This window comes from Dendronephthya gigantea, unplaced genomic scaffold, assembly GCF_004324835.1.
Source record: "Dendronephthya gigantea isolate DGI-Jeju-01 unplaced genomic scaffold, DenGig_1.0 000121F, whole genome shotgun sequence".
NCBI lineage: Eukaryota > Metazoa > Cnidaria > Anthozoa > Malacalcyonacea > Nephtheidae > Dendronephthya > Dendronephthya gigantea.
Window position 1 is genome coordinate 175,523 of NW_021163131.1, and position 142,372 is coordinate 317,894.

At 36.2% G+C, this 142,372-nt stretch overlaps 5 protein-coding genes, 1 long non-coding RNA gene and 2 pseudogenes across 6 annotated transcripts; 5 read left to right on the plus strand and 3 right to left on the minus strand.

The window, feature by feature from the left end:
- Positions 1-3,586: 3,586 nt before the first annotated feature.
- LOC114535587 lies at positions 3,587-5,478 on the plus strand. Its single transcript, XM_028556868.1, is given in 3 exon segments — positions 3,587-4,133; positions 4,189-4,664; positions 4,667-5,478. Coding segments are annotated over 3 exon segments (1,461 nt in total). The 3' UTR covers positions 5,105-5,478.
- A 9,212-nt stretch (positions 5,479-14,690) lies between these two features.
- LOC114535602 (isoaspartyl peptidase/L-asparaginase-like) lies at positions 14,691-30,943 on the minus strand. Its single transcript, XM_028556878.1, has 7 exons — positions 30,868-30,943; positions 30,653-30,709; positions 27,324-27,469; positions 25,749-25,899; positions 19,916-20,197; positions 19,620-19,792; positions 14,691-15,223 (listed from the first exon to the last, which is right to left on the minus strand). The coding sequence occupies exons 2-7, from the start codon at positions 30,663-30,665 to the stop codon at positions 15,035-15,037; spliced, it is 954 nt and encodes a 317-aa protein (XP_028412679.1). The 5' UTR covers positions 30,666-30,709; positions 30,868-30,943; the 3' UTR covers positions 14,691-15,034.
- An 8,720-nt stretch (positions 30,944-39,663) lies between these two features.
- Positions 39,664-41,996, minus strand: LOC114535588 (annotated as a pseudogene).
- Positions 41,997-42,901: 905 nt separating this feature from the next.
- LOC114535589 lies at positions 42,902-44,060 on the plus strand (annotated as a pseudogene).
- Positions 44,061-45,450: 1,390 nt separating this feature from the next.
- Positions 45,451-108,221, plus strand: LOC114535591 (CD97 antigen-like). Its single transcript, XM_028556871.1, has 25 exons — positions 45,451-45,533; positions 46,390-46,430; positions 46,790-46,885; positions 84,384-84,424; positions 84,784-84,879; positions 85,822-85,955; positions 87,832-87,897; positions 91,169-91,222; positions 94,438-94,491; positions 97,978-98,028; positions 100,243-100,377; positions 100,514-100,642; positions 101,619-101,741; positions 101,882-102,010; positions 102,775-102,897; positions 102,985-103,038; positions 103,520-103,569; positions 104,103-104,351; positions 104,818-105,219; positions 105,971-106,129; positions 106,214-106,438; positions 106,539-106,701; positions 106,938-107,074; positions 107,909-108,105; positions 108,206-108,221. Exons 6-25 carry the CDS (start codon positions 85,886-85,888, stop codon positions 108,219-108,221), a joined length of 2,586 nt encoding a protein of 861 aa, XP_028412672.1. The 5' UTR covers positions 45,451-45,533; positions 46,390-46,430; positions 46,790-46,885; positions 84,384-84,424; positions 84,784-84,879; positions 85,822-85,885.
- Positions 49,041-50,794, minus strand: LOC114535576. The gene is made up of 3 exons (XM_028556860.1): positions 50,472-50,794; positions 49,823-50,107; positions 49,041-49,336 (listed from the first exon to the last, which is right to left on the minus strand). Exons 1-3 carry the CDS (start codon positions 50,533-50,535, stop codon positions 49,122-49,124), a joined length of 564 nt encoding a protein of 187 aa, XP_028412661.1. The 5' UTR covers positions 50,536-50,794; the 3' UTR covers positions 49,041-49,121.
- On the plus strand, positions 56,150-63,178 carry LOC114535590 (adhesion G protein-coupled receptor E1-like). The gene is made up of 10 exons (XM_028556870.1): positions 56,150-56,225; positions 56,362-56,490; positions 57,746-57,868; positions 58,009-58,137; positions 59,245-59,298; positions 59,780-59,829; positions 60,819-61,067; positions 61,545-61,955; positions 62,705-62,863; positions 62,948-63,178. The coding sequence occupies exons 1-10, from the start codon at positions 56,159-56,161 to the stop codon at positions 63,176-63,178; spliced, it is 1,602 nt and encodes a 533-aa protein (XP_028412671.1). The 5' UTR covers positions 56,150-56,158.
- A 30,289-nt stretch (positions 108,222-138,510) lies between the features above and the next one.
- Positions 138,511-141,226, plus strand: LOC114535573. The gene is made up of 4 exons (XR_003688318.1): positions 138,511-138,601; positions 138,951-139,003; positions 140,393-140,588; positions 140,721-141,226. It is a non-coding gene; the product is annotated as an uncharacterized LOC114535573 (long non-coding RNA).
- The last annotated feature ends 1,146 nt before the right edge of the window (positions 141,227-142,372 follow it).

Sequence of the window (142,372 nt, forward strand, 5' to 3'; positions counted from 1 at the left end):
ACTTATCTAATCGGATATAATTTGTAAAATGAATAATTTGTAACATAAAAATGTTCAATATTATTCACCTATATCAAGTTTAAAACTAGTGTATCAGTTCTGTAAAAATACGAATCTAATTCATATGTTCACGCTATTTCTTTTGTTGAAAAATATCGTTCCTTATCCGTTTGGTTGCCGTTTAAGCGCTTCAAGCGTTCGTTGAAACGATTTTCGAGATCGCCCATCGTTCGAAATTGCCCGTTCTAACGCTTATAGGAAAAAACGTGCGAAAATTGTTCCAAAAGTGTTACCCGTTTTGATTCACCGTTCTGCATTCGTTGGAATGTTTGCTGGAATTTCGTTCAATCGCATTGGATTTGGTTCAACATTCGATTAAACATTTGTAATGTTACAACTTTATAGAAGAAGCGTAGAATGAAGACAGAATGAATGAAGCGCAGAATGAAGCCGAAGTGCAAGATGTAGTCAGTTATAATGCATCTAATTCCGTAAGTAATTGCGGTCATACGACATGTCAATGTCCTGGACGTGAAATCTTAGTAGATTTTCAAGGTATGAAGCCCTAAATGGCTATTTTACAATCCTTAACTATAATAACCATGAAAAACTACTTGCTACTAAATTAACATCTGTCATCGAAGGTGTTCGAATGAATACCGAACAGCAATCGGTAATCCAAAATTTAAATCTTAATTGTGCTGCTCTCGATAATTGTGTCTATTATCGGGGACATGTAGGGTTGACCGGTAGGGTTTCCCTAAATCCATGAAGAATGAGAAGGAGTGGGCAAAGAAGAAAGAGCGAGGAAGTATGCGTTAGGAGAGAGAATGAAATGTCCTAATGATGCAATGGATTGAAAATAAGCCAGTCAATTAGTTACATCAATTGATTCGGCAAATGAGAAAGTGACTGCAAAGAGACAAACAAAACTAGTGGTGTGTATGAAGGAAGGGATTGATGTTGACCAGCCTTATGCTTAATTTTTATAGGTACAACCAGTTCCTTAATGCTGTTGATCGATCCGATCAAATGCTTGCTTATCATAATGTGTCTCTTAAATGGTATATATAGGTAGTGGAAGACTTTGTTCTTCCATCTTATTGATATCGCTGTTGTTAACGGTTATCTTCTTTTCAGCAAATATCGTAAGGACAATCCCAACAATCCTTTTTTGAATTGACTTTAGATAGACACAATAATGTTTCCAACAGCAGTGGCATTTTACTCAATAATGATCGACCTGGTATATAATGCCCGTTGAACGTGATCGTGAATATATTATTCACGAACCGCAACTAGCTTGGCCAATTAAACAAAAACGTAAACAATACTAATGCTTCTGATGACTTCAGTCGACAAAATCATCAGTAAACCAGTCCAACAACAGTGAGACTATACACAAGACTCTCATACATTTATAGTTCGCTTAAAGTGCAGGACCAATTGAATAGCGTTACAAATAGAAATCAAGTGCCTCCTCGTTCGAAGATCTCCATTCTTGGGGACTCTGTGATAAAGCGAACACAGTCAAGACAAATTCGACAGGCTAGTGCTACTAGTAAATCTGTTTACATTCGCTCCTTCCCGGTCGCTAAAACAATATGCTTGACTAGGCTAAACCAGTCATGAGAGACAACCCTGACCACATTATTCTACATTATTGGGACAAATGATGCTCGTCAAAGTGATCCTGTAGCTATTGTTAAAAACATTGGTAACTTGTGTGATCAAATCAGAGAAAACTGTCCGCAAAATTCGCGAAATCGACAAGGAACAATATATTAATACTTAGCAGAATGAAAGGATCTCACCTGATTAATAATTCCAACATGAACTTGAAAGAACTTGATAGATATCGCCTTCATTTAAATGATGCTGGTGTAGAAAATCTAACTAACAATTTTATCAATCATATTAACTGTTTTTAGCGACTGTATAGGCAGGCCACACACTCTCTCATGCAGCGATAATAATGTTGACATGCTCTCGTCCAATGCTGAAAGCTCTCCCCATTTTATATCATGTGCCGGTAAACGTCCCTCTTTCCGACATTCCAATTAGGTTCCTCAGGATTTAAACTTTTTTTATCTCAGTAAATATTCAGGCCATTACTAATAAGCTTGATGCCGTTAAACTTTTAATTCTCAATGCCACAATCGCTATGTGGGGAAATGCACGTCGCGAGCTTATTGATCGCTGCTAAAACTTCAAAAAAGGGCTGCAAGATTAACTTTGGATGAGAGCATGTCAACCCCTTCTGTCTATCTTTTTCGTTATTGATAAGGTGAGAAAATTTGAACAACTTGAACATTTTTCTTATTCTTCATGTACTAAAATTGCAAGAGTATCTGTTACACCCATTGATTTTTCACTTGTTCTATTCTTCGTCCTCTCAATTTACTCAATATTCATAATATTCTTATTTAATCACCAGAAATCATAAGCATTGCTAAAATTATGCACTCGCCCCATTCCTCTTATGCAAGTGGCCGTGACACATTTCATACATAGAAAAGTATTGAAAACATGTTTATTTAACGATTTTATTCCATTTAAACAAAAAAAACTTAAAAGTTGAACTTACATCTTGAAAAATTGACATGATTCGAAGATACTGGTGTAAACATGGGCCAAAAATATTAAAAAGCGACCTTGATTTTTTTCGTTTAAAAACTTGTCGCTCCTGACAGTTCTGTCAATTTGACGCGTGTTGCAATATTCTAATTACAATACAAAATGTCATCAAATAACCAAAAAATCTGGTCAAATATAACGAACACATATCCTTAAAGAGGAATGTTGAACTTGGATAATTGCACACGAATATAATTGCACTCTATTCGAATGACTTTTAAGTCAAAACAAAATATATTTACCTTGCTTTTTCCCGCCTGAAATTGCGTATTACATTGTACTTGAATTTGCGTTTTGTAACGATAGGAGGAAGAAATTCGCCAAGTTTTACAAAATACTCTTCGAAAATCCATTATTCTCCATTATGACCAGTACGTACTGTCGTTAAGTCTGAAATTGCCGCCAAACGCCGGGAAATTTTCAAATAATTTGCATTTTTGACATGTTGACAACGTCGATGTTCGTGAATATTTGCAATTCAAATCAGAGATTTCGTTTGCAAGCAAAGCTGATCTGTCCTATGTTCGTGAAGAGTATTGTAACGAAGTATTTGGCACGGTATATATATTCCTGTCGAAGTTTTAATAAAATGCCCATATTGAAAAAATTGATTATAATTATGCTAAAGGGGATGGCCACTGACCAACCACAGCGGCCACCACAGTTAGGATTTCTGGCGATGTTTTTTTTTGGTTCATATTGTCTCGTCTGGCTTTGAAAGTCGGCGAACTTCAAAGCTTTATGTTTGCGCGCGTCGCCGATGTTGAAAAATTGGAAAATTTACTTCCGAAAATGATTATAAATTATTTGAAGATAGTCCATATGCTTACGACTGTACTAATATAACAAGCAAGTCAAAAGTCTGTAACTTTACTGAAACGACAACATGACCGACATCTCTCAAGCCAGAGAAACATACCCTTGAAGTGATTTGAAGTGTCATGACATCATGGCGACCGGACCTAATCTAGAGAGCTCCGTTATTGTTGATGATTACTTCTCGACCCCACCGATTTCGCTCGATACAAATATACTATCAACATCAACACCATCTAAGAAACTCAATCTTACTTGCCAAGGCAAAGAATTTATCTGGAACGACAGTCTAGAAGGCTTGAAAAAGTTTGTGTATAGTGACCTAGACCTTCGAGGCAAATGGACGTCTCCTGGCGGCGAGGTAAAACTATTCAAAAGTGATGGCTACTCGATAAAGTGGTACGGAAAAAGTAAAAAGCTACTAATTATCCAAGAAGATGAGAAACAGAGCCTAAGCGAGAAGATGAAAGAGTTAGCTGTTAAGAGTCCCGCCCAAATTCAAGGCGATAAGCAATATACTCAAGACAAAGCTTTAAGCGTTATGGAGATTGACCATGAAGCTATTGAATATCAAGCTCCGCGTGTGGGCCATAAGCATACGGGATGTGGTACACAACAGCAAGAAAAATCAGATTCTGGAAAATCATGTCATGATTTTACGGCAAAATCGCAATGTCGTTGTAACGAGCTGGCCTTAATAGTTAAGGATATTCAGAGCGATCTAAGACTTCTCAGTTCTCAAAAGTCGGACTGAATTAAAAGATGATAATCATTCATGTGATGATACATGTCGGACAGAAAATAATCGTGTAGGGGAAGATCTTGCAAAAGCCTACAATACAATAAAAGAACTTCAGGCAAAAATTAAAAAACTTGAGAATGAGAAATCTAGCTTAACGACAGTGATTAGAATACTTCAAGAAGATAATGCCCAAGGCACAAATCAAGACAAGACAACACTGTTAATGACTCGTGGATTAAAGCGAAGAAACGTAAACCCCGTAAGAACACTCAAATTAACAAAAGTAAATCGAACGCAGACTAAAGCTAATGTTGATAAGGAAGTCCTTACAGCACCAGAAGAAACCAAAGATGAAGGTACAGTGAATCGGGAGTTAAACAGTAAGGGAAATAACACCAAAGAATCTAGCAAAATAATAATTGCGGGGGATTCAATGGTTAAGCATTTAAATGGTTTTAGAATGTCAAAGTCGGATACTAAAGTCAAGTATCAACATTCCCCGGCTGTACCACCTTTGACATGCATGATCACATTAAACCAATATTACGAAAGAAACCCGACAAGCTAATCTTACATGTTGGGACCAATAGTCTGAAAGGACGCGTGAGTTCGACTGTCTGCGCTGAAGAAATAATCTCATTAGCTGAATCAATTGAGCGCTCAAATACCGTAACGGAGTTTGCTATATCTAGCTTAGTTACCCGTAACGATGATAAGGCTTTAACAAACAAAGTTGATCAGATCAATGCAGTGCTCAAACAGTCTTGCCAGCAGAAACAATGGAAGTTTATTGACCATAATAACATAACATTTGAACATCTCAATCAAAGTAAGATTCATTTGAATAAAGTCGGAACCAGTCTGATGGCATGTAATTTTAGTAAACATATTTATAATAGAAAGGATTAGGATAATGCCATGTGGGAGTCATTAGGTAATACTAATGATATGATAAGTGTGAATAATACATCGTCTGTCATTAATGAGGAAAATAATGACGACTTAAATAGTCCATATAATATTCATAGGATACCATCTCATCGTGGCCTAGTTATGGCTAGTTTAAATATGAATAGTCTATTAGCACATATTGACGAATTAAGAATATTTATGAATAGTACAAAAATAGACATATTATGCATTAACGAAACTAAGTACAACTCTACAGTTGGGGATCACGAGGTAGATCTACCGGGTTATGAAATTGTCAGGAGAGACCGAGAAGTGAATGGTCGTTATGGCGGAGGAATTTGTATATATATCCGGTCAAATTTAAATTATCAGATACGTGAGGATTTACAATCCCAGAGTCTTGAAAATTTGATCATCGAGATTAAAAAGCCGCGGTCAAGATCTATTTTGGTAAGTACCTGGTATAGACCTCCTGATTCTCCTGTAAGTCTCTTCTTAGAATTTAAAAAAATGATTGGCTCCATGGATGCTGAAAACTTAGATTATTACCTACTTGGTGATATAAATGTTGATTTTACATCAACAACTGAGTCACCAGATAGGGTCAAAATAACAGACGTCTTAGATATCTATGGTGTAGAGCAGTTAATACGTGAACCCACTCGAATAACTTCTAGATCTAGCACCCTTATAGATTTATGCCTTACAAACGCACCCTCTAATATTGTAAACTGATCAGGCGTTATACATCTATCAATCAGCGATCACTCACTAGTTTATCTGATTCGTAAAGCTCATATTATACGGGAAGGTCACAAAACAAAAGTTGTTAGGCAAATGAAAAATTTCAACCGGGAAAGTTTTCTAAATGACTTAAAACAAAAAGAATGGGATAGTGTAGACTTTCTCAATGGCCCCAATGAGATGTGGGCTGCATGGAAAAGCTTGTTAATGGAAACAATAAATCAACATGCACCACTTAAATCAAGGCGAATTAAAAACAGAAAATCTCCGTGGGTTACAACTGAAATAAGGCGGCGGATGTTTAGTAGGGACCACCTAAAAAGGAGAGCTATTTTGTCAGGGGATCCTGAAGTTTGGGATCAATATAGGCAAATCCGAAATAAAATTAACAATGAAATTAAGACTGCTAAACGTGCTTATTTCACAAAAAATCTTGAACTTAATGAAGGAAATATGAAGAAAACATGGCAAATAATAAATGACTTGAGTTCAAAAAATAATAGTAAATTGAAAAGAATTCCTAAAGTCAAAGTAGGTGAGCAAGAATTGACCTCATCAAGTGAAATAGCTGAAGCATTTAACAATTATTTTTCCAATGTCGGAAAAAATCTTGCTGACGAAATGGCTCCCCCTGAACATAGCCCAGAGCATTATCTCACACCTACAAATAAAACATTTTCTTTAAAAACTCCCTCTGTAAATACAATTTGTCATATGCTACGTACTATTGATGAAAAAAAATCGGAAGGATTAGACAGGATACCAAATAAACTATTGAAAATAGCGGCAGATGTGGTTGGACCTTCTCTGACTTCCATATTTAGTGCATCTATCCGGACGGGTATATTCCCGTCCGAGTGGAAGCAAAGTAGGGTATCACCAGTATTTAAGAATGGTCTTAAAACAAACCTAAATAATTACCGACCAATATCCGTTATTCCGGTTGTCGCTAAAATATTCGAGAAAATTATATTCGAACAGCTGTATCAGTATCTCAATGAAAACAATTTACTGACTTCCTGTCAATCTGGTTTTCGGTCTTTTCATAGTACTTTAACGGCATTACTTGAAGCTACGAATAGTTGGTCAATAAATGTTGATAATGGCCTAATCAATGGAGTTGTCTTTATTGACTTAAAGAAGGCATTTGACACAATTGATCAGCAAATAGTCTTAAAAAAACTTAAAAATTACGGAATTGAAGAAAACAGTTTAAGGTGGTTTGAATCTTATCTTACTAATAGAACTCAGAAATTTCGCGTCAATGATCAATTATCAGGCTCTGTTCCAGTCACCTGCGGCATTCCACAGGGCAGCAATTTGGGACCATTATTATTTCTTGTTTATATTAATGACCTCCCAAATTGTCTTAATTATTTAACACCGAGAATGTTCGCAGATGATACAAGTGTTAGTTACGCGACAAATTCTGTCAGTGAACTTCAAAATATCATTAATTCGGATCTAAAAAAATCTGAATAGCTGGCTTATTGCAAATAAGCTAAGCTTAAATACTGCTAAAACTGAATTTATGACAATTGGATCTCGGCAAAAAATGGCCACCATAAAAATGATGAACTAGCGATTAAAATAAATGACCATGAGATCAAAAGAGTTACCTCTGTTAAGGCCATAGAAACATATATTGACCAACATCTCAGCTGGGCAGTGCATATTCATAAAATGTCTAAAAAGGTTGCGTCAGCCATTAGTGCTTTAAAACGCGTAAGACCGTTTATAACAACTGACACAGTTATTCAAATTTATCGAGCATTAATTCAACCTCATTTTGACTACTGCTCCTCGGTCTGGGACAGCCTTGGCGAAACACTAAGCTGTAAACTGCAAAAACTCCAGAACCGAGCTGCAAGGGTCATCTTGAGGACTAATTATGATGCTAGTGCTGGAATACTTCTAGACACTTTACGTTTTGATAACCTTTTATTACGACGGAAAAAACAAAAAGCTAAGTTAGTTTTTAAGATACTAAATGGAAATATGCCCACTTGTCTACAAGATCTTTTTTCTGTTCGCGACTTGCGCTATAATGTACGAAATTTTGAAATGAAATTGAACTTGCCAAAGCCGCGAACAAATTATCTGAAACGAAGCTTTTGTTACAGCGGAGCAGAATTGTGGAATAGTCTCTCTGAAAACGTACGAAAGCTTCAATCTTTCTACCATTTTAAAAAAGCAATAAATAGGTATTTGCAAGCCTGAAACGACTCCCACACGGCAATCTTGTAAAGCAGTAACTATATTAGATTTAACTCTCTATAACTGAAGATTTTACTGTGTTTAAATAAAGTTTATTTTATTGTATTGTATTGTATTTCTACCATGTTTCGCTTTGTAGTCAGAAAAGCGTGTACCAGCATTAGCTTTAAACTATACCGGGTGTCCCAGAAAAAAGTACTCCGGTTTGATTATTAATAGCTTCTAAACTAGCTAAGCTATTAAACTGACATAACTTTCACTAGATAGAGGGAAGACTAACTTAGATTTTGATATATTACAGTCGTATTTTACTTTAAAATTTACGGAGATATCAATGCTCAAAATTGGTAGCATATTTCTGGATGTGTTTAAATTATATTGATTAACATTTGATACGGCGTTTTTTGCATAATTTAGACACCTCCAGAAATATGCAACCAATTTTGAACATTGATATCTCCGTAAATTTTAAAGTAAAATACAACTGTAATATATCAAAATCTAAGTTAGTTTTCCCTCTATCTAGTGAAAGTTATTTCAGTTTAATAGCTTAGCTAGTTTAGAAGCTATTATGAATCAAACCGGAGTACTTTTTTCTGGGACACCCAGTACTAGACCAATAACATAGTAATTGTAGTAGTTAAGTCATTATGTAACATGATATAGGGACACACTGCATGATATCATAGTAAGGTACAATATATATAGGGAGATCATCGACACTAACACTGACAGCACGTAACACTTATACTGAGACTTATTGATTTTGTATTGTTGATTATCATTAAATAAGAGAATATTATACAGGCGACGAGAATGGCGCAAGATGAACCAGATGCCCAAAATGCAATTACTCAGCCCTTTGTTTCAATTCAGCGTGTCGGTGAACTCAACCCCGACTCCGCAGTTGGCGAACGTTTGGGTACTCGTCGGAAAATTTGGATGCAAGATTTTTAAATGTTTATTCTGGCTAACGGTATTTCTGATCCGAAACGAAAACGCGCCTTACTCTTGCATCAAGCCGAACAACGTGTTCGCGAGATTTTCCGAGAAATTCCAGACACGGGAAGTGATAACGAATATGATGTGGCAAAGACAAAGTTAAAAGAATATTTCAAACCGCAGCAAAACCGACGTCATGCAGTCTATCGCTTTCGTCAAGCACGTCAAGAAGCACATGAAACCCTCCACCAATTCCATACCCGCCTACGAACATTACCGCAAACATGTTCGTTTCATGATGCGGACTTTTTTGAGATCGAGCAACAGCTTAATCACAGCAGGTTCGTCAACTCGAATTCGCACAAAAGCTTTACGGGATTCAACGTATGATCCTAAATCATTTCTTATTGACGGTCAACGCGATGAACTCAGTACGTACCACAAGCCCGCGACATTGAATCGAAAGAATCAAACCCTCATGGAGTAAACTCGATGGCATCTAAAACATGTCGAAATTGCGGGGGAGTAAGGCCTCATGAAGGACAATGTCTTGCACATGGAAATGATGTCAAAAATATCGTATTAAAAACCTTTCCTTTAAGGCAACCGTGGATTCTGGTGCGAGTATGAACGTTATCGATCAGGCACGTTTTCGCATTAAACTTCAGCCAACGAACGCTAAAGTTTTTTGGGTACAATGCGGCTAAACCAGTACACTTTCTCGGTAAATTCGAAGAGACAATCGAGACTCGTAAGCGCGTTACCATCCTCTTTCCGAGGTTTTTAAGTTTTCCATGCCTTAGTCTAGCATACGAATTTTCCTTGTAAGCTTCGAATTCAAGCCAGACCTTTTCTTAATATTTCGTATGTTCCCAATCTCGTTCCACGAGCCCGCGATTTCCTTTAGCGAAAAAACAAAGGGTCTCGAATAATCGAGACCAGAAATTATTCTGATTGGTCATTCTGGCTGTAGGAATTTCCTAATTCAATAAAAACCGTTACAAACTGGAGTTGGCTTTTCGGTCTGGATTATCCCAGTGCCTTGGTTTCCCCGAGGAATTGATCGCGGGTTCGGGAAACGAGATTGATATGTTCCGTATCCCTCGCCCCTCGAGCCATTCCCCTCAAATAAGGAAAGAGTTTGACAGATTCATCAATTACAATGATGAAAATAAAGCTTGTAAGCAGACGAACCGTTTTTTTTCTTAATTAAATTCCCTAAATTAAAATCTACAGTGTGTTTCATATTGAAATTTCCTTTATCATCTCAGGCGAACATTACGACACTCTCAGGTGATTTTAATATTGCTATTTTACCAATTTATGTTATACAGGCATGCAATAAAAAATTTCAAAATCATGCCAATCCTAAGCTTATTAATATACTTACATTTTCAAGCTGATTACAGCCAGAATGCTATACATGCAACCTTGCACGGACTTTGTACAAAATTTTACATTTCATGATTTTGCCTTTGCCTTTGCCTCATGACTTTGCCAATCATTAATGAATGTTAACAGCATTTTGAAAATATAACTAGAAATACATGCATGCATCAACCACTCGCTATTTCAAACCAAGTACACAATTTCCTGAGCTAACCTGACCTAAACTTATATTATGAAATGACACAAAACTCAAATCAGTCTTATTATATTTTACCGAGTATATTATAGCTAATGTTTCCATCATTCAATACAAAAATAATCATAAAGCTAGTGTAAACATTGCCCGTTCAATTTTGCTTCATTTTACCTTGCCAGCAATTAAGTAACGGTTTAAAATCGAAGTTTTAAACGATTAAAACAGTACAAAATCTTCACAGACAAAGAAAAAAACTTCAAATGTTATTTTATTCAGTAATAGCCTTTCACAGGTTTATGCGTTTGCATACCATAGTGCATTCTATGGGTCTCCCGCCACAGATCTGTGATGGGCAGCTCTATCATGAAACTCCCACCAAGGAAAATTTGGCGGCGATTATGAACATTTGGCGGAAGAAAAAAAAACAAGCTTCCATGGCGCAGATGGCGGATTGGCAGCGCAGTGGAAAACTTTTCATATTTTGCGAATCTTAAATATTTACTTAATATTTTATATAAATATATTTTTATCTTGGACAGTGTAATTGTAAATAGAAGACTTTTACAGTTCGACTTTTACAGTTCGAACTAGAAGAATTTTATAATTTAAAATTATTCAAAATTCGTCAAATGAAAGTCAAGGAATTAAATTTCTCTTGCAAGGAAATTTTCTCCAAGTGGAAACATGGTGACAACTGTCAACACAATTTACACAAATACTTAATAATGCAAAGTTATGCAAAGTTTCAAGTTGACACTTGACAACTGACAAGTCTGAACTTAAAGAACTTTGAAATGCAAATGAAAAGTTATGGTAATCATAGTCATTATTTTGTAATTTACATCAATTAATTTAATACGTATATTCATTATTCAACTTTCAATTTTGCATTGCCCAGGATTTGCGCTTAGCCGCTTACTGCTATAGAAACTAAAAAAGTTACTTCACGCAATCTGGCATTATTATAGGAAAAGTTAGGGAATATTCACAAAACCTGCTGTGTTTGTAGCAAGGAAAGCACTGGAGCACATGAATGTTATGTTGTAAAAACCCAGTACATGCTATTTGTGGTAGCAAATTGACTGACAGTGACGAAGGCTATGGACCCAAAGTAACATGCAAGAACTGTGAAAATGGTGAGCCACCTGTAAAAAAGACCACTTCTTGGTGTATAAAATATCCTTCCAATATAAACCTTAAGCACAAGGCTCCACAAGCAACACAAGTTAAACCTAGTGCTAAAACTATTGAAACACGTTGTATCTGTTTGGAATGCTATCGCAACAGTGAAGATCCAAACGTATTTGTGATGTCTAGGCGAGATCCTAGCACAAAAGAGAGACATGTCAAAAGACGTCATCCTCAAAAAACATTGAACGAAATCCAAATTCATAACTTCGAATGCCATGCAAGTGATTTAGAGCAGGCTCATCAGTTATATTATAAGAGCCCAAAGAATGCAAAGAAACCCTCAAAAGTATCCATAAATCAATTGTTAATACCTGCAGAGTCAAAAAAGGTTTTTCATGTCTTTAATTCTGCACAAAGCGATGTCACATCCTCCAAAAAAACACAAGAACAGTGTAAGGGCACAGAATCAACTGATCTTAACCTGTGCACGGCAAGAGATGTCCCAAATAACAGTCATGTGATAGATCAAAGCCAAACTGATTGCAAATATACTAATGTTTCAAATTCCGAAGGTACCTTAAACATAGACAAGATGATAGGCCAACTCTTCGACAATCAGCGCTTGACTTTCAGGCCCAGAATTCCAACGATTGGAAGGATATAAAGAACATAATTGATCTGACTGACAAAATATCTGAAATACAATTCTATGCAGGTGATTCATCTGACAACATCCCATCCGTAATTCGCTGTGAGGCATGCCACATCCTCTTAATGGATAGAATGAACAGTTCAAAGAAAGTTGAAAACCCAACAAAGATTGCACTACAAGGAATTGGAAAGTACTCTGGGTCCCTTTCATCTGACCTACTTCTTTCACCTGAGAAAACAGAAAGTGTAATCACAGGTGGAAATCAGTATTGGTACGAGATCAAAAGGTGTGTAAAACAACATGTAAGTTGTACTGGTGACCATTCCCAATTGCATTTTGAGGCACTTAAGCACCAAGCTGCCAAAAGAAAGGGAAAGCCAGAGGAGTAAGAGTTACAGAAAACCTAATTAGAATCGCCTGGAGTGTCATCAAATCTAAGTCAGCTGCTCAGCATTATGAGAATGAGATTGCTTCACATATCTCTACTGGTAGTGACCTAGGGGACATGTGTCATTCCCGAAATCACTTTAATGAGATACTCTTTGCGATGAATGTTTGGATTGATTCCCAGACAGGTAAACACCCTTCAAAGCCATTGCAAGCAACATCATTTCCACCACATTTTTATATCACAGCAGATAAGAGTACTCCGCAAAGAATTTCAGATCAGGCAATTATGCTTTGCCCAATAGTTGATGGAAAACGAGTTGCCATTCCTGTAAATTCTCCCGTTGTTTACAGTTCCAAAGAAGATTGCAATCCAGGAAGTGTGTCGGGTGGTTGTGCAGATCAGCTAGGTAGCCAAATTGTAAAAACAGTCAAGGAAGCGTACGAAGATAGCGAAGACTTTTCACTAGAAAGTGCATGGCAAGGACTTCCTGTGATGGTCAATATCAAGCGCAAGAATTTAAACAGACTTTGCACAACACGCAGGTTCAACTTAGCTAAGTTTCTCCCACTCGTGCAGGCTCATTGTGCCAGCGGACAACTTACACAAAATTGAGAGCAAGGCGTAAAACGAAAAGCTTCTAATTTTTCATGCGAAGACCGCTGGAAAACTGAGCCTTCTTTACCGGGAGAAAATTTGCCGAATATGACCAACGTGCAAAGAACTAGATTCGCCAATTGATCCACTTTTCTCAGGAATTTTTTTGGGACCCATCGTACTGGATAAATCTATCCATTCTTGATATCCGTGACGGAAAAGTTGCAATTGGGTCTTCAAGCTCTTACCTCAAGCGAATTGTGAGAAGGGCAAAGAATATTCATACCATGTTCCAAAGGGGCAAGATGATAAGCAGTGCAATTGATCTCTCTAAGCAGGAACATTTAAAGCTGAGAATGAGCAAGGATAGCTGCACCACAAGATTCTGGTCATCCCAGTTCGAGGAGTTAACATAATTATCGAAAGTTTTGCTGCCTACGTACAGGCGTTCAGAGCTTTTGATTACAGTGAAGTCAAAGAATACGAGATCCTTGGTGATGATTTTGTCATCGATTTGTGTTCAATCACCGATGTTATGAGAATTGTCATTGATTTGATGGTCAAAGTTCAAGCGCTAAGCTGTCCATGTTTATTCAAAATATTTGCGTAAAGAATCTACCCACACTAGAACCCATCGAGCTCGTTATACGATTTGTTGGAACGATTTGACAATTTTCTGAATGTTAATGATTGCGTTGAGTCGTTGACCACATATTTTCGATGCAGTACATGAATTGTTAATGTTGAATAGGCTTTTAGCAATTAATTATGCTCAAATATAGAATTTTCCAGTCATACGACGCGCAAAACCAATTCAAAGCGTTGATATTACAATAATGATATTAATATTTACTAGTAACTGGTAGTAAGTGCAGTAATTTTCTTTATGTAGCCATTCACTAGTTGTAGCCTTCTGGGCTGTGGCGGTGAAGTAATAATTATTGTGTATTTCTTATTTACTACTCAATCTGTCATGCAACGATCAAAAACATTTATAAGCTTGCAGATTATGAGTTATTCTTCTTACGCGGCTTTGTCTTGACTGTATCCACGTTCATCTTTGCTATTTGTCATGCTTCATATATCTTGTTTCTTCTCGTCTTACTTTCTTTGCACAAAGTTTATTTAAAAACACTTTTACAAAAATGTTTACGAAATGACAGTTAAATTGCTGACGTTCTCATTGAAACACAAACTTTCTGTCTTAGCCAATCAGAACGTTCGTTGATTACCAGACGTTACTCGCGCATGCGCATAACTTACAAAACCACCCAACTTCGACCGTCCATGACAAAGAATTTGGACAACCTTGGATTCGCCTATGTTCTACCAGGTTCAGGGTGTAATTCCTAATCTCCGAGCGGAATTAGTATTAGAATTGGACTGTTCTAAATACCGTGCAAACGTTGCACTATTCGAACAACGTACTAAATATGACAAAATACAGAATATTGCAGTACAACAACACAACAATTTGACATTTTCACTTTATATGTATATGTATTAGAAAAGGCGATTATAGTATAGTGCATAAGCTGGTGTTTTATTGTTATGAAATTATACCAGAGTGAAATATCATATTCTACTTGTTATAAAAAGCGATTGTTTTCAAGTGAAATGGAAATGTTTTGTGCTCGGCGATATTTTGTTGTTAATTACAAGCTTTACCTCCTAATTAAAGTCGTCTTTCGGAACTGAGCCTGATTTCACCTCCCCGTTTTTAACACATGCCCAAGGCATGTGATCAACATTGGTTTTTATTCCAATGTTACCTTTTTCATCAATCCCGATTACTCCAACGAACTGCTCCACACCTCTATTTGCTGATTTCATTTTTTGTATAGCACTTTCAGCAGCCGTCTATAGTTCAAAATAAAAGGGTTATTTAGTTCACTGAAGACAAAGCGTTTTCCTTTGTAGACTGTAGAACAGATAGGTAGCGTTATTTGCATATACGCGGTAAGGTAATTATGCATAAAGATATATATATATATATATATATATATATATATATATATATATATATATATATATATATATATATATATATATATATATATATATATATATATAATTATTTATTCCCATGTTTTGTTTCAATTTGAGATGATCAGCAATTCAGATGGATAGATAGATAGATGTTTAATCAATAACCATTGCAGTAACACAAACTATTACAGTTGCGACTGAAATACATGGTGCTTACAAGTTAAAATATCTAATTAATAACATCAATATAAAGTTAAAACTAAGAAAAAATTATTTACTTATTAATCTTTAAACTACTTGCTACTAAAAAGGTGTTCTTAAATCGTTCAGTTTTAAAATGAGGAATGTTTATTAATCTATTGCAACGAAGGTTATAAAGGGATGCTGAATCGACTTTAGATATTAGATTGTATAATTTATCACTAGGATTATCTAAAATTCGTTGGAAGAACATTTTGCTCGCTTGTTCTCTTCGGTCATAGAGAGTTAATTCCCCAGATTCAATTAGAGCATCCCTATAACTAAGGTCCGTGTATATGATTGACAATGCACGCCTTTGAATTTGTTCTATTTCATCACTTAGATATTTTGGTAGAGATTGATGGAAAACTGTAGACGCATATTCAAGTACAGATCTAATGCATGACTTGTAGAACTGCATGATATCTTCCCTTTTAACATTTGCCCGTTTCAGTTGTATTAAAAGATACAAACGTTTGGAACATTTTGTAATGATGTGGTACACATGACTGTTCCACCTCAAGTCCGATCTTAAGGTCACTCCAAGTAACTTTGCTTCGTGGACTATCTCTACATCTCTACCATTGATACTAATTGGCGGGAAAGTACTTCTATCTTGTTTGAAATCAATTCTAAGTTCCTTGCACTTGCTATCATGTAGTCGAAAAAGGTTATTATTTGACCACTCCTGAATATCATTCACCGAGTTTTGGATCATACTTGTTTCAAATTTAGGAACTGTTTCTGAAATCGTTAGGTCGTCAACAAACTTCGCTTGATCTACTCCATTAGGTCGCAAATCATTTATCATCAGTACAAATAGCCAAGGACCAAGTTTGGTACCCTGAGGCACTCCTGCAGGGACATTTCCCCACTCGGAGAAACACTCATTGGCTAATTTCACTCGCTGTTTCCTATTTGTTAGAAAGTTTATGATCCAATTTAAGGATGGAGTAGGGATACGTAGTGACTTAAGTTTGGATACCAGAATAGAATGGTCAATAAAATCAAACGCCTTCTGATAGTCCAAAAGAACAACACGTACAGTAGATCCATTGCCATCTGTGGTTTCTGTCCATTTATGAATTAGCTTGATCAGGGCATGGCTCGTTGACGTTCCTGGGATAACACCAAACTGGTCAGGATCTAGGACTTCTAAAATGGCTGGCTTGAGGTGCTCCTTAATTACAAACTCCTCAGCTATCTTGGATATTATAGGTGTTAAGGCAATGGGACGAAGATGCTTGTTTACTGATTCTACTGGTTTTATTTTGGGAATAGGGACGACGTTAGATGTTTTCCACACAGAGGGTAACTTTTCCTCTTCATACGAACTATTTAAAATGATACTGACTGGTAAGGAAAGTATATCAGCATATTGCTTATAAACCCATGAAGAGATGTTATCGGGGCCACATGCTTTGAAAGGATTTATTAATTTCAAAACTTCATAGACGTCTTCCTCGGAGACATGTAAGCTGTTCGGAGTCATTATTCCTGTATTCTCATTTCCAGTCGTGGAGGGGGTAGGATTTAACGGTTGGAAATCATTCAAAGGTTCGAGAAACATGTTGTTTATAGTGTTAGCAATTTCATAATTATTCATGCCATCAAACATTTCAATTTGGACGTTTGACTGTAACTCTGGTTTATGAAGAGGACCCATGCCACTAATTTTCTTAACAGCAGACCACCAATCTTTGGGCTTCGCGTGCTTAAGATTTTCTACCTTATTTGAATAATAAACTTGTCTACACCTTTTTCGTTCACGGTTAACTTGATTGCGGTAGTACTTGAAGGCATCTTGATTACCTTCTTTTAATGCCTTTTGGCGTTTTCGAATGTTAGATTTAAGTTTCTCAGTCATCCATGGTGCATCACTTGTACAAATTTTCTTATCTTTTATAGGCATTATAATATCCATGGTGGTAGTAAGAACATCATTGAAGAGGGTGACTTTACTTTCACAGGTTCTCAAGTTATGTAAACATGACCAATCGAAACAAGACAAAACTCTGCCCAGTGCCATTTTATTGCTTTGACTCATATCTCTAGTGCGTAGAATTTTGAAATTGTCTGGTTTCTTTGACCTTTCCATCGGAAGAACCTTAATGGTAAAGTGGTCGGACAGACCAAATGGAGGGAGTTTTTCAGGTTGATCGTAAAACTGGCTCAAGTTTGTTAGTATAACATCAAGAGTACGTTCTCCCCTAGTATTGAATTTAACGAGCTGTTTTAATTTAAACTGGCGATTGATACGGCTAGTATTTAATCTATTCAAATCTCCCATAACTATAATGCCGCAGTTCGAATTGTTAGCCTCAATGCTGGTTAGTGTTTCAGTAAGATAATCGATCATGGCTTGGTTGTCCGACGCTGGTGGGTGGTAAACTGTACCTATGAAAATACAGGATATACCACGAGGTAAACGTTTAGGTCTTATTTTAATCCACAAAACTTCAAGATTTGAATGGTGGAGATTATTTAAAGTGGTGGTACGAATTTCATTCCTGACATAAATGCAGACTCCACCATGTGACCCACCATTACGGTCCTTTCTATATATCCGGTATCCTGGTATGTCAATAACAGTGTCTTGGATTGAGTCTTTCAGCCATGTTTTTGTAAATGCAGCGACATCTATTTTTAGATCTAGGAGAACAGGTATTATTTCATCGATTTTCGGAGTAATTGACATCACATTTGAAAGAACTATTCTAGGTACAAAGTTAAAATTAAACTGATCCGCAATTGTTTTAATGGGAATTAAGTTAGAACGATTTACACCAATGTTGGCTGTCTTATTTTCCAGACTAAACTCAGATAATTGAGCCAGTCTGGGTCCCGCCGAGGGGGGTGTAACCATGGTTGAGGGAAAGACAATGGGACCGAGATTTGTGGAGATCGCGGGAAACTCGGCTGTTGGAATGTACCCGGAAAAATAGTCGCTTCCGAAAACCCTGATTATGGCTGGATTTCTTTATAAACTTTCTCCGTAATTTATGTTTTTGTTGTAAGGAGGCGCGATTTGTTATTCTTACTGCAATGGGCATTTGCGAACAGTTTGTTTTTGGATCTCGGGTGGGTTGTGGGCAGCCTATCGTTGGTTCTTGGATTGAATTCCCACCGATAACACTGTCAACGACGTTCACCGTTTTCTCGGGTAAACGGCTACTAGAAGGTTCTCGGTGGGTTGTGGCAGCCTATCGTTGGATCTTGGATTGAATTCCCACCGATAACACTGTCAACGACGTTCACCGTTTTTTCGGGTAAACGGCTACTAGAAGGTTCTCGGGTGGGTTGTGGGCAGCCTATCGTTGGATCTTGGATTGAATTCCCACCGATAACACTGTCAACGACGTTCACCGTTTTCTCAGGTGAACAGCTACTAGGAGTACTGCAAACATCCGCATTTACAGCTAGACTATCTCTTTCTTTTCGCGATTCACAACTTGTTGCTGATTCGTAATTTAAATTTCTAATAGTGCTGAGACCGTTCACAGTTTTCTCAGGTGGGCAGCTACTAGGAATACTGATAATATCCCTATCTAGAGTTTTACCAGACAAGCCTGAAAGGCTATTCTGATTTGATGTATTGGTTGAGCACAATTTACCTTCCAACTCTGAGATACGTGATTTTAAATGCAAATTTTCATTTTTTAATTTACATAGTTCTTGTTGACTTGCATTAATGATGTTTTCCTGTTCAAAGATTTTATACGACAGGCTTTTAAGCTGACCCTCAACATACTCTTTAAGTAAGAGAAACTGTTCTTCCAGTTTGACTGAAGTACTTTCGGGGCATCGCTGAACTGGTGTAGATACATTAGGCTGGGCAAAAACGTTAGAGAAAGACTTGTCGATATAGGCTCGGTCCTATATAGAGGCATCAAAGCTTGTCTCGGCTGTAGCTGTTGATTTACCACTGGTTTTAACTGTGTTTAAGGCACTCACCAGGCGTCTTTTAATTAGGTTACCGTCTTTCCCCTGGAATAACAAGGAATTACACACAAACGATAAAACTAACCATAGCATTGTCTCCTCTTTCTATGTTGTTAACAACTTCTTTTGCTAAGGTCGTTTTTATTATCGACTCTCCATGCCCACATGCAGTTACTGCACCATGTTTGTTTGCGTAACCTCCGCAGCCAATGAGAGGTACATCACCGACACGACCTTTGTATTTCCCTGGTGTACCACCTAGAAAAATATTTATGTATAACAATTTTGGCTTTCTAGTTTGTCCGTTGTGCAATATGCAAAAATGTTAATAGGTTTGAGGCTTTCTTTCATTAGTAAACTTCATTAAATTATCAATTATACCTGTCGACATAGCACACGCCAAATTGCCTTTGCAGTCTAAAGCAACAGCTGTTACTGAATCAACACTTGGTGGGACACAATCCTTGTAGTATACCACCTTTATCCTGTCTTCTTCACCTGGTACGATAAGTTTCTTAGGATCTAAGATAGGGAATCCTTTTTCCCGTGCATATTTCAGAGCTCCTTCTCCCGATAAGGCGCAATGTCCCAATTGACGATCATCCAAAATTTTTCTGGAGAGTGACACAGGATGATCAAAATAGCGTACTGCCATCACTGCACCTGCATGTATATATTGACGAAAATGAGTATAATTATACGGCTTTAGGTGCTCTATTGGGACGGGATGAATATTAATATATATATATATATTAATATATATATATATAATATATTAATATATATATATATATACAGTAGGAGGCAAAAGTTTGAGTCCAGTGACTGTATTTCATTGTTTTAGCAGCATATATTAATATTCTACAGAAAACCTTACCGATAAGTGAACTACAAAAAAGTACACGAGTAAACAGAAAAATACATGCTGTACAACAACTATGAGACGTTATGATATTCATTTTACGTATGTTAATGTGCAAAAATGCATTTCATGTCAATGCGTAGTGTCCCTCTTTTTTGCTCTTGAAATGACGTTTATTCTTGCTGGTATAGATTCCATAGGTTTTTTAATGTCGCACGTTTAATACCTTGCCAGCATTCGTTGACCACTTGTCTCAAGTCATTCTGGCTGGCGGGCCTGTTCCTCGCCCTTTTCCGGTTAAAACGGTCCTACAAGTACTCGATAGGTTTCAGATCTGAAATTTGAGGTGGAAAGCCATGAGAACGAGAGCACCAAAACGTGTTTGCTTCTAAAAGATTTCTGGCACATAGAAGATGTGCAGGTGTTTAGGGGGATTATCATGTAGTTAGACACGCGATCATCCTTGTACCAGATGAAATTCCATGTCCTTGAAGAATTGGATGATACTTTACTTTAATTAGGATCCTATTATATATTTCAATATTGCCAAACCGAGCATGACCGAAGAAGCTAAAAGTTTGCTTGAGTAGGATTTAGTTTCTTCGAACCTCTCCAAGGTTAGTTGCATACCACCTTTTTAAATTCTCACTTTTTCTGCGATCTTGCGAGGAAAGAATCCTTCAATACTTAATGCAACTATTTGTCCTTATGCACCATCACTTTGCCCTTTTTCCCACCCATCTTGGGCAGTGTAAAGGAATAAGAACTTTATTTTGTTATGATTTAGATCATTAGGACCAAAACAGTGTGTAATTAATATGGTTTAAAATACTGAAACACTAATACGCATGTCTTAGCTCGAATACACTGCCAGGGTTTAATACTGGAATTCTACAACGACTGGACTCAAACTTTTGCCTCCTACTGTATATATATATATATGTGTGTGTAAGGTGTATTTGTTTTTCTACACAAGTATGCCCAACCGGGCAAGCAGAAAATTCTACTTGACCGCGGTGGGTATCGAACCCGCGACCTTCGCATTTCTAGAACGATGCTCTACCGTCTGAGCTACAAGGCCAAGTTGGGAACGACTGTGATTTTACTTAAGATTTTATTGACAATGCGGAGTTTCGTCCTTTTACATGTCGTTATGCAGTTACTTCTGCAAATGTTGATATAAAAAGTACAATATATATATGTATATATATATATATATATATATATATATATATATATATATATATATATATAAATATATATATATATTATAAATATATATATATATATATATATATATTTATAATATATATATATATATATATATATATATATATATATATATATATATATATATATATATACACCCGTTTGCAAAAACGTTGGCCGCAGATAGATATATAGATAGATACCCGAAATCTAATTAGAATTGCATATGTTGTGTAATATGATTGAAATCCGATGCAAATGTAATCATATGCAATTATAATTAGACTTCGAGTATCTATCTATCTATCTATCTGCGGCCAACGTTTTTGCAAATGGGTGTATATATATATATATATATATATATATATATATATATATATATATATATATATATATATATATACACCTATTTGCAAAAACGTTGGCTGCAGATAGATAGATAGATAGATAGTCGAAATCTAATTAGAATTGCATATGTTGTGTAATATGATTGAAATCCCATGCAAATGCAATCATATGCAATTCTAATTAGACTTCGAGTATCTATCTATCTATCTGCGGCCAACGTTTTTGCAAATGGGTGTGTATATATATATATATATATATATATATATATATATATATATATATATATATATACAGTCATTCCCAAAAACGTTGTCCAGACATATATATATATATAAATACATAAATATCGCGCACGTGACCGCTAAAGATATGCATAAACTCGCGCGAGGTTTTGCGTGATAATTGCGAGTTTGGCTATCTTGGTCGTTGCTTACTTCCCTAAAATGCCAAGACCGTATTCAGATGATTTGCGCTGGAGAATGGTATATCAACGTATATTTTTTGAAAGAAGTTACGATGAGGTTGCATCTCAGTTATTTGTCTGCCCCAAAACTGTTTACCGAACAGTTAGCACTTTTCATGCCATCTTGGTCGCCCAAACGGGAGCACAACTTTGTTTCCTCATGAAGAGTACATTATCATGGACTGCCTTCTGCGAACACCTCAAATACAGCTTAGCGAAATAGCAAATTACATTGTCAACGCTACTGGCTCTGCTTTTGGTCCACAGACGTTGTGTCGTGCACTCTACAGGCTTGGAATAACACGCAAGAAGGTAAACATGAATATATAATAATATTTTGAGACTCTATAGAATCCGTTTCTAGCCATTATACCTTCATGAAATATGGTATAAAACATATACTCTCGAATACAACTTCCATCTTCAACACAATATTTGAAAAAAGAACGGAGAGTATAAGGTTCAATAGCAGTATTTCGAATTTATTATATAGTACCAAATATTCTGTAGCTATTTACTCCGAGCGATGATAAATTTGTAATAACTTTGAGATTCTTTATAATATACAGAAGTTTCATGTTTTCCATGCTAACGTTGGCTATAAATCTCAAACAATAATTATTGCAGCTTAATTTTCAACTTTTTAAAAGCGAGCAAGGTAGATTATGATTTTATGTGCCATTCGTCAATAACATGTTTCTCCTATTTTTACATGCAGATAACCACCCAGTGCATCCCAAGAAGTGATCGATCACATTTATGACTCAGGAGTAATTATCCGCTTTTTACCACCATACAGTCCTGACTTGAACCCAATCGAAGAGGCTTTTGCCAAAGTGAAACACTACTTACGACAGAACGATTTAGTATTGCAATCAGTGCGAGATCTTAGCCGTGACATTTAAAGTTTAAATAACAACAATACCACCATTTGGTTGTAACCTCATTCGCACTGCGAGTTGTTAGATTAAAGTTGTTTCGAGTATAGGGCCTTTATATCAAGTTAAATTATAGACAATTTCGGTTTATATTTTTTTATGTACGCCACAACGCCGGTGACATGCAACGCTATATAGGCTACATACTTGTATAACGGAGCCATGCATGCTATCATGCACTTTCAGTAACCTAAGAATATTATAATATCGAGGGAACTTTAAGCAATGCGTTGCAAATTTTCCCGTCTAACATGGATAGATATCGTCGTCATAATTAGAGCCTCTATATATAAATACATGAAATGAAAGAATATTTTGCAATTTCCGCGGATCAAATATAGCCAGCGTGATGCATGTACTGATGTACCCCAGACAATCACTGAATGTTATTTGCCCAAAAGCTTCCCTTATAAACGGGCTAGGATCTCGCACTGATTGCAATACTAAATCGTTCTGTCGTAAGTAGTGTTTCACTTTGGCAAAAGCCTCTTTGATTGGGTTCAAGTCAGGACTGTATGGTGGTAAAAAGCGGATAATTACTCCTGAGTCATAAATGTGATCGATCACTTCTTGGGCATGATGCACTGGGTGGTTATCTGCATGTAAAAATAGGAGAAACATGTTATTGACGAATGGCACATAAAATCATAATCTACCTTGCACGCATTTCTCATCTTATCTATAAACTACCTATAGATGTAGTTGGGTGGGTATAGTTGGCATACTAACCTCAAAGAATTGTTGTCTGCATGCCCCTTAGTTTGTGTATAATACGAGTCTGTAAAGTCCCTTGAGACATTGCGGAAATACACATGTGCACGCGCGTATATTAATTGGATTCTCACCCATTACCAGGACGCATCGCGGGTTTTCCCCATTGAACACATTCATTGCTGGTAAAAGCTGCTCATCAAGAAACCGTATAAAAGAGTGAGTGTCAAATCTCTCATCTGCATTCTTTAGCAAGCCGTTAGCGAGAAGCCCGTCACTCGAAATCGCTGAAATTGCCGAATAATGAGGCGCCCATCGTGCATAGCTAAAGTCCTTAACAATAGCAGGTGTTCCACGAGCGCTATATCCGAACTGTCGAGCAATTTGTTTATCCTTATAAACAAAAACAAAACACAACTATACATAAAAGGAAGAAGTGAATATATACAGCTTGTCTAGCAGGGTTTTAGAAAAGGGTACAGCCTAATAATTTCTATGCATACAATTCCTGTTTCGCCAAGGAAAACAATTTGGTTTGGATGCAAAACGCTGATTTCTGCTTTGAATTCTTGCCTCAGGTCATCGTTCCGTTGCATGGCAATTCGGTGTATCTGCAAAAGAAATTGCTTTTAAAAAGTTGAAAATTAAGCTGCAATAATTATTGTTTGAGATTTATAGCCAACGTTGGCATGAAAAACATGATACTTCTGTATAATTTTTATTATAAAGAATCTCAAAGTTATTACAAATTTATCATCGCTCGGAGTAAATAGCTACGGAATATTTGGTACTATATAATAAATTCGAAATACTGCTATTGAACCTTATACTCTCCGTTCTTTTTTCAAATATTGTGTTGAAGATGGAAGTTGTATTCGAGAGGATATGTTTTATACCTTATTTCATGAAGGTATAATGGCTAGAAACGGATTCTATAGAGTCTCAAAATATTATTATATATTCATGTTTACCTTCTTGCGTGTTATTCCAAGCCTGTAGAGTGCACGACACAACGTCTGTGGACCAAAAGCAGAGCCAGTAGCGTTGACAATGTAATTTGCTATTTCGCTAAGCTGTATTTGAGGTGTTCGCAGAAGGCAGTCCATGATAATGTACTTTTCATGAGGAAACAAAGTTGTGCTCCCGTTTGGGCGACCATAACGGCATGGTTTCACATCACCCGTGGCAAGAAAAGTGCTAACTGTTCGGTAAACAGTTTTGGGGCAGACAAATAACTGAGATGCAACCTCATCGTAACTTCTTTCAAAAAATATACGTTGATATACCATTCTCCAGCGCAAATCATCTGAATACGGTCTTGGCATTTTAGGGAAGTAAGCAACGACCACGATAGCCAAACTCGCAATTATCACGCAAAACCTCGCGCGAGTTGATGCATATCTTTAGCGGTCACGTGTGCGATATTTATGTATTTATATAATTATATATATATATATGTCTGGACAACCTTTTTGGGAATGACTGTATATATATATATATATATATATATATATATATATATATATATATATATATATATATATATATATATATGTATGTATATATATATATATATATATATATATTATATATGTATATATATATATATATATTTATATATATATATATATATATATATATATATATATTATATATATATTATACCTGTGTTATATAATATACCTGTGTCTAATGAATGACCTTCCATAATCATTGCATCGCATTCAACGTTTCCATCTTGATTCACAAAGGAACCACGACCTGCGTTAAAATATTCCTTTTCCTCCATGGAACGAACTGCCGCTTCAACCGCATCAACGGCTGTGCCGTTTTTCTGTTAAAAGATTAGTAATTAAAGAGTTAGTTTTAGGTACTTTATTTCTATACTGGCAAAAGTACTTGGACTTATAATCTACTTCTTCAAAGCAATGTTACTGAACGATGAAATCATTACATTTAATTCAAGTAATCGCGCCACCAGGAGCGAGACAACCAATGGCATTAGGCCGACACAGATCGGACGCGAAGCGGCAACGCGGCGCGAATTTTCAGTTTTCAGAAGTATATAAATTAAATTCTGGGATCAAAATTTGGAATCTATGGACGCTAGACCAATCAAAATGTACGGTGGCTCACAGAGGCCACCCATATAAATACGTTAATACCAATCCACAAAAATTCAAAACACAATTTAAATATTTCGAAAGGCACTTTACATGTTTTCAAACGCACTTTAAATATGTGCCAACACACTTTAAAAATTTTTAAATGCACTTTAGGTTTTCCAACACACTTTAAATTTTCCAACACGCTTTAAATTTTCTAACACACTTTAAATGTATTATTTTAATGCAATCTACAAGAAAATTTTGATAAGTTAAAATTTATTTGCTTTTGAAAAATATAAAACGTTGAAAATTCGCGCCGCGTTGCCAATTCGCGTCCTGTCTGTGTGAGCCTTTAATGTTGTCGTACCAAGAGTACAAACACCGTAACTTATCAAAATAGCTATTATTGCAGGATGTCAATAATATTCAGCAGGTTACCATCAAATATACGTAGATCGGACGTTACTATTAGTCAATTTTACATGTCAACCTGAAATCCTAAAGAATATGCCGGATGCATTACTCACTTGCTAAGCATGCGCAGCAAGAGAAACGCTTTTTAGTCAGATGAGAGACATTTTGTTGTTAATCTGTGAGTCTTTGACCTGGGGCCGGTTGTACATTTTGTTTGCTTGATGAATAAAACGATAGACCTGTTCTCTATTTTGAACTTAGCCGCCGTTTAAGCTAAACGGGCTTGACACAACCGACCCGTGATAATTACCTTTACCAGGCATGAAACTTAAGTAGTTTGTATAATTTTGACTCAATAAATGTTTTAAATTTGCTTTACTTCAAAATATATTGAGCACTCTTCATATTTGTATTCGCAACAAACGATAAATTTAGGCGATAAAATTATGTCATATACATACACAATATCATAATTATGTAAGAACGCGGTAAATTCGGGGCGTGGTATTTATTCGGATACCTCACAATAGCGGAGAATTCGAATTTTGAATACTTTGCTCGTGCGCAATCCGTCATCTAATTTTTTTTCCAAAAATCGTGGGATCGTGCAGAAAACGTCAATATGCAGGAAGTATAGAACATGATATAAAGAGATAGTAAGGACGCGCTAAACACAAAAAATTTGCAAAAGTTTACTGTATATTAATTTCGCTTTAAGATTGTTGCTTATCTATACCTTTAAAATTTCATATCCTGCTTTAGCTGCTTCTTCTGCTCCTTTCACGTAACTTTGTAGCCAACCCTTTTTGTCGAGCAATGCGTTGTATAAGCCACCTTCAACGATAATCTGTGGCTCTGTTCTTTCACGTGATACCCGTGCTCCTTAGGAAAAAAAGATTTATATGAATAAATTTATAGACAATCTCCCATTGCAGTGGAACGCCTTTATTATAATAAATTTTTGACGTATACGTCAAAGAAATATCTTATGGAATAAAAAAGATCATGTTGCAACAACAAAAATAGCCAAATTTCAGGCAATCTTCTATCACTCAGAAATTTCGCTTAATTATTATATTGTTGCATTGTATTGCTTAAGCGTATATCTAAATATAGCTTCATAAAGCGGTGTATATAATATCGCTCAGGTGGTATATATAAAGTTAGCCTTCAAGGCAATGATTTCGGAAATCAGTCTGGGACAAAATAATATTAATATATATATATATATATATATATATATATATATATATATATATATATATATATATACATATATATATATATATATATATATATAATATATATATATATATTATATTATATATTATATATATATATATATATATATATATATACACCCATTTGCAAAAACGTTGGCCGCAGATAGATAGATAGATAGATACTCGAAATCTAATTAGAATTGCATATGTTGTGTAATATGATTGAAATCCCATGCAAATGTAATGATATGCAATTCTAATTAGACATCGAGTATCTATCTATCTATCTATCTGCGGCCAACGTTTTTGCAAATGGGTGTATATATATATATATATATATATATATATATATATATATATATATATATATATATATTTGTATTTATGCTCTCAATTCAGCCATGTGTTCACTTGTGGATATATATGTAAGGTGTATTTGTTCTTCTGCACAAGTATAACCAACCGGGCAAGCAGAAAATTCTACTTGACCTCGGTGGGAATCGAACCCGCGACCTTCGCATTTCTGGAACGATGCTCTACCGTCTGAGCAACAAGGCCAAGTTGGGAACGACTATGATTTTTACTTTACTTTACTAACTTACAACTTAAGTAAAAATCACAGTCGTTCCCAACTTGGCCTTGTAGCTCAGACGGTAGAGCATCGTTCCAGAAATGCAAAGGTCGCGGGTTCGATTCCCACCGCGGTCAAGTAGAATTTTCTGCTTGCCCGGTTGGTTATACTTGTGCAGAAGAACAAATACACCTTACATATATATATATATATATATATATATATATATATATATATATATATATATATATATATATATATATATTTATATATATATATATATATATATATATATATATATATATATATAGATATATATATATATATATATAGATATATAGATATATAGATATATAGATATATAGATATATATATATATATATATATATATATATATATATATATATATATATATATATACACCCGTTTGCAAAAACGTTGGCCGCAGATAGATAGATAGATAGATACTTGAAGTCTAATTAGAATTGCATATGACTACATTTGCATGGGATTTCAATCATATTACACAACATATGCATTTCTAATTAGATTTCGATATATATATATATATATATATATATATATATATATATATATATATATATATATATATATATATATATATATATATATATATATATATATATACATATATATATATATATATATCGTTACGGCTAAAATCCGAATGATATTAATAATTTATGACTAGCTTTAGACTAGAATCATTGCAACATGCATGCATGCAGCACCTCCTGCCATTTCCAGTCTAGAAAATAATCAACTGGATTATAGCCCGACCTTTGTTAGCTATTATTATTGGATCGAACTTTGATTCGGCTTTTGCATAATATATCTAAAACTATCCAGACCTCGGTCAATGTTATGCCAATGTTATGTCAGCCTCGCCGAATAATTGTATAAATATTGACTACATCTTTACATTATTTTCAACGTAAAACAAACCTCTTTCGCAACAATGAAAAATCAAGTTTATCAAGCTTTTCTCACGATGACGAATATGCCGCAATTTTTGGGGTACTTTATAGCAAACGTGAGGGTATGACTTCCTAACGGCGACTGTGTTTAATTTTAGGCGGAAGTTATTCTTCAAATGGTCTGTTGATTCTAAAAAATTGCTTTTCACGTTGTTGTAATTTTTTAAATACATTTGAGAAAATTGAAAGTACCCGAAAAACGTCATCGTGAGAAAGGCTTTTTTAAAGACCTCTCTTGAACAGGAACTGAAAAAGTTATTTACTTTCAGAATAACTTAATTGCCTAGTAATACAGGAAGAAATTTTAGTGTTATTCAAAATAAAGTGAAATAATTTTCAAGTCCACACCCCTTCCCCACCCGCAGCGCAAATATTTTACTGTTTATATGACACTAATCTTCATTTAAAATGCGTCCGGTTCCATATTTGAGAAGCAAAATATGAAAAATTATTACTCAGTTGAATGTTCGTTGAACAAGTTTCTGATTGTTTTCCTCATAACTTATATTCCAATACTCAGATTATATATTTTGTTCTTTTTTTGCGAAAATTTCCCACGTCTTTCCCACCAGCATGACTTACAACATACTGTTAACGTTTGCGGTTTACCAGGAAGAAACGCCAGCAATTCCGCGTATGCAACGTTTAGCTATACTGAAAGTGAAACCAATATCTCGTCTATAATATACTAATCTTTTTTCGCCCTATTGACCGTTCGTGTTGAATGTTACGTAAGTCTCTCTTGTTATGTTTTAAATGATGCAAGCTATAGAATAAACCGCGACTTGAAGGCACGGTCAGAATGCCTTTAGATAGAAAAAGGAAGATTTTGTTATCTAAAAGGTTCCTCTTATAAAAGATATGCACTTATGCTTACAGCCAATCTATAGGGGTTACAATTAGATATAACGATTGTCTTGAATGAAAACGAGAACAGCTTTTTTGTTTATTCCCCGAAAGCGAAGTTTAATATACATACATGCTTATATATAATTTATAATATATTTATATACAGCACTGTTTCCCCGCACTGGCTTCATTTCCCCTAATATTAGTAATCTTTCCAGTTTTTTTAGAATTTAATGTATGTGGCTAATGCGTGGTGTCGTGTATGTAGGATCTCGATCAGCTCTACGGTAAATGCTTTCGGTTTTAATTCAGTATAGCAACATCGAGAACGTTACGGAACTTACTGCACAATTAAACTGAATTAATCTGTGCCAAAAGAAGTTTAATTGTATTTAAAAAAAGCGATACGTTTACTGAGACAAACCTTGATCAGACATTGTATTTGATCTTCAGTTCTTGGATTTGGATTCTCTACAATTCCCTTTTAAAACAAAACGAAAACGCGCCAATTTAATGTCAAGGCGAGCACTTAGCTCATTAATTGATGCACTAAACGGCATACCTACGTGTCTAGTTATATTTAAGTTTCGACTAAGCTAGTTTGCAAGCTATGAACGATCAAATTAGCAATATACTTACCTTTTTTGTGTTCTAGAAGGGACATCAAATTTACACAACCTTCCTGACAGAAGTGGTCTGGAGAGATTTTGTTCATTAAAATGCTTTTGCAGGCTGGGTCTTAAAAGCAATCATACCCCCCGCTATCACCCATCAGCACAATAGGTGAATTACCTCTTATTATTCAAAGTACCATGCAAGCATCTTCTGATTGGCTAACAGATAGCGACGAACATGACAAGCATGTATGCATGCATGCACCATGAATACCTTAATTATTAGGCTTTCTAAAAAAACGACGCCCGCCGAGTATAAATAATTTGAGAACCAGCAGTCCAATTTCATACATCTTGGGAAAGGATAAGTCGCATACTGAACTGGAATATTTCGTGGCAAAACATGCAACCGAGCATTGCAACAAGTAGAATTGATTTCTGCTTTTAGTGCATCACTACAACTTGTCTCGTAAAAATTTTTGTCATTGCAAGGCTTGTTAAACGATGCACTGACTCGTTAACATGTCACGCATTGTTTTAAATTGTTGTATGAGAAAAATTGCAGCTTGCAAGTGCTGAAGCTTTCATCTGGTACAACTGCAGTTAAATCGCCAAACAAATCTCAAATGAAACTACAGCGTAGACGGGTACGTGCAGAAACGAACTCGACAGAAAAATTTCTGACAATATAAATAAACAATACTGAGACTTGACTATATACTCGATGCTCGATGGGAGTCGAATCGGTCACGGGGACAGTTCGGTTTACTTTGATCGATAGCGTAGCTGCTTTAGATAGGTTCAGATCGCATGAAATCGTATAAAGTCGTATCAAGTTGCGTATATAGTATACGAGTAAACAATAGCAAACGATATAGCAATTATATAGTATTTAACCATGACATGCGACGATTAGCAACAAAGACAAAGTATTAACATGCGCGTACTTATTATAAGTTGATAACATGCTGTGCCTTTGGAACTGAAATCATGCAATATTTTACAAGACTGCTTTTAGCATGTGTTTATAAAGAAACGAATAATGACAAAGCTATAAAATTAGAATTTGCATAGCATGACTAAATCGTCAGGCTGGCTACGCCATTGTGCTCATATTACCTCTTGTCTACAACCATGCAGTCTTCATATATAATATAGCCGTACTGAGTGTTCTAAATTCTGCTTTAATACTGTTTGATAGCAATGAGCATCGATACTCAAATTCAGAAATAACTTACTAATGAGTGTTCCATAGTTCACAGTGAGTTATTTCATTAAAAGTATATTAGTTTCACTGACAATAATAGTTTACGTATTAACGGTATTATACTTATAAAATTACACATAATACATAGACACTCAACACAATAGCCTTCTGAAGTGCTTACTTCACACAGTTTCTATCTATACAATTTTGTCCCACTTGTTTCCCAGATTGCATTGCGATTCATTGTTCGAGACCGACATGACGTAAGCACCTCAAAGGTCTATTGTAGAGGTGTATTAAAAAAGGCAACCACGCCTAATATTTAAAAATTCATATTGCTTTTAAGTCAAGTAGATTTTATCAGGTCTCTGGCAGATAAATCTCTTCTGTTTGCTCACCTCACGACGCTAGAATACTATCGGCATCGCAAACCTCAAATCCCTGGGACGAAAATCTTTTGTGTATAGTTAAACAAAATTGATATTCATGTCGCGGATTAGCCACAGTTCAGTTAATATAAGATATAGATCAGTAGGACATGTTACCGTAGCAACACTCTCTGAACCTTATTGGTTAATGCTAAGAAAAGGGCGGGAGTGAACAGTTGTGATTTTTTGACATTGACTCAAGTAGGAACTGTAATCACTTATACTCGCGTGTTTTTTCCTTTTATATAAACGTAAATAATATTTATAAACTATCGATCGTCTGTTTGTTATTCGAAAGAACCTTTGGTACAAGTTCTCGGTTGTTTACGGCAATCACAACGCACTTTTCAGATTAATATTGATAACAACGCTCAACAATCGAGATACTTCATGAATATTATGTGTCGCTCGCCCTAAAATGCTAAACCCGTAACTATAATTAACACGAAAGAGTTAGAAACGTTCTGAACAATGGTTTAGAGTTTAAAATCGATCGAAGAATATTTGCCTGGAGTTAAATTCTGTGTTAAAACGTTTTATTCTGTGTTAAACTTTGGCTCAAATTTACATCGCATGCACAAGGACTTCAGGTTGAACCTGCAGAATTATGATCATCATTATGCATTATGCAAAACATGATAAGTCATTTTCAATTTCATATTTCTAGATAGAGTGTTACTTTCGGAGAATAAGCAATACAGAAATGCGAAGTACTATTCACTAATTACGTTGGGCCTACTTTGTTATTTGAGCGAGTTTGAAACATTAAGGCCTAGGTTATACGTCGCATTTTGGTCGCGTCGAATGCAATTCAAACAATAGATCATGAGATGATAATGAAGCTTAATGAGGTTTATTATCTCATTATCTATTGTTTGAATTGCATTCGACGCGACTAAAATGCGACGTATAACCTAGGCCTAACTCCTTTAAAAAGCAATTATTTTATTATTGCTTATTTAGAGGTGACGCACAGTATTACAAACTTCAATGATTGTTTAAGAAAATTACACACGTTTCCCTAAAATAAACAATGAACAGTGGCGTACGGGAGACGATAATTTTTTTGGGGGGGGCACATAGTCATATGTTCATGTTAACCGACCTGTCAAAACAATGGATTTGGAAATATATTAATCTTGCTGTGTGTATGAATATGTGCCCCCCCCCCAATTATCGTACGCCACTGACAATGAAACCTAAATATCCCTTGATGTTAAATAAGCAAAGGGTAAATGGGAAATGGAACATATTTTTTTCTTTAGACTACATTGAAGAAAAATGTTGGTTAATTTTTGCTTAGATTTTAGATGTAACCTCGTAACCTAAAAATATAGACTCGAAGAAGGGCCGTCGCTAAAAGGTTAATTGGGGGGGGAGGCTATACTCATGTTCGTTCATGCGACCGTAGAAACAATAGCTAACAAAAGAAAGGCGTAAGACGAATATATGAATATGCACCCCCCTCCCTTCCAAATTAAGCTTCCAGTGACGGCCCTGACTCGACGTCTTTTACTTTAGGGATAGCTGTCATTCTGTTTGTACTTTTCAACTTCTGGACAAAATTTTGGTGGTGGAAAGCAGGCACAAGATGGCCTACATCATTTTTTTTTGTTTTCTATTGGTCCATGTTTTTCACCACGTGTTTTGCCTGCGAAACATGTATCCTCGCCTATTTATTTTCATACTAATTCTCCTGACGAAGGCCCTCAGGTCGAGACGCTGAGAAGTGTTTTGTCTAATTAAGGCAGTTGTTATACCACATTTGATGCTAAGTTATTTGAAGACGCTGTCACGCTGCTGAGTGCTCCCTGGTTCTTCATATCATGTTCAACCTCATTCAATAATTGTTAAGTGTAGTCTATCTGTTGTGTTACAAAGTATACAATACGACAACATCCGACGTTTTCGTTGAATACTATGTTTTAGATGAGGGATTCCCAACCATGGAGTCCCAAGCTTCGGTTGGAAAGCCACTCGAACGAGATCAGGATTATTTATACACCGTGATGTGAAAGGACTGAAGTCATTTCTCTTGATGATGATAATGAGGAATAATTATGCTACTCTCAGCATGGGAAATGCCATTGATCAAAACCGTCCTTTCACAGGCTTGGTGGTTTATTACCTTTATAACATCACTGGCATACTTGACGTAGGTAAAGGACTAACTCTATATTTCCGAGAAAATCATATGAGAAGTGTAACCCAATACGGTGTGGTGTGAACGACATCCTACGTGATCCATATGGCACTTGGAATAATATCGCCGGATTCATGAAGTATTGGTAGCCATACCAATATTTCATGTGGTGAAATAAAGACAAACCACGGCGTCAGGTAAGATGTTATAATTGTAATAATATCTGTGAAGTTTTGGGCAACAATTAACGCATGAAGAAGTTTCGCCGTAATTAAGGAACTGGTTAACAGAGCAATAATATCTTACAGGTTTTTTAATAATCTATTTCATGCTTCGCATAAGGAAATAAAAAACATTGCTTTTTATTTTTTTTTTATAATAGCGATGCCTATTGCTTTGAAAGACTGCCTGCCTGGGCATATCAAGAAGTGAAGGAAATTTTGGCTACGGATGACGAAGGAAACGTTTACATTGGAAATTCAACTCGAGTAATCCTACTTCTAACGCAGCGTTGCAAGCATTTCACAGTCACATTAATACAACTGCTCGCGTTGTCAAAAATAAGGAACCTTCGAACCCAGTTGTTCTCAAAGGAAATTTAATAAGTGTGAATAACTCGTTTATGTATCGTGCAGAAGGATGATCAACTGTGTCTTTATTGCTTGATGATGATAACTGTGATTGTTTGTCCACGTTGAGCATTGGAGGTTCCTTGTGTGGTACAGAACATGGAAAGGGGAGTGATTTTGGTGTAGACAAAATTTATGATCCGACCTGTGGTGTTCCCAGACCATCCAATGGTCTTCGCTTGTACTATCGAACTGAGAGGGCAATGTCATTTACGGACTACGGTTTGGAATGGACAGCGTTTTGGTGGTGGACGAAAGATGCAATATGGCCGCAAACAGAAAATGATGTCTTAGGACACGAATACGGGCATTGCAAACAAGAAGACGTTTACTGCTTCCAGAGACTACCAATTTGCGCTATCGAAGATTTCACACATCTTTTAGTAGTAGATACCGCTTGTAATACCTACATGTGGAAATTTAGCTCCACTAATCCAACAGCTCATGCCGTTTGGCAGGCTTTTCATGGTCACAAGGTTACTTTGGCGAATCAAATAAAACAAAATACACATTGGAATCCTACTCTTAAGAAGGGAATAGCGCCCAAAGAGGTCAGAGTTGAACTCATTGTACTGTGATTTTAATTTAATGGAAACAATGCCAAATTTCAGCCAGAAATTTCTGCGAGATCACTAAAATATGTTTCAGCCCTCGAAAAATACGGTTGTGCCGGATAAAGTACTTATGATATAGCTTGCAAAATTGATTCTTTTAAGTAACGTACTCAAAAAAAAAGGCCAAAAATAAGGTGGGGGGAGGGGGTGCTCTTAAATAATTATTTGGGAACATGGTCTAGAATCTCAATTTATTGTAGTAATATGGAGAGTTGGGAGTTTTAGACAAAATCTTAAAAAATGGAATCTTCTTAGTGTTATAATAATTTTGTTCATCTTTTGCAGAACCAAGATTCATTCATGTACCGTGAGCAACAAGGAGTTAAATCTGTTTTGCTGGATGATGATAACTGTGACTGTTAATCAACATTAAGTTTGGGACATGGAATGTGTGGTACAGGATTTAGTACTTCTTATGCACCAGTAGGAAGGTTTGTTTTATCTTTTATTATGTTAATGTGTTTTAATCTTTTTTAATATAATATAAACAGAATCATATTTTTCAATCATCAATTTGTGGTAAAATATTTCAAGATAAATTATATTCCTCATTTTGAGTACAATTCGCTACACTGCGTGTGTTTCCTGCTTCAAGAGACAATCATCGTCAAATATTACGTAAAATTGTAATATGTGTAATATAATTATGTGAGGCTGTCAGGTGGTCTAATATTTAACAGTTATTAATATTCTGCAAACTCGAGTCGTATATCCGCTTATAGCCGTGTTAAGAATTAGTCTTCAGTATATGACGAGAGTGAGCAGAATAACTTTGTTATTATATACACGAGCGCTGGATTGAGTCATCTCCCTCCTGGTTTTTGATAGAAAATACTTTTGGCTTTCGGCGAATAATTTTTTCCTAATTTTTCGTTTATAAAATAATAAGTTAAAACTGTTTCTTCGTTTCCTTGCTTTCCCTGTTCCACAAATTAAGCGAAGAAAACAAGATGTACGACTTGTATACATCTTAAAATAGCGTTTTTTTCGTATTATAGTTAACAAAATATATCGAAAACAACGAGGTTTCGCACAAAATAAAAATTTCCCAAAAACTCAGGAGTGGAATGTTTTCCAAGCGGGCTCAGATTTGAACCTGGTCAGTGGTAACTACCGTGGCCATTTAGGACCATGTGGCGTCAGCTGAGTTTCTGCGCAGAAGGCAAAGTTCGCTTTTTTTCGCTTGAAAAAGATGGCGGCGAAGTAACTCAAATTCGAGGTCCAGGAACACTTCCTCCAGGAATTATAGTATCATGGTACTTCTGCGCAGGCCCAAAATTTGAACAAGTGAAGACTGTTACCTAGCAACTTGCTGATTGGCTAATACGAAACGTTTGTGTTTCAGTGAAAAAGTGTGCATAGAGATCAAGCATTTTGAGAATCCAAAATTTTCAGTTTCACAATGCACAGGAATAGAAAGTAAAAAGTAAAAGTCACAACACAACTCCCCAATTAGCCTTTCTCACGATGACGAATATGCCGCCATTTTTGGGGGTACTTTTTTCAAAAACCGTGGCTGAATTTATTCTTCAAATGGTCTGTTTATTCTAAAAGAATTGCTTTTGATGTTTAAACATATTTTTTTAACCCATTTAAGAAAATTGAAAGTACCCTAAAACGTCACCATGAGAAAGGTATGCCTGCCCGTTTGTAGCAATATTTAATCCGTAGAAATGAATATGTATTCCGATAACTAATGTTGATGTTCACGTTAAAATATCTCTGATCCAAATAATTATTCGAATATTTTCAAAATATCATTTAAACTTTTTCAAAATATCGTTTAAACTTTTTCAAAATATCATTTAAACATTCTCAAAATATCGTTTAAACGTTTTCAAAATATCGTTTAAACGTTTTCCAAATATCATTTAAAATTTTTCAAAATATCATTTAAACTTTTTCAAAATATCATTTAAACTTTTTCAAAATATCATTTAAACTTTTTCAAAAACATATCACTACAAAGTGGAAACACCCTGGAAGCACCAGTGCACCACGCTGTGCCCCCGCCGAGTCGAAAATCGAAACCACTTCACTTGTATAATAACCACCGGTGTTTCAATCTATGATGGCCGATGAACTCGAACAGTTTTTAGCTTTTGTTTTAAACAGATCTGAAGAAATTCGTTTGCTGGAAAACACAAGCGCTTCGGATAATTTTCTCTCTGAATTATTGAAACACATTGATTTACTTGGTAAGACCGTACAGTTACTGAATGAAATCAAAGATTTTGTGGATGCTCCTGCAGTTCACTGTGCTTCTGAGCCTGACTCACACAAATGGCGGGAATTGATCGACATTTATTGTAAAATTGAAAATGAATTCATTCGCCTCTTCCATCACGAAGCGACCCGAATTACTGTTACATGTCATCTGCCACCACTAATAGAGGAAACTAAACGTCCTGGCAGGCCGTGTTATTACATTCCAAAGGACTCTTTGATAGAATTGCGAGGTCTTAATTTTTCTTGGAGCAAGATCTCCAGTATGTTTCGCGTATCCAGGTGGACTATTATGCGTCGTGTCAACGAGTATAACCTTTCAAATTTACAAAGGTTTTCCATAATTTCGGATGAGGAAATTGACGAAATTGTAAGGGAGTACATTTCCCGGCATGGTTCAACCACTGGTGAACCATTCATGTCTGGCTACTTTAGATCTTTAGGCCTTCATATACAAAGGCGAAGAATTAAGCGTCGCTGAACAGGGTAGATCCTGAACACTCTGCGTTACGTTGGGGTGCTCTAGTTTCAAGACGAAAATACTTTGTACGTTGGCCAAATTCCTTTGGCACTTAGATGGCCACCATTCCCTCATCAGATGGAAGTTTGTCATACATGGCTGCTGTGATGGTAAATCCAGAAAAATTATGTATTTGAAGTGCAATACAAATAACCGTGCAGAAACTGTCCTGAATTTATTTCTAAGAGCTATCAATGAAAATGAGGGATTATGGCCTTCTCGTGTCCGTGTGGATTATGGTGTTGAAAATGTGCTGGTGTGCGATGAGATGGTTTCCCAGCGGGGCGAAGGACGAGGAAGTTACATAGCTGGTTCATCAACAAGTAATCAAAGAATTGAGAGACTTTGGCGCGACGTGTTTAGATGTGTTTGCCACTTCTTTTACTATACTTTTTATGCTATGGAACAGACAGCAATTTTGGATATTGAAAACCCAATCCATATGTTTGCATTACACCAAGTATTCACAAGTAGAATAAATACTGCTTTAGATGATTTTGCTGCAATGTTTATAACCATAGACTTTCAACTGAAAATGGTTGGAGCCCTAACCAGATCTGGCTAAATGGAATGCTAAATGAAAACAATCCATTGCGCTTTAGTCATGGATTGGATGACTTAGTTGTTGATCAACATTATGGTGAAGATCCTGATGGCCCACGTCCTTTGTCAGATGATGAAGGTGTTGTTGTTGAACCAGTGCAAATAATAAATGAGAGAGAAATATCTGATTCAATTTTGCAGCAAATTAATCTAAATAGACCATCAGATAAAGCTGGTATGGATGTTTATGCTGATGTTTTAGCTCTAGTTGTGCAAAATCTTGAGGAGTACATTTAAATGCAATTTTGTCCAATAGGAACACAACCTGTTTTTTCCAAAGTTTTTTCCAACTTTTATCAAAGTTTATGAAACATTATATAATTAGAAATTAGTGTGTGTTTAAAAAATCACTTCTTAAAATCTAACAACTAATAAAAATAGAAAACCATGAAAAAATGATATAACAGACAATCAATTCTGCAATGTACAGAACTAAAATGTTGGTCTTTCAATGCCTTTGAAATGTTAACACAAGAACTAGAAACCTAAAATCAAATTCATGTGGGAAACTCAAAGTCTAAGACATTCAATTCACTTCTGTGATGTTCAGATCAATGCATATGTTGAATACAATTCTTAATCAATGGTCTTAATGAATTAGGCATGTAATACTATAAACAGGAAGAGGTAACTTTAGTAATAACATAAGTGTAGTTTAACTATTGGCTTCTTTGACTTTGACTGCCCACATGATTTTTTGTTAACAGTATTGATAAATTGTTAATGATGTATTATCAAATAATATGAAACAACAATGTGTTTGGGTAGTAGTGTACGCTCAGTTACGCATTTCCAAAGTGAGCATTCGCAAAAGCAAAATCAAAAACCTCAAAAAGTTCTTCTTCACTTGGTAACTCAGACGTGATTGATCCTATGGATAAGACCATGTTGTTAGTACAGGTGTGAGCCTTTGGTATAAATTCATATTTGCTTGATACCTGTTAAAAATAAAGAAAGAATTAAAGAAAATTAGGGTGCCTGTTTTAGCAGAGCCTTATTTCCCTTTTCTTTCCTGCAATTTGGATGTAAACTATTTTTGTCTGGTTTAATGGGAGTTCATGTGCAAAGTTAACGCTTGATGGTTAACTGATATGACTAAAAGGAGCCCATAATACTGCCTAAAATGTTTTTTAAAGAAATCAGTTAACTGATTTACTTTGTGGTTCATAGAAAAAAACAAAAATCTTACAGTCAAATTTTGCCAGAAGGTGTAAACAAACGAAAATAAAGTTCTGCTTACAAGTTATTATTTAACAAACCATGAATCACAGAGCAAGTTGTTATTTTTCTCTTCACAACTTTACTCCTGATGTAACAATTAATGCAATAATTTTGCACTGTCATGTTCATTGCCAATCAATTAATTAAAGCATTCAAAGAGTACTTCATAACATTCCTGTCCATTTGTATATTGTTGGAAGATGCTGTACATACCTTCATTGGCTCTTCATCCTTACATGTGAATGTAATTGATGGATGAACAACAAATCCAAGTGGTGGTTCCTCAGAAGCACAGGTTGCAAAAATTAAGAGAGAACTTAAAGTAATTGGTTTCTCCTACCACTAGCAACCTGCCTTACATACTTCACGAACAAAGCATATAATGCCTTTTCCTTAAAATACATGGATGATCCTTCTTCAGAGAAAGTGGGTGCCAACAATTTAAGAACCATCTTTGCTGATAATGTCTGGTTGTTGTGTCTGAGTAAATGGAGCAGGATGGGGAACTTCTCCATTATCCTTGCAAGGCCAAAAACATTTAGACCCTCTCTTAATTTAGCAATGCAAGGATTTAAATTGGGTGAGACCAGACTCTCAATGACATCATGGGGCATAAAGGTTGGCAGCTGGCCATTTTGGAGCAAAGCAATACCAATCATGATGCCCACATAATAGTAATCATCAGCTAGATACTCTCGGAGACCTTTGTCAAAGTACTTGTCCTTCATGGCTGCATTCATTAAACGAATCCACTCTTTTCTAGGACCTCCTACGTCTTTAGCCATTTCACCAATAAAGTCAACTTCAAATGTGACATGAAAATCTTGTATTGCCTCCAGCTCTGAAAATGTGGATCCCATTATATTATGTCTATCAACACAAATATAGTTAGTTTCACCTTCTGGGATTTCTGATGTATCTTCAACATCTAACACTCTTCCTTTCACTAAGTTCTTTTGTAAGAAACGTAAGATTTCAACTGGGTCATGCAGACTTTGACTTGTTATTTCATCAATGAGGTTATCAACAAGATTGGCACAGGGTGAGGTCTCTCCTGGTTGAGGCTGTTATTGTTTTTATAGTCTCAGGATCTTTTTCTGTAGGCTGTTGTGTACCAGCATGAGCGGTAACTGCACTTTCTGTTGTCTTTGTTGCATCAACATTAATAATTTCAATTTCAGGTTCCACATACGACTTCAATAACTCATCATCATCATCATCATCCTTATTTAAGTCATACAGGAAGTCATACCCTTGCTTCACCTTGACATAAATCTGTCCTTGACCAGCCATTTTTTTTACTACAGCGTAATTAAATTCTGTTCCTGGTCCCAGCTCAAGCTTTGTGATTGCCTTGTGTCTAATTTTGACAAACTCAAAATCATTATCACCCAAGGCAGGAATTTTTGATGCAAGAGAATCTTTTATGGCCTTTCTGATGCTTTTTTCGTTGTCGTCTTCATCAATGGTCAGCATCCCACTTGCCAGGACTGAGTCCCACTTTAGATGATGCGGTTCATCCTCATCATCATCCGCCCAACATCTAAGCAATGAAAACTCCATCGCTTTCTTCACTTTTGCTTAGATGGCTTAGTTTTCGACTGTCGGTTTTGCTGATAAGGAGACGATGCTCTTAATCTTTCAGTTCTATTCAACCGTCTGAAAAGTCCAGACGAAGAACTTGCTTGTAACATACCGCGTGCTCTCTGAAGCGTTTCCCCCAATGGAAATGATAAAGAACTTGAGGCCGTGCTGGATCCGCTGGAGGCGGCATTGCTTCTTGGAGTAGGGTTGTTGATATTACTTGGTTGTGAATCGGCACTTACTAAAAGCTTGGAAGCTTCATCCAACAGTTTGGCAACCTTTTGTTTTACTTCTTCATTCATATTTTTCGTTCTCCGTTCGTATTACTTTGCAAAAAGAATCGTCCGAACACCATACATGTAAGTTTTGGCGGGAGTTTGGTGTGGTGCTTCCAGGATGTTTCCACTTTGAAGTGATATTTTTTTGAAAAATTTTAAATGATATTTGGAAAACGTTTAAACGATATTTTGAAAACGTTTAAACGATATTTTGAGAATGTTTAAATGATATTTTGAAAAAGTTTAAACGATATTTTGAAAAAGTTTAAATGATATTTTGAAAAAGTTTAAACGATATTTTGAAAACGTTTAAACGATATTTTGAGAATGTTTAAACGATATTTTGAAAACGTTTAAACGATATTTTGAAAAAGTTTAAACGATATTTTGAAAAAGTTTAAATGATATTTTGAAAATATTCGAATAATTATTTGGATCAGAGATATTTTAACGTGAACATCAACATTAGTTATCGGAATACATATTCATTTCTACGGATTAAATATTGCTACAAACGGGCAGGCATAGAAAGGCCAATTGGAACATAAATTTCTACATCATTTATTCTTCATTTATTTGTAAATTCACTTTAAATTGTTATAGCTCATGAGTGCCTGTCTGCGTGTGGACTTCTTTAACCTGTTTTTAGGTGAAAATTAAGTTTCATTGGTGATTAATCTTATTATTATCTCAGCGTGAATTATTTTTAAGATAACTTAAAAGATCAGTCTACTGAAGCCAAAATTAACTTCCAAATCCAAACTACCTTGCAAAAATTAGATGACCATGTATAGCCTCAACATTAAGCCCAGAGGGGCGCATACTCACCCGTGTGCAGTGGCGTAGCCAGCCCGACAATTTAGTCATGCTACGCAAATTTTATGTTATTATCATTATTCATTTCTTTAGATATTCATTGTTTTCACAGTTAATGAACACCAAAATATTAGCATAGCATGACTAAATTGTCGGGCTAACTACGCCACTGCCCGTGTGTCCGAAGACCACCTACCCGGGCCTAAAAGTAACACTGTGGATAAGAAAGATATACTGTACTTGCCTTTTATTAATGTTTTAACGGATTTTTACTGGTATGGTGTTGATGCCTTGTATGATCATTATTGCAACACCCCTCGTCCTTCCGTAGGCCTGGTACTTTATTTTGCATCATCTCGTCCTATGACCCTATGTACGCATGGTGGAAACTGGCTCGCATTTTGGTGGTGGTCGCCAAATACCCAATGGCCGGCAGCTTCGGATGAGAACGACATCATCGGTCATGCCTACGGCAATTGTGGCCCACGTGATTACTATTGCTTTGGAAGGTTGCCATTGTGGGCCAAGGAAGATACGACTGAGATTCTAGGGGTGGATTCCGCGGGAAATACGTACAAGTGGAAATTTGATTCAAAACATCCTACTGCACACGCGGTTTGGAGGGCCTTTCACGATCACATAACGACACCTGCTGGCAAGGTAGTGAACAACAAGCCCTGGAACCCTGTTGTCCTGTCAGGAACAGCGCCCAAAGCAGCCCAGGATTCTTTCATGTATCGTGAACAAAATGGAGTAAAGTCTATCTTGCTTGAACGATGATAATTGTGATTGCTTGACAAGTTTGAATATCGGTCATGGTATGTGTAACAAAGCACATTCTACCGACCTTGGCCCGGCAAATCAATACGGCGTCGATACATTGTATGATGGTGATTGTCAAGTACCTCGACCAAGTGTAGGCTTGACACTTTATTTCCGTACGAAATAACAAATATTTTTAAGGTTTTTTAATGATTCTACCCTGATCTTATATTAGGATGATTCGTCTCCAGTTGATACATTCGTCAAACATGTTGTGCGAAATTCAAATAATTATTATAATTTTGTTAAATAAAATTGCATAGTATCTTTGGTTAATGCTACCAAACGTGTGATATTTTGGAATAGGCTGTATGACAAGAGACTCAAAATAAACAACAGATTACACACATAAGAAGAGCAAGTTCAAAATAATACTATCAGTCCGCAGATACTCCTAAACGGAAACTAATATTAATTAGCTTATATAGTAACAGTCGCACATTGTGGGTTCCATTCGTGCATCCTGTGAGGTGAAAAAGTAGAATTACCAATTGATTTGGGTGGTTTTCTCAACACTTTTTTTCAGGCTTGTATCTAAGACAAATTAAATATCAGTATATATTAACGTTAAGAGTTCATGCACTTCCAATTCAAGCCATGATCTATATAAGAGGACAGACGCACGGAATTACGTCACAGATAATTTTAACGAATTTGATCAGTCATCTCTTGTTTTATTTTGTCAGCTAATCACATTTTAGCGCGTGTCTTAAGCTAGCCAATAGCATTGCTTCAATTCTATATAGATCATGTACGCGTGATATGAACAAAGTTTTCCAAGTTTTGGGGAAACTATATAATTTTATCTGCCTGCTCAATTTCGAAATTTTTTCGTGTCCGGTGGCTCGTGCTCATTTATTTTGTTTTCATCACAAATTACGTCATATCCCGTATATCTATAACTGAACAGACAACGGTTCAATGTTATATCTATTTGTTAAATACACCAGATGAAGAAATCATATCTGGTTCAGTCAGTGTTCTAAGCGAATTAACAGCAGCAGTCGATAAAGAGGCAGTAATGGTTCTGATGTGTTAAGTGAATTAACAGCAGCAATCGATAAAGAGGCACGGAATATTCTACGCAAGAAGAATATTGGGTGGGTGGGTGATCGCTCTCTTCATGATATTGTTGATTCCGGTAAGCGTTTGATTCTTTGCCGGTTTATGTCATGTTATTTTACGATTTCGATTGAGGTTGAATTAAATTAACGTTTTTAGCGAAACTAGTCATTAATGCAAACAACATGCTCTAAAGTGAAGTCAAAGGACTGAAACTACAGTTTATTTATTGCATGTCTTTTCAAAACAAACAAGGACATTACATGGCTGTGCCACTCCTTATTATATGCGGAAGTCCTTCAGTAACGTTTTCAGGCCGGAATCTCAGTTCTTTTGTGTCCACATCGTAGGCGGAGTTGAATAATAATTTCAGAAAAAATAACAAAATTAATTGTCTCCCACGTACACGTTCTTTCGATTTTGACAATACCTGATTGAAAAGAAAGAGACCCTACCTGTGCTTGACGGACGCTATATGTGGATCGAGACCCGGTAAAACCAACGTATTTAGCAATCTAAATCAAAAGAACTTGAACTGGTAAGTACGCTATTAATACACTAAGTACACAATAATATTGCCACATATATTAATTAAGTACTAAAACTATATTGGACAAGACATCAATGAAAATAAATCTCTACATGTGTGTGATCAGGGAAGACAGACTTGACTTCATTCGTTTTGTATTATTTTGTATTCAGACTGTATTTAAGCATCGCTAAACAGCTTATTATTTTACAGTTGAATAGCTTTATTGTATAATATAATTATAATATTGATATTGACATTGATAATCGACCAAAGCTTTCAAGTTGATTTTCGTACCAAATTTACCATATCCTGCCCGATATATCGTAACGGCACGTGGCTAATAATTAACATTGCCCCGATTTACACTAGAAACGGATCATCTTTTTAGACGTATTTATAGCCAAACGAAAGATAGTTCGTCTCCTGCAGGGTCTATAAAAAACGCAATATTTATGAATACTCAATCTTCGTCCGAATAGAAAGCGACTTAAGCTAGGCCCAAACAGGACGCGAAGCATCACAGCATTGAAAATGTATTATCGTTAAGAAATCTACAAGAATATTAGGATAGATTAACATTTTATTATACATCGCGTTACCAAATTGCGTCCTGTTCTGTGTGGGCCTTTTTAAGAGAAGTTTACTGCTGATACCCCCCTCCACACACAAACACACACTCATGGAGTTCCGCGTGCCATGCACAATTTATTTTGCCCGCAAAACTAATTTTAGTTTTAGAGGTGTGACCAGACCAGACTAGTTCTTGCATATTTATGCGGGTGAGCAATCATTGCACTATACTCTACATGCAGTGCAGGAGTACAATAATCTTTCATCCCCATATTTCGGTAATTTGGAACAGGTAGTGTCCTAAAGGTCGTGTTCTCGACGCTGTTGATTCCGGTAAGCGTTTGATTCTTTGTTTATGTCATGTTATTTTACGATGTCGATTGAGGTTGAATTAAATTAACGTTTTTAGCGAAACTAGTCATTAATGCAAACAACATGCTCTAAAATGAAGTCAAAGGACTGAAACTACAGTTTATTTATTGCATGTCTTTTTAAAACAAACAAGGACATTACATGGCTGTGCCACTCCTTATTATATGCGGAAGTCCTTCAGTAACGTTTTCAGGCCGGAATCTCAGTTCTTTTGTGTCCACATCGTAGGCGGAGTTGAATAATAATTTCAGAAAAAATAGCAAAATTAATTGTCTCCCACGTACACGTTCTTTCGATTTTGACAATACCTGATTGAAAAGAAAGAGACCCTTCCTGTGCTTGACGGATGCTATATCTGGATCGAGACTCGGTGAAACCAACGTATTCAGCAATCTAAATCAAAAGAACTTGAACTGGTAAGTACACTATTAATATACTAAGTACGCTATAATATTGCCACATATATTAATTAAGTACTAAAACTATATTGGACAAGACATCAATGTAAATAAATCTCTACATGTGTGTGATCAGGGAAGACAGACTTGACTTCATTCGTTTTGTATTATTTTGTATTCAGACTGTATTTAGAATTCACCAAACATGAACCGAAATATAGTTAGGCATCGCTAAACAGCTTATTTACATTGAATAGCTTTATTGTATAATAATATTATAATATCGATATTGACATTGATAATCGACCAAAGCTTACAAGTTGATTTTCGTACCAAATCTACCATATCCTGCCCGATATATCGTAGCGGCACGTGGCGTATAATTAACATTGCCCCGATTTACACTAGAAACGGATCATCTTTTTAGACGAATTTATAAGCAAACGAAAGAAAGTTCGTCTCCTGCAGGGTCTATAAAAAACGCAATATTTATGAATACTCAATCTTCGTCCGAATAGAAAGCGACTTAAGCTAGGCCCAAACAGGACGCGAAGCATCACAACAGTGAAAATGTATTATCGTTAAGAAATCTACAAGGATATTAGGATAGATTAACATTTTATTATACATCGCGTTACCAAATTGCGTCCTGTTCTGTGTGGGCCTTTTTAAGAGACGTTTACTGCTGATACCCCCCTCCACACACAAACACACACACTCATGGAGTTCCGCGTGCCATGCACAATTTATTTTGCCCGCAAAACCACTCTCCTCCGCAGAGGCTTTTTGGGTAATCTAACAATAATTGAGAATTATATAATACAATTGAGAATTATATGATATAATTCGTAGTAGCGGGCGGACGGGAGGGAGCTAATAATAGTAGCGGTGAGTGGCGGGCGGACGGGAGGGAGTCGGGCGGTTGCGGGTTGAAAAATGAAATTTGAGAAGCCTCTGCCATATAATGTTTCCAATATGGCGTCAAATTACATATCATATTATAATAATTACATATCATATTATAATTACGTATCATCTCATGAATATTTTTCAAAATAAATATGGATGAGACTATAAATCAAACAAAGAATGTTTTGTCGTTGACTACCAGACCATTTCAAGAAGCGAATGTTTCCGGTAAAGTAATCTGTTCTAAATGTTATGAAAATACGAAAGAAATAAAATTTTATTTAGAAGATGCAGGTTTAATTCAACATTTTCGGGTGAAACATCGACATATGGCCCTTGACGAAAGACTTGTTAAAGAATGTAGGTTGCTATTTCAAGACTTGCATGGGCAGGAAACTTTCAGTGTATTGCAAAAACTAGCCAAGATTCGCGGCGAAGCAGTAAGTTAATGTTTATCTCTTTATACTTTTGTAATTTTGTCAATTTTAATTTTTATGAGCAGTAAAAGCACAAAACCACAACTGCACAAACTGATCTTTGCGCACACAATAGGCAAAATATAAATATCTATTAAAATATTTATATTTCAGAATGTGAACTGTTGCAGTTTGCAAAAGTACGAGGAGTTTTCGGTGGAACACATTACTGAAAATTTGGCTAACAAGATGACTACTCTTAAAGTTATGGCAAGCACGAGACGGGAGGCAGCAAAATTATATGGCTTATATTTGAAACACAGTGGCATTCTAAAACATCTTAGCGGGAATCCTTGTCATGTTCGAGTTAAAATATCTTCTAGTGTAACTGATCACCTTGGCCAATGTTTTAAACTTTGGGATGCATGTGCAAAAATTTATGCTGAATGTTTTGTTTCCCCTAAGAGGGTAAGTTACCGTTTTTAAAATTTGCAACATACATTAATACTTGCCAGGGTTCCTGTAGCATGTGGATATTTAAGTTTAGTCTTTTTAATTGAATACTCGTTGGCGTTGCTTTAAATTGTGCAGGCATTTAAAATTTCAAATAATTTAAAATAATTGTATAAAGTAGTATTTCTTGTTTGTATCTATTGCAGTCTATGTTATTGCCAAGACATCAAACACCTGTGCCAGACAAGTGCTTGCAAATGCAAATTTCTCGAGAATGTAAGACACCTTTGCAGTTTCTCCAAACAGTTTTTGGACATCAAGAATTCAGACCAGGCCAAGGTGAAGCTATTGAGTTTATATTGTCTGGAGAAGATACAGTTGTAATTATTCCAACAGGTGGTGGTAAAACAGTTATATATACTCTTCCTTGTCTAATGACACCTGGCTTGGCATTTGTAGTATCACCTCTTATTATGTTAATGAGTGACCAAGTTGCAAGTTGCAAATGCCAATTTGACAGCATTTGTGGCCTGTATTTTTTGGTAGTTGTTCAACTGTAGCACCTTCATAACAGCTTCTTGCTTTACCTGAGCACCTTCTCTCTCTTCAAAATGCTCTAACAACATTTTGACATAGCTCTCCCTTCTTCTTTTGTAAAATACTCCACTTGGCTTTGGCAGTTCGCATGACTCTATTAAAACACCATAAAAAAACAAAGTTAAGTATACAGACATAAAGTTAATGTTACATTCAATTAATATTACTGTACTTTTACATTTTAAACCACAGTGCTACTATCTTATTGTAATGACAAACATTATGATAGCTATAATGGAAAGCTTCAATTTGTGCTAATAGAATGTGCATCCACCAACACACATTAAGTAACTCAAACACAATAAGGTTTAGGTGTTTAGCTGTATACTGTATATAGCAACTGGTTTGTAGATTTTAATAATATAATATAAATTTAAAATATGATAATTAAATATTTGAAATAAATTTTCAATTTAACATTTAAAGGTTCATTAATAATTAACAAAGAGGGGAGGGGGCATTTCAACCCAGCAGTTTAGGGGAGGGGGACTGTCAAATTACCTAAAAATAAAGCAAGCAGTTTAAGGCAGGGTTTGCAATATACAGTACATAACAATAGAATAATTTATGAAATAATTACCAGATGTTAACAAAGGACTTCCAGATTGCATATTCATGATCTTTGAAGGTGGCTCATTTTGTCTTTTTGAATCTGGTGTCAAATCATGCTTCCCAGCTACAGGTACTAGTTGCCGTTGTTTCACCTTCTTTAGAGTACTTGTCAATACAGCACTCTGTATTGGCATGGGCAAACAGCCAAGGTCTTCATCACCAGCCTTCTCAGCAGACATAGGAAAACAAGCAAGGTCTTTACCATCATCTCTCTCAAGTGGCATTGGCAAACAACCAAGATCTTCATCATTATCTGATTTATGACAAATTTCAGGATAATCAATTATGGATAATAATTTGTAGTTTACAGATTTATACAATGAACTGCCAGTATAGTGTAAACCACTTGCATTCAGTGGTGTAAACAGAAAAACAAAACAAAATATACGATAAAAATATATAAATACAGTAGCCTGTAGCTGACGACGATTTTAATATATGCAAGCCAATGCAAAATTAACATAACTACATATGTAAATACTTTCACTTCTGAAACTTGCCAAAATATCAAGGCAATCGAATGATATTAATTAATCTTGCATCAATATTAATATAAACTTGAGTAAATTATAACATTTTATGCATTTGTTAAAATTAAACTAATATATTATACTTACCATCTAGACTCATATTATGAAAAGAGCGCTCAATTTCTTCTATATCGCTATCGAACTCAGCCATTATAATATCGATTGTACCAGTAAACCGCCAAAACCAAAGAACCGCATTTCACACCAAAGAACCGCACGTTATATGGCAGAGGCTTCCCTTCTTTTTTTCCCCAACCCGCAACCGCCCGACTCCCTCCCGTCCGCCCGCCACTCACCGCTACTATTATTAGCTCCCTCCCGTCCGCCCGCTACTACGAATTATATCATATAATTCTCAATTGTATTATATAATTCTCAATTATTGTTAGATTACCCAAAAAGCCTCTGCGGAGGAGAGTGCCGCAAAACTAATTTTAGTTTCAGAGGTGTGACCAGACCAAACTAGTTCTTGCATATTTATGCGCGTGAGCAATCATTGCACTATACTCTACATGCAGTGCAGGAGTACAATAATCTTTCATCCCCATATTTCGGTAATTTGGAACAGGTAGTGTCCTAAAGGTCGTGTTCTCGACGCTGTTACATTCATAATACAATCATAACAAGTATACCGAAGTTCAGTATCTTGCGTTCAGGTTGAGATCGTTGGAGTAGACAGCACAGAGACATCAAAGAAGCATCACATGACATGAAAAATGCGTTTCATAATAATTCTTTCCATCATACTTTTTCTTTCTTCTCAATTGTGGATTTGCCGAGCCCGACGTAAGTATTAAGGTATTTTTTATGGTTGCATTTAAAAGATTTATTTAAATTTTAAATATATATCTATATACAAAATGTTCTTGCTCTTAAAGACAAAGTATTGCCCAACACCGCTGCATGTTCGTAGTTAGTAGCGAATGAAAATAATTAAAACATGTCTTCAAGCGAATTTATTTATCATGACACTTCGAGTAGCGACAAATGAAATAAAAATTCGCTTGTACCTAGAAAATTAATGACATTAACCATATTTACAAATTACAAAAATATATGGATAACAATATTTAAATGCTAACAAAGATATATGTAATCTATGCACAAAGCTGACAATACTTTACACATCCATAGCCCATGGGTTTGGCATAGTTAAAATTATAACACGCTTAAATTATAACAATAGATTAATTTCTAAAGGTCCTCTTTCTGTATACACCCTGTATACCATTCACAGGACGTTTTTCACTAAAATCTCCTCTGATATGAATCTGGTCACAGATCAAGGTTGGTAGATAATATAATATAAGATATATAAGATATTACATGGTTGCGAGTATATTTTTTAAATTATAGCTTAAACTTTACAGTAGAATATATTTTACTTATCTAAAGATTACTTTTAAGTCTTTTAATTTGTATTTCCAACGTTAATTTCGTTTTATATACGAACTAAACACCATTTGTATTTTCAAAACAAGAACAATGAAAATAGGGGGAAATTATCGAAATTTTTGAACGTGGCAAAATATCTGCATTGTACCCAGGATGCAGTGGCGTATGAGTTCTAGGAGTGTTTTAGTTCTCAGAAAAATACTCTAATGAATTTAATAAAGCTCCATATTTGAGGCCAAGCAACATCACACTAGTTCTTTGTTTTCTTTGCGTTGGTCTTTGGTTTTCTTTGTTGTCTAGATAGCACTAATGCATGACCATGCATTCTCAAATATTTGCCTAGCTTTCAACTGTGTCACAGTCGCGTTTCTAGTCCGAATTCTCCCGTGAAACCTTCCAGTCTAACCAGACGAGTAAGTTGCTTGGGAATCCCATCGAGAAGCTCGTCTTAAATTCGCGGAATAAATCAGATAAATCAGACGAGTTTCTCAAATATCAACACAGTCATGGGCGGAACAAGGCTAAATATCAAATAAACAAAATGTTTATCGTAATTACGTACTTATAAATTTCCATCCCTATTCATTTTAAGGCGAGGTTTTACCACAAACTTTCCCGTCTAAGATGAGTTTCCCGCCCCTTATATGAATTCAGCTAATAAAGTCGAAAGGAACGATAAAGCCGACGACTAGCTGGTTGAGTGAACTCTGCTTTACGCCTGTTTCAGACGTTGAACTTTACGACGTCTGAAACAGGCCTTAGTTCATAAAAATATGCTTTTTTAGCTCATGAGCATGCTCAGAGATTTCGGTGCAAAAATATTTCTTTCTTCACAGATTGTCGGCAAAACTGGAAAAGATTCAATTCTTTCTGTTATACATCTTGATTAGTACTTGGAGGAACTTCCAAAGTGCAATTAATGAATGTCGAAAACAGGGGGGTCAAAACCAAGGCGGTCAGCTTGCCAGAATTAGCCAGCTTTTGTTCACGCGTGCCATTTGCACCGAATATTCAACATGTGGAAAAATTTGGTGCCCAGGAGCATAGTTGTACATATGTGCGGGCAAAGAGAGCAAATTTCTACCATAACAAGCTATTAGTATATTTTCGGTATTGAAATATGGCCTTTGAGCATTCTGATTGGCTTCCTCAGCAGTAACTCTGAGGCAATAGTTACTGCTCAAAGCAGTCTGAGCAGTAACTATTGCTTTTTCCTAAAAGAACATGGCTGAAAATACTCAAAATCGTTTTGGAAAAATTTCAGAAGACGAAATTGAGAACACAAAAGCCCCTGCCATTCGTGTGGAATCATATAATGAAGGTAAGAAAAGACTCTTTTACGTATATTTAACAATTTATTTTAAAATTCAAAACTGTTAGGAGCGAAAAAGTATTAGATCGCGTGACTCAAAAACGAAAGTAAATTATTTATGCAAATTATTTATGCCTATTTATAAAATAAACACGTGTATCAGTTGCATTTATAAATAAAACTTTTTCAATACTGAAATTTCCGGCGAAGTGAATGTAGGCTTGTAATCACCTCGCCTTCGGCGACTAATTGTTAAATATGCATGCATAAAAATTGGGATTTCTCTTTAATGAAACTACTCGCAAACGTCCATAGGTAGAGCATGTTAATGCCGAAGTGGTAATTGCATGCATGGATTATCAAACATGCCCATGGCTGGATTGCTAATTTTCTACCGCTTCCAAACCTCTCGAAATCCGTAAGTAAGTTCCTCTAATGTGCGGCGACGTTTTGTCAGCTTTTGGCCAAGCGTGCCATTTGCACCGAAAATTCAACATGTGGAAAAATCTGATGCCCAAAAGCATAGTTGAACACGTGTGCGGGCGAAGAAAGCAAATTTCTGCCATAACAAGCTAATATGCATGCATAACTGCAAATTTTGGATATGTTATACAAGTTTGCAAATTTCTCATGCAGGAATTTGCTTTCTTCAAGTATGCACTCGTGCACCGAATCATTCAACATGTTGAATAAAATTATTCCGTGCAGATGGCACGCTGGTGAGCAAAAGTTCGCGAAACGTCGTCGCACACTGGAGGAACCATAGAGATTATAAATAACACTAGAGGGGTCATCGAGGAGAAATTGGGGAGCGCATTAATGGGGGGCAAATCCAAGTCACGGATGTTCACTCATTCACGATCTCCGAGGCCAAAATAAGTCGTTTTTAACGAGTTTTTTTTTATTTCTAAATGTTTTTTTGCCTAAAATATCATTTCAGGATGTCTGAATTGGTAAAACCAATTTTAAAAAGCACTGTTTTTCCTTAAAAAACCGACAAAGCGACCTAAATAACGAATATAATTTTTTTTACTGAAAATTGTTGCTAACGTGGTTGCTAAGGAGGCACTGATCTAGCCAATCAGCGCTTGGCTTAGCATCCGGGACTTCAATTTCCCCCCCATTATCGCGCTCCCTTTTTTGACTGATGTTTCTGATACCAATGCCTCCTCTAGTGTTATTTATAATCTCTATGGGAGGAACTTGCTAACGCTAATGTTCAGGAGTGACTTTTAGCTCAGCAGATAGCTCTTTTGTGCGGCCGGCTTAAATAGATTTAGAATATATAATTATTTTTTGGAAAGTCGTGCTTTCTCTGCTGCTTTGCAATTTCAAAGCATGTGAGTAGGAAGAGCTCCATAATATTCAGTGATAGTTTGTAAGTTAACAACTTGTATTCGGCAAGATTTAATAATAACTGTAGGAAAACAAAAAGCCTGCTCTGGCGTGCGTATATCTCGCGTGTGTACCACTCCTGTCAATTGCAAAGCCAATCATTAACATATAATTCATAAATTATCTGAATTACATAGATTTCAACAGGCGCGGATCTAGGGGTAGGCAACATAGTCAAGTGACTATGGTAAATTATCCAGATAATAATTACCAAATTCCCAGTTCCCAATTCCCAAAGTATTCATTCATAAGCGGAAACATGACAGTTAATTATTCATATTTTCATATCACAGTCCAGTTATTTATAGATATATAGCTCATTGGTATTTAGGCAAGCCATGAAGCAAGCCAATGAGAGGCAGCTATTTTGCCTATGCCTGGCGGCCGATACAGCCTTTTGATTGGCTAATAGCTCTTTTGCCTAACCAAGACGAATTTGCCTAACTTCACGTAACCTGAAAGCTTTATGATTGGGTAATTTTTTTAAATTTTATTCTTTCATTGGCTTGCATATTTTACGTATCTTTGGCGAGTTGAACCAATCACTGTGCTTGGTAAGCATGCCTGTGTTAGTCATGTTAGGCAAAGACTAGGCAAAGAGTGGAAACATGCCTTTTCAATCGCTCTGAGCATCGAAGGATGTTTCTTATTGTGTTATTTTACAATGTCTTCATCGCCTTGTAGTGATTTGTACGAGCTATTCGAACGATTTAGGGTGTTTAAATGACGCGATATTTATGCGACGTTCGATCTTTGTATTTATGAGGGTGACACGCTCAAGGCTAAGCTCAAATGTTTGTGTGGAGTTATATGTGCAGAAGCACGCTCGTAATAGCAAGAAAAAGGCTTGTACTGCAATAAGTTAACTATATTTTGTTTATTCCAAGCTACGCTTCTATATAACTGTGTTTTTAGATCTCAAGTCGGCAAAATGATTGTCGAACAACAACAAGCATAGCTAGTTCTTTAAGTAATCAAATATAAATTTACAAGTCATATGTCTGCCCTGGCCGGGTCGAAGGTTGCTATATATGAATATATAACTTAAATATGATATGAAAAACACAAACTTAGCATGTTCACTTTTAGTTACTTATTATTATTCCGTATTCCTGATGTATATCACATGTATAAATACGTTCATATGAAAATTATGAGTGAATATAAATCATGATGTTGACATTGTAACTCTGCCGTCATTCCGCGATATAATTGTCGGATACTTAATCTAGCGTGATTATATTTTAATATCCTGTTTTGAATATTTTCCTACTTCTCCTGCTTCAGCTTCGGCCCTAGCACTAGTTGGTCACAATAATACTCAAAGTTGGGACTACTCAAAGTAGGGACTAAGGAATACTATGGGAATAAGTAGATTCTCCCATCAATGTCATCGCAAAAACAATTATTAGCGTATGTTTTAAAAAGTGTATCCTAGGCATGCTGATGAGCCTAATATGGGGCGAAGCAGTTCAGCTGGTAGTCTGAAGACTATCATTTAAAAAATCGAACATCCTAATATGCCAGTAAATGAGACATGCGTGACGCCATAGTGACGTCATAAATGACGTCATAAAATTTGACTAAGGTATGAAAAATCCTAGGTGTGCACCGGGGTTTCAACGAATGTGCGTCGGCAAATAAATGCCATCATCAAGCCAAATGTATCAAAATGGTTCGCTCATACTCATGTGTTTGTAATGATGGATTTACAGGGGATGGAATTAGGAGATGCAACGGTAAGGTATTTTATTTTCTTAACTGAAAGGGTAAACTTCATTTCATAACTTACATTGGCATTAAAAACTTCATGGTTTGCATCACCAGTGGTTCACATGCAGAGACATAACTTTCTGTTTCACACGAAAATGTCAGATTTAGATGAATGTAAGTCCTCGGCTGCTCAACGGTGTCATCCTCAAGCAAAATGTTTCAACACTGTTGGCTCATACTATTGTGCTTGTAAAACAGGATTTGAAGGGGACGGAATTAAAACTTGCAAAGGTAAGATTATTTTCGCAACGCAGAAAAAAAATTATAAGAATAGATTAGCCTACCTAAAATGATGGTCAGATAATTTTTTTTAACATTCTCTAACGTTGATGTGAGAGATGGGTTCTCAGATGTATAGTCCTCCGATAACTCTCTTGTACTTGTATTGCATGCAATGACGGATTTGTCTTTAATGAAGCTATTTGCAAGCATGCATAGGTAGAGTATGTTAATGCCGAAGTGCCACTTGCATGCATCATCAAACATGCCCATGGCTGGATTGCTAATTTTCTACCGCTTCCAAACCTTTAGAAATCCGTAAGCAAGTTCCTCTAATGTGCGGCGACGTTTTGTCAGCTTTCGTTCACGCGTGCCATTTGCACCGAAAATTCAACATGTGGAAAAATCTGGTGCACAAGAGCATAGTTGTACACGTGTGCAAGCGAAGAGAGCAAATTTCTGCCATAACAAGCTAATATGCATGCAAAACTGAAAATTTGGATATGTTTTACAAATTTGCATATTTTTCATGCAGGAATTTGCTTTCTTCAAGTATGCACTAGCTCGTGCGCCGAATTATTCAACATGTTGAATAAAATTATTCCGTGCAGATGGCACGCTGGTGAGCAAAAGTTCGCAAAACGTCATCGCACACTGTAGAAACTTGCTTACGCTAATGTTCACGAGTGACATTTAGCTCAGCAGATAGCTTTTTTGTGTCGCCAGCTTAAATAGATTTAGAATATATAATTATTTTTTGGAAAGTCGTGCTTTCTCTGCTGTTTTGCATTTTCAATGCATGTGAGTTGGAGGAGCTCCTTAATATTCTGCAATTGTTTGTAGTTTATCAACTTGTATTAGTGAAAATTTAATAATAACTAGCTGATCTGAGGTCATGACGTCATAAATGGTCTCAACAAAACTGAGTTATCATGTGCCGGGTGTCATTTGTCCTTATTCTTCCAACTAATAGTATAAAGGGTGAAAAATTTAAATTGTAATTTGCAGTTAGGAAAAAATAAACGTGTTTTCACATAAATATAATAAAATTACTTGATATTTTCGAGTTTCGAAGTCATATGCAATGAAGAAAATGATAATTCAGTTTTGTCGAAGATCTGTCTTCTGATTGGTTAATTTTCATACCCGGATCAGCTGGAACTGTAGGATAACAAAAAGCCTGCTCTCGCGTGTGTATCTCGCGTGTGTACCACTCCTGTCAATTGCAAAGCCAATCCTTAAAATATTTCATATCCGAATCACATAGATTTCAACGAATGTGCGTCGGCAACTAAATGCCATTCTCAAGCAAAATGTATCAACAGTGTTGGGTCATACTCATGTGTTTGTAATAATGGATTTACAGGAGATGGAATTAAGACATGTAACGGTAAGGTGTTTTATTTTCTTATATAACTCAAAGGGTAAACTGCATTTCATAACTTACATTAGCATTAAAAACTTTATGGCTTGCACCACCAGTGGTTCACATACAGAGATATAACTTTCTGTTTAACACGAAAATTTCAGATTTAGATGAATGTGAGTCCTCGGCTGCTCAACGGTGCCATTCTCAAGCGAAATGTTTAAACATTGTTGGCTCATACTATTGTGCTTGTAAAAAAGGATTTGAAGGGGATGGAATGAAAACTTGCAAAGGTAAGGTTATTTCGCAACGTAAAATTTTTTTTATAATGATAGCTTAGCCTATACTTCAACTCGATGTCAGATAATTGTATATAACTTTCTATAACGCTATAGTAAATTTATGTAAATTTGTACCATTGTAATGCGATAATGCATGCATGACCTGAAGCTTGAGAGGTGTAAGAAAGGTACATTTTGGGGAATGGAGCGCTGTTAGGGGGTTTGGAAATCTTATTCTTGTAGCGTTTTGGGATCCCTTGCAACCCTAGGGCCCGGAGCAAATTGACCCCTCCTCCCCCCCTCTGGGCGGCCCTACTCAGAAGTATCGCCCTCGGATAACACTGTTGTACTTTCCTTGCATGCAATGACGGATTTGTCTTTAATGGAATTATTTGCATGCAGGCATACACATGTAGAGTATACAATTGCATGGGATTGTCAAAAATGTCCATGGCAGGATTGCTAATTTTCAACCATTTCCAAATTTTTCGAAATTCCCCTGAAATCGGAAGGCGTACACCGCCACTACACTCCGGTTTTAATACGTACGTACACAAAAAGAAAATCATCTCATGCCTTGCATAATTATAAATTATTATATTTATTTCCAGTGGCGTAGCCAGCCTGAAGATTTTGTCCCGCTATGTAAATTTCGAGTTATTATAATTATTCGTGCCTTTAGAAATCTATTGTTTTCACAGTCGGTGAACACCAAAATATTAGCATAGCGGGACAAATCGACAGGCTGGCTACGCTACTGTTTATTTCCTTTAATCATCTTGTTCTTTGTTACACGTGTTCACAGAAAGAAACTCACATATATAACATGAGGTTGGGAATTCTTAATGTTATCGAGAATTCAAACTTCCTCTAATTATCTTTTCGCTGATCTAAAACTTTCAAAATTAGACATGGATGAATGCACATCGGGAAATTACAAATGCCATCCAAACGCAACATGCAAAAATACCGTTGGATCATACATATGTTCTTGTAATGAAGGTTTCATTGGGAATGGAACAGACTGTAAAGGTATACTTTTATTCACAAGCCCGACAGAAAAGTTTGAAAGAATTTTATCCCCCTTACTTTGCGCTAACCGAAACGATATGATTTCAGGCATCGACAAGTGTATTAATGAAGAATGGACATGTGACTGTAACTTAAGTAGAGGTATGTTCAAAATATTGTTTTCTATATAACATCTTAATGGGGGTCACTGCAAGACGTTAAAATGCACAAGGTAACAAGTTACACAAAAGGGATAACATGTGATGTTGTACATAAGAAATCTGGCGCGTATGACCGATGCATTTAATTCGCCTCACTTTGTTGCTCCTAAGGCACTGTAACACTGTGGAGTTTTTTAGGAACTTGGAACTTGCAATGCAATTCTAATTAATTCAAAGATGTAAATTTCACAACCACAAAACTTGTGTTTATTACACTTCATGGATGTTTCTTGCGTTTTAATTTTTATAACTCTTCAATAATTTTCATCTCTTAAAAATTGAATTGCAATTTTCAAACGTTATACGACTTTGATCATTCAGCAGAAACCAGTATTATATAATTTTAACTGTTAGAGGAAGACAGCAATAGATTGAGGAAATAATATTTTGTTACCTTTAAATCTGTTTATCTGAATTGATAGAATCACTTAATACAAGCAAGAAAGAAAGACTGAGACAACTTCACGATGAGGCAAGTTAATCTTCAGTCTATACCGTACGATCCCCTTGATGAAAGAGCTCACTCACACTCGAACACATTGTGTGATCTCAATCAAATCGAACTATTCTATGACCCGACAGTTCCACTCGAAAAAGAGCTTGATTTTAAGTGCTTGAACCTTAATTAATAATGGAATTCCTCCATCAGAAGATAATATGTGTGAATGAGCTTTTTAATAAAGATATTCAAATGGCATTGATTATATTTTTTCTTATTATTAATATTATATTAATTCGTTCATCTTATCAAAAATGACGTCATACCGTATATCTACAGGGTGTCTCAAAAAAAACGCAAGAACGCATAAAATTCATATTGTTCATAAGCTCAATAGATTTTATGCCCCTGGAATTTTAAAATTGCTTCTAATCGTACAATTCAACTGCTAATAGTCAAATCAGCTAAACTAATAATGGTGCAGCTAACAACCGAACAACGAGTTTTTATTGTCGTGCATGATAACTTGAATGCTAACTGTCGACCTTGTAAAATAAATTGTATATAAAATTTCACTCGTTAAATACTTTCAATTCAGCTCGTTGGTTTACGCACCCGACTTTGTTTACCGACGATTGTGCCGCTAGAATATGATTACAAGCTTTCTCGCATTCCAGGGGCCAAACGTCTTTTGTGTTGTAGAACAAAGAGGATATCATGAATATTAACTGGTTGCAGTTTTTTTTATACACCCTGTATAACTGAACAGACAACGGTTCAATGTTATCTGTCTGTTATTCAGATGGTCCACATTTATAAGATGTATGATGTGTAAAACAAAACTTCAATCGGCAGATTTAAAATTTCCTTATTTTGGATAATATCCGGAACAAAAAGAAAACTAAACTTGACTAGGCGTTATTTCTTTCGCAGCATTAGAGAGTATTTCCTAAACTAAAATTTCAATATTTAAAGCAGACATTTTGCTCACGTGTGCGCAATGGTCTTTCTTTTATTTCCAGGTAGATCGACTATTTGAAAAGAATACAACAACCCGAAGAAGCTGCGCGCCAATTATTATTGACGAATTATCAAAAATAACAGCTTATGAAGACCAAGAAGAAGTGTTGGACCAAAAAATTCTTAGTCAAACAGTTGAAATCCTTCAAAAAATCGTCGACTTTAATATTGCTGATGACATAATGAACATTATGGTTCCTGCAAATAATATACTGGATGTTAGACACGAAAAATCGTGGCGAAATATGACGGTATGAAATTAATATAGAATTAATTTTACCTTTAAATTGAATTGTTTATTTTTACCTTTAAATCGAATTCTTTTTCATCTATTGAATATTTCAATTGTGTCCATAATCCATACCCACCTTGAATCCTGTTACATCATTTTTCAACTGTTCGTCTTTAAATAGTATCTTTCTTTTATTTTATTCGGAAATTTTCATCATGTGAAAATATACCAGAGTCATACGCCCCGTTTACATGACATTCATTTTTTGGCACAGCATGGTTGAAATCGGTACCCGTGCCCAATTTTGTTAGTGTTCAGGCTGCCAAAACAAAGGCCGCCCACGGATGAATCATGCATGGCTACCCATTTTAGCTGTGTCGTGCCGATAAATTGACTGCATTGTAACGAGGTTATAGACTTCGATCTATAATCATCCTACATTCTATCCCGCATTTTTAAAATATCATGCATTTTAAACCTTTATTTTCTTTTATAGGACGGTAAAGAGGCCCGCAAACTGGTGGTAACTTTGCAAAAATATGGCGTTCAAAGCGGGAATATCATAAAAAACAAAAATACCTCCCATATATTTCAAATTTTTTCCAACGTACAACTACGTGTTAAATACATGAAATCCTCAGAATTTTTACCTCAGGACCGACTTTTCAATTTCCCAAATGCATCTTTCAGTATCTCACGAGATGCACTTCCTAAGAATTCAGGTGCTGTGGTTGTTGTCGTATGGTATAAGACACTAAATTCATTTTTGACGAAGAATATTTACGACGGTAATAATTATGCAATTAAGAGTAGGATAATCAGTGCAAGTGTTCAACCTGAAGCAACTAGGATTCCATTCAAACAGCCGGTTCGCATCCATTGGAAAGAAAACGTGTTGGTAATGAAGGTAGTATGCCACCAGGGTGGTTAATTAATCATATTCTGTGGCCGGTTGTGTCAAGCCCGTTTAGCCTAAACGGCGAATAAGTCAAAAATAAATAACACTATTTTTGAATGAGTCAACCTAAATATTGTGCACTGATTAATGTAGTTGTAAACAGGATCTATATGTATTTGCGTTAAAAACATTTTGCTTCCTTGTTAAAAAAAACGAGTCTCGCTTTCAATTTTGAACTTAACTACCGTTTAAGCTAAACGGGCTTGACACTACCGGCCCCTTTAGAATGGTTACGCCTATTAGTAAAATAGAAGTAAGGCAGTTATTAGAAACTAAAGAATTTATGATGTTGTCCGACCATGAAATAATGTCTGATTGGCAACGGTCGGGGATTTTCCCTAATAGGGAAAAATCAAGAGAATATAATGTTACCTCTCAAACGTTAGTAAAACGGCAAAATTTGTAACCCCTTCTCATTCAATCTAACCAAATCTAGAAGACTATTCTAAATATCATTCCGCGGGAGGGTGAGGAATAATTCCCACCCCCCTGCCACTTGCCGGCGCCACTGATGATAAGTAGATTATACAGCGGACTAAAATAGCATGATATTACCAGTTCTTTCAAGAAATGCTTACAGATTACAAAATTCAATAAATCCAACAATTATTTATCTCGGACAAAACGAATTGTTGTGATTATTGTAAAGGTAGGATAGTATGATCCATGAATCTCAGCAATGGAATATTTTATCTTAGAACGACCCAAAGACTTGCGTATATTGGAAACCAGAATTACACGATAACTTGTGGAAATCGGATGGATGTAAAAGAGTTGATTCATTAGATAACGACTTGATATGCGAATGTGACCATCTCACGGCCTTCGCCACCATGGACACTTGGGAAAGAGATTTGGTAACGACTTTAGGCGATAAATTTACTGCCATATTCAACATTTTCTTTACCTTGAAATTTCTGGTACATTTTTTTCTTCCATAGTTAAGTAAAACTGAACAGAAAAGCTTGGAAATTATATCCACGATTGGTTGTTCCTTATCACTTGTTGGTGTAATTTTGACTATATTGGCACACGCAGTGCTGTGGAAGAGACTTCATAAAATAACCGACTGCAAAGTTCCCTCTAAAGTGTTGATGAATCTATGCGCCGCTATTGGAATGACGGATATCTTTGCTGTTCTTGCTGGACCTGCACGCAAAAATGAGGTTTAGAATAAACACTTTCCATCGCATTTTAATTTCATCATACCCATGCACTATAATTTAACTCAGTGACATTCTCAACCTTATTTTCTTTATTTCCTTTAGTTATTTTGTATAACAGTTTCCATTTTACTGTATCTCTCAGTACTAGCCCTATTTGGATGGATGCTATGCCAGGGAATTGTTATCTACCTTAAACTAATGCATGTTTACGCTAGTATGAATTTGAGTGGAAGATATATGAAGGCATTTTATGCAATAGGTTGGGGTAAGTAGCATAGCATATTGATATTAATACAACTACTGCCCATTCTTATCAATAAATGAGATTAAATATTTGCTAGGAAATTCTGTGAAACAAAACACGCACACATGCACTTAACTATTAAAACGTTTTCATTTTTCAGTTTTCGTTTTCATTTTTTATCATTTGAATACCTGTGGCTGAAACTGTAAACACAGCACGCATAGCTGAAACTTAGATATGCTTAACAAATGTGATTGTTGGTTAATATCGTCCATAGGTTTTCCAGTTTTCGTTGTGGCGCTGTTGGTTGGGTTGAATGATCGCATTGACTTTAAATCAAAACAAGGGTGTTGGTGCCGTGCTGGTGGAGTGTTATTCTGGACTTTTATTGCAACTATAGGAATAATACTTCTGGTAAGCTCACGGTGCAAGATGCATGCACTATATATCTAAAACATTTAAAAATATGTAATAATATGCATATGCTATTCTCATATCACCGTGATTTGTGCTTTTCTCGTATTCTCACAAAAGTCCTTGAATACAAAACGCGTGCAGTTGGGTATAATTTAGACTTTATTCCCAATCGTAACGAATTTAATGCTAACACGTGTACACACTTTTGAAAAAAGTTTGAATGATGGATCGTAATGGACTGCATGCCATTCAGGTAATAATATTTACCGTTTTGGGACCAACCATTTAAATGCTAGAACAGGATTGACAGCACAGGTGCTAAGATCTTTGATTATCTCAGCTCCAAAAAACACAGAAAAAAATTTTTAAACCTTTCCTAAACTCGTTGCCTAAAAGTTTTCTGTGCAAAGCTACATAGGGCTTTTTCAAAAATATATTGGCAATCGCTTCGAGCATTTCCTTTTTAATGATTTCTAGGTGGGGGGGGGGGCGAAATAACAAAAGGGGCCTTTTATTTTATTCCTTTATACAATATTACATTTTTGAGACCTTTCATAAATTTTTAATACTTTGTAATGGGAAAATCTTATTCACTGGGAGGGCGATATGCCACAGCCTAGTCCCTAGGCCTCTTAACGTTCCTTATTCGCAGCGAGGCGGGCACTGAGAGGCCTAGACCAAAATGTTTTGTATTTTGGCTAAAGTGGGGACTTTTTGTCCCCACTTTCTGTATTGAGGTCAGTTTACGATCTACGACGCGGTTAACTGGCCTTGTTCGACGTCGCTAGTCAAATATTTGCTTGAAATAATCTACGGCATATTAATTATACTGCCAGGACTTCGAAATATTCATACAAACGTTTAAATTGCATTCGCTGTGAACGCTATCGACTATCAAGTAAACTCGAGTCCGTACGTACATGTTTATGATTATAATAAGCTTCAATCCGCCAATTTAAATTATTCTCGCTTCCTTTATAACGGTCATTGTTGTAAATTGCAAACATTTACTTTGTAATAACAATTCTAAGTTCAACTTGGCAACATTAAACGGGCCGTTAAGATTAGAAAACATTTTGTGCTAGGCCTCTCGCGCGCGTTTCATTCGGTGACGTCACCGAAATATAAAACACGCGCAATGAGAGGTCTGGGACTAGGCTGGATATGCCATTAGTTGCGAGGGGCTTGGGAGCGTAAACGGCACCTCAACTTCCCATATCCCCAATTTTATAGTGAAGTCTAAAAAGGCCCTGTCGCTTTCTCTGCGTCTTTCTTAAGCACTGAACGTCTCAGCTATAAACGGGGTATGACACACAAGGAACTCAATATTGCTTTTGCTTTTAAATACTTCTATTTTTAATTTATCGCTAAAATTCTCGCTTTAGATCAACGTTTTTGTTTTTGTTCTCGCCTTACGAAAAGTGTTATCGACCATCAAAGTAAAGACAAGCTCTTCAGACCCTGACAACAAGTTCCAAAGGGCAAAAAAGGGTCTGATACGTGCATGTACTCTTCTATCAGCTCTTGGATTGACGTGGGTGTTTGCTTTGCTGGTATTCAACCGAGATACAATTGCGTTTAAGTATTTATTCGCAATATTCAACTCGATACAAGGCCTGATGATATTTGTTTTTTATGTGCTTTTAAATGAAACGGTATGTTTATGCTATTTCTTTTTCCAAGTAAATTGTTTGAATAAGAAATTAGTACGAATGAATATAAGTCGACATCGAAAAATCATTGTTTTAGAAATAAGTGACGAGGGCTGCCCAGCATGGTGTGCATGCTACATATGACACCGCAGAAATTGGTAAAATTGAAAAATGTCAAAAAAAAACGTCAAAAACGAATCATCTGAATTAATAACCTTGTGTATACTTTAAGCCTCAAAATGGCCACTTCACAGCTGTTAAATGTGTACGGAGCTGTCAAAAGATTGTAGAATGCGTATTCGCAAGAAAAACCGAACTTTTTAAAGTTATTTATAGTTTTCTCTTTGATAGTGACACATGCAGCAATGCACAATGTGAACCAGTATTCGGATTTTCATACCTAAAAACTTCATAAACACCAATTTCTCCGGTGGTGTGCTATATAAGTTCCATTTCATGACTTAATGGTTGCTATTAAACACATGCATAGAATGAATACAAAATCATCGCATATATATGGTCGTACATTTACCGGTTTGCAATTATAGGCCTAGCGAACAACTGGTTCTTTCACTCTCATTTCCTCCATGCAAGGGCCCATATTTCCACCTTTCACATTTTGCTCAACGCTATGCTGTTTGTTCGCACTTTTGTCGCGACGTACTTGATACCATAAATTCAAAAATTAGCGATTGCCATTGTTTAAAAACCAGCCACCATCAATTCCGTTTCAATTAACCGACCATTTCGCAAAAAAACAGGGGTGTCACCCCCACATCCCTGCTCCGTACGCCCCTGCGCATGATGATTGTACGAAAAACGTAACTGAAAGTAAAACTTAAATGTTGTTCCAATTTTAAGTTATGTTTCATGTAATTTTTCGACTTGTGATTAAACTGTGCTAGATTGCGCTCGGTGGAGTTGTGAATGACGAGAGTAAGTGTGTATCGTCGGCTAAATACAATTTTCAAGTAACCTCAGTATATATTTGTGATAGTTCCATGAAGCTTTCTCAAAGGAAAAGAAAAGCCGTGAAGAAAGACGACGAAATAATCTTGCTATGGACATGAGAGATATCCGCAGTAAGTATAAACTTGTCCTAAAAGAGACATCGCTAACGAAAATGTATTTCCATGCTTTGGTATACAATTTACCTTATTTGACCAATTGAAAAAAAAAATGAAATATTTCGTCTCAGGAAATGCAACTGACTGACAAACATCAAGACAATTTTCTACTACTAGAAAATTCGTCTCGACAGATATTCTCATGCATGAATATCTAGTACGATTCAAAGTTTTGAAGCTACTTTAATGAATTCTTATACGTTCATTTTTTTACTTTCTTGCATATGTAGACCGTGCATTGATAACCAGTGCAAGCAGCGTTGGATAATCCAAGATCCCTGTTGAACTTGTATTTTAAGAAGAATTTTCGTCCATAGCTAATTTTAAGACTTTTTTATCACTGCACATATGATTACAATAGTATAGTACCGGGTAATAGTAGATTATACAATTGGTACTAAATGGAAATTGGTAATTTAAAGATGAATGAGATGTAAGGGGTCTGCAGTACTTGCCACAGAAAATTTTCTGTATTTTCAAGTCCCTATGACTTGATTAAATTCCAGCATTTTGGGGGACAATTACTGACGAATCCGTCACAACAGAGTGAGTTCTGTTGAGAAAATACCATTTATCACTGCACATTTCTTATTTTATCACTGCACATTCTCTTTTTATCACTGCACACTAAAATTAGGTATGTTTTCGTCGCATGTAATATTTAGAAGGCACTGTTTATTGGACGGAATCCATCTGGAAGTAAATGAAAAGCAGACTACGTCTAAACAAAGTTAAATTAATAAAGCATGCATAAACCGCGACTGAATGTCTGAAACTGCAACTGACTGATTTGACCCGGGAGTTAAAATATCAGATTTGGCGGGACATGCTCCAACATGTTTAATAGCATGTTTTTCAAACAATTTCTGGGTTTAGATCACTTTAATATATAGGCAACAATAGTTTGTTTTTACGTTTTTAAAAGTAACACTCTCTTCATGCACTTATTATTACTGTCTTTGCACTGCATATAGAAATATTGCATTAATTCATCATCACTTTTTACATTTCCGACCAGCCCAATGTTATTTTTCTAATAAATTCATCGGCTATTTTGAGCTCCATTTACACTACACTCGATTTATTGGCACGGCACGACTAAAATGGGTACCCGTACCCACTTCATCCGTGCCCGGCCTTTGTTTTGGTACCCTGAGCACCAGTAAAATTGGGCACGGGTACCCATTTTAGCCGTGCCGTGCCAATAAATCGAGTGCAGTGTAAATGGGGCTTTGGTCTCACTTTTTTGTTCGCCCTGGCTGAAATTATTTAACGGCGAGTTGGAACATTCTGCCCAATCCCCTGATTTGAATCCGGTCAAATTGATCTGTGTAATACGTATACTAGTTAAAATAGGGTTTTTTTAGACTTATTAGACTTCTATCAAAGTTAATGAATACTAATTAGTTTTATCACAATTAGTATTCAAATTATCAGATCTTTATTGGGCTAAAGAATACAATCCATGTGATGGTAATACGGAGCTTTCGTTGGATAGCAAACTCGTTGTGAAGGATCGCAAACTCACTCGTTCGCTACGCTCACTCGTTCGTTTTCCCAACCTTCACAACTCGTGCATAAAAATCGTACACACCTGCCAACCATGAAGTAATCTCTATTTTAAGTGGATACTTATAATACAATGCAAGTTTCACTCGGCTGCAATGTTAACAATTTGTCTTGGTGGCCAAATACAACCGAATAACCGAAATAAGTATTGGATTTGGATAATGGATATATCGATGTAGGTAAATTGTATGCTCTTTTGCTTTTCATTTTGCCGTGAACAATCAAACGACACCGCAGTCTTCTGAATACCGTAACTGTGTTCCTTAAATTTGGGCAACTAACTTTCTTCACTGATTGTGAGACCGCAGTTATGTATCATTTATGCAAAATAAGATGTACTTCTGCGACAAGGATACGGTGCATGTTATGCGCGCTGGTGCCCGTTACTTTTCTGACGCCTTTCAAGGTAGTGGCCTTTACTTTTCAGACGCCGACGCCTATCATGACGCATTCAAATGAAATTGGGCACGATATTCAACAAGGGCACTGCGCTCAGTATGTTTTGTGAGCCAGTTTTGACTTTGCGCCCTCAGTTGTACTCAGTCTCACTGAATGCTCTAGTTGTGACTAATTTGCAAACATTATAAAATCAAAAACGCCAAAGTTGCAACTCCCAAAGGACAAAGAATTTAGATGTTAGTTCACAAACTGACGTTGTCTACTTAGGCCAAAGTTAAACGTCGCATTTTGGTCGCATCGAATGCAATTCAAACAGTATAGGTCGTGAGATGATATAAATCTCATTAAGTTTCATCATCTCATTATCTATATTGTTTGAATTGCATTCGACGGGACCAAAATAAGTCGTTTAAACTAGGCCTGAACTCTGTTTTGAACAAAGTTAACGAAACAGGAAACTCGCTATGGAAGATGCATGGAAGCGTATACAGGAGGTAACCGGAAGGGCTCAAACCCTACCTACGACTTTGAGGTAATTAGGTCAGTAACTAATTGATCCTAGTAGTCCTGCAGTCAACCTAACAATAGCATGCTTGTTTTGTTTGAAAGAGACTATTTCAATACCTCACCGTCCCTAAGCAATCATACAGGGTGAGTAAAAAAAGACTGACACCTTTGAAATTCAAATTAGCTGCAATGTGTCTGTAATCGGCTGTAATGTGACAGAAGTTGCCTAAAATATCTCATGGGTATACGAAGCACATCAAACAAGTGAACCCATTAATTAACCTTGAACATAAAGTTTGTTCCCTTTGGGAAATAAAATGCATTCTAAGCTATGTGATAAAAACGAACGTTGAATTAGTTCAATTTAAACACTTTCGCATTAATTAATCACGCCTTGTTGATTGTACACAATGGGAATAAGTTCATAGCCATAAGTTCGCAGCTAATTTGAATTTCAAAGGTGTCAGTTTTTTTGACTCACCTTTGCTAGATACTTATGTAAAATATTCTTCTGAAATTAATAAATAACCAAGATTGAGGAATTTGAATTTAAAAATAGGCCGTTCAGTTTATTCGAACACTTAATCCGCGGAACTATATACTAACCGTGCAATCTATAACTCCGACTTAGGCAAAAGATACAGCGATATTTTCTTAGCTTACAAGCTTGATGTTTGGTTTGGAGATCGAGGTTCATGCTTTTGTGGTTAGGAGTGAAAGGTGAGTTCATCGCGACATACTAAAATGAAGACTGAAAAGTTATTAAGCCATCTTTCAGTGCATGACTTAAAAGAAATGGGAAATATTTTATCGTATTTAACTCGTAGAGTTGCAAAAGTAAGTGGCAACATAACAGAGGGACGATTTAATCATTTCAAGTCAATCAACTGATGGCCGATCGGTCGAAATCGGTTACATGCATGCATAAATCACTTCAATTTATGTGAGACAAGAGCCTGACTTCGCGTTAACTTCGGCTGGTTGGCTGTACTATGCATTTTGTATGACATTTGGAATAAAAATTTTAATCTATTTATATGACGGAGTCAGGACAACACAGGGTTTGGCAGATATTTGCATATTTTAGGCCAAACAACATCACACTTTTCTTTGCTTCCTTTGTCTTGTCCTTTTTCTTCTAAATTAATTGCTCAATTGCATCATATTCTACTTTTTCACCGCACAGGGTGCATGAATGGAACCCACAATGTGTGACCGTTACTAAGCTAATATTAATTTCCGTTTAGGAGTATCTTCGGACCGATAGTATTATTTTGAACTTGCTCTTCTTATGTGTGTAATCTGTTGTTTATTTTGAGTCTCTTGTCATACAGCCTATTCCAAAATATCACACGTTTGGTAGGATCAACCAAAGATACTATGCATTTTTATTTAACAAAATTATAATAATTATTTGAATTTCGCTCAACATCTGTTTGACGAATGTATCAACTAGAGGCGAATCATCCTAATATAAGATTAGGAGTCTGGAGCTTTTGTGGTCCTTTAGTGGATTTCTTCCCATTTGTCTCCAAAACGTTCCTGAAGGTGCTTTCGGTCGAAACTTCGCGTGTGCATTCAGGGGGGTGGGTGGGGACCAACATATCCCGGAGGGGACCAAAAAAAATATTTTTTTTCTAGACCTGCAAAGTTAAAAATCTGAAAAATATTCACGTTTTACCCAAACTTCCGGTAACGTTGTCCGCATGCGTAAGTGGGCGTGGTCTATCCTTGTGCCAATTTTTGTAATAATTGGTTGAATAAAATAGCGGGAAATTCAAATTTGCCTCTATTTTTCAACACTTTTGAACCCCTCACCCCACGCATTAAAGAGTTAAGCTTGAAATTAAGTGTGGTCGTAGACCTGTCAACATGTTATAGTTCAACCAAGTTTTAGCGGAAAAGAGCAAAAGAAACTTTGCGAAATCTTGAGAAAGCACGTGAATTTCGTCCTTTTCGAAGCTTCCACATTATCTTACGTGGACGGTTTTTGAATTGTTGTATTGACTTGAAACTTTGTGCCGCGATACACGAAAGCCTTGGCTCTCGTGTATTCTAGGCTCGTGAAAAAATATTAATCCCCTAATATTTTACAGATTTTTAAAAAATCATACCAGAAATAATGATACTTTAAAAAGAATCTGTAAAATATTCCTATTTTAAATAAATCGCTCCATACTTCGCACCCATGTGTAAGAGGGTTTGGGCAATATTGCTGCAAAGTTTCAATAGCTTTGCTTAAAAGAAAAAGGAAGAATCAAGGTTAGGAAAAATGTCGCAAAATAGTGAAAAAACACCCCCCCCCCCATGAAAATCTACTCAAAGACCAACTAAAGTGACGTAGGATAATCAGGGCGTGGTCCTAAACACGTGACCACACCCACTTCCGGTCTCGAGCCTGTTAGACTGATATATGTCTTAAAACACATATCCACTAAAGGACCACAAAAATCCACCAAAGGACCACGAAAATCCTCTAAAAGACCAGCAAATCCACCAAAGGACCACCTGTATTATAGAGATTATATTTTATCAACATTTCATCCATTTTCAACCAAAGTTGGGTGTAGTAATTAGGGCGTGGCCCTTAACATGTGACCACGCCCACTTCTGGTTTCGAGCCTTTTAGACTATTATATGCATTTAAATACATTATCCACTGAAGGACCAGAAAAATCCACTAAAGGACCTTGAGAATCCACTAAATGACCACGAAAATCAACTAAAGGACCAGCAAATCCACTAAAGGACCACCTTTCAATAGAAAGTTAAGATTTTATCCATTTCCGACCAAAGTTGGGTGGGGTAATTAGGACGTGGTCCTAAACACGTGACCACGGCCACTTCCCGTTTCGCATTATACACACTGAGATATGCGAAAAAACGCATATTTTCATAGTTAAAATTATTTTCAGAAAAATTTCTTAGAATATAAAATGTTTTAAATGACATGAAAAAAAACATATCAAAATTTTACGGAAATCTATTCAATTGCAAATATTTTACGCAACTTCAATTTCAGGTGTGAACTCATGTGTAGATACCTTGATCAAAAAGTCTGGAGAATATTTCGATTTCAACCAAATATCGCCATATTTGGGCGTGGCAATTAGGGCGTGGCCTTAAACATGTGACCACACCCACTTTCGGTTTCGAGTTATTTACACTGATATATGTGAAAAAACTCATATTTTCATGGTTAAAAACGTTTCCACAAAAATTTCTAAGAATATAAAATGTTGCAAATCACATTAAAAATTACATATAAAAATTTCACGGAAATATTTTTAATTGCAAATCTTTTACTACCCCACGAAGATCACGAATCCACTAAAGGACCAGAAAAATCCACTAAAAGACCACTGAAGGACTGCCGATAGAATAGAGACTTAAAATTTTATCCATCTTCAACCAAAGTTGGGTGGGGTAATTAGGGCGTGGCCCTAAACATGTGACCACGCCCACTTCCAGTTTCGACTTTTTTAGACTGATGTATGTCATTAAATACATATCCACTACAGGACCAGAAAAATCCACTGAAGGACCAGACAAATCCACTAAAGGACCAGAAAAATTGACAAAATAACCACCTGTATTATAGAGATTATATTTTATCAAGATTTCATCCAAGTTGGGTGGAATCATTAGGGCGTGGTCTTTAACATGTTACCATGCCCACTTCCGGTTTCGAGTTTTTTGCACTAAGATATGTAAAAAACCGCTTCTTTTCACTGTTAAAAACGTTTTCAGAAAAAATTCTTAGAACATAAAATGTTGCAAATCACATCAAAAAATACATTTAAAAATTTCACGGAAACATATTTAATTGCGACTATTTTACACAAATGGTGGTGTAATGGTATTACCTTAAAAAAAAACCTCGAAAAGATTTCGATGTCAACGAAATCACGTCAAACTCGGGCGGGGTAGCTAGGGTGTGTCCCTTAACACGTCACTACGCCCACTTCCGGTTTCGAGCTTTTTAGACTGATATATGTGGTTAAATACATATCCACTAAAGGACCAGAAAAATCCACAAAAAGACCACCAAACATCCACTAAAGGACCAAAAAAATCCACTAAAGGACCAAAAATCTACTGAAGGACCAGCGACCAAAAGTGGGCGTTGTAAAAAATCGGTGACCACGCCCGCATTCCCCCCCGGGATATGGGTGGACCTGGTCAAAACCCCCCTGAGATACACCTTTCCAAAATTTCTAAAAAATAAAAAAAAATACTTAATTAGCTTCTAACTGGAAGTGGGCTTCGCCCATGGTGAATGACCACGCCCCACATACCCCACCCAAGTTTTGTCGAAATCCGTCTAAAGGGCTCTGAGATACACTTGTCCGCAGTTTATGTTGACGCCCACCCTAATACTTATCTATAGTAAAAAAAGGCAAGTATATGGTAAAATTAAAAAAAAATACTTTGAATCCTTCAAACCGGAAATGGGCGTGGTCATAGGTAGATGACCACACCCTTAGTACATTTCCCAAGTTTCGTCGAAATCCGTCGAAAGCCCTGGCGGATAAATCTGTCCGCAGGAATTGCCCCGCCCTTGTCGAATTTTATTATAGGAAAAGCAAGAAATTAGAATTAAAAAAATAAAATAAATTCTTCTTTTTTCTAAACCAGAAGTGGGCGTGGCACATGTTGGGTGACCACGCCCTCATGACCACACCCAAGTTTCATCGAAACACGTCGAAACGCCAAGCGGGTGGCTCTGTCTGAACAGCCGGCCACGCCCAACATAAAATGACCCGAAAAGTTTCCCGATTTCAGCCGCAAATAAGTGACGCTTGCCCAAGAGCCACGCCAAAAACACCATGCGGCAACAATCCTTAATAATCAGTGACCACGCCCATACGGTGACCACGCCCAAAAAGTTGGACCACACCCTTGCGGAAGCCGACAAAGCAGTCCACTGAAAGACCAGGGCCAAAAATGGCAATCCACTAAAGGACCGGTCCTTTAGTGGATTATACACTAAAGGACCACCAAACTCCTAACCCTAAGGGTAAAATCATTAAAAATATTTGTTAATTCGTACGGAAATAAAGTGTCAAGCCTACACTTGGTCGAGGTACTTGACAATCACCATTATACAAAGTATCGACGCTGTATTTTATATATTAGGTGTAGATAATATTATCCCCGAGCGGGCGCGGAGCGCCTGCGAGGGTACTAATTCCGCTCGGAGATTAGGAATTACACCCGGAACCCGGTATAACATAGGCGAATTCAAAGTTGTCCAAATTCTTTGTCATGGACGGTCGACGTTGGGTGGTTTTGTAAGTTATGCGCATGCGCGAGTAACATCTGGTAATCAACGAACGTTCTGATTGGCAAAGACAGAAAGTTTGTATTTCAATGAGAACGTCAGCAATTTATATTAACTGTCATTTCGTAATCATTTTTGTAAAAGCGTTTCATAAACTTTGTCCAAAGAAAGTAAAGCGAGAAGAAACAAGATATATGAAGCATGACAGTTAGCAGAGATGAACGTGGATACGGTCAAGACAAAGCCGTGTAAGAGGAATAATTCATAACCTGCAAACTTATAAATGTTTTCAAAGACAAGGGGTACGTGTTTACTTTGTTTATTTCGTATTTGTTTCGCGATAAGAATGAGCCGTATAACCGTATTTGTATACTTTTCAGCTTTGTATGCCCTTTATTTGTTAAATTTTCAGCTTTTATGCAAACGCATAAACCTGTGAAAGGCTATTACACCTTTGCTTTAACTTCAAAAAGTGTTTTTGAAAGTGAAATTTGAATTTTGGTATCAAAAATACACACTATATTTATAAAGTATAAAACTTTTAGCCGCCGGCGTCGACTACAATTACAGAATAAAATAACATTTAAAGTTTTTTCTTTGTCTGTGAAGATTTTGGGCTATCTTTAAAACAGGGAACGGGGGAATGGAACGGGGAATGGAAGGGAATGGAATGGCTTCGGGGAATGAGCCGGGGAATGAGCCGGGGAATGGAATGGCTTCGGGGAATGAGCCGGGGAATGGAATGGCTTCGGGGAATGAGCCGGGGAATGGAATGGCTTCGGGGAATGAGCAGCTTGTGCGTCAGTGCGAGTTTGTTTGGCCCATATTTGGCGTGATTAAAACCTGTAAACGCTTCCATGTCACGAATCATGAGACAGCTACTCACAGTTTGAATTCCTTGAGGTAAAAGACAAAGCGATTACAAGCTCATAGTATAAATGCGATGTTTGCATTGTCATTGTGATGTACATTGATGTACATTATATAGATAGAATTTGGGTAGGTGGTTCAATGTAAATCCTCCAAAATCTGAAGGCAATTAGTATAATACTGTAATAGTATTTTTTGCAGAAATCTTTTTAGTTCTTAATATGCCTTATAAAGCTCAATGTGTGTGATTAAAAGGTGAATAAAGATACTGACACAGTGTCACTTGTTTGTTTTTTATTTCAGGCTATGTGAACAAGACCTCTGCACAGTTTTGTTTAAGCAGGAATAATGGTTGTGGTGGAAATGTGGTGAATGCATTCTTGACAAGTTAATGGGTTTGCTTCCAAGAATACACTGAAACTTGGAGCAACAATGACTTTGAATATAATTATGTAATTAATATATTATTTATTAATTTTAATTTATATGACTTTTTACCTCACATAATTCAAATAATGTTCAGATAAAGAGGTAAATATTTCACTGTTAATGGTGTAATAAATATTTTATATGTTGATTATATTCATAATGAATTATTTTTCCTGCTCCATACTTTGGCAATTCTGTTTAAGAAATCCCACAATAGTAGATCTTTTTTGAAAAAGTTACAGTCAAGTTGTTGTCTAGTTTTAGTACAAAATAATACAAGTGCTACAATTAAACAAGGGAAAATAATAAAAATTAATTACATAAGCAAGCACATTTTCTATTTTAAAAAGGTCTATGAATTGAGATAACATGTACTAACAATTTTGTGCATTAATTAAAGACAATTGTATTATTACTGTGGGTTCTTTAATATTGTCCAATACTCCCAGTGACATCCCACTGAAATTTTTGCAGGTGCATAGACCTTTTTAAAATAAAAAATGTGCTTGCTTATGTAATTAATTTTTATTATTTTCCCTTGTTTAATTGTAGCACTTGTATTATTTTGTACTAAAACTAGACAACAACTTGACTGTAACTTTTTCAAAAAAGATCTACTATGGTGGGATTTCTTAAACAGAATTGCCAAAGTATGGAGCAGGAAAAATAATTCATTATGAATATAATCAACATATAAAATATTTATTACACCATTAACAGTGAAATATTTACCTCTTTATCGGAACATTATTTGAATTATGTGAGGTAAAAAGTCATATAAATTAAGATTAATAAATAATATATTAATTACATAATTATATTCAAAGTCATTGTTGCTCCAAGTTTCAGTGTATTCTTGGAAGCAAACCCATTAACTTGTCAAGAATGCATTCACCACATTTCCACCACAACCATTATTCCTGCTTGAACAAAACTGTGCAGAGGTCTTGTTCACATAGCCTGAAATAAAAAACAAACAAGTGACACTGTGTCAGTATCTTTATTCACCTTTTAATCACACACATTGAGCTTTATAAGGCATATTAAGAACTAAAAAGATTTCTGCAAAAAATACTATTACAGTATTATACTAATTGCCTTCAGATTTTGGAGGATTTACATTGAACCACCTACCCAAATTCTATCTATATAATGTACATCAATGTACATCACAATGACAATGCAAACATCGCATTTATACTATGAGCTTGTAATCGCTTTGTCTTTTACCTCAAGGAATTCAAACTGTGAGTAGCTGTCTCATGATTCGTGACATGGAAGCGTTTACAGGTTTTAATCACGCCAAGTGGGCCAAACAAACTCGCACTGACGCACAAGCTGCTCATTCCCAATCTCGTTCCCCGAGCCCGCGATTCCTCTGGCGAGAAAACAAAGGCTCTGGGATAATCCAAACCGGAAGCCAGAAATCCTGGCTTCCGATTTGTAACGGTTTTTTGTATTTCAAAATTAAAACGGCGTGAACAACCAATCAGAATCATTTCTGGTTTGGATTATCCCAGAGCCTTTGTTTTCTCGCCAGAGGAATCGCGGGCTCGGGGAACGAGATTGGCTCATTCCCCGAAGCCATTCCATTCCCCGGCTCATTCCCCGAAGCAATTCCATTGCCCGGCTCATTCCCCGAAGCCATTCCATTCCCCGGCTCATTCCCCGAAGCCATTCCCTTCCATTCCCCGTTCCCTGTTTTAAAGATAGCCAAGATTTTGTACTGTTTTAGTCGTTTGAAACTTCGATTTTAAACCGTTACCTAATTGCTGGCATGGCATAATGCAGCAAAATTGAACGGGCAATGTTTACACTAGCTTTATGATTATTTTTGTATTGAATGATGGAAACATTAGCTATAATATACTCGGTAAAATATAATAAGACTGATTTGAGTTTTGTGTCATTTCATAATATAAGTTTAGGTCAGGTTAACTCAGGAAATTGCGTACTTGGTTGAAATAGCGAGGGGTTGCTGCATGCATGTATTTCTAGTTATAATCGTTTATCCCCGAGCCGGTGCGGAGCACCGTGCGAGGGTACTAATTCCACTCGGATATTTACACCCACGATGTGCAAATGCGAAATCAAAGTCGTCCGCCATTATGCAATGGACCTCACGCCATGGACGCGGTTTTTTACGTTTCACAGTTTAGAGATATACAGTTGTGTAACTCGCGGCGGAACCCTTTGATGTTGCTGTCCCTCAATTCCAAACGCTCACGCCATTTTCCACGCGCCACGCGAATTGCAAAAGACCGTGTCAGACCGTGTCGCTGGCTGAATTTATATACAAAATGTTAGGAAAACAGCGTTCGAACGCTTAAAAATGCTTATTTTACAAAGGTTGCTTAAGCTATGGAGATTTGAGGAATGAAATTTTGCGAAAAAATGGTAAGTGCTTTATATATCTCTTTCTCTCGTTCAGTAGAGAACGTCTTTTATGAAAAATTGCGAGAAAAAAAAATGATCCAATTTCATGCTTTAGCCTTTGTGTATTAAAATTACAAAAGGTCGCACAAATACAAACGATAAATATGTGTTTTCGTCATGGATATACCCAGTTATTTTTTATTTATCTTCATATAATTTCTGTCTGTCTATGAAAATTTCTGTCAAAACCATGAAAGTATATTTTTTTCCTTTTACTAAATTACAGGAAGTGATAAATAATAAACTGTCACTGATGAGGTTTGAGAAGTAAGTATAGCTGTATATTCTGTGCTTATGAGGATTTATAGGGTGGACTTTTCATTCTTCTGTTAAAAGGAATCCAATAATAAATGGATATTATATAGTTTCATGTATCATTACACAAATGTTTATACAGTTTCATTTATCATTACACAGTTGGATATAAATTCTTTTCAGTGATTTATAGTCAATTTCAGCCATTGTTGGTCCTCATGTGTCTTTTTTATTAGTATCTATCAAGCTGCTTTGGTTGCTATTTCATGTTCACAAGAAATGTGCCACTGGAAAAGCACTCATCAATGAAACGTTTCCAGAAAGCACTAGTGAATTGCAGATGCATGTGTTGGATTGTTGGAATGCATCTTGCTAATATTGCCAAAACATTCTTTAAGATCAAAGATTCGTTTAGCTATACCTATATATATAGTTGTATAAATCCCAAAACAGAGCAAATATCATAGAAGTGATTGGAAAAATAAATCAAAAAACTATTTCAAGTGTATTTTATTAAATCTGAATATAAAAGTTTACCATTGAAAATTTAACTACAATCTAGCTGTCATTAATGTGAAATAATTATAATACAGTTTATCTTTTATATTCATCAAGTTTATCAAGTACAGAAATACTTATTCCATTGATTTAGCGTTTTTTAGAAAATATGCCATTTGCTTGTGTTTGTGCTTGTGAAACTAATGCGTTTTGGCAAACAAACTAGGGCATCGGTAACTGGCCCGTAACAAAGAGAAAAACCTGCACTATTTTCCTTCTAAGTTAATCCTTGTACTTAATATGAAATGTCTACCGTGTAGCCTAACAACATATCAAAAGGTAAAGCTCCATTCAAGTTTGTGAAAACTTGTTCTTCAGCAACATCGATTTGACCTTTCACTCCTCGAATCCTATTTATTTAGTTTTTCCCGTTTCAAAAAGGTTTATTTACACCAATTCTATATAAAAACGTTCAACTCCAACTCCTTTTATAAAATACGCGACAATGAAGCAAATCCATTAGATAAATTCGCCAAAACCGTTGTTTTACACCAAAAATTGACTAGTTCCTAGCTTTTTCTATACTAAAAGAAGCCATGACACGGTCTTTTGCTTCGCGCGTGCGCATAACTATGCGGGGGACAAGAATTCCTGCGAGTTACACAACTGTATATCCTTAAACTGTGACGTTATGCGCATGCGCCAGTGTGAACTACAAGCTCTTGATTGGTCGAGACAAACATTTGTATTTTCAAACGTCAATGAATAAGTGTCATTCAGTAAAATTTTGATGAAATTTACAAATTTATATTTTCATAAATATGGAATATATGTATTTTTACTAAATTAGAGGAAAACTCGAATGAGGTCAGGACTTTTCACGGTTTAACAAATAACAAAACCAAATTTTCGACTGTGTATAATGATGTCGGAAGATTTTACACTTGATAATATTTCATCCGGCACAGCTTTTTGTGGTAAACACAACTTTAATATTCTCAAATGTATTTCACTATAAATCTGAATGTGTTATGTGATAAACAGCATTATAATTTCATTATAAACTCCGTTTTCATAATGACAAAAAGAAAGAAAATCAAAATATTCCCGTGCAAAAACCAGTCGAAGCGTAACATAAAACTTCGGAAGTTGTATGAGACGTCTGATGTTATATTTCATGGTATTTAATAATTAAAATAATTTACCATAACACTGACTTTAGATGAGTAACTTAACTTCCAGAAAAAGGTAAGAATCTTGTCGTATTTTTGCAATTTTTTCACAAAAATATGAGGGTAAACCACTGAGCTATATAATAATTCCTGGAGGACTTGCTCCTAATGTTTTTTGCTCGAAAAGTGAAACAAAAAACATGGCGGATTTTGGCCTCTGTGACGTCATTTTGACGTCACCTGGTCCCGTTTGCTCATGGTAATTACCACTGACCAGGCTCAATTCTGAGCCCGCTACAGTAAATCCCCCCCTGGTTTTATGAATATTTTGTTTCTTCCGACTGCCGTGAAATAACCTTGTTGTTCTGTTTTTTCGATATATTTTTTACCTAACCCGTAATAAAGCGTTTATTTCGGTTATGTACAAATCATAGGTACTGTTTTTGCAAATGCCGAAACAAACAAATATTGGGCGAACATAAAAAATATCTAATACGTGGACGAAAGTCGAAAATTTTACAATGATATGAAGCTGACAGGTTTTTTCTCTTTTCTTTGTTTTTAATTTCAATATACATTACTGTATAAATATTTTTTTGGGCATTGTCGTAATTTTTTAGTGTCTTTTATGGATACCAATCTGACTTTTCTTAAACCCTGAACTAAAGAATACAGAAAGTATCCAGTTATGACTGTTATGTTGTCTTGTGTCCATGCCTGTGCATATTAAATCTAAAGAAACAAGGCCTAAGCTCATGCAAGATATTGGGCAGCAGATTAGCAATTGTACTGAGTGGGGGATACAATAGTTATAACCAGAAGTGATATTTACATGGCATATATTTATTTAGGTCATACCTTGTGCCTCAATGAGCTACAGACAATGTATACGCTTTTTGTAATGCACCTTAGTTTAAACCTGTAAAGGTGTCCCTGTGTGACCTAAGAAAAGTCATTGATGATTTGCATTTGATATGAAATTATACCTAATAGCAGGAGTAGTACAAATATAATAGCCTAATGAATTCACAAAAATGCAACTGTGCTTGTTCACCCCTCCATTAGTCAGTCTATTATCCAATAACCCTGATTAGCCCAATAATTTTAGCCCTTTAATGTTGTGTGGGGGAAATGCGTTGTCCAGGAAATTATAAAAGTTGTTGCAGATTGAAGACACACTGCTCAATTAATGCATTTTTTTATGCATTTATTTATTATTTTTAATCTGAAAAACCATTGTAAAAAAATGTCAGCCAACAACAGCCAACAACAGGCAACAAGTCTATATAGTAAAATTATCAGTACAATGTTTCAGTAACTTGCATAAGAAGCTATCTCTTGTTAAATTCTATAACATCTTCATCCTGAAAAATCAATGGAGATCTTATTAAGATTAACTGTACTCAATATATACAGTACTCTGCACCCATTGAGAATAACAATAATACTAATCAACCTTAAGAGCAAATTAAATGTAGATTAATTATAAACAAGGTGCAAGAAGTCCATTAAACCATGATAAATTGACTTTTGACAAGGCAAACGTTACAAGATAACATATAGACCTTTAACAGCCACTACAAGTCTACCAGAGGTTGAATCTTAGAGTGAAATATTTTGTATCAGCAGTCAGCACCTCAAAATTCAAAAGATTGACTATTGATAACTTTCTGACACAAAAAAGTTTTCCTTTGAATCCTATCGTAATTAAGTCGCGTACCAAAGGTCAAAAAGGTTAATAAAAGCATATAACTATTTATCCAGACGCTTTTGCAGTTGTTTATACTATAGTCCGAAAGAACCGGCTCACCTGAGGCAAAAATAGCTTTCCCCATAATAAGTGAATTAAGCCATTCACAACGTCATATGTAGAGCAAAAAGCCGCTTTTCCATTTACTTTGTCGAACAGGGAAAAAGATAAACAATTTTATCTTTTTTACAGGAAATACGAAAAAAATATATACCTAAAATCAAAAATATTTTCGTAAAAACCAGGAGGGAGACACATAGTTTTTGACTTTGTATCGCGGTATGTCAGTGGTAATTACTATGGGCAAAGGGGACCAGGTGACGTCACAAAGCTCAAAATCCGCCATGTTTGTTGCTTCACTTTCTGATCAGGAGCCGGTCCTCCAGAAATTATTATATAGCTCAGTGGGGTAAACTTTGATTCTTAAAAAATATACGGCCGTTGTGTGGTTGTAGCGAGTTGCTATGACTACAGTGTTTCCACGTGTAGAAAAATATTTCCATACTTTTCTCAATTTCTATTTCTCACATACCCTTCAAAACCCCTAACCCTCATAAATTTTCTAACAATCATGTTACCATCCTATACGCTTAACTAATTTCATTTCACCGAGGCGAGGGGTTGGTGCATGCATGTATTTCTAGTAATTACCTAATTGATTTGGGTGGTTTTCTAAACACTTTTTTAAGGCTTGTATCTAAGACAAATTAAATATTATATAATAACGTTAAGAGTTCATGCACTTTCAATTCAACCCATGATCTATAAGAGGACAGATGCACGGAATTACGTCACAGATAATTTTAACAAATTTGATCGGTCATCTCTTGTTTTATTTTGTCAGCTAATCACATTTTAGCACGTGTCTTAAGCTAGCCAATAGCATTGCTTCAATTCTATAGATCATGTACGGGTGATATGAGCAAAGTTTTCCAAGTTTGGGAAAACTATATATCTGCCTGCTCAATTTCGAAATTTTTTCGTGCCCGGCGGCTCGTGCTCATTTATTTTGTTTTTATCACAAATTACGTCATATCCCGTATATCTATAACTGAACAGACAACGGTTCAATGTTATATATCTATTTGTTAAATACACCAGATGAAGAAATCATATCTGGTTCAGTCAGTGTTCTTTGTCATTGATCACTGTTTTAGATGCTGTGTCTTTTACTGATGTGCTAAGCGAATTAACAGCAGCAGTCGATAAAGAGGCACGGAATATTCCACGCAAGAAGAATATTGGGTGGGTGCGTGATCGCTCTCTTCATGATATTGTTGATTCCGGTAAACGTTTGATTCTTTGTTTATGTCATGTTATTTTACGATGTCGATTGAGGTTGAATTAAATTAACGTTTTTAGCGAAACTAATGTCATTAATGCAAACAACATGCTCTAAAGTGAAGTCAAAGGACTGAAACTACAGTTTATTTATTGCATGTCTTTTCAAAAGAAACAAGGACATTACATGACTGTGCCACTCATTATTATATGCGGAAGTCCTTCAGTAACGTTTTCAGGCCGGAATCTCAGTTCTTTTGTGTCCACATCGTAGGCGGAGTTGAGTAATAATTTCAGAAAAAATAACAAAATAAAATAATTGTCTCCCACGCACACGTTCTTTCGATTTTGACAATACCTGATTGAAAAGAAAGAGACCCTACCTGTGCTTGACGGACGCTATATGTGGATCGAGACCCGGTAAAACCAACGTATTTAGCAATCTAAATCAAAAGAACTTGAACTGGTAAGTACGCTATTAATACACTAAGTACACAATAATATTGCCACATATATTAATTAAGTACTAAAACTATATTGGACAAGACATCAATGAAAATAAATCTCTACATGTGTGTGATCAGGGAAGACAGACTTGACTTCATTCGTTTTGTATTATTTTGTATTCAGACTGTATTTAGGCATCGCTAAACAGCTTATTATTTTACAGTTGAATAGCTTTATTGTATAATATAATTATAATATTGATATTGACATTGATAATCGACCAAAGCTTTCAAGTTGATTTTCGTACCAAATTTACCATATCCTGCCCGATATATCGTAACGGCACGTGGCTAATAATTAACATTGCCCCGATTTACACTAGAAACGGATGATCTTTTTAGACGTATTTATAGCCAAACGAAAGATAGTTCGTCTCCTGCAGGGTCTAAAAAAACGCAATATTTATGAATACTCAATCTTCGTCCGAATAGAAAGCGACTTAAGCTAGGCCCAAACAGGACGCGAAGCATCACAGCATTGAAAATGTATTATCGTTAAGAAATCTACAAGAATATTAGGGTAGATTAACATTTTATTATACATCGCGTTACCAAATTGCGTCCTGTTCTGTGTGGGCCTTTTTAAGAGAAGTTTACTGCTGATACTCCCCTCCACACACAAACACACACTCATGGAGTTCCGCGTGCCATGCACAATTTATTTTGCCCGCAAAACTAATTTTAGTTTTAGAGGTGTGACCAGACCAGACTAGTTCTTGCATATTTATGCGGGTGAGCAATCATTGCACTATACTCTACATGCAGTGCAGGAGTACGATAATCTTTCATCCCCATATTTCGGTAATTTGGAACAGGTAGTGTCCTAAAGGTCGTGTTCTCGACGCTGTTGATTCCGGTAAGCGTTTGATTCTTTGTTTATGTCATGTTATTTTACGATGTCGATTGAGGTTGAATTAAATTAACGTTTTTAGCGAAACTAGTCATTAATGCAAACAACATGCTCTAAAGTGAAGTCAAAGGACTGAAACTACAGTTTATTTATTGCATGTCTTTTTAAAACAAACAAGGACATTACATGGCTGTGCCACTCCTTATTATATGCGGAAGTCCTTCAGTAACGTTTTCAGGCCGGAATCTCAGTTCTTTTATGTCCACATCGTAGGCGGAGTTGAATAATAATTTCAGAAAAAATAACAAAATTAATTGTCTCCCACGTACACGTTCTTTCGATTTTGACAATACCTGATTGAAAAGAAAGAGACCCTTCCTGTGCTTGACGGATGCTATATCTGGATCGAGACTCGGTGAAACCAACGTATTCAGCAATCTAAATCAAAAGAACTTGAACTGGTAAGTACACTATTAATACACTAAGTACACAATAATATTGCCACATAATATTAATTAAGTACTAAAACTATATTGGACAAGACATCAATGAAAATAAATCTGTACATGTGTGTGATCAGGGAAGACAGACTTGACTTCATTCGTTTTGTATTATTTTGTATTCAGACTGTATTTAGGCATCGCTAAACAGCTTATTATTTTACATTGAATAGCTTTATTGTATAATAATATTATAATATCGATATTGACATTGATAATTGACCAAAGCTTACAAGTTGATTTTCGTACCAAATCTACCATATCCTGCCCGATATATCGTAGCGGCACGTGGCGTATAATTAACATTGCCCCGATTTACACTAGAAACGGATCATCTTTTTAGACGAATTTATAAGCAAACGAAAGATAGTTCGTCTCCTGCAGGGTCTATAAAAACGCAATATTTATGAATACTCAATCTTCGTCCGAATAGAAAGCGACTTAAGCTAGGCCCAAACAGGACGCGAAGCATCACAACAGTGAAAATGTATTATCGTTAAGAAATCTACAAGAATATTAGGATAGATTAACATTTTATTATACATCGCGTTACCAAATTACGTCCTGTTCTGTGTGGGCCTTTTTAAGAGACGTTTACTGCTGATACCCCCTCCACACACAAACACACACTCATGGAGTTCCGCGTGCCATGCACAATTTATTTTGCCCGCAAAACTAATTTTAGTTTTAGAGGTGTGACCAGACCAGACTAGTTCTTGCATATTTATGCGCCTGAACAATCATCCCACTATACTCTACATGCAGTGCAGGAGTACAATAATCTTTCATCCCCATATTTCGGTAATTTGGAACAGGTAGTGTCCTAAAAGTCGTGTTCTCGACGCTGTTACATTCATAATACAATCATTACAAGTATACCGAAGTTCAGTATCTTGCGTTCAGGTTGAGATCGTTAATTGCAGTAGACAGCACAGAGACATCAAAGAAGCATCACATGACATGAAAAATGCGTTTCATAATAATTCTTTCCATCATCCTTTTTCTTTCTTCTCAATTGTGGATTTGCCGAGCCCGACGTAAGTATTAAGGTATTTTTTATGGTTGCATTTAAAAGATTTATTTAAATTTTAAATATATATCTATATACAAAATGTTCTTGCTCTTAAAGACAAAGGATTGCCCAACACCGCTGCATGTTTGTAGTTAGTAGCGAATGAAATTAATTAAAACATGTCTTCAAGCGAATTTATTTATCATGACACTTCGAGTAGCGACAAATGAAATAAAAATTCGCTTGTACCTAGAAAATTAATGACATTAACCATATTTACAAATTACAAAAATATATGGATAACAATATATAAATGCTAACAAAGATATATGTAATCTATGCACAAAGCTGACAATACTTTACACATCCATAGCCCATGGGTTTGGCATAGTTAAAATTATAACACGCTTAAATTATAACAATAGATTAATTTCTAAAGGTCCTCTTTCTGTATACACCCTGTATACCATTCACAGGACGTTTTTCACGAAAATCTCCTCTGATATGAATCTGGTCACAGATCAGGGTTGGTAGATAATATAATATAAGATATATAAGATATTACATGGTTGCGAGTATATTTTTTAAATTATAGCTTAAACTTTACAGTAGAATATATTTTGCTTATCTAAAGATTACTTTTAAGTCTTTTAATTTGTATTTCCAACGTTAATTTCGTTTTATATACGAACTAAACACCATTTGTATTTTCAAAACAAGAACAATGAAAATAGCGGGAAATTATCGAAATTTTTGAACGTGGCAAAATATCTGCATTGTACCCAGGATGCAGTGGCGTATGAGTTCTAGGAGTGTTTTAGTTCTCAGAAAAATACTCTAATGAATTTAATAAAGCTCCATATTTGAGGCTAAGCAACATCACACTAGTTCTTTGTTTTCTTTGCGTTGGTCTTTGGTTTTCTTTGTTGTCTAGATAGCACTAATGCATGACCATGCATTCTCAAATATTTGCCTAGCTTTCAACTCTGTCACAGACGCGTTTCTAGTCCCAATTCTCCCGTGAAACCTTCCAGTCTAACCAGACGAGTAAGTTGCTTGGGAATCCCATCGAGAAGCTCGTATTAAATTCGCGGAATAAATCAGATAAATCAGACGAGTTTCTCAAATATCAACACAGTCATGGGCGGAACAAGGCTAAATATCAAATAAACAAAATGTTTATCGTAATTACGTACTTATAAATTTCCATCCCTATTCATTTTAAGGCGAGGTTTTACCACAAACTTTCCCGTCTAAGATGAGTTTCCCGCCCCTTATATGAATTCAGCTAATAAAGTCGAAAGGAACGATAAAGCCGACGACTAGCTGGTTGAGTGAACTCTGCTTTACGCCTGTTTCAGACGTTGAACTTTACGACGTCTGAAACAGGCCTTAGTTCATAAAAATATGCTTTTTTAGCTCATGAGCATGCTCAGAGATTTCGGTGCAAAAATATTTCTTTCTTCACAGATTGTCGGCAAAACTGGAAAAGATTCAATTCTTTCTGTTATACATCTTGATTAGTACTTGGAGGAACTTCCAAAGTGCAATTAATGAATGTCGAAAACAGGGGGGTCAAAACCAAGGCGGTCAGCTTGCCAGACTGATTAGCCAGCTTTTGTTCACGCGTGCCATTTGCACCGAATATTCAACATGTGGAAAAATTTGGTGCCCAAGAGCATAGTTGTACATATGTGCAGGCGAAGAGAGCAAATTTCTACCATAACAAGCTATTAGTATATTTTCGGTATTGAAATATGGCCTTTGAGCATTCTGATTGGCTTCCTCAGCAGTAACTCTGAGGCAATAGTTACTGCTCAGAGCAGTCTGAGCAGTAACTATTGCTTTTTCCCAAAAAAACATGGCTGAAAATACTCAAAATCGTTTTGGAAAAATTTCAGTACCAGAAATTAAGAACACAAAAGCCCCTGGCACCCCTGCAAATGGTGTGAGATTATTTAATAAAGGTAAGAAAAGACTCTTTTACGTATATTTAACAATTTGTTTTACAATTCAAAACTGTTAGGAGCGACAAAGTATTAGGTCGCGTGACTCAAAAACGAAAGTAAGTTATTTATGCAAATTATATTCATAAAATAAACACGTGTATCAGTTGAATTTATAAACAAGACGCCTACTAGGCGTTATATGATCGCGTCGTTCACAGCGGCGTAGCCAGCCCAGCTATGCAAATTTTGTGTCGTAAATGTTCTTAATAATAAAAATGAACACTATACCGAACTATAGTTGCATGTTGAAAGCAGGAGAAACACACAACAGCCCATTTCGAAACTGCTTGAAATCCTTTAGTGCAGGCTTACTCTGCTCGGCGTGTGCAGTTAGTTGTATGTGTAATAAGTGTAAAGATAAAGATAGCACTTGCTAGCATTTTGATCGCTTTATTGATTCTACTTTACTGCTTCGAAGTTCGAAGGTGAAACGAAATATGCCAAAAGTTAATACAACACGTGATATAACTAGCAACTTACCTGTGCGCAGGTTCCCGATTAGGGTGATATGGCCTGCAGCTAGCGACGCTGGGGGTCGACCCGAGAGGAAAATAATAAAAAAAACAAGCCGAAACTATAGATCGCTGTCGCTACGCGACGCGATCAATAAAACTTTTTCAATACTGAAATTATACAAAAACAATTACTCGCCTCAGGCTCGGTGATTACAACCCTATATTCACTTCGCCTTTGGCTCAGTGAATAACGGCTTGTAATCACCTCGCCTTCGGCGACAAATTGTTAAATATGCATGCATGAAAATTGGCCGGGATTTCTCTTTAATGAAACTACTCGCAAACATCCATAGGTAGAGCATGTTAATGCCGAAGTGGTAATTGCATGCATGAACATTCCTCTAATGTTCGGCGAAGTTTTGTCAGCTTTTGGTCAACCGTGCCATTTGCACCGAAAATTCAACATGTGGAAAAATCTGGTGCACAAAAGCATAGTTGAACACGTGTGCGGGCGAAGAAAGCAAATTTCTGCCATAACAAGCTAATATGCATGCATAACTGAAAAATTTGGATATGTTATACAAACTTGCAAATTTTTCCTGCAGGAATTTGCTTTCTTCAAGTATGCACTAGCTCGTGCACCGAATTATTCAACATGTTGAATAAAATTATTCCGTGCAGATGGCACGCTGGTGAGCAAAAGTTCGCGAAACATCGTCGCACACTGGAAGAACTTGCTTACGCTAATGTTCACGAGTGACTTTTAGCTCAGCAGATAGCTCTTTTGTGCGGCCGGCTTAAATAGATTTAGAATATATAATTATTTTTTGGAAAGTCATGTTTTCTCTGCTGCTTTGCAATTTCAATGCATGTGAGTAGGAAGAGCTCCATAATATTCAGTGATAGTTTGTAATTTAACAACTTGTATTCGGCAAGATATAATAACAACTGTAGGACAACAAAAAGCCTGCCCTGGCGTGTGTATATCTTGCGTGTGTACCACCCCTGTCAATTGCAAAGCCAATCCTTAGCATAATTCATAAATTATCTGAATTACATAGATTTCAACAGGCGCGGATTTAGGGGTAGGCAACATAGTCAAGTGACTATGGTAAATTATCCAGATAATAGTTACCAAGTTCCCAGTTCCCAATTCCCAAAGTATTCATTCATAAGCGAAAACATGACAGCTAATTATTCATATTTTCATATCACAGTCCAGTTATTTATAGATATATAGCTCATTGGTATTTAGGCAAGCCATGAAGCAAGCCAATGAGAGGCAGCTATTTTGCTTATGCCTGGCGGCCGATACAGCCTTTTGATTGGCTAATAGCTTTTTGCCTAGCCAAGACGAATTTGCCTAACTTAATTGACGTAACCTGGAAGCTTTATGATTGGGTATTTTTTTTAAAATTCTATTCTTTCATTGGCTTGCATATTTTGCCTATCTTTGGCGAGTTGAACCAATCACTGTGCTTGGTGAGCATGCCTGTGTTAGTCATGTTAGGCAACTAAAGACTAGACAAAGAGTGGAAACATGCCTTTTCAATCGCTCTGAGAATCGAAGGATGTTTGTTATTGTGTTATTTTACAATGTCTTCATCGCCTTGTAGTGATTTGTACGAGCCATTCGAACGATTTAGAGTGCTTAAATAACGCGATATTTATGCGACGTTCGATCTTTGTATTTATGAAGGTGACACGCTCAAGGCTAAGCTCAAATGTTTGTGTGGAGTTATATGTGCCGAAGCACGCTCGTAATGGCAAGAAAAAGGCTTGTACTGCAATAAGTTAACTATATTTTGTTTATTCCAAGCTACGCTTCTATATAACAGTGTTTTTAGATCTCAAGTCGGCAAAATGATTGTCCAACAACAACAAGCATAGCTAGTTCTTTAAGTATTCAAATATAAATTTACAAGTCATATGTCTGCACTGGCCGGGTCGAAGGTTGCTATATATGAATATATAACTTAAATATGATATGAAAGACACAAACTTAGCATGTTCACTTTTAGTTACTCATTATTATTCCGTATTCCTGATGTATATCACATGTATAAATACGTTCATATGAAAATTATGAGTGAATATACATCATGATGTTGACATTGTAACTCTGCCGTCATTCCGCGATATAATTGTCGGATACTTAATCTAGCGTGATTTTAATATCCTGTCAGTTTGAATATTTTCCTACATCTCCTGCTTCAGCTTCGGCCCTAGCACTAGTTGGTGACAATAATACTCAAAGTTGGGACTACTCAAAGTAGGGACTAAGGAATACTTTGGGAACAAGTAGATTCTCCCCTCAATGTCATCTCAAAAACAATTATTAGCGTATATTTTTAAAAGTGTATCCTAGGCATGCTGATGAGCCTAATATGGGGCGAAGCAGTTCAGCTGGTAGTCTGAAGACTATCATTTAAAAAATCGAAAACAGGGGGGTCAAAACCAAGGCGGTCAGTTTGCCAGAATTAGCTAGCTTTTGTTCACGCGTGCCATTTGCACCGAATATTCAACACGTGGAAAAATTTGGTGCCCAAGGGCATAGTTGTACACGTGTGCGGGCAAAGAGAGCAAATTTCTACCATAACAAGCTATTAGTATATTTTGGTATTGAAATATGGCCTTTGAGCATTCTGATTGGCTCCCGCAGCAGTAACTCTAAGGCAATAGTTACTGCTCAGAGTAGTCTGAGCAGTAACTATTGCTTTTTCCCAAAAAAAACATGGCTGAAAATACTCAAAATCATTTTGGAAAAATTTCAGAACCAGAAATTGACATAAAAGCCTCTCGCATTCGTGTGGAATTAAATAATGAAGGTAAGAAAAGACTCTTTTACGTATATTTAATAATTCATTTTACAATTCAAAACTGTTAGGAGCGAAAAAGTATTAGGTCGCGTGACTCAAAAACGAAAGTAAATTATTTATGCAAATTATATTCATAAAATAAACACGTGTATCAGTTGCATTTATAAATAAAACTTTTTCAATACTGAAATTTCCGGCGAAGCGAATATAGGCTTGTAGTCACCTCGCCTTCGGCGACTAATTGTTAAATATGCATGCATAAAAATTGGGATTTCTCTTTAATGAAACTACTCGCAAACATCCATAGGTAGAGCATGTTAATGCCGAAGTGGTAATTGCATGCATGGATTATCAAACATGCCCATGGCTGGATTGCTAATTTTCTACCGCTTCCAAACCTCTCGAGATCCGTAAGCAAGTTCCTCTAATGTGCGGTAACTTTTGTCAGCTTTTGTTCACGCGTGCCATTTGCACCGAAAATTCAACATGTGGAAAAATCTGGTGCACAAGAGCATAGTTGAACACGTGTGCGGGCGAAGAAAGCAAATTTCTGCCATGACAAGCTAATATGCATGCATAACTGCAAATTTTGGATATGTTATACAAGTTTGCAAATTTCTCATGCAGGAATTTGCTTTCTTCAAGTATGCACTCGTGCACCGAATTATTCAACATGTTAAATAAAATTATTCCGTGCAGATGGCACGATGGTGAGCAAAAGTTCGCGAAACGTTGTCGCACACTGGAGGAACCATAGAGATTATAAATAACACTAGAGGGGTCACCGAGGAGAAATTGGGGAGCGCGTTAATGGGGGGCAAATCCAAGTCGCGAATGTTCACTAATTCACGATCTCCGAGGCCAAAATAAGTCGTTTTTAACGAGTTTTTTTTATTTCTAAATGTTTTTTTGCCTAAAATATCATTTCAGGATGTCTGAATTGGTAAAACCAGTTTTAAAAAGCACTGTTTTTCCTTAAAAAACCGACAAAGCGACCTAAATAACGAATATAATTTTTTTACTGAAAATTGTTGCTAACGTGGTTGCTAAGGAGGCATTGATCTAGCCAATCAGCGCTTGGCTTAGCATCCGGGACTTGAATTTGCCCCCCATTATCGCGCTCCCTTTTCTGACTGATGTTTCTGATACCAATGCCTCCTCTAGTGTTATTTATAATCTCTATGGGAGAAACTTGCTTACGCTAATGTTCAGGAGTGACTTTTAGCTCAGCAGAAAGCTCTTTTGTGCGGCCGGCTTAAATAGATTTAGAATATATAATTATTTTTTGGAAAGTCGTGCTTTCTCTGCTGCTTTGCAATTTCAATGCATGTGAGTAGGAAGAGCTCCATAATATTCAGTGATAGTTTGTAAGTTAACAACTTGTATTCGGCAAGATTTAATAATAACTGTAGGGCAACAAAAAGCCCGCTCTGGCGTGCGTATATCTCGCGTGTGTACCACTCCTGTCAATTGCAAAGCCAATCCTTAACATAATTCATAAATTATCTGAATTACATAGATTTCAACAGGCGCGGATCTAGGGGTAGGCAACATAGTCAAGTGACTATGGTAAATTATCCAGATAATAATTACCAAATTCCCAGTTCCCAATTCCCAAAGTATTCATTCATAAGCGGAAACATGACAGTTAATTATTCATATTTTCATATCACAGTCCAGTTATTTATAGATATATAGCTCATTGGTATTTAGGCAAGCCATGAAGCAAGCCAATGAGAGGCAGCTACTTTGCCTATGCCTGGCGGCCGATACAGCCTTTTGATTGGCTAATAGCTCTTTTGCCTAACCAAAACGAATTTGCCTAACTTGACGTAACCTAGAAGCTTTACGATTGGGTAATTTTTTAAAATTCTCTTCTTTCATTGGCTTGCATATTTTGCCTATCTTTGGCGAGTTGAACCAATCACTGTGCTTGGTGAGCATACCTGTGTTAGTCATGTTAGGCAAAGACTAGACAAAGAGTGGAAACATGCCTTTTCAATCGCTCTGAGCATCGAAGGATGTTTCTTATTGTGTTATTTTACAATGTCTTCATCGCCTTGTAGTGATTTGTACGAGCTATTCGAACGATTTAGGGTGTTTAAATGACGCGATATTTATGCGACGTTCGATCTTTGTATTTATGAAGGTGACACGCTCAAGGCTAAGCTCAAATTTTTGTGTGGAGTTATATGTGCAGAAGCACGCTCGTAATGGCAAGAAAAAGGCTTGTACTGCAATAAGTTAACTATATTTTGTTTATTCCAAGCTACGCTTCTATATAACTGTGTTTTTAGATCTCAAATCGGCAAAATGATTGTCGAACAACAACAAGCATAGCTAGTTCTTTAAGTATTCAAATATAAATTTAGAAGTCATATGTCTGCCCTGGCCGGGTCGAAGGTTGCTATATAAGAATATGTAACTTAAATATGATATGAAAGACACAAACTTAGCATGTTCACTTTTAGTTACTTATTATCATTCCGTATTCCTGATGTATATCACATGTATAAATACGTTCATATGAAAATTATGAGTGAATATACATCATGATGTTGACATGTTGTAACTCCGCCGTCATTCCGCGATATAATTGTCGGATACTTGATCTAGCGTGATTTTAATATCCTGTTTTGAATATTTCCCTACTTCTCCTGCTTCAGCTTCGGACCCTAGCACTAGTTGCTGACAATAATACTCAAAGTTGGGACTACTTAAAGTAGAAACTAAGGAATACTTTGGGAATAAGTAGATTCTCCCCTCAATGTCATCTCAAAAACAATTATTAGCGTATATTTTTAAAAGTGTATCCTAGGCATGCTGATGAGCCTAATATGGGGCGAAGCAGTTCAGCTGGTAGTCTGAAGACTATCATTTAAAAAATCTAAAACAGGGGGGTCAAAACCAAGGCAGTCAGCTTGCCAGAATTAGCCAGCTTTTGTTCACGCGTGCCATTTGCACCGAATATTCAACACGTGGAAAAATTTGGTGCCCAAGGGCATAGTTGTACACGTGTGCGGGCAAAGAGAGCAAATTTCTACCATAACAAGCTATTAGTATATTTTCGGTATTGAAATATGGCCTTTGAGCATTCTGATTGGCTCCCGCAGCAGTAACTCTAAGGCAATAGTTACTGTTCAGAGTAGTCTGAGCAGTAACTATTGCTTTTTCCCAAAAAAACATGGCTGAAAATACTCAAAATCATTTTGGAAAAATTTCAGAACCAGATATTGACATAAAAGCCTCTGGCATTCGTGTGGAATTAAATAATAAAGGTAAGAAAAGAATCTTTTACGTATATTTAACAATTCATTTTACAATTCAAAACTGTTAGGAGCGAAAAAGTATTAGGTTACGTGACTCAAAAACGAAAGTAAATTATTTATGCAAATTATATTCATAAAATAAACACGTGTATCAGTTGCATTTATAAATAAAACTTTTTCAACACTGAAATTTCCGGCGAAGTGAATATAGGCTTGTAATCACCTCGCCTTCGGCGACTAATTGTTAAATATGCATGCATAAAAATTGGGATTTCTCTTTAATGAAACTACTCGCAAACATCCATAGGTAGAGCATGTTAATGCCGAAGTGGTAATTGCATGCATGGATCATCAAACATGCCCATGGCTGGATTGCTAATTTTCTACCGCTTCCAAACCTCTCGAAATCCGCAAGCAAGTTCCTCTAATGTGCGGCGACGTTTTGTCAGCTTTTGGCCAAGCGTGCCATTTGCACCAAAAATTCAACATGTGGAAAAATCTGGTGCACAAAAGCATAGTTGAACACGTGTGCGGGCGGAGAAAGCAAATTTCTGCCATAACAAGCTAATATGCATGCATAACTGCAAATTTTGGATATGTTATACAAGTTTACAAATTTCTCATGCAGGAATTTGCTTTCTTCAAGTATGCACTCGTGCACCGAATCATTCAACATGTTGAATAAAATTATTCCGTGCAGATGGCACGCTGGTGAGCAAAAGTTCGCGAAACGTCGTCGCACACTGGAGGAACCATAGAGATTATAAATACCACTAGAGGGGTCATCGAGGAGAAATTGGAGAGCGCGTTAATAAGGGGCAAATCCAAGTCCCGGATGTTCACTCATTCACGATCTCCGAGGCCAAAATAAGTCGTTTTTAACGATTTTTTTAATTTCTAAATTTTTTTTTGCCTAAAATATCATTTCAGGATGTCTGAATTGGTAAAACCAGTTTTAAAAAGCACTGTTTTTCCTTAAAAAACCGACAAAGCGACCTAAATAACGAATATAATATTTTTACTGAAAATTGTTGCTAACGTGGTTGCTAAGGAGACACTGATCTAGCCAATCAGCGCTTGGCTTAGCTTCCGGGACTTGAATTTCCCCCCCTTATCGCGCTCCCTTTTTTGACTGATGTTTCTGATACCAATGCCTCTTCTAGTGTTATTTATGATCTCTATGGGAAGAACTTGCTTACGCTAATGTTCACGCGAGTGACTTTTAGCTCAGCAGAAAGCTCTTTTGTGCGGCCGGCTTAAATAGATTTAGAATATATAATTATTTTTTTGAAAGTCGTGCTTTCTCTGCTGCTTTGCAATTTCAAAGCATGTGAGTAGGAAGAGCTCCATAATATTCAGTGATAGTTTGTAAGTTAACAACTTGTATTCGGCAAGATTTAATAATAACTGTAGGACAACAAAAAGCCTGCTCTGGCGTGCGTATATCTTGCGTGTGTACTACTCCTGTCAATTGCAAAGCCAATCGTTAACATAATTCATAAATTATCTGAATTACATAGATTTCAACAGGCGCGGATTTAGGGGTAGGCAACATAGTCAAGTGACTATGGTAAATTATCCAGATAATAATTACCAAATTCCCAGTTCCCAATTCCCAAAGTATTGATTCATAAGCGGAAACATGACAGGTAATTATTCATATTTTCATATCACAGTCCAGGTATTTATAGATATATAGCTCATTGGTATTTAGGCAAGCCATGAAGCAAGCCAATGAGAGGCAACTATTTTGCCTATGCCTGGCGGCCGATACTGCCTTTTGATTACCTAATAGCTCTTTTGCCTAACCAAGACGAATTTGCCTAACTTCACGTAACCTGGAAGCTTTATGATTGGGTAATTTTTTAAAATTCTCTTCTCTCATTGGCTTGCATATTTTGCCTATCTTTGGCGAGTTGAACCAATCACTGTGCTTGGTGAGCATGCCTGTGTTAGTCATGTTAGGCAAAGACTAGACAGAGTGGAAACATGCCTTTTCAATCGCTCTGAGCATCGAAGGATGTTTCTTATTGTGTTATTTTACAATGTCTTCATCGCCTTGTAGTGATTTGTACGAGCTATTCGAACGATTTAGGGTGTTTAAATGACGCGATATTTATGCGACGTTCGATCTTTGTATTTATGAAGGTGACACGCTCAAGGCTAAACTCAAATGTTTGTGTGGAGTTATATGTGCAGAAGCACGCTCGTAATGGCAAGAAAAAGGCTTGTACTGCAATAAGTTAACTATATTTTGTTTATTCCAAGCTACGCTTCTATATAACTGTGTTTTTAGATCTCAAATCGGCAAAATGATTGTCGAACAACAACAAGCATAGCTAGTTCTTTAAGTATTCAAATATAAATTTAGAAGTCATATGTCTGCCCTGGCCGGGTCGAAGGTTGCTATATATGAATATATAACTTAAATATGATATGAAAGACACAAACTTAGCATGTTCACTTTTAGTTACTTATTATCATTCCGTATTCCTGATGTATATCACATGTATAAATACGTTCATATGAAAATTATGAGTGAATATACATCATGATGTTGACATTGTAACTCTGCCGTCATTCCGCGATATAATTGTCGGTTACTTGATCTAGCGTGATTTTAATATCCTGTTTTGATTAGTTTCCTACTTCTCCTGCTTCAGCTTCGGCCCTAGCACTAGTTGGTGACAATAATACTCAAAGTTGGGACTACTCAAAGTAGGGACTAAGGAATACTTTAGGAATCAGTAAATTATCCCCTCAATGTCATCTCAAAAACAATTATTATCGTATATTTTTTATTACCATCCCTATTCATTTTAAGGCGAGGTTTTACCACAAACTTTCCCGTCTAAGATGAGTTTCCCGCCCCTTATATGAATTCAGCTAATAAAGTCGAAAGGAACGATAAAGCCGACGACTAGCTGGTTGAGTGAACTCTGCTTTACGCCTGTTTCAGACGTTGAACTTTACGACGTCTGAAACAGGCCTTAGTTCATAAAAATATGCTTTTTTAGCTCATGAGCATGCTCAGAGATTTCGGTGCAAAAATATTTCTTTCTTCACAGATTGTCGGCAAAACTGGAAAAGATTCAATTCTTTCTGTTATACATCTTGATTAGTACTTGGAGGAACTTCCAAAGTGCAATTAATGAATGTCGAAAACAGGGGGGTCAAAACCAAGGCGGTCAGCTTGCCAGAATTAGCCAGCTTTTGTTCACGCGTGCCATTTGCACCAAATATTCAACATGTGGAAAAATTTGGTGCCCAAGAGCATAGTTGTACATATGTGCGGGTGAAGAGAGCAAATTTCTACCATAAAAAGCTATTAGTATATTTTCGGTATTGAAATATGGCCTTTGAGCATTCTGATTGGCTTCCTCAGCATTAACTCTGAGGCAATAGTTACTGCTCAGAGCAGTCTGAGCAGTAACTATTGCTTTTTCCAAAAAAACATAGCTGAAAATACTCAAAATCGTTTTGGAAAAATTTCAGAAGACGAAATTGAGAACCCAAAAGCCCCTGTCATCAGATTATCTAATAAAGGTAAGAAAAGACTCTTTTACGTATATTTGACAATTTGTTTTACAATTCAAAACTGTTAGGAGCGACAAAGTATTAGGTCACATGACTCAAAAACGAAAGTTAATTATTTATGCAAATTATATTCATAAAATAAACACGTGTATCAGTTGCATTTATAAACAAGACGCCTACTAGGCGTTATATGATCACGTCGTTCACAGCGGCGTAGCCAGCCCAGCTATGCAAATTTTGTGTCGTAAATGTTCTTAATAATAAAAATGAACAATATACCGAACTATAGTCGCATGTTGAAAGCAGGAGAAACACACAACAGCCCATTTCGAAACTGCTTGAAATCCTTTAGTGCAGGCTTACTCTGCTCGGCGTGTGCAGTTAGTTGTATGTGTAATGAGTGTAAAGATAAAGATAGCACTTGCTAGCATTTTGATCGCTTTATTGATTCTACTTTACTGCTTCGAAGTTCGAAGGTGAAACGAAATATGCCAAAAGTGAATACAACACGTGATATAACTAGCAACTTACCTGTGCGCAGGTTCCCGATTAGGGTGATATGGCCTGCAGCTAGCGACGCTGGGGGTCGACCCGAGAGGAAAATAATAAAAAAAACCAAGCCGAAACTATAGATCGCTGTCGCTACGCGACGCGATCAATAAAACTTTTTCAATACTGAAATTAAACTAAAACAATTAGTCGCCTCAGGCTCGGTGATTACAACCCTATATTCACTTCGCCTTCGGCTCAGTGAATATCGGCTTGTAATCACCTCGCCTTCGGCGACTAATTGTTAAATATGCATGCATAAAAATTGGGATTTCTCTTTAATGAAACTACTCGCAAACATCCATAGGTAGAGCATGTTAATGCGAAGTGGTAATTGCATGCATGGGGTTATCAAACATGCCCATGGCTGGATTGCTAATTTTCTACCGTCATAAGCGGAAACATGACAGCTAATTATTCATATTTTCATATCACAGTCCAGTTATTTATAGATATATAGCTCATTGGTATTTAGGCAAGCCATGAAGCAAGCAAATGAGAGGCAGCTATTTTGCCTATGCCTGGCGGCCGATACAGCCTTATGATTGGCTAATAGCTTTTTTGCCTAACCAAGATGAATTTGCCTAACTTAATTGACGTAACCTGGAAGCTTTATGATTGGGTATTTTTTTTTAAATTCTATTCTTTCATTGGCTTGCATATTTTGCCTATCTTTGGCGAGTTGAACCAATCACTGTGCTTAGTGAGCATACCTGTGTTAGTCATGTTAGGCAACTAGAGACTAGACAAAGAGTGGAAACATGCCTTTTCAATCGCTCTGAGCATCGAAGGATGTTTGTTATTGAGTTATTTTACAATGTCTTCATCGCCTTGTAGTGATTTTTACGAGCGATTCGAACGATTTAGAGTGCTTAAATGACGCGATATTTATGCGACGTTCGATCTTTGTATTTATGAAGGTGACACGCTCAAGGCTAAACTCAAATGTTTGTCTGGAGTTATATGTGCCGAAGCACGCTCATAATGGCAAGAAAAAGGCTTGTACTGCAATAAGTTAACTATATTTTGTTTATTCCAAGCTACGCTTCTATATAACTGTGTTTTTAGATCTCAAATCGGCAAAATGATTGTCCAACAACAACAAGCATAGCTAGTTCTTTAAGTATTCAAATATAAATTTACAAGTCATATGTCTGCGCTGGCCGGGTCGAAGGTTGCTATATATGAATATATAACTTAAATATGATAAGAAAGACACAAACTTAGCATGTTCACTTTTAGTTACTTATTATCATTCCTTATTCCCGATGTATATCACATGTATAAATACGTTCATGAAAATTATGAGTGAATATACATCATGATGTTGAATATTTTCCTACTTCTCCTGCTTCAGCTTCGGCCCTAGCACTAGTTGGTGACAATAATACTCAAAGTTCGGACTACTCAAAGTAGGGACTAAGGAATACTTTGGGAATAAGTAGATTCTCCCCTCAATGTCATCGCAAAAACAATTATTAGCGTATGTTTTAAAAAGTGCATCCTAGGCATGCTGATGAGCCTAATATGGGGCGAAGCAGTTCAGCTGGTAGTCTGAAGACTATCATTTAAAAAATCGAACATCCTAATATGCCAGTAAATGAGACATGCGTGACGCCATAGTGACGTCATAAATGACGTCATAAAATTTGACTAAGGTATGAAAAATCCTAGGTCTGCACCGGGGTTTCAACGAATGTGCGTCGGCAAATAAATGCCATCATCAAGCCAAATGTATCAAAATGGTTCGCTCATACTCATGTGTTTGTAATGATGGATTTACAGGGGATGGAATTAGGAGATGCAACGGTAAGGTATTTTATTTTCTTAACTGAAAGGGTAAACTTCATTTCATAACTTACATTGGCATTAAAAACTTCATGGTTTGCACCACCAGTGGTTCACATGCAGAGACATAACTTTCTGTTTCACACGAAAATGTCAGATTTAGATGAATGTAAGTCCTCGGCTGCTCAACGGTGCCATCCTCAAGCAAAATGTTTCAACACTGTTGGCTCATACTATTGTGCTTGTAAAACAGGATTTGAAGGGGACGGAATTAAAACTTGCAAAGGTAAGATTATTTTCGCAACGCAGAAAAAAATTATAAGAATAGATTAGCCTACCTAAAATGATGGTCAGATAATTTTTTATAACATTCTGTAACGTTGATGTGAGAGATGGGTTCTCAGATGTATAGTCCTCCGATAGCTCTCTTGTACTTGTATTGCATGCAATGACGGATTTGTCTTTAATGAAGCTATTTGCAAGCATGCATAGGTAGAGTATGTTAATGCCGAAGTGCCAATTGCATGCATGCATGGATTATCAAACATGCCCATGGCTGGATTGCTAATTTTCTACCGCTTCCAAACCCTACGCAATCCGTAAGCAAGTTGCGCTAATGTGCGGCGACGTTTTGTCAGCTTTCGTTCACGCGTGCCATTTGCACCAAATATTTGACGTGTTGAGTAATTTGGTGCACAAGAGCATATTTGTACACGATTGCGGGCGAAGAGAGCAAATTTCTGTCATAACAAGCTAATAGGCATGCATATAACTGAAAAATTTGGACATGTTTTACAAATTTGCATCTTTTTCATGCAGGAATTTGCTTTCTTCAAGTATGCACTAGTGCACCGAATTACAACATGTTGAATAAAATTATTCCGTGCAGATGGCACGCTAGTGAGCAAAAGTTCGCAAAACGTCGTCGCACGCTGGAGAAACTTGCTTACGCTTGTGTTCTCGAGTGACTTTTAGCTCAGCAGATAGCTTTTTTGTGTGGCCAGCTTAAATAGATTTAGAATATATAACTATTTTTTAGAAAGTCGTGTTTTGCTTGCTGTTTTGCATTTTCAATGCATGTGAGTTGGAGGAGCTCCATAATATTCTGCAATTGTTTGTAGTTTATCAACTTGTATTGGGCAAAATTTAATAATAACTGTAGGACAACAAAAAGCCTGCTTTGGCGTGTGTATCTCGCGTGTGTACCACTCCTGTCAATTGCAAAGCCAATCCTTAAAATATTTCATATCCGAATCACATAGATTTCAACGAATGTGCGTCGGCAACTAAATGCCATTCTCAAGCAAAATGTATCAACAGTGTTGGCTCATACTCATGTGTTTGTAATAATGGATTTACAGGAGATGGAATTAAGACATGTAACGGTAAGGTGTTTTATTTTCTTATATAACTCAAAGGGTAAACTGCATTTCATAACTTACATTAGCATTAAAAACTTCATGGTTTGCACCACCAGTAGTTCACATGCCGAGATATAACTTTCTGTTTAACACGAAAATTTCAGATTTAGATGAATGTAAGTCCTCGGCTGCTCAACGGTGCCATTCTCAAGCAAAATGTTTCAACACTTTTGGCTCATACAATTGCGCTTGTAAAAAAGGATTTGAAGGGGACGGAGTGAAAACTTGCAAAGGTAAGGTTATTTTCGAAACGTAGAATTTTTTTTATAATGATAGCTTAGCCTTATCTCAACTGAAGGTCAGATAATTGTATATAACTTTCTATAACGCCATAGTAAATTCATGTAAATTGTACCACTGTAATGCAATAATGCATGCATGGCCTCAGGTTTGAGAAGTGTAAGAAAGGTACATTTTGGGGAATGGAGCGCTGTTAGGGGGTTTGGAGGCATCCTCCCCGGAGAAAATGTTGAAAATATTATTCTTGTAGCGTTTTGGGATCCCTTGCAACCTTAGGGCCCGGAGAAAATTGACCCCCTCCTCCCCCACTCTGGGCGGCCCTGTTCAGAAGTATCGCCCTCGGATAACACTCTTGTACTTTCCTTGCATGCAATGATGGATTTCTCTTTAATGGAATTATTTGCATGCAGGCATACACATGTAGAGTATACAATTGCATGGGATCGTCAAAAATGTCCATGGCAGGATTGCTAATTTTCAACCCCTTCCAAATTTTTCGAAATTCCTCTGAAATCGGAAGGCGTACACCGCCACTACACTCCAGTTTTAATACGTACGTACACAAAAAGAAAATCATCTCATGCCTTGCATAATTATAAATTATTATATTTACTTCCTTCAATCATCTTGTTCTTTGTTACACGTGTTCATAGAAAGAAACTCACATATTTAACATGAGGTTGGGAATTCTCAAAGTTATCGAGAATTCAAACTTCCTCTAATTATCTTTTCGCTGATCTAAAACTTTCAAAATTAGACATGGATGAATGCACAACGGGAAATTACAAATGCCATCCAAACGCAACATGCAAAAATACCGTTGGATCATACATATGTTCTTGTAATGAAGGTTTCATTGGGAATGGAACAGACTGTAAAGGTATACTTTTATTCACAAGCCCGACAGAAAAGTTTGAAAGAATTGTATCCCCCTTACTTTGCGCTAACCGAAACGATATGATTTCAGGCATCGACAAGTGTATTAATCAAGAATGGACATGTGACTGTAACTTAAGTAGAGGTATGTTCAAAATATTGTTTTCTATATAACATCTTAATGGGGGTCACTGCAAGACGTTAAAATGCACAAGGTAACGCGTTACACAAAAGGGATAACATGTGATGTTGTACATAAGAAATCTGGCGCGTATGACCGATGCATTTAATTCGCCTCACTTTGTTGCTCCTAAGGCACTGTAACACTGTGGAGTTTTTTACGAACTTGGAACTTGCAATGCAATTCTAATTAATTCAAAGATGTAAATTTCACAACCACAAAACTTGTGTTTATTACACTTCATGGATGTTTCTTGCATTTTAATTTTTATAACTCTTCAGTAATTTTCATCTCTTAAAAATTGAATTGCAATTTGCAAACGTTATACGACTTTGATCATTCAGCAGAAACCAGTATTATAGAATTTTAACTGTTAGAGGAAGACAGCAAAAGATTGAGGAAATAATATATTGCTACCATTAAATCTGTTTATCTGAATTGATAGAATCATTTAATACAAGCAAGAAAGAAAGACTGAGACAACTTCACGATGAGGCAAGTTAATTAATCTTTCTATACCGTACGATTCCCTCGATGAAAGAGCTCACTCACACTCGAACACATTGTGTGATCTCAATCACATCGAACTATTCTATGACCCGACAGTTCCACTCGAAAAAGAGCTTGATTTTAAGTGCTTGAACCTTAACTAATAATGGAATTCTTCCGTCAGAAGATAATATGTGTGAATGAGCTTTTTAATAAAGATATTAAAATGGCATTGATTATATTTTTTCTTATTATTAATATTATATTAATTCTTTCATCTTATCAAAAATGACGTCATACCGTATATCTATAACTGAACAGACAACGGTTCAATGTTATCTGTTTGTTATTCAGTATAAAACAAAACTTCAATCGCCAGATTTAAAATTTTCTTATTTTGTTCCGGAACAAAAAGAAAACTAAACTTGACTAGGCGTTATTTCTTTCCCAGCATTAGCGAGCATTTCCTAAACTAAAATTTTAATATTTAAAGCAGACATTTGCTCACGTGTGCGCATTGGGCTTTCTTTAATTTCCAGGTAGATCGACTATTTGAAAAGAATATAACAACCAAAAGAAGCTGCGCACCAATTATTATCGACGAGTTATCAAAAATAACAGCTTATGAAGACCAAGAAGAAATGTTGGACCAAGAAATTCTTATTCAAACAGTTGAAATCCTACTAAAAATCGTCGACTTTAATATTGCTGATGACATTATGAACATTATGGTTCCTGCAAATAATATACTGGATGTTAGATACGAAAAATCGTGGCGAAATATGACGGTATGAAATTAATATAGAACTAATTTTACCTTTAAATTGCGAATTATTTTTCATCTAATGATTATTTCAATTGTGTCCATAATCCATACCCACCTTGTATCCTGTTACATCATTCTTCAACTGTTCGTCTTTAAATAGTATCGTTCTTTTATTTTATTCGGAAATTTTCATCATGTGATATTACTACAGGAAAATATACCACAGAGTCATACGCCCCGTTTACATGACATTCATTTTTTGGCACAGCATGGTTGAAATCGGTACCCGTGCCCAATTTTATTAGTGTTCAGGCTGCCAAAACAAAGGCCGCCCACGGATGAATCGGGCATGGCTACCCATTTTAGCCGTGCCGTGCCGATAAATTGACTGTATAGTAACGAGGTTATAGACTTCTATATAATCATCCTACATTCTATCCCACATTTTTATAATATCATGCATTTTAAACCTTTACTTTCTTTTATAGGACGGTAAAGAGGCCCGCAAACTGGTGGCAACTTTGCAAAAATATGGCGTTCAAAGCGGGAATATCCTAAAAAACAAAAATACCTCCCATACATTTCAAAATTTTCCCAACGTACAACTACGTGTTAATTACATGAATTCGTCAGAATTTTCACCTCAGGACCGACTTTTCAATTTCCCAAATGCATCTTTCAATATCTCACGAGATGCACTTCCAAAGAATTCAGGTGCTGTGGTTGTTGTCGTATGGTATAAGACACTAAATTCATTTTTGACGAAGAATATTTACGACGGTAATAATTATGCAATTAAGAGCAGGATAATCAGTGCAAGTGTTCAACCTGAAGCAACTAGGATTCCATTCAAACAGCCGGTTCGCATCCACTGGAAAGAAAACGTATTGGTAATGAAGGTAGTATGCCACCAGGGTCGTTAGTTAATCATATTCTGTGGCCGGTTGTGTCAAGCCCGTTTCGCTTAAACGGCGTATAAGTCAAAATTAAATAACATTCTTTTTGAATGCGTCAACCTAAATATTGTGCACTGAATATGTAGATGTAAACAGCATCTATGTATTAAGGTTAAAAACATTTTGCTTCCTTGTTAAAAAAAACGAGTCTCGCTTTCAATTTTGAACTTAACTACCGTTTAAGCTAAGCGGGCTTGACACTACCGGGCCCTGTAGAATAATTAGGCCTATTAGTAAAATGGAAGTAAGGCAGTTTATAGAAAATAAATAAAGATATTGTCCGATAATTAAATAACGTATGATTGGCAATGTTCCGGGATTTTCTCAAATGGGAAAAATCTAGGGATCATAACGTTACCTCTCAAACGTCAATAAAACGGCAAAATTTGTAACCCCTTCTCATTCAATCTAACTAAATCTAGATGACGGTTCTAAAGATCATTCCGCGGGAGGGGGAGGAATAGTTTCCCACCCCCCTGCCACTTGCCGGCTCCACTGATGATAGGTAGATTATAGAGCGGACTAAAGTAGCATGATATTACCAGTTGTTTCAAGAAATGCTTACAGATTACAAAATTCAATAAATCCAAAAATTTTTTATCTCGGACAAAACGAATTGTTGTGATTATTGTAAAGGTAGGATAGTATGATCCATGAATCTCAGCAATGGAATATTTTATCTTAGAACGACCCAAAGACTTGCGTATATTGGAAACCAGAATTATACGATAACTTGTGGAAATCGGATGGATGTAAAAGAGTTGATTCATTAGATAACGACTTGATATGCGAATGTGACCATCACACGGCCTTCGCCACCATGGACACTTGGGAAAGAGATTTGGTAACGACTTTAGGCGATAAATTTACTGCCATATTCAACATTTTCTTTACTTTGAAATTTCTGGTACATTTTTTTCTTCCATAGTTAAGTGAAACTGAACAGAAAAGCTTGGAAATTGTATCCACGATTGGTTGTTCCTTATCACTTGTTGGTGTAATTTTGACTATATTGGCACACGCAGTGCTGTGGAAGAGACTTCATAAAATAACCGACTGCAAAGTTCCCTCTAAAGTGTTAATGAATCTATGTGCCGCTATTGGAATGACGGATATCCTTGCTGTTCTTGCCGGACCTGCACGCAAAAATGAGGTTTAGAATAAGCACTTTCCATTGCATTCATTTCATCATACCCATGCACTATAATTTAACTCAGTGACATTCTCGACCTTATTTTCTTTCTTTCCTTTAGTTATTTTGTATAACAGTTTCCATTTTACTGTATCTCTCAGTACTAGCCCTATTTGGATGGATGCTATGCCAGGGAATTGTTATCTACCTTAAACTAATGCATGTTTACGCTAGTATGAATTTGAGTGGAAGATATATGAAGGCATTTTATGCAATAGGTTGGGGTAAGTAGCATAACATATTGATATTAATACAACTACTGCCCATTCTTATCAATAAATGAGATTAAATATTTGCTAGGAAATTCTGTGAAACAAAACACGCACACATGCACTTAAATATTAAAATGTTTTCATTTTTTATCATTTTAATACCTGTGGCTGAAACTGTAAACACAGCACGCATAGCTGAAACTTAGATATGCTTAACAAATGTGATTGTTGGTTAATATCGTCCATAGGTTTTCCAGTTTTCATTGTGGCGCTGTTGGTTGGGTTGAATGATCGCATTGACTTTAAATCAAAACAAGGGTGTTGGTGCCGTGCTGGTGGAGTGTTATTCTGGACTTTTATTGCTACTATAGGAATAATACTTCTGGTAAGCTCACGGTGCAAGATGCATGCAATATATTTAAAACATTTAAAAATATGTAATAATATGCATATGTTATTCGCATATCACCGTGATTTGCGCTTTTCTCGTATTCTCACAAAAGTCCTTGAATACAAAACGCGTGCAGTTGGGTATAATTTAGACTTTATTTCCAATCGTAACGAATTTAATGCTAACACGTGTACACACTTTTGAAAAAGGATTGAATGATGATGGATGTAATGAACTGCATGCCATTTAGGTAATAATATTTACCGTTTTCCGACCAACCATTTAAATGCTAGAACAGGATTGATAGCACAGGTGCTAAGATCTTTGATTATCTCGGCTCCAAAAAATGCAGAAAAAATTTTTAAACCTTTCCTAAACTCGTTTTCTAAAAGTTTTCTGTGCAAAGCTACATAGGGCTTTTTCAAAAATATATTGGCAATCGCTTCCAGCATTTCCTTTTTTATGGATTTCTAAGTGGAGGGGGGGGGGGCGAAATAACAAAAGGGGCCTTTTATTTTATTCCTTTAGACAATGTTACATTTTTGAGACCTTTCATAAATTTTTAATACTTTGTAATGGGAAAATCTTATTCACTGGGAGGGCGAAATGCCATTAGTTGCGAGGGGCTTAGGAGCGTAAACGGCACCTCAACTTCCCATATCCCCAATTTTATAGTGAAGTCTAAAAAGGCCCTGTCGCTTTCTCTGCGTCCTTTTTTTAGCACTGAACGTCTTAGCTATAAATGGGGCATGACCCACAAGGAACTCAATATGGCTTTTGCTTTTAAATACTTCTATTTTTAATTTGTCGCTAAAATTCTCGCTTTAGATCAACGTTTTTGTTTTTGTTCTCGCCTTACGAAAAGTGTTATCGACCAGCGAAGTAAGGTCAAGTTGTTCAGACCCTGACAACAAGTTCAAAAAGGCAAAAAAGGGTCTGATAGGTTCAGGCACTCTTCTACCAGTTCTTGGATTGACGTGGGTGTTTGCCTTGCTGGTATTCAACCGAGATACAATTGCGTTTAAGTATTTATTCGCAATATTCAACTCGATACAAGGACTGATGATATTTGTTTTTTATGTGCTTCTAAATAAGAAGGTATGTTTATGCTATTTTTTTTCCAAGTAAACTATTTGAATAAGAAATTATTACAAATAAATATAAGTCGACATCGAAAAATAATTATTGCTGCGGAGCGAGCGAGCCTGAAGCGATTGAGCGTAGCAGCAGTCTAATTTGTGCAGAGAGGGGGTTCTGAACTAAATTTTATTTAGCGTAAGGAATTGTGGTCGTGCGCGTTTTTTATGCGCAGAACACAAATTTTAAACTCGCTCATATCCATGTACTTTTTGATTTCGACGGACAGGATTTTCAAATTTTTGTCAAATTTTAAATCTTCTGTTCTATTTTGACTATTCAAGGTAAGATATTTTGTCTTTCGTTCATATGTTACGTTTACAGTTGATTACAAATTTAACTTCTATATATTTATGAAACGCTAAAAGCATACAATCGATCGCAGCTAGATTCATACTGTTTATATACGATACACTATATATACAATATATACTATCCAATGTGCTAACTGCTAATTCGCTTTGCTTGAGCAGTTGAGCCGTCAGTGCTGTGAAGCAAATCAAGTCTTACATACAGAAGTCTTTTTATCCATTGGCATTTGTATTCTTTTGCTGATTTTGATCAAGTATGCGGCTTGACGCTTGCGAGTCGTGTTTAATAACATGACACAGTCACAGATAAAATATGCAATTGATCGTCTAAATTGCCTGACTGAATTATTCAGATTCGTGCAATGTTTGACCTATTTTATATTAAAGCATAGGTATATGTTTTTATTACTATTTTTCGATGAGCTAAATGCCTAAATATTTTTGTTATTTAGTGCTTTTACCGGATCTTCACGTGGTTTCTGATTACACGTCTTCTCGAGCGCGTTCAAAGTTAAAAGTATCAAATGATGTTTTGTTACTCTTCATATGAAGCCAAACATTTACATGGACTCTTACAAGAAGACAAATAGCACATTTCAAAAACAAATATCCATGTTACCAAAAAATGTTCTATTTTGTTAATATTTTACAATATTTTCCGCGCGGAAACTGGAAAGTACAATGCTGTCAACTTTGTTGCGGGGGAAAATGTCGCTACGCGCGCAAAATTCTGCCTAATATTCCTATTATTCCTATTAATACTCCTGTTGTGATTCGTATATTAAAATATTTTGAAAACTAGCTGCTTCTAAAGACTTTGACTTGAACGAGCCGCAACTCGTATCTCTATCCAACATCGTAGAAGTTGGTATTTACGACATTGAAAAATGGCTATTTTCAGACGATTCGTTTTTGCCGAGTGCAATCTACAAATCCTTTGGGCAGCAAATACTTTGTTGAACATTTATCTTTTTGCTTAGCAAATTTACTCGCGAAATCATCATATAAACCAGCAGCCTATTTCAAAACAATTTCGAGATAAAAGTTAGAACTTGAACAGTTGAACTACACAACGATGTTTTTCATACGAACTACATTACATAGCATATATTGACCTATAATGACGTCATTGACAGAGTGTTCTCGCTAACAGGTATAAATTCATGTACAGCCCCAGCGAGTTAACGCTCAATAGAGGTTCACTTTACATGTTTTAAACCTATTAGTTAAAGCAGATTTAGTTTACTAATATTTCATATAACAATTCACTTGGACCCTAAAATGCTCGCAGCAATCCCTACCTTGCAGGTAACCTAGTTTTAGAAATAAGTGACGAGGGCTGCCCGGCATGGTGTGCTATATGACACCGCGGAAATTAGTAAAATTGAAAAATACTTAGCCGCAATTCTCAATACTCAATAAAAAGATTTATAGATAATCAACAAAATATGTCTTGCACAAAATATTTCAAGCTTGCACACGGCAAAAACGAATCATCTGAATTAATAAGCTTGTGTATACTTTAAGCCACAAAATGGCCACTTCACAGCTGTCAGATATGCATATGCATGATGAGCTGTCAAAAGATTAATTGTAGAATGCGTATTCGGAAGAAAAATAATCGGATTTTCATACTTAAAACTTCATAAACACCAATTTCTGCAGTGTTGTGCTGTAAATAAGTTCCATTTCATGACATAATGGTTGCTATTAAACACATGTATAGAATGAATGTAAAATCATCGCATATATATTGTGATACATTCACCGGTTTGCAATTATATACGCCTATAGACCAGCTAGTTCTTTCACTCTTATTTCAACCTTTCACATTTTGCTCGACGCTACGCTGTTTGTTCGCACTTATGTGGCGACGTACTTGATGCCATAAATTCAAAAATTATCGATTGCCATTGTTTAAAAACCGGCCACCATCAACTCCACATTATATTACCGACCGTTTCGCGAAGAAACGGGGGGTATCACCCCCACATCCCCGCTTCATACGCCCCTGCGCATGATGATTGTAGGACAAACGTAACTGAGAGTAAAACTTAAATGTTGTTCCAATTTCATGTTATGTGTTGTGTAATTTTTCGACTTGTGATTAAACCGTGCTAGATTGCGTTCGGTGGGGCGCAAGGGAGTTGTGAATGACGAGAGTATTAATAGTTAACCTGCACCGTAAAACGAGAACGAACGAATATGCAAGTATGCTAATGTTTTCATTGAAATTACGAAAAGCTGATTGGTTTGCATATTTAAACATGTACGAATCGACGAAAGCGACGAACGAATGAGCGACAAAAAGTCGCTTGCTTGTACTAAACATGTTTTCAACCGTATTGTAATGCTTGTATATTTTTTCTGTCGTTGTGCTGATAGAAAAACTACATTTCGGCTAATTCAATCAAGGATGGTAGAAGATAGTCTTAACTTAAGGCCGTAAAGAAGATACACACAGACATGTATTACTATTATATATTTGGGGATATGCAATACACATGCATGCGCACGTAAAAATCTCACATCTTGTAACTGCATGAAAACGCCTAAAGAATTGTAATTTCATCACATTTTTTATTTGAGCCTAATAGGTGATCATAACAGAAAGGAATTTCATGTGATAGAAACTATTTAGCGTTAAGTTTAACTCGACTTTGTGATATTATTGTAATTTCCATAACATGCCAGTTAAAACGTATATTCAAATCCCAGGAGCATAATAAGTTCCATAGCCACAATAAACTTAAATGCAAATCAGCAGTAACTGCTATACATATTACGATAGTTAAATTATTGTCGTCAGTCGCTTCGATCTCGCTTGTCTCTTCCATTGCGGCATTTATCACCGGTAGTATACATTGAATATATTGCCTGAACGGCGTTGTGCAAATTTAATAGCACGATGTTTAAAACCTCTACGTCGTCTGCCATGCTTTTTCAAACAGCTCATTCGTAGTTTGCACAATTGCAAATCCACCTGGAATTGCATATAAATACACGTATATGCAAATGTCTTAAAACACATGAAGAAATGCTTAAGAATTGTTGTAATAATTGCATTGAGGCTACTTAACACGACCTTGATTAACTATAAAATTCAATTGAGTTTACGAATTGACGACTTCGGTAAAATACTCAGGGTTCTATGTATAATATTATTCAACTTAGTTATTCCTCAGTTTGGGATGTTACCATTACCGTTCATCGATCATCGTCATCTTGTTGCATGCCCCCTGTTTTAACCGTATAATATACACGATATCACAACACAAAATTACCTCACCAAAATATGCATGCTATGGCTTAAAGTTTACAAACAAATATGATAATAAACTTGTTTTAGCCAATAGAAACCATCTATTTGAACGATTGTGAACCGTACTCTCGTTCAGTTAATGAGGCTACTCGTTCGTTCTCGTTCTACGGTGCAGGTTAACTAATTAGACTTAGTGTGTATCGTCGGCTATACACAACTTTCAAGTAACCTCAGTATATATTTGTGTTATAGTTCCATGAAGCTTTCTCAAAGGAAAAGAAAATCCGTGACGAAAGACGACGAATTAATCTTGCTATGGACAAGAAAGATATCCGCAGTAAGTATAAATCGTATAAACCTGTCCTAAAAGAGACATCGCTAACGAAAAAGTATTTCCATGCTTTCGTAAAAAAATAACCTTATTTCACCAATTGAAAAAAAATTCAAATATTTTGTCTCAGGAAATGCAACTAACAGACAAAATCAAGACAATCCTCTAACACTCGAAAATCCGTCTCGAAAGGTATCCCCATGCATGCATATCTAGTACGACTCAAGGTTTTGAAAGGTACTTTATATGTATATACTGAGTTCTTATACGTTCATTTTTTCACTTTCTTGCATATGTAGACCGTGCATTGATAACCAGTGCAAGCAGCTTTGGATAATCCAAGATACCTGTTGAACGTGTATTTTAAGAAGAATTTTCGTCCATAGCTAATTTTAAGACTTTTTTATCACTGCACATATGATTACAATAGTATCAAGGGCGGCGGAACAGGGGGGGCTAGGGGGGCTTTCAGAAGTAAAAGTGGGGGGGGCTTAGCCCTAAAAATTTCATGAAGAATGCCAGAATGAAGAATGAGAGATGCTTTTTCAAATGTAGAAGATATCACTACACGCGCTGTGCCGTTTTCAGTTTGTGTTTGCCCATGAAAAACTACGATAAAAGCGGCAAGTAGGCTCTGAAATGGCCATTTCCGAAGATCTAGAGCACTGAAATTCCAAAAAAAATTCCCTCGGCGCCAACCATGGTGGCGCCTCGTTAAATCAGCCCCCCCAAAATGTATTATGTTCCGCCGCCCCTGAATAGTATAGTACCGGGTAATAGTAGATTATACAATTGGTACTAAATGGAAATTGGTAATTTAAAGATGAATGAGATGTAAGGGGTCTGCAGTACTAGCCACAGAAAATTTTCTGTATTTTCAAGTCCCTATGACTTGATTAGATTCCAGCATTTTGGGGGACAATTACTGACGAATCCGTCACAACAGAGTGAGTTCTGTTGAGAAAATACCATTTATCACTGCACATTTCTTATTTTATCACTGCACATTCTATTTTTATCACTGCACACTAAAATTAGGTATGTTTTCGTCGCATGTAATATTTAGAAGGCACTGTTTATTGGACGGAATCCATCTGGAAGTAAATGAAAAGCAGACTACGTCTAAACATGCAAAGTTAAATTAATTAAGCATGCATAGACCGCGACTGAATGTCTGAAACTGCAACTGACTGATATGACCCAGGGATTAAAATATCAGATTTGGCGGGACATGCTCCAACATGTTTAATAGCATGTTTTTCAAACAATTTCTGGGTTTAGATCATGTGCACTTTAATATATAGGCAACAATAGTTTGTTTTTACGTTTTTAAAGTAGCACTCTTTCCATGCACTTATTTACTGTCGTTGCACTGCATATAAAAATATTGCATTAATTCATCATCACTTTTTATATTTCCGACCTGCTTAAATTCTTTTTTCTGATAAATTGATCGGCCATTTTCGTTTCAATTTTTTAATCGCCCTGGCTGAAATTGTTTCACGGCGAGTAAGAACATTCTGCCCAATCCCCTGATTTAAATCCGGTCAAATTGATCTCTGCAATATGTACAAGTTAAAGTAGGGGTTTTTAGACTTATTTTGCCTTGAACAATCAAACGACACCGCAATGTAATCTTATAATCCTCCTCTAATAACTGTGTTACCTAAATTTAGGCAACTAACGTTCTTCGCTGATTCTGAGACCGCAGTTATTTATCACTTATACAAAATAAGATATCGATGTATTTCTGCTACAAAGATACGGTGTTATGCGCGCTGGTGCCCGTTACCTTTCTGACGCCTTTCAAGGTGGTGCCTATTACTTTTCTGACGCCGACGCCTATCATGATGCTTTCAAATGAAATTGGGCACGGTATTCAACAAAGGCACTTCGCTTAGTGTGTTTTATGAGCCAGTTTTGACTTCGCGCCCGGTGCCGGACACACAGTCTCACTGAACGCTCAAGCTGTGACTAATTTGCAAACATTATTAAAAAAAAATATCCAAGTTGAAACTCACAAACGACAAAGAATTTACAGTTCACAAACTGGCGTTGTACTCAAGCCAAGATTAAACATCGCATTTTGGTCCGTCGAATGCAATTCAGAGAATGTAGGTAGTGAGATGATAAACCTCATTAAGTTTTATTATCATCACACTATCTATATTGTTTGAATTGCATTCGACGGGACCAAAATGCGTCGTTTAAACTACGCTTAAACCCTGTTTTGAACAAGCCTAACGAAACAGGAAAATCGCTATATTTTACAATGCATGGAAGCGTATACAGGAGGTAATCAGATGGGCTCAAACCTTATCTACGACTTCGGGGTAATTAGGTCAGTAATTAATTAATCCTGTTAGTCGTGAAGTTATCCTAACAATAGCAAGGCATTGTGCTTGTTTTATTTGAAAGAGACTATCTCAATACCTCACAGTCCTTAAGCAATTATATTGCTAGATACTTATTTAAAATATTCTTCTGAAGTTAATAAATGAATAAGATTGAGGAATTTGAATCTAAAATTAGGCTGTTCAGTTTATTCTAACGAACACTGAATCCGGCACTAACAAATATGTAACTCCCACTTAGGAAAAGGCTACAACGATAAACGAAATTTCCTTGGCTTACAAGCTTGATGTTTGGTTCGGATATCGAAGTTCATGCTTTTGTGGTTAGGAGTGAAAGGTGAGTTCATCGCGACATACTAAAATGTACTTGACAAAAAGTTATTAAAGTCATCTTTCAGTGCATGACTTATATAAAAGAAATGGGAAATACTTATCGTATTTAACTCGTATAGTTGCCACAATAAATGATGGCCGATCGGTCGAAATCAGCTACAAGCTATGCATAAATCACATCAATTTATGTGAGACAAGAGCCCGACTTCGCTTTAACTTCGACTCGTTGGCTCATTAACGCTGTAGCGCTGTTTCTTGGGGTACTATACTTTTTGTCTGACATGTGGAATAAACATTTTCATCCTTCAAAAATTATTTTCGGTCGCTAAGTAGCATGCAATAAAGCAATTCAATGTCCACCAGCGTTCCGCCAACGCCACCTGCCGCATGTTTATGAATTTTTCAGTTTTCAAAAAGCTGCTAACTTTGAAATTGTTGTGATATTCTTTGTAATTACTAATGTAGGGCATTTTCAGGGCCGTAACTAGAACGATGATTCGGGGGATGTTTAGTCATATATTCAGTTTTGCCCGACGGATTTCTATTGCGCTATTGCACTCACGAAAGAAACTTCATGCAATATATACTTCATGCAATTTCGAGTATGATTTCATAATATATCTGCACCCTCTTGCAGTTAATTCTCTTCGAGTAATCCTATACAGATGGGGCTTTCCTCAGCTAAATGTGTATAGCATGCAGAAAGTCTTACCTATTAAATTATATATTATTTATCGCTGTTATTTTTGTTGATAACTATTTTCTTTTAAGTGATAAACTTTTTCAACCACATAAAAAGCATCAAATGTGTTAAGAGAAACGAAAACATTTAGACATTCCCATTGGCATTTTTGCAACCGCTCTATATTAATAAACATACACATGCATGCATGGACTAAAAGTCACCCAAGCCGCCTTAATATATATAATCATTTTAATTTTTCAAAGTCTGGGATGTTCATATCGGGCATGCGATTAAAGCAATACTATGTGACACAAAAAATATTTTTTGGTATTTTTTTGCGTATTTTTTTTAACTTTCTAGATATAATTTAATTGTTATAGCTATACTTCCATTGCTACAAGACGTATAATGGATAGAAAGCAAACATACGTATACGCCGAAAACGCGTGTTACTAATTTCACAATAATTATACGAAATAAACTTAGATGTAAGTTCCAAATGGTTTGTGTATGTGTCTTATCGTTGAACACTGATTTCGCAAACAAAACGGCGGGAAGTCCAGCATTTCACATCGTTCCATTTTTCATCATTTCCAGCGATCAAGAGGGCACAAGCTTCATCTCCTCCCGAGTTATTCGGTTCGTTAGTGCGCCAATTTGTATAGGATGGTTTATTACCGAATATAGTGTAAAACGTGTTTTTCTCTAGATCATCGGCAACTCTAAACAGACCAAGATATGAGCTTCCAGCGTTTTGAGATTTCATTGCATTGAAGATAAAAGTATTTGTTTCGGAGTTTGTTGGCACCGCCAAATCACCGCCTTGTGAAATACAATACTGTCTTGCTGTGAGCCAAGTCGATTGAGTAGTACTAATATAATAGCAACGACCATCAAATCCTTCCCAATCGCAAGGGCAGGCAAGAGCTAGAAAGGATATTGATAGAAATATTCGTTGCAACCCTCTGAAAATTGATATTTGTCATAGACTAACAGTAAACTTAATTAACTATAATAATAATAGCATTTCGCGGTTTGAAATTTTACTTGGATTTTCGACTCTTTACATTATGAACATCCTCTCAATATTTACTCAGAAATTAAATCCTACCTTGAACTTGATACAGCAAACAAGCAACAACCACAATATCGAAAAGCGTATTCATACTGGATGACGCGTTTCCTATACAGAAATATATATGCAATACGTGTTACCTACTCTTTTTGGAAAAAGCATATAATATAAATGTATAATGATGAACGATAAGGTTATAGCGTTAAAATTTAAACTCCCTGGCGCCGTTGAATTCGATACATGGAATATACTTTATAAGTAAAAAGATAATCGCATAATACTTACTATAATATTATATAGAACTTGAGTATGTATTCTTCTGACCTCTTCTATATAATATACTGCGGTCAGTTTTCTCTTCAGCTGCTCGCTTGGGGTTTATATAACCCTCCCATTATTAACCCCTCCCATCACTAAAATTAGATGCGAAATCTCGCTGGATTGAACTATCTTCCTATTGGTACTGATGCAAAGACGGGCTTTGATTGAGGCAGTGAAATCATTGATGCGTATTACTTATTACTAAAAACTTATTACAATTACTAACACTATGATTTATTACTAATCTAAACACTTCCGAGTGGAAAAAACTCAAAAATAAAATCATACTATATTGTTGACTGACGTTAACGGTAATATGTACCTTTTGTATGACAAAGTTTGCCTTCAGGCGAACATATATTGTAGCTGTTATTAATCTCCTACAAACAAGCTGAGAAGGTTCGTTTTCTTGCTTTTTTGTTAAAAGATCTAATTTACAAATCACTATTTAAGGGCCTGTTTACATGGAGCGCGTTATCCTGACTAGGTGAGGTAAAAAGCGTATCACAGCGAAGGCTTATAACCTGATTAGTCTTGCGTTATAATTATGCAGTTTTCCCCTTGCCCCGCCGGGATATCTCGCTCCACGTAAACCGCCCTAATAATCCATGCTTGCCAGTTACATTTTCCTACTCGGAAAGATTGAGGTAGTAGAATCGTAATATATCCGTGTTAGAATTATGCTGCATCAATCAGGGGCCAGTTGTTCAAAGCTAGGTTAGCCTTAACCCTGAGTTAAATTATAATCCAGTGTTTTAGTTTACGTTTACGCGTGCTTCTGAACCACTGTTCGTTTTAAAACTTTAGAAAATATAACTTCTATTGAGCCAGAAAATACTAATGGAGAAGATATTCAACTTTTATAAACAAGCTTAAGCGATAAAAAATTGATGCAAAGATTTAAAATTTGTGTTAACCCTGGTTTAAGTTAAAAGTCTTTTAAACAACCGTCCCTAGGGCTTCCACAACTTATTTGCAAATGGCTGTCGTCATAATGAGATGGCGATCACAAAAGAGAGAAACAAAGAACTTTTGAAAATAATGTATCATACATCCTATTAACCTATATCCTTCCCTCCCTCCTGGTTGTCATTTGGAAGGAAATTTGGAAGGAAATTGTGGAAGCCCTGGTCTCAATCAAAGCCCCTCTTTGGCTCAGTGTAGGAAGACAGTTTAACCCACCGTTGTCTCACGCTTATTTTGGGCGGAGTTATTAGTTAATGGGTTAACATAAAAGTGATCCATACACTAATACCTCGAATATAGCTGCCAAGTGCCAAAGGTGTGCAGACTGAAGATAAATTAAGACGAACAAACTACATTTCGGATTTGGTGAGGAAATATAATTTTGGAGTATATTTTAACTTATTAGTAACAATACATTCAACGTTGCCATAATATTATTTATGACACTGCCGCTATATCACTTATAGCATTTCACGTACGATTCGATTCAGTACCAATCACTAATAACTTTCATATGTTTAACTTTTTACGTCATAGGACGTTTATAATTTAACTGTACATTCCTACTCATCACGTACCAATAATCTTGTATATATATAGACATTATTTTTGCGTACATTTGTCTAGGAAACGTTGCCGAGAATGAATACATTATTCTGTATTGTAATTGTGGCTTGTTTTATTTACGAAATACAAGGTAGGGTTTTCAAATATGTGGTTGTAAGATATTGCCATTTGCAAGATAATGTTTTAACGGGTGTCTTATTCGATATCTTATTGCATGCATTAATTGGCTTTGTTTACTATACTTTATACTCCAAGTAAATATCTAAACTTAACGAACTAAATCGAGTTGAAACAGGAAACTGTGAATTATACTCTTAATTTGCCAAACTCCAGCATTCTTCGATTCAAATTTTCCCAATTCAGTTTTTTGTTTTGAAATATTTCGTAAGAGACGTATTCATGTAGCTATAAAAATCAAAGCTGAAAAGTTTACCAATGCATTGCCAAAAATCCATAAACGAAAGGATAAAATTTTATGGGTATTTGCATGTTGAAAATTACTTTGAAAACGAAATGTTAATAATTTGTTCAACTTGATTTACTTTTAATTTGTTTTAAGGAACCTTAGTTTTTTGCTAAACAATCCCCGACATGCTGATAGTACCTTTTTCTTATAAAATTCCGCAATCACGTGCATGCTACTTTAGATTAACAATATTTGTCTGATGTCGGTACTTGGTAAATCCCATTAATATAGTGTCATGCAAAAAGTGGTCTCAATTTTATTTATTTTAGAATCCTCTTCCTTGTTTTTGCCATATATATTTGCACCTCTTAGCCCGGATCAAAATTTAAAATCCTCATCATGCAAAATATTGTACATCCAAATACTTTCACTATCCACAGTTGTAATTATTGGTTATGTTAAAATTATTCAATCGTCATTATTCGTAAAGGCAGTGTAACACCTACTCTCAACATTCCCCCTCTAGCGCTCACTTGCCCATGCGATTGGGAAGAATTTGATGGGCGTTGCTACTATATTAGTGGGGAAGATGCATCCTCCTGGCTTACAGCGAGGGAGAATTGTACCTCACAAGGCGGGGACTTGGCGGTGCCAACGAACTCGGAAACAAATCAATTTCTTTTCGATGCAATGAAAGCTCGCAACTTCTCTAAGAACGCATTTATTGGTCTGTTCAGAGTTAATAAAGACTTACAGAAAGACACATTTTTTACGGCATACGGCTACGAACCATCCTATACAAATTGGCGTTCAGGCGAACCGAATAATGTTGGAGGAGATGAAGATTGTACCCTCTTGAGAATCAGTGATGGAAAATGGAATGACATAAGATGCTCGAGGTCCTTCCATTTCGTTTGCCAAATCAGTGTTCAACGTTCAGACACGTCAACAAGCGTTTAAGGCGCTATTATACTATGCAATTTTCCTTGCAACTTACATTGCAAGTTATAATTTTGAACGATGTTTATTTATAATGCGGAGAAAACGTTGTAAGAAATGTTCGTATTTGTCAACTTTAGACGCCTAGAAGTCGAATTGTATTTTAACACCGCCTTTAATTCCGTGCAACGTTTATAACATGCATGACATCTGCGTGTATTTCCAACATGCATGTTTACTTGCATGCATCACTCAGGCCTGTATAGTCACGAGTTATAATTACAATTTTGTTATTACATTTTTTCTTACAATTTTGAGTAAATATTGCTTTTTTGTCTTGTATGCAGTCAAAGTAATATACATATAGGGACCTGGTATATAGTTTTTAATATTGCGTTGTACGTATTCTTTAGCATAATATCTTTAAGACATGAACACGCACTTCACAATTTCTGTCCTAATTTTTCAGGTTTACCAGAATGGTCATAAATTGAAGACAAACACAATTGCATGCAGCGAGATTTATTCTCTTTATTTTTTCGACGATATCCCTCGTCCCTCGACTCGAGTCATTTCGCTTGAATCTATTTACAAAATTGACCGAAAATATTATTTATTATTATTATTTAGCCAACATAAACAGCTTGGTGGTAATAAATATGAAACCGAAGAACCAAATTAAAATTGTGTTAAATTGCTAAATTATATATTATTACTCAAGTTATTAAAATATACACGAAAACGTCCATCCACTTCTTCGTAGCATCTTATACGGCAAGCATCAACCATGCAACTATCGCCGAACTTCGACATTCGTTTTTTACCGATTTACGTCATTTGTTCAACCGGATTCCTTGCGAATTCAATGCTATTGATTGCTCTTATCAAAGATCCTTTGAAGTGCTTTAGAAATTCTGCGACGTATCTTGTTACAAATCTTGCCGTGTCCGATTTGCTGATGAACATTGTATATTTTCTAAGAGTTCTTCAGGATGGTTCAGGGAGAATATTGTTGCTTTACATACTGCAAAATTTTGCATTTTACCTGTCCATCATCACAATATTTTCAATATCTCTTGACCGATTTTTGATGATTGCATATCCTTTCAAGCACCGTTTTCTGATGAGTGGACACAGGATGAAAAGATGGATTGCCTTTATGTGGATTGTGAGTTTTATTTATCCAATGAAGGAGATTTTTACCAATCATGAAAGCGACAGAATTGTGATGCTAGGGGCTGGCTCAATATTGATTCTGCTGACTTGCCTCTTGTACGGAAAAACGTATTTTGTTTTGAGAGAGCAAGCAAGGTCCATAGGTGGTAAAAAATCCGCACATTATTCGGCACAAAATGAGTTGTCGCCGGCCAAAATATTCCTATTAAAAACGAATTCTAGCAGTCGCATTAACGAGAGATATGTTTCTAAAGGTGGTGGTGGTGATGCATCGCAAAAAAATTATGATGTATTTAAACGCTGTAAAGTTCAAGCTAATAATATTGAAAAAATTAAATGTGAACAATATCAAGGACGCTTAGCCGGAGAACAAATTAAACATGCCAGTATTCTAGACAATCATATTCGGAATAAAATTGATGACCGTTCTCTGCGTCAGGAGAAAAGCGTTCAAACTGCGGACGAACTTTCTCAAAATCCAAGACATATCGGAGAAAAAATTGTGCTAGAACAGGAGAAACATGGTCAAAGTGTGAATAATGGTTCTTTAAAGCAGCTTGAAAAGCTTGAAGACCTCAACGAAACTATTAATAACACCACCCAAAATCCTTCCACGAATAGTCTTAAAAACTTAGGAATCAATACAGCGAATAAAGAAAAGTTCTTGACCACTATAATGATAATCACATTTATAGCTTTAGTTACTGTGTTTCCATCGACAATCTATCTCCAATTTGGGGATAGACTGATTAGGCCAGAGACACACGAAATTCTTCGCCTGGTGTTTCTTCCGATAATTTGTGTGAATTTTGCCATAAATCCGTTTATCTACTGTTGGCGCTTAAAAAATTATCGTAAAACTTTCAAAATAGTTTATTGTTGCAAGTGCTGAATCTTTTCGAGGTATTCAGAGAGTATCGAGATTTTAGATTGAATTTTCTGAAATATAAGTATGGATAAAGATAAATAATTATTTCAAATTGAATTGTATTTATAAAAGAAACATTATATATAGCTTTATTCACTCGTACATTTATGCTGTTTTATATTCTGTGATGCGTTCTAACAATCAGAGCCTTTGATCTAGGTTAGAGAAACGATTATTGTACCTTCTATATCCAAGAGTGAACTATATAAATTATATTCAATACAAATTACCAGCTGCACTGTATGATTCTGACTGGTCGTTAACGCTCGTGGAATGTTGTAATACAATATTAATACTTTCCAGCGACATTCGTATTCTGATTTATAACGTTTGAAAAACTAAAAGTGGCGGAATATTGTTCTCTATTTTCAAGGCTATTTCAAAATGAACTATTATATATAAAGTGCGCAGTTTGCATTATACCAAGGATATCTGACTTTCGGTTAGGAACATAATATTATCCCCGAAAAAATATTGCCACATTTTTTGTCATATGTACTAAATATAATATACAATTTTATGGTATCACTTTTGAAATCCTTCATTGTTCATGCATAATTTGAGCAGGAATAGTTCACAGTTCTGTATCCTCATTTCTCGTGCATATTCATGCACCGGTCGGCAAACGCTAAAACGCATTAAACGCTAAAAAAATGTTGCGAACAAATTTAATCCCATACCCTCGACCATATCCCTCGCCCCTCGAATCACCCCCCTCGAACAAATTCATGAAGTTGCGGTCATCATTAATTTTGCAACATGCATGCAGCTGACGAACGATAAATTAAACGCTGTGTATATGAAACCTGAAATAATTTAAAATTGCTGCTAAATTGCTAAAATACATATTACTCAAGTTGAGTTATTAAAGTATACCCATATAGCCATAACGTCCATCCACGTCTTTGTAGCATTTTAGCAGCAATCATCATGCAACTATCAGCTGAGTTCGATATTCGTTTTTTGCCGATTTACGTCATTTGTTCAATCGGATTCCTTGCGAATTCACTGCTATTGATTGCTCTTATCAAAGATCCTTTAATGTGTTTTAGAAACTCAGCGACATATCTTGTTACAAATCTTGCCGTGTCCGATTTGCTGATGAACACTGTATATTTTCTAAGAGTTCTTCAGGAGGGTTCGGGGAGGATATTGTTGCTTGACACTTTGCAAAATTTCGCATTTTATCTGTCCATGGTCACAATGTTTTCAATTTCACTTGATCGATTTTTGATGATTGCATATCCTTTCAAGCACCGCTTTCTGATGAGTGGACACAGAATGAAAAGATGGATTCTCTTTATGTGGATTGTGAGTTTTGTTCCCTCGATGAAAGATATTTTCACTCCAAACGAAAGCGACAGAACGGTAAAGCTAGGAGCTGGCTCAGTATTAATTCTGCTAACAAGTATCCTGTACGGAAAAACGTATTTCATTTTGAGGGAGCAAGCAAGATCCATGGATACAAAAAAATTCATGATGTATTATTCAGGACAGGAGTTGTCGTCGGCCAAAAACATATAGCTGTTGAGAACGGTTCTTGTGGTATTAACATTAAAGTAGCATCATTCAAAGCTCCCCACAAAATCCTTCCATAAACAGTCCAAAAAATTCCAGACTCCATGCAGCGAATAAGCAAAAATTATTGACTACTCTAATGTTAATCACGTTTATAGCTTTAGTTAGTGTGATTCCATCGACAATCTACCTCCAGTTTGGAAAAACAAATAGTTCAGAAACACACAGAATTCTTCGTCTAATCTTTCTTTCGATGCTTTTGCTGAACTTCGCTGTCAATCCTTTCATCTATTGTTGGCGCTTAAAAAACTATCGCAAAACATTCAAAATAGTTTATTGTTGCAAGTGCATTGTGAATCTTTTTTAAAGTTTTCGTTGGGTTTCAGATTTTTTAGACCCGGCTGAATTTCCTCAAGTACATAAGTATCGAATTCCGAGAGATCTTATCTACATGATTGCATACACACGCATGAATTATCGGCTGCAAGGTAGAAGCTTATATTTATTGATTAACGAATATTATTGAAGCATTAGATTCTAACGAAAGCAAAGCGAAATATTTAAAAAAAACTCTCTCTGCATGTATATAATCCTGATGATTCTGTGTGCTAAACGTGCAAAATAATTTTATTGGTATATTTAGTCATGAAAAACTCATTTTTAATTCTAAAAAAAAGGTGCATAGCCTTGTTGTTTTCAATAAAATTTCAAATTTCGCAGTGCACGTGATTGTCAGAAGGAGATAAGGACTTTACCATACCCCTCGAATCTCGTCCCTCGCGCCATTTTCTTCAAGCCTTTATCGCAAATTAAAATCTTCAAATGGCAACGTCCCGCTAAGTATATTAATGAAACTTTGACACGAAGAGGAAGATCATTATAATTTATGAAAGAAATCAATATGTTTTAATTAAACTTGCCAAATATTGACTTTTAAACTGTTTTTTAACCAAAATTAATATGCACCTCCTTATCGGCGAAGATCGAATATGCCTCAGACAAACGTCCATGTCACGGACGTGTTACTTTTAATCATTTGTTCCATTGGTTTCCTCGCGAATTTGATGTTATTAATTACTTTCATCAAAGATCCTCTAAAATGCTTCAGAAATTCAGCGACATACCTGGTTGCAAATCTCGCCATGTCCGACCTGTTGTTCGACTTGGCACTTACAATGAATACGATCAAATCTGAATTTCAAAGCGATCTCTTTGATTTTTTTATATATTTGACTTTTTATTTATCGATTGGTACAATATTCTCCATCTCTCTTGATCAATATTTGATGATTGTCTATCCGTTCAAGCATCGCTTTTTAATGAAGAGAAACATAATGGCAATATGGATTTTTCTCTTGTGGATATTAAGTTCAATATATCCAGTAAAGAATATCCTTGCGCGTGACAGAAATGGGAATATGGGAATGCCAGTGACTGGTTCAGCTCTTATCATACTTACATGCCTGCTTTACGGTAGGACGTATTATGCGTTAAAGAAACAAAGCAGGTCTAATGTTAGAAGAGAAGTTTACCAAAATCGAAATAAATGGGAGCGAAATGCAGATGAACATTTGCATCCTGCATTTTTGTTGAGTCGCGCCTTTTTTTGTTGCGACTCTCGCCCATAGCGACTCGCGAAGCGCGCCATGCAATTAGACTATCTCGCCATCGCCAATGCTATGTCAAAGAATGTGAGGAAATATGACGCTCATTACTCGTTTTTGCACTGTTCCCTGTTCATTGTTTTGAAATTTGGTTAACGAGATTCTCCAAACTTTATACAACAGTATTTTAAAAGACCTACGACCATTTTGGGGACGGGAATTTATAAGTTTCGTACAAACTCAGCAATGATCACTCAGGCACATAGTCGAATATAAACTTATGAAACAGTTATTTTAACAAAGAAACGCTACTAATGATTGACATGCACGCAACTAAGTGTACATTTCGAGTACAACTTTAATACATCAAAGTTAAAAAATAATTAAAATCCATTGAATTTATATAAACGGTGAAACTTTGGTGTAATAGTGCATTCTTAATTAATATCGATCAATTCTTCCGTACTTACTTTAGTGTCAAATTCACAGCATGAACTCATCGCACGGTACGAATCCTATTAGTCGGATAAATTTTGAAGAATGTTCTTCTTTTATCGCCGTCACAATAGCTACGTTTGGTTGGGGCGTTTTTCCTGTTGGGTTATTTGTGGATATCGTCCTGCTCTGTCTCATCCTGAAAAAATTGTCGTCTGGGATAAGAAATGACAAACCTTTTTTGTTGAGTATCGTCGCTGGGAATCTTCTTTCCTTGTTTGGAGGTTTTGCAGGCCAACTTTTAGGTAGAGCCCATACTCTGACATCCGCTGAAGAATATTGTTTGATTTATAACAACATCGAATTTATATCACTTTACAACGACCTGACATCCATGGCAGCTCTTTGTTACATAATGTACGAGAATATAATCAAGTTTCCTGGCAATCGGATGCTCGATTTACGTTTGTCTATCAAAATCATTGTCGCCATCTTGTGTCTGTCTCTATATTGCTTGTTCCTGCAGCGCATTCTGGCCTCCTTGTCATGAGCACAGAAGGAGATAGTGTTTGTGAAATACATCGTAAGAAGACGTTTACTGCTGCAGAAAGAATATCCATCGCCTCGCTCATTATCTTAACCACCATATGGATTTGTATATTATGCTCCACCATTATCAGGATTTTCCTCCAAAAAATATATTTTAAATTAAAACAGCACAGCGATCATACTGGGCAAGTGTTTGCTCGGGCATCAAGGACAAAGGTTGTCAGTTTCCACAAACAAGCACACGCGATGATCTCCTGTTACTTCTTGTTTTGGGTACCACATGGTGTTTTGGCAGCCTTGATGAATGAATTATTTATTGTGTCGCATGCAGGCTTAGTCTTCTGCGCGGCTGACAGTCGCGCGTATTTACAGTGCATCAATATAGCTCAGTTTCAGTGCAGTGCACTTACCGTCTGTATAGCCCACAAAGCATATTTAAAAAAATGTTTTGCATCATACAGGGTATATTTATGAGATCGAAATCTAATGCGATGTTTCCGGGTATGTTTAAGGCACAATTCCATCAAAGCGGAGAAGACCATAGGGTGAAATTGACAAATGGTATTAGAATTACTGTGTTTACCGTCTCAATAGAATATATTATATTTTATCATATGGATGGAGGTAATTTACTGAGACCTCACACGCCACTACATCCGGGTTCAGCGAGCGAGTGACATAACGAGTTTTCCTGCCAATTTTATTGTTGTTTCTGTGTAAATACAAATGGTGTTTGGTTCGTATATAAAACGAAATTAATGTTAAAAATGAAAACATTTACAAGAAATCTTTACATAAGTAAAATTTATTCTATTTTAATGTTTATCCTGTAATTTAAAAAATTATTCGCTTTTATAATGGTCTTTCGCGGCTTATTTACTTCCAGCTGATCTGAGATAATGACGTCATAAAGCGTCTCGACAAAACTGAGTTATCATGTGCCTGGTGTTATTTGTACTTATTCTTCTAACTAATCCATAGTATAAAGGGTGAAAAATTGAAATTCTAATTTGCAGTTGGGAAAAAATAAACGTGTTTTCACATAAATATAATAAAATTACTTGATATTTTCGAGTGTCGAAGTCCTTTGCAATGAAGGAAATGATAACTTAGTTTTGTCGAAGATCTGGCTTCTGATTGGCTGATTTTTATACCCAGATCAGCTGGTTGTCTTTGTGTGACTTAGGCCCGTATTCAAAAAGCTCACTCACACTCACACTCATTGAGTGTGACATATAAATTTTGTTAATGCTGATCAATGAGAAAGTTTTCTCTCAATAGATGAAAAGATATAAGGTAAATCACTGAAAATCAAGCCCCTGTTCGGCTGAAAATACCGTCATTGAAACGTTATGGGCAGATTAAGATCTCCCACTCAATGAGTTTGAGTGTGAGTGAGCTTTTTGAATACGGGCCTTAATTTTGGCTGGATTCATTCTAGAAAACGATCAGCCGTCTGGACGAACTTGGGCAAGCGAAAGACAGTTCGTCTTTGTATAAAAGCGGGCAAACAGATGGATCATCCGTCAAGACGAATTATCTGCGTAGTTCGTCTATTTTGACGAACTTGTAAGCGTAGTTCGTCTGGACGGATCATTGTGAACGAACTACAGAATAACTGCGGTACTTCTTTTTTCGCATTCAGGGGATTTCGCCAAATTAATTTTAAAAAAATCCAATATGACATATTTCGTCTAGATCAGTTGTTCGCCTTGGGTTTATACTTAGACAGGTGATCCGTCAGACGGATGCATGATACGTCTAGACGGATGATCCGTCGCTAGTATAATTCGGGTCAAACACGCAGAACATTACGTACACGGCTCGCTCGAAGTTATCGATTTTATGATCGGAGTTATATTTTATCGCATGGAAAGGTTGATAAGCTGCTGAAGCTTTTATTCCTGGATTATATAGCTCTGAAGTAAAGAAAAGTATTCAATACCTAGAAATTTATAACATAGCTAGGCCCGTTTTAGTCGAGGGATATAGAACATTCCAGTTATCTGTTTTAGACAAAATTTAGACCAAAGCTTATAGCCCAAAACCTCGACATCGCGTTGAGCGAGCCTCGTAAAATGAGTTAAAATTCCAAATTTAGATGCAACAATGTTGTAAAATATGGAAAATTAAAGCATTTCTCGGGTGAAATATAGTCACTGCTTGGGCATGGATCAATTCTTCGCAAAACATGTGATATTTTAGTGGTCTGATATCTGCTCATCGCAGCTGGTGAGAATGCGGTGAAAAGGAACCATGAATAAAGCATTGTTTTTTCGGAACGTAATGTAAATACATTCTTATGTAAATCCATGGAGTGGCACTAATGAAGAAATCTATACGAAATTAGCGTTCTGTGTCATAAAGCGAGTAAGAGGGTGATTATGACGTCCATTATTATAAAAACCACCCCCTTGCATGCTGTGCATACAAAATCTTTTTGGTTGATTTATTCGGTTCGTGTTCTTTCTGATTTATCAGTAGTCTGTAAATGTGGTGCATCATTACATGAAGCCGATACTGAAGCGCTTTATTTGTAACGTGCACGCAACTCAGTAATTAAGTTGTCGGCTATATGTGTGAAACATTGTTGTGCATAAAGCATATGCATCTGTCATGCATTAATTATTAATTAATTCTTTTTGACGGTCAATTGACTGTTAATTTTTACCCGAAATTTTATCCCGAGTGCGTTTGGCTTGCAAAATATATAGGGGAAAATTCAGATGCCGCATGATCAATGTAGGGTATGAATCGATCGTATAATACGAATATACACCCCCTTCCCCCAAGTGAACGCTTCTAGTTACTGTCCTGATAACAGGTTCGGAAAAAGTGCATGTTTCATGTGATTGAATATAGTCCAATATTGGGTAATATAATATATAATACAATCTATTCAATATTAATAATAGTTATATCCATTTAAGGTGGCATCAAATGGCTTTTGAAGAGCCGATAATATCCTCAGTCATAGTTATATGATCGCTCTCTTATTATTCCTTGTATCATGCTCTTCCATTGTGTGCGAGGACGTCAAAATTAAACCATGTCCAACGACTGACCACCTCCTATACACATTTGAAAGAAGAGTTTTTAAAGAAAAATACCTGATTGCCTGAACATTTCTACATTTACATTTGATTCAGAACATTAATGAGCTGGGAAAATGATTAAAAATTTACATAAACGGCAAGTGGCGATTTTGTGTAACAAAGAAAAACGGCAAGGACGATGATTGCCTACTAAATTTTTTGACAATTTCATGCATGCTAAAACAATAATAGCCAGCTGCCAGCTCTAATTTCTTTGCCATCTCTTTCTCCTTTGCTTTAGTTCAGAACAGTCGGATTCGATTCTGCATCAAGTACTTGTCGCAATATATACAGCCATGAATTCGACGAGGAAAAACGCTACAAATTCTGTCACTCACTTCACAAATCTTGAACAATGTTCTTCTTTCATCGCTTTTATCATAGTTGGGTTTGGCTGTGGCGTTTTTGCTATTGGAATATTTCTGAATATCATCCTGTTTTTTCTCGCCCGGAAGAAATTAGCAGCTGGAAAAAGAGGTGACAAACTTTTTCTGCTGAATATCGTTGCCGTAAATCTTCTTTCTTTGTTTGGTGGTTTAGCAGGCCAGTTGTTGGGCAGGGGAATATCTTGCCAAATGCCAAAAATTATTGGTTAATTTATAACCACATTGAATTTATATCTCTTTACAATAATCTCACATCCATGGCGGCTTTATGTTACATATTGTACGAGAATGTAACCAAGTTTCCTGGACATCGGTTGCTCAGTTTTCATTTGTCAATCAAAATCATAGCAGCTACCTGGTGTTTATCATTGGTACTCGTGCCCTTGAGCCATCTTGGTTTCTTTATCAACAGCAGAGGAGACAGCGCTTTCGAAACGACATATACTCCGGTTGAAAATGAATCTGTGACTGTTTTGATAATCCTGACCACCGCGTGGATTAGTGTTTGCTCTTCCACTATCAGAAGAAGCCTCGGAAAGATATATACTAAATTGAAGCAGCATCGCGATCATACGGAACAAGCGTTTGGCAAAGCATCCAGGGCGAGGGTAATCAACTTACACAAACAAGCAGCCGCAATGATTGTTTGTTACTCCATATGTTGGGTTCCACATGGAATTTTGGCAGCTTTGATGAACGCTGGAGTTATTTCCTTTTACTCCTGTGCGTATTTTGCTGGTCTCGTTGGTGCACATGCTACTGCTGTGTCAACTCCAATGGTGTACTTGACCATTGACAAAAGATTTCGCATCAAATGCGGTTCAAGGAATCGCAATCAAATACATGTGAACTAAAGGCTGTTGTCCATACATTCGCTTCGCCCGCGCAGACGATATATGGGCTTTGAAATTCTGCTCATGCGGCCGTGACGGGCCTTAAAAACAAAGCACCTGGACAGGCGAAGCAGGCGTAATAGAGAATCGCCTTAAAAGCTCGATGAAACTTCTAGTACTCCGGAATTAATAAGTATTATAGAACTACTAACCCATTTAATTTTGAGTTGCAACAAAATGCAATCTCCATTAGCAAACTCTTCCACAGCTATAATAGATATATTATATGACCATGTATTAGACAAGGGTATTGCGGTTGCCCAGATCACTCTGTTTACCAAATTGCCCAAAGGGAAATTGTGCGCAATGAGCGGCAGATCTCCCGACATTTAACTCCAGGCGGGAATGGCCTGAAAACAAATCAGTACAGAAGCAAAACGTAGACCACTGATAATTTCTTGTCCTCCCACGCGTGTTTCTATAACTGTATAGAAACACGAAAAACATTAATATTTCTGTTTCCTAAATATGTAATAAAATATTTACGTTGTATTAATATAATTTATGTATAAAACATGTCAAAAGCAATTTAAGTCTGTTTTCTACTATAGGAAGAAATTTGTGCGCGGAGGGGAATTTTTCTTAGTTTTTCTTGCGCCAGACAATGAAAAATTGCTTTAAAATTTCTTTTAATCCCTCTTTTTCACGTTCAATCGGTGTGAATATCTAATTTGTATTCAGATGGATCTCACCCCACTACTTTACATCGATACAAAAAAGCACTTTTAATTGGTATATTTTAATTATCATGCACGCACACGTGGTACTTTGCAGGCAAGGTATTCGATGCTGACTTTCCGTTTCTAAGGGCGACAATTTCATGCATCCGATAAAAAATTGTTTCCGCACCAAAAAATTGTGTCATGTTGTACCTTTCTGTGCAACCGCGTGAATCTTATAAATGTGTGTGACTTTTTAAAGTTGATAAAATTAGCTACGTCGTTTAAAGGTACGTAATGTTTGTTACGCCGTCAAGTATACAAGCTTCTGCAAGAAAAACGCGACTATATCTGTCTCGATTTTAACACCCCCGAATATTTAAAGAATAAATTTAATACAGAATTGCACATGGAAATGTTGATGACTCCTCAGTTTTTGCCACTTTTTATGCCATATTGCGCCAAAGGTATAGTTATATAGTATTATTTTGAAAAGAAACCGAGAGGCGCGATCATGTTATTAATATTATTTGCATGTGTTACATCATAAAAATTGTGTTATGTATAAAGTTATCTATAGATAACTTTCGTGATTTGTGGCGTTGGATTGCTCTTGAACTCTATATTTAAACGCATGTTTTACTCCTTGTTGCGAGGGCACACTACCTTTATTTAAATTTTCTACAAATATAGCTAGCTCGTAATTGTTTGAATCTAAAGGCGCTGTTACGCTATGGAAGTTGCAATGCAAGTCTACGTTCGAGATATCTAAAGTTGGCAAATACAACATTTTACTCTACGCTCTGCTGACTTGTCTTTGCTCTCTTAACAGCAATCTTTACTAATTAACTTCCCTCGAAACTACAATTGCATTGCAAGTTGCAAGGAAAATTGCAAATAGTGTAAGAGCGCCTTAACTATATAGTGTTTCCAGGAGTGATGGGAATGTTAATCGTTCCATGCACAACGTCTGCAGAACCTGGACGGCTCTCCCATTCTCTTGTCGTAACATTTATTGGATGACAATAACTTGAGTGATAAAAGGCTTGGAAAATAAACGCAAGAACATACACTGAACCAATTCCATAATACGGCATAATGGCTGGTCCATCAGCCGGGTAATTCTCTAAGAAGAGAATGACTAGCGTGTTACCACAGTTGACGATGAAAAAACTCATCGGTACCAAAATCAAAAGCATCGCATTGAATTTTTTAGAATTGTTTTCGAATGACGGCAAAATCGCAAGCAAAATAGCAGTAGATGAGTAAGGAACATGAAATACCAAAGGGAAGAAGAACGGAGATGAAAAGATTAATAATAACAACGAACAACAAAAAACTGAACAGATAACGGCCCTGGTACCTCGGATATTGAACGCGTCAGGTTCACGTGATTGACGTTCTTTATGTACTATATAGCTAGCGGTGGGAATAAGTAGGACTGCCCAGTGAAAAGCTAACCCTATGAAATAAAAAAAACCATCGAAGAGCGCCATGGCTGAAAGTCTACCCAGTAGAAGAAGAGTTTGCCAGACGACGAACACCACAGCGGATCTCGTCGGGTAGTTTATTGGCCTGATATAGTTTATAGGCGGGTCAGAGTGTACAATTTCCTTGATCCAGAATCTCTTTTCGAGTGTATATGCACTATAAACCAGAGACACAAATGAAATAATGACTGATACGATCGTGTACCAAGGAAGCGACTGTCTGTATATCATGACAATGATTTGCAGAAGGCATTGTGGCACAGCCTCACAAAATGTTTCCATTGAACGTATATAGGCCATTTCTAACGAGTCGTCGACGCTTTGTTTCAAAATTTCATGGCACGCCTCACAATCACATTCTGAAAAATGTTTCCCCCGAGGGCAGACATGAGCTCCTTCTTTACGGCAACGGGTTATTTCTCGGAGAAAAAGAAAGATCATGGACAAATGAAGACAACAGCTGCATGTTTTTATGGCGGCATTCACCCTCAACCCGAACGTTGCAGCAATATTCACTGCAAACGAAGAAAAAATGATGATGCCAGCGGTGAGCCAAAACAATAATAAGTCACCATTCTTGCCGTATTGAAGCGCTACGTATAAGTCGGATGCCAGATCAATAATGTACAACACAAAACTAAATATTATAGCGGCCTGCTGCTTTTTTCCCCACATTATTTTGGCTGACAAGAATATTAGTTTTTCTGTTGTCTATATAAACAAGAACAAACATATAGATTAATTTTATTATTGCAGCTAGATTGACATCCAATTAATGCATTTTATTTATTACAAGCTCGTGCATGTAAGTATTTATTGGACCAGGAACTGGTCCCTAACCCCTACTAATCTTGTTGATGTTGTTGTTGTGTTGTTGTTGTTGTTGTTGTTGTTGTTGTTGTTGTTGTTGTTGTTGTTGTTGTTGTTGTTGTTGTTGTTGTTGTTGTTGTTGTTGTTGTTGTTGTTGTTAGGGAGCGACGCTCTTTAAAAAAACCCTAAGGCTCTAGCATTACTTGTTTGATCGGAATGAAACTTGGCAGAATTATTCCAAGCAATGTTCCGCATCGATTTGAAGCAAGTTACAAGCAATTCTTGACTATATTTGCCGCAAATAATATATACATATCATTAATGTTCAGCCCATACAGGGTGTCCCAAAAAAAAGCAACCACTTAAATATGCAGAACATTAATACAGCTCTAAAGCGCAATAGATAAGCACCTCTGGGAATTGAAAATGGCTCTTAATCCTTCATTTACAATGCTAAAAGTCATTTTAGCTGAACTATGGTGCAAACCCGAACAATATTAATATTCTTGCATATTTAAGTGGTTGCGTTTTTTTTGGGACACCCTGTATATATATATATAAGTAAACGCTAACGATTAGAAATACATTGTCCTCTTCATTGTTGTAAATACAGTCACAGTTAATCCCGGTAAAGCTGCTCACGAATGTGGACGACTAATTATGATTAATTATAAGCTTTATTTGTTTATCAAGTCATAATCTTGGAGCTCTTGAGCGTTTAACGATTTTCACAAGATCGAAACTCGATCACGCAGTTTCTGATCCACTATAGTACGATCGTACTTGTTATTGCAATGCTTTCGACCTGTTAACCCGGACCTTCATCCGTGCAACTATACTTTTGAACGTTTGTGTACGTGGTATCACCATACAAAATTAATTAAAAGAATATTAAATTGAAATTGGTCAAGTGAAAGTTGGGCATACAATAATTTAGAAATGAAGCTATCTTTGACTAATAGAGCAGTAGAGGGATAATTCTCGTCTAACTCTTAAAATATCGACCGAAAAATTGATTTTCATCACTGAGCACCATGGAGTTAAATGTTATATGTATGCGTCCATGATTCCGGCCCAATATTGAATATTATGTTACAAGTCTTCAGCTTACTAATGCGAGTTTTATCATATCTATGGACATACCTTGGCGGATTTTCTGTTAGGAAAACACTTTAAAGACAAACTCCTCAAACGATTTCTAGGCGCGTCATGCAACCAATTAAACACACAAATAAGAGTTATGAAACTTAGCTTCGCAAACGAAAGTGATAATATTTTATCAGCAAGAAGCGCAACGACGCAACACAAAAGGCAAACCGCACATTCCTTTCGATTTGGATTTGGATTTGGACGGAGAAAAATGATTCTTCCCTGAAAATATTTGACAACTTATGGATGTTCAGGAACAAAAAACAAGCTTGCTCCGTTATTGGTAGACTTGCTACAAGTCGACTCTTTAAAACCACACGCGAGCTTGAGCGACCGAGGGTAGCGAGGTCGCGAAAGCGAGGGAAGGGAACGCGTGGAAGAGTCGACTTGTCAAACTTGCAAGGTTTCTATTTGCGTCTTCGCGCCAAAACGGTCATATTACTATGACAATGTGTTCAATCAATTTCCTAATAAATGCTCGAAGGCGTATGGTGACATGGTGCTAACTCAAATGCAAAGCTTTTCCCAGCTCCTGTGGGTGCTGAAACGAAGATACTCTTTCAGTTCCGAGTAACCAACAGACTTCTTTGCTTTGCCAATCGCTTCGATAATGGAAGCCATATCAAAGTATTTTCTAATCAAGTGAAATCGGACACCAATCGGACACCTTGATTGACATTTTTATTCACGCTGAATAGTCGAAATGATAATCCCCGAGCCGGTGCGGAGCACCGTGCGAGGGTACTAATTCCGCTCGGATATTTACACCCACGATATGCAAATGCGAAATCAAAGTCGTCTGCCATTATGCAATGGACCTCACGCCATGGACGGTCTTCTACGTTATGGGCATGCGCCAATGTGAACTACTAAGCTCTTGATTGGTCGAGACAAAAATTTGTATTTTCAAACGTCAATGAGTAACTGTCATTTAGCAAAATTTTGATGAAATTTACAAATTTATATTTTTATAAATATGGAATATATGTATTTTTACTAAATTAGAGGGAAACTCGAATGAGGTCAGGACTTTTCACGGTTTAACAAATAACAAGACCAAATTTTCGACCGAATTCACCGTGTATAAGGAAGTCGGAAGATTTTACACTTGATAATATTTCATCCGGCACAGCTTTAAAAAGTAATTATTTTGTGGCAAACACAACTTTAATATTCTCAAATGTATTTCACTATAAATCTGAATGTGTTATGTGATAAACGACATTATAATTTTATTTGTAAACTCCGTTTTCATAATGACAAAAAGAAAACAAAATCAAAACATTCCCGTATAAAAACCAGTCGAAGCGTTGTATGAGACGTCTGATGTTATATTTCATGGTATTTAATAATTAAAATAATTTACCATAACACTGACTATAGATGAGTAACTTAACTTCCAGAAAAAGGTAAGAATCTTGTCGTATTTTTGCCATTTTTTCACAAAAATATGAGGGTAAACTTTGATCTTTAAAAATATACGGCCGTTGCGAGTTGCTATGACTACAGTGTTTCCACGTGCAGAAAAATATTTCCATACTTTTCTCAATTTCTATTTCTCACATACCACGTGCCCTCCAAAACCCATAAACCACATAAAATTTCTAACAATCATTAACTCATTTCCTTTAACCGTGGCGAGGGGTTGCTGCATGCATGTATTTCTAGTTATAATAATTAATTCAGCGACCTGATTTTGGGTCGCCAAAAATGGCGCGAAGCAAGTTTGACAAGTCGACTCTTCCGCGCGTTCCCTTCCCTCGCTTTCGCGACCTCGCTACGCTCGGTCGCTCAAGCTCGCGTATGGGTTTAAAGAGTCGACTTGTAGCAAGTCTACGTTATTTGCTGCACGCAGGGTAACACCACACAAATATATTCCCCGGAATATCACGCGACGCTATATCCTGTGATGTGATTGGTTTGCGAAAGAATCGCCGGGAAAAGGAGAATCGTATCCTACTTTTTATCAGTTCACGCGAATAAATTCGCCTGGCGAAAAACGGGCTTAAAATGGGCAACTGCATGTATACCTATCGGCGGATTCAGCGGAAACAGGGTGAATTACCCGGCCTAATTTCAAGCAATTTCAAAATACCTTGTTATAATAAAAACGCTATTGGTTATTCTTTTCCAAAGAATTATGAAAACATAAAAATGTATCAATATGATTGCAAGTTAAAGATACAGTAATCTATTCGGGCTTACCCTGGATCCGCCAATGTGTATACCAATTTCATCCGTGCTCGACCCATAAAATCGGGCACGGTTATATCACTGTGCGGCAAATTAAATGCGGCAATATCTGTCCCACCAGCGCGATTGATTCCGGCGCTGTTAATCTGTCTTAATTTCATTAAGATTATATTGCAAGCAAACTATTTTGAGGAACGCAAAATTAATTCAACAGTGTTACGTACAACCTGTGTTACAGTAAATTTCTCTTCTCCGCCAAAAAACGTGTTCAAGGTTAGCTTGCAATCCTGGGGCCGATTGTATCAAGCCCGTTTAGCTTAAACGGTGGATAATTTCAAAATAGAAATCAAGTCTATCGTTTTATTCAACAAGCGAACTAAATATTTTCATCTTTATACAAAGATACTGTTTACAACTACATACCCAGTGCATAATATTCAAGTTGAATCATTCAAGAGAGATATTTAATTAAGAGGTAAGAGTGTTATAAGGTACTAATATTTAGGTAAGAGTGTTATTTAATTTTGACTTATCCACCGTTTAAGCTAAACGGGCTTGATACAACCGGCCTCTGGTCTCACATTCCGTAACAAACATAGGTTTGAAAAATATATGCGATGTGTACCTGTTTGGTTAACAGATTGAATTTTTATTTACTAGAAAGTACTTCACAGCTAAATATATACTGATCGATATGCATAATCATGTGCAACAGGGTTGCAAAAACACGATAATGAAACATTTCAAAGTGAAAGTATTATATTTCAATTTCAATTCCAATTTTGAAGCACAACAATGCAACACACTTGTATGGCAAGCTGTGCAATTATCTATATTTTCATACAATAAAGAAGTCGTGGATGCCGGTATATGCATATTCGATAAATCAGTGTGTGACACAAAAAAATAAGTACAAGGTTGGTAACCCAGGTAGGCTATAACATATTTTGATTATATGTGTATATATTATAGAGAATTATGCACAGTAGAATGTGATATGAAAATCGTATATTCACTGGGTCATTATCTTCATGCGCGGCTTTATGTAATTTGATTGGACGTACAATGTTTTTCACACGTGAAAAATTGTCGTTTGTCATTTTGGCGTTAATTTGTTTCCATTTTTTCTAGATGGCGTCGAAATATGGGAGTGAGATTCAAAACGCAACTCTCAAATTCATGATATTTTCACATTCAGCTTCTATTAAACAAATTATCGGTAATATAAATATAAATGTTTTGTACTTTTGAGGCATACAATTTCGATTTTCATGCATACACCGGATAATGGGTCAGATTGTTTTATCCCTCTAAAACCACATAGTCTTCAATTTGTTTTCACAGGCTGACAAATTCGGCCGAGTATACTCCATGTCCGGTATACCGGTATCAATACATTTTTATTGCATGTATAATCATTCTACTGCAGGGATAATCAGTTTGAAACGAATGTATACATTTAAATACAAAAATTTCTTGAAACAAGAAATATTTGGGATTTTGAAGTCTAATCTTAAAGTCTGTATAAATATTGAAAATTTCAGAAGTTAATATTTTCAATTTTATAAGTTCATTTGCATATATGTGGTGTACCACCTTTTCTCCGCTTACTTTTGGGTGAGTGAGAAATTTAGTCTGGCCAGGTGGAAGCACTGGCTGGTCACTGGTCAGTGGTCAACTGTGAAAAGTCACAGGAACAGTCACTGGTGGTCAATCGTTTGCGTTTGTGTTCATATCGCTTGGTAAATCGATTTAAAAAGAAAAGGTTCTAAAAACCATAAAGAAGAAATCTAATTGAATATCAGAATATTTCCGTGATTTATGTTCAAAAAAAAAGATATCAACTGGATTCACCGTAAAACCACGTGCTGATCGCAAATCGCAAGGATTTCAAACTTCAGTTATTTCCAGTCGGTAAATCAATAGTTACCCCAGACGTATTTCAAATGGTAAGGACTTCTTGCTTTCTTCATTTACCTATTTACGTTTTATAAGTAACCCTTGATAGTTCATAATGAGCGTAAATCTTATATAGACACTAGAGTAATTCGAGTATAGGCTGTACAGCACTTCGAGTACAGCATTCCGACTTAATTAAGCTTGTTGTGATGTTGTCTGATACATGGAGTTAACCATATGATAGAAAAAGTCGCATAAAATGTTTTTAACAACTCCTATTCCTTTGTAAATCTGTAAGGCATCAGATTTTAGCGCAATTTCTTTCAGGACTTAATGTACTCACCCTGTAAATGTTTTCCAATCTGGTAAGCATTACTGAAGTATATTCTTGGGTTTCAGATGATGTCATATATTTGAGTGAAGGTCAATTCAAAATTGAGACAGGAATTGTGGTGAGTTACTTTTTTGCTATGTTTGTTGATATTATTCATAGGAAATATGTGTTAATTTATATCATATACCCACTCCTCCTGTCATTCCTGTGCAACATAAGCACCAAAACGATAAAAAAATTGAGCCTAACCCCCACTCAAACACTGACTGAAATGGTAAACCAGCAATAAATCATAAATCGGCATCCTAGGCACCTTATTCTGTATCAATTTTTATGCCATTAATTCTAGCTACACAGCCCACACCTATAATATTGTTCACCTGTTGTACCAAATGTGTATAGTATGCTGAACCTAACATTAACCCATCTGGTGAATCATGATCTTTTAGATGCATGCTGTTAATTCTAAAGATTAAAATTACATGAAAAGTAGTTACAAATGTTAACTTGTGAAAATTTCTTCAATTTGCCTTCATCACAATGATGAATGTCAACCATTTTGGGGTGCTTTCAATTTTGCTAACAGGAGCATAGCTGGGGATTTTAATCAAGGGCTGGCAACAAAAACCTAGGGAAAGCCAAGCCACCATAGACAAGTTAGGCATTGTTTTGCTGTGCAATTTTGAGTAATAGAATTATCAAATGTTTCGATGTGGAATATGAAAGTAAAGTGTATGCTAATTTCTAAAGTTTCATAATTTATAGTTTTAATTTTCCTGTTCATTGCAGCAGTAAAAATACAGGTCTACCAGACTACCACAAATATGTTTTGTACCATGCGTACAAAAAACTAAATCAACTTATTCAAGCAGATCGTAATATTTTGTAGTGATCTAAAAGTGAGATTTTAAATAATTGCAAATTGATTTTAGTAATGCCACACTAAGGTTCAAAACTTCTTCAATGTACGTGCTGCAAATATGTGCATGAGCAAGGTTTTAATAATCTACACTAATGAGCTGCAACCAAAACATATATATTCTGTGCAATTTATGCATTATTGACATGAAGTTGAATAATCATGAAGTTTTAATTCTTTTTTATGCAATGCATTTTATCAGAGGGCCTGCAATTTTGCTAGGAATGCCCCAGCTCTGACCATGCTTGCAAATATAACCATGTGAAAAAATATTTTAAATCATCCACCTTTTACAAGTGAATTCCTATAATATTTATAAATTGATGCTTTTATTTGGTGCCCAATGATTGCAATTCCTATAATATAATACAATATATTTTATGCAGAAAATTCTCTAATCAACCCCTACTTTTCACTTAAGATGAGCCAACAAAACAAATTGTTTGTGTAATAAGGAGCATTGGATATTAGTTAGTTAACAAACATGACAGAATATGTAACTCAGGGTATAATTTGTAGATTAATAGCTATCCATTGTTCCTTGTCGGATTTCTCACAATATTAATCTTTTTCTGGAATAATGTTTAGACACAGATGTTGTCACAAAGTGCCTGTGATGTTGTATGTTTGATTTTGATCATTCAATGATACTTGGGAAACCCGAAGAATGACATTCAACATATCAAACAGATATCATAAAGTCATACTAAGTTACTAAAAATGGTGACCTAGTCCAGTCTTGGACTATTTCATGCTTGAAACAGAAAGTTCATGCAAATGAAAGGTTAGTTTGCACAAGTTCACATAACCTGACAAACGTCTCTTTCTCTAGGACATTACCAGGACAAGCCCACATAAGTGACATCAGGTGCCATGGTATTTATTTCTGATAATTTTCTCTTCTCTTTCTGTGCAGTTAACATGTGGAATGCAGCTGTTTTAATATGATCCACTTGGTTAAATGCCGTAATGCAAACAGCTATCTACCTGTGGTTCAGTGGTTTTTAAATAAATGGCATTAAGGTGACAAGAGGGTTTGAACTAGATTAAGGTAACAATTTTTTCTTCTTTACTGGTAGTTCACATGGCAATATTGAAAATGATGGTTTCGTCCGTTATTCTTCTATGTTTTTCTGCTATGTTTTTCTGCTACAATATATGCATTTATCGATCAACGTCTTTTCCTTTTGTTTGTTGTCTTGTTTGGTGTTCCCCCTTGTGTGGTGTTTGTTGTCTTGTGTGGTGTCCCCCCCGGCCTAGCTGCTTGTTTTTTCTGTGCTTGTCTATGTACTCATTTTGTAGCATTGCTTATTTTAACTAAAGCTATTCTTTGTTTAACTACATCAGTAATTTTGTTTGCTGTGATACTGGCAGTACGTTTTTACCTAAAGGTAGGCGGCATTGTAACGTAATGCGGAGCAAAACGAAACACGCGCTTAAGATAGGACGTGTGTTGTAAAATTAAAAGATGACGTGGTTTGCTTCATCTAAATTTTATTTTGGCAGAGATATGTGGGCTTGACATAAAACAACATTCTCAGCTTGTTTTTATAAAACTTTACAACTAGTAATGTATTATAGCTGGAAGTAAAATTGATGCTCGTTGTGTGACACACATGAGTCATAGGTTGCACTGGTCGCGATGATAGTGCAACAATCTTCATGACACCATGGTTTGCACATACCATTCTCACGTGCAAATTACCTGTTTTGAAAAACTCCCCACGACAGAGATTATAAGCACTTCTCCCACGAACAGCCTTCGCTCTCTTCAGTAATGGGGGCCCCTTAATTAATTTCAATCGCCTTATCAGATGGAGCTTACCTCTTCCTCTTGCGATTTCCGACCATTTCCGTGAATAAACACAAAGTTGTTGAATTACACTTCCACAGTTTCATTAATGCAGAGAAGCAAATGTTTTTTACATAAGAGGGATATTTCACTTTCACTTGCTCTGTTGTCAAACCATTCGCCCACTATTCTTCGACTGTAATTAGATTCTAAAATAGCTGTGTGATGTTAAGATACTTTTATCACAGGAAAATTGCTTCAGTTTGTGAGTAGTTGCATGATGTTTTAATCCCTGCTTTGTGGAAAAAGTTTTCTTACACACCTCACAGTGATTGATCTTTGGATTGTGGCACTTCATGTTGCTTCTAAGTCGCCATTATGGAATGTTTTGCCACAATGTGTACAATCACCACTCGACACAACTTTTCACGGCATAGGCTAAATCCTTAGCACGGTTGAAAACCTTCAGACTATTTGAACATTTATGTTCCACCCTCATGCACTGACCTTCCTTTATCCAATCTTGTGCCAGCTAATCATGAGTATGTACCATCTGGGGAAGTAACAATTTTCTTGACAGTTGATTATAGGGCTCTCTAGGAGATGATATTATATGTGAAAATTTGGGATATGTTACCAGAAGATACCAGAAAGGCAAAGGTGGCAGTTACATCCATCTATGTTGCATTTTTGGTGAAGGGCCAATATGGTTTTGTAATACTTGACGCACATTTGCACTGCATTTTTTCCACATCGTTGTAGCAACTTTACTCATA

Coding starts and splice junctions, on each gene's coding strand:
- LOC114535591 (XM_028556871.1), top strand. CDS start 85,886: ATGCGTTTCATAATAATTCTTTCCATCATCCTTTTTCTTTCTTCTCAA. Junction 91,223..94,437: donor TGTGGAATTAAATAATGAAG/GTAAGAAAAGAC, acceptor GAAAAATTTCAG/AACCAGATATTGACATAAAA. Junction 106,439..106,538: donor GACCTGCACGCAAAAATGAG/GTTTAGAATAAG, acceptor TCTTTCCTTTAG/TTATTTTGTATAACAGTTTC.
- LOC114535602 (XM_028556878.1), bottom strand. Junction 20,198..25,748: donor AGGTCATTCATTAGACACAG/GTATATTATATA, acceptor ATATACATGCAG/GTGCAGTGATGGCAGTACGC. Junction 19,793..19,915: donor GGCGTGTGCTATGTCGACAG/GTATAATTGATA, acceptor ATATTTTTCTAG/GTGGTACACCAGGGAAATAC.
- LOC114535590 (XM_028556870.1), top strand. CDS start 56,159: ATGGTTCGCTCATACTCATGTGTTTGTAATGATGGATTTACAGGGGAT. Junction 56,491..57,745: donor CGGAATTAAAACTTGCAAAG/GTAAGATTATTT, acceptor CGAATCACATAG/ATTTCAACGAATGTGCGTCG. Junction 57,869..58,008: donor TGGAATTAAGACATGTAACG/GTAAGGTGTTTT, acceptor CGAAAATTTCAG/ATTTAGATGAATGTGAGTCC.
- LOC114535576 (XM_028556860.1), bottom strand. CDS start 50,535: ATGGCTGAGTTCGATAGCGATATAGAAGAAATTGAGCGCTCTTTTCAT. Junction 50,108..50,471: donor TCATAATATGAGTCTAGATG/GTAAGTATAATA, acceptor GTCATAAATCAG/ATAATGATGAAGATCTTGGT. Junction 49,337..49,822: donor AAGTCCTTTGTTAACATCTG/GTAATTATTTCA, acceptor GTGTTTTAATAG/AGTCATGCGAACTGCCAAAG.